Source organism: Onychostoma macrolepis, chromosome 21 (assembly GCF_012432095.1).
Source record: "Onychostoma macrolepis isolate SWU-2019 chromosome 21, ASM1243209v1, whole genome shotgun sequence".
NCBI lineage: Eukaryota > Metazoa > Chordata > Actinopteri > Cypriniformes > Cyprinidae > Onychostoma > Onychostoma macrolepis.
The window spans coordinates 5,213,841-5,358,019 of NC_081175.1; the positions used below are offsets into that span (position 1 = coordinate 5,213,841).

General features: G+C 39.3%; 2 protein-coding genes and 1 long non-coding RNA gene across 7 annotated transcripts; 1 reads left to right on the plus strand and 2 right to left on the minus strand.

Moving 5' to 3' along the window:
* The first annotated feature begins 6,546 nt into the window (after positions 1-6,546).
* Positions 6,547-8,884, plus strand: LOC131529442 (uncharacterized). Its single transcript, XR_009268097.1, has 5 exons — positions 6,547-7,203; positions 7,843-7,933; positions 8,022-8,198; positions 8,318-8,460; positions 8,716-8,884. It is a non-coding gene; the product is annotated as an uncharacterized LOC131529442 (long non-coding RNA).
* A 40,754-nt stretch (positions 8,885-49,638) lies between these two features.
* Positions 49,639-80,677, minus strand: nsg2 (neuronal vesicle trafficking associated 2). Its single transcript, XM_058758425.1, has 5 exons — positions 80,377-80,677; positions 79,745-79,903; positions 76,454-76,573; positions 53,112-53,222; positions 49,639-50,793 (listed from the first exon to the last, which is right to left on the minus strand). Exons 2-5 carry the CDS (start codon positions 79,871-79,873, stop codon positions 50,602-50,604), a joined length of 552 nt encoding a protein of 183 aa, XP_058614408.1. The 5' UTR covers positions 79,874-79,903; positions 80,377-80,677; the 3' UTR covers positions 49,639-50,601.
* A 2,718-nt stretch (positions 80,678-83,395) lies between these two features.
* Positions 83,396-108,874, minus strand: cpeb4b (cytoplasmic polyadenylation element binding protein 4b). Of its 5 annotated transcripts, none has more exons than XR_009267849.1 (12): positions 108,411-108,871; positions 106,596-107,759; positions 96,837-96,927; positions 92,833-92,883; positions 91,615-91,638; positions 89,843-90,013; positions 89,620-89,709; positions 88,817-88,935; positions 88,492-88,606; positions 87,864-88,045; positions 85,950-87,400; positions 83,396-85,801 (listed from the first exon to the last, which is right to left on the minus strand). XR_009267849.1 is itself a non-coding variant. In XM_058757563.1 (12 exons), exons 2-11 carry the CDS (start codon positions 107,703-107,705, stop codon positions 87,173-87,175), a joined length of 2,181 nt encoding a protein of 726 aa, XP_058613546.1. In that variant the 5' UTR covers positions 107,706-107,759; positions 108,411-108,874; the 3' UTR covers positions 83,396-85,801; positions 87,168-87,172. The 5 variants fall into 5 exon arrangements, 4 of the variants coding, with proteins under 4 accessions (XP_058613546.1, XP_058613544.1, XP_058613547.1 ...); XM_058757563.1 differs by having other exon boundaries at positions 87,168-87,400; positions 108,411-108,874; XM_058757561.1 differs by having other exon boundaries at positions 83,396-87,400.
* Positions 108,875-144,179: the final 35,305 nt, after the last annotated feature.

The window sequence follows — 144,179 nt, forward strand, 5'->3', positions numbered from 1 at the left end:
TTTTGTACGTTTGCCCACTGGCAAAGAAATGATCAGTCTACAGGTGCATCTCAATAAATTACAATGTCGTGGAAAAGTTCATTTATTTCAGTAATTCAATTCAAACTCGTGTATTAAATAAATTCAATGCACACAGGCTGAAGTAGTTTAAGTCTTTGGTTCTTTTAATTGTGATGATTTAGGCTCACATTTAACAAAACCCACCAATTCACTATCTCAACAAATTAGAATACTTCATAAGACCAATAAAAAAAAACATTTTTAGTGAATTGTTGGTCTTCTGGAAAGTATATTCATTTACTGTGCATGTACTCAATACTTGGTAGGGGCTCCTTTTGCTTTAATTACTGCCTCAATTTGGCGTGGCATGGAGGTGATCAGTTTGTGACACTGTTGAGGTGGTATGGAAGCCCAAGTTTCTTTGAAAGTGGCCTTCAGGTCATCTGCATTGTTGGGTCTGGTGTCTCTCATCTTCCTCTTGACAATACCCCATATATTCTCTATGAGGTTCAGGTCTGGTGAGTTTGCCGGCCAATCAAGCACACCAACACCATGGTCATTGAACCAGCTTTTGGTACCTTTGGCAGTGTGGGCAGGTGCCAAGTCCTGCTGTAAAATGAAATCAGCATCTCCATAAAGCTTGTCAGCAGAAGGAAGCATGAAGTGCTCTAAAATTTCCTGGTAGATGGCTGCGTTGACTCTGAACTTCAGAAAATACAGTGGACCAACACCAGCAGATGACATGGCAACCCAAATCATCACTGACTGTGGAAACTTCACACTGGACTTCAAGCAACATGGATTATGTGCCTCTCTACTCTTCCTCCAGACTCTGGGACCTTGATTTTGTAAAATTGTAAGATTTGTAAGATTTTGAAAATGTAAAATTTACTTTCATCTGAAAAGAGGACTTTGGACCACTGAGCAACAGTCCAGTTCTTTTTCTCCACAGCCCAGTTAAGATGCTTCTGACGTTGTCTCTGGTTCAGAAGTGGCTTGGTAGCCCTTTTCCTGAAGACGTCTGAGCGTGGTGACTCTTGATGCACTGACTCCAGCTTCAGTCCACCCCTTGTGAAGCTCTCCCAAGTGTTTGAATCGGCTTTGCTTGACTGTATTCTCAAGCTTGCGGACATCCCTGTTGCTTGTGCACCTTTTCCTACCCAAATTCTTCCTTCCAGTCAATTTTGCATTTAATATGCTTTGATTCAGCACTCTGTAAACAGCCACACCTTTCAGTAATGACCTTCTGTGACTTACCCTCTTTGTGGAGGGCGTCAATGTTCGTCTTCTGGATCATTGCCAAGTCAGCAGTCTTCCCCATTATTGTGGTTTCAAAGAACAAGAGATACCCGGAATTTATATTGTATGGATGGTCATTTATTGAAATTCAATTGTAAATATTCTAATATTTTGAAATACTGATTTTTGACTTTAATGAGCTGTAAGCTCTAATCATCAAAATTAAAACAATAAAAACGTTTGAAATGTTTTACTTTACATGCAATGAATCTAAAATCTATGAAAGTTTCACTTTTTGAAATAAGTTACAAGAAAAAATGAACTTTTTCACGACATTCTAATTTATTGAGATGCACCTGTATAATTTTAATGCTAGGTTTATTTTAGTTGAGAGACAAAATAACAAAAGAAAAAAAAAAAATCCAGAAAAACTCATTTAAAAAAAGTTTGATTTGCATTTTAATAAGTCAAATAAGTATTTGATCCTATATCAATCAGCAAGATTTCTGGCTCCCAGGTGTCTTTTATACAGGTAAGGAGCTGAGATTAGGAGCACTCTCTTAAAGGGAGTGCTCCTAATCTCAGTTTGTTACCTGCATAAAAGATAACCTGTCCATAGAAGCAATCAATCAATCAGATTCCAAACTCTCCACCATTGCCAAGACCAAAGAGCTGTCCAAGGATGTCAGGGACAAGATTGTAGACCTACATAAGGCTGGAATGGGCTACAAGACCATCGCCAAGCAGCTTGGTGAGAAGGTGACAGTTGGTGCGATTATTCGCAAATGGAAGAAACACAAAATAACTGTCAATCTCCCTCGGACCGGGGCTCTTTGGCATCAACTCAACTCGCCGTGTTTGGAGGAGAAGTAATGCTGTCTATGACCCCAAGAACACCATCCCCACCGTCAAACATGGAGGTGGAAACATTACGCTTTGGGGGTGTTTTTCTGCTAAGGGGACAGGACAACTGCAACGCATCAAAGGGACGATGGATGGGGCCATGTATCGTTAGGGCCAGTGCGTTGAAGCCAGCCAGGGCATTGAAAATGGGTCGTGGATGGGTATTCCAGCATGACAATGACCCAAAACACACGGCCAAAGCAACAAAGGAGTGGCTCAAGAAGAAGCATATTAAGGTCCTGGAGTGGCCTACCCTGCAAACAAGCCTGCGGTGGCCCTTTACAGGCCCACTTAGGGCTAGCCTAAGGACCCCCAGCAGGCTGCCAGCGCAGGGCCCCTGAGAATTTGCTCATTGGCAAAACGTTGGCCCCTTAGTGCTGGCCCTGCACGGGCAGCCCTCACTTATCCCCCAGGAAGCCCTCACTAGGCCCACACAGGGCCCGCGCTACTAATCTACAACAGGGGTGCCCCACCCTGGTCCTGGAGATCTACCTTCCTGGAGACTTCAGTTCCAACCCTGCTCAAACACACCTGTCTGTAATTATCAAGTGCTCCTTCAGATCCTAATTAGTTGGTTCAGTTGTGTTTGATCAGGGTTGGAGCTGAACTCTCCAGGAACAGGGCTGGGCACCCCTGATCTACAACAATACATCTGTTTCACTATCAGTACTTTCCAGCTACTATAACTTAAGACTTTGGGGAAAACAGTTATTATACATCTGAAATGGATGCAGTCACCACATAGCTAATGTCTGTATTGTCAAAAAAGTACAGTAGTCAAAGGGATTTCAAATCAATTTATTAAATACAAAATGGAAAACATTCAATTCAGGTTAATACAGCTACATACAGCCAAAAATGTAAATACACAACAGTATAAAAGTACAACAAAAAAGAAGAAGAAGAAAAGAAAGCAAACAAAGCAATGTAAAGGCCATACATACAAGTAACATCTCTGCAAAAACATCAACTCCTTACTTTAGACTGGGTTTGAAATGGCACATTTCCCAACCAGGACACAGCACAATATGCTTAGCAGGTGAGTCATCCCTCTACCTACATGGCTTTATTTAAGGAAACCTAAAACACCCTAGCACCTCTAGTGGTAAGGAAGAAAATTGCCCACAAAATTCTTGTTAACAGGCTCATGTCTGTTACACCTCAGATATGACTTGTGAGACCCACTTTCCTACAGAGTTTAGCTACAACTTGATCAAACTCACCCAACTGTTCTCTAATGATCCTGAAGACAATGATTAGCATGCTCAGGTGTGTTTGATTAAGGTTAGAACTAAACTCTGCAGGAAAGTGAATCTCGTGAGCCAGATTTGAGGATCCCTGGCCTATATGAAACAACAGGCTCTGGAAAGGTCTTTTTTGGTTTGAGCCATTCCAGTTCAATTGAGTGGCTAAAGAATGGCCAGTCAATGTTAGTATTCTCCTAGTTGCATTACAGGGCTGCCTACACCAAACCTGCATGGGCCCAAAGGTACAAAAGTTGCTCTGGGCCCGAACGGGCTGGGCAACACTGTGCCATCATTGGATTAATGTGGGCAGTCCCATAATAATCCCAGAGAGCCTGCGGTGAGCCCAAAGCTGTGGGCCTCGTCTGGGCAAGCCCGCACTGAGCCTGTTTAGATTTGGTGTGGGCTGGCCCTAGTCCACTGTGCCCGCAAAAAGCCAGCATGGCTCCAGACCTTAATCCCTTAGAAAATCTGTGGAGGGAGCTGAAGGTTTAAGTTGCCAAACATCAGCCTCGAAACTTTAATGACTTGGAGAGTATCTGCAAAGAGGAGTGGGACAAAATCCCTCCTGAGATGTATGCAAACCTGGTGGCCAACTACAAGAAACGTCTGACCTCTGTGAGTGCCAACAAGGGTTTTGCCACCAAGTACTAAGTCATGTTTTGTGAAGGAGTCAAATACTTATTTGACTCATTAAAATGCAAATCAATTTATAACTTTTTTGAAATGTGTTTTTCTGGATTTTTTTTTTGTTTGTTTGTTTTTTTGTTATTCTGTCTCTCACTGTTCAAATAAACCTACCATTAAAATTATAGACTGATCATTTCTTTGTCAGTGGGCAAACGTACAAAATCAGCAGGGGATTAAATAATGTTTTCCCCCACTGTATATATATATATATATATATATATTTATACAGTGCCATGAAAATGTTTTTGCCCCTGTGATGGCCAATGAATTGGCCACACAGTAAAACGGTAGCTGACACGCACCTGCACACATATATACATTTTCCCTTTTGGTTGTGTAAATTATAATTTGATTTGCTTATTAGTATTTGATTTAACATTTGTTACAGATCACGTCAATTTACATCTCATAATAACGACAGACACAGATTTGGTTCGTTATTTACAGTTTTATTTTCAATTTGTATTCATTTCCTGCCAGAGATGACTACCCTTACCAAAAAGTAGTATACTTCGTTTATTTTATTAAGTATACTTAAGTAAAGTTCAAGTATATTTTTTAAGTATACTTTATATAGTAAGTATACAAATATCAGTGTACTAGTCGTATACTTGTAAGTGTACTATTTCAATACTCCTTGGGACTAAATTGGCCCACTTTCTAGTATATATAAGTATACTTTTAAGTATACTTTAAGTATACCAGTAGTAAACTTTGAGTACACAACTAGTTTACATCAATGTTTTTAACTTGTATTGCAACTATACTAAAAGTGAACTTATAGGTATACTGATAGTTTACTAATTAAATACTTGTAGTAGCATTTTTAGTACACTTTGAAGTATAGTCTCAGTAAACTTAGTTAAGTAGCATTATACTGCAAGTATACTCGTAAGTTATTTTTTTAAGTGAACTTTACATCATACTTTAAATATACTATGTCCCTATTTAGGTATTCATTTGTACATATTTTGTTATATGAATAGCTGAACATACAAAACATAAAAATTAGTGGTGTCAAAATTAGCGCGTTAACGCAGGCGATTAATTTTTTTCAGTTTGACGCTTTAAAAATATTTAACGCAATTAACGCAGGGGGGAGCTAGGGTTGGCCACCCGTCTCACAACTGCTGTTTGTGTCACTTTTTCTCTTGACAAGAAGTGCATCTATTCAGTCTCAGAGCGTCTTTACAACCACATCAAACCAGAGATGTTTCAGACGTGCGCTCCACTTCACTTCAGCGCCAGGCGCGAGTAAAACGAGTGCGGAAACGGTACTGTGCTCGCAGCGCGTGGTCTTCCATTGCAGGCACAAAGGTGCCGGTGCGCGCTGTAGCGTGCCCTGTATCATTTCATATCAAAGCGTTAAATAAACTACGAGTATGCAATGTTGTGGTAAGTTATGATGTTACCAAAATAGGCGATTAAAGCTACCTTAAAACTGTGCGTGGCTGCATGTAGCCTAATATATTTTATATGAGTCACATTTAAGAACATGTCTCTAAAATGGTTTTCAAAACTTTCCTGCCCTTACAAAAAATAACTGCAGTTCATTGAAGTACAACTGCAGTACAAAGTAGTATAACTACAGTACAATGAAGTACAACTGGCCATTTGCAGTATAATGAAGTAAATAACTGTAGTTCATTAAAGTTTAACAGCAGTAAAACTGCAGTGCAATGAAGTGCAACTTTAGATTTGCAGTATAATGAAGTACAGATACAATATAACTGCAGTTCAGTGATATGCTGAAATGCAGGTGAAGATTTCAGATGCAAAAACTAAGTCTGTCTGATTAAATTTATTTAGATTTATTTATTTTTATGAGCATTTTTAAAATAAAGCTCCTATGATTAGGTTCAGTAATTTCACTTTAATGGCAATTTCATTCATTGCACTGCCATCAAAGTCGTCTTGTATAGGCCCTGTACTGCAGTTATGCTGTATTGTGCAACATGTAGCAAGTGATGTCGTTACAGTAGACTTGGCAAGTGTTTATTTATTTTTGTAATGTAGACTTCCTATAAAATATTCGTACAAAACTATTTTTGTACAAAAGAAAAAAAAAAAATTGCCAATGGAATATTTCACCTGCATAGATTAATAACCCGCACGTGAGATCTTCCTTCGAGCCAACGGTTGTTGTCCTGACAACGAGTCTAGCAAGCAGCTGATTACTTGTAACAGTAAATCAGCGTCTTTTCCGTAGTGTCTACTGCAGGATGGATATAAAAATATAAAACACGTTTTGGTTTGACAACATCATTCATATGCGAACTATAACTATAACTATTCTGTAACTCTTTATGTTTGTGATAAATGCTATGGGTTGTATATGTTGTCTATTGTCTTTTTTAAATCTGGACCTTGAGTCTGTAATAAAAGTTTGATTGATTGATTGATTGATTTATCACAATTAAAGCACAAAGACATAACAACATTACACCCCGAGGCCATTCACAAGTGTGACAAAAGAGAAGAAACGCTTTCCGGAAGAGAAGTTCATCAGACGAGCAGGAGCGTTGACTTTGTCCAGTCATCAAGTTTAGCTGTGAGTAATGTCTAATATCCTCATATCTTTAGTTATAATTTTAGAGAGATGTAAAAAGACTTGACGGATATCTTATTCAACCCGCTGAGATGAGAAGAAAATGAGCGGAAACGCCGCTTCAGTACTGATCTGTAGCGCACGCGGGTCTGTGCGCAAGGAGCTTATGATAGCACAGAACTTAAGTCTGATAGAAAGACAAAACAACTGGTTTAATGCTGTTTTTACTACACTTTTACTATAATAAAACAAATTATAATTATAACAATAATTATATGTATATGACAACCCTGTGTACAGATGCATTTAATTCTGCTATGGCTCAGCAATTTGTTATAAGCAGATCTGTAGAAATTAGTTATGTCATTGTCCAGCTCAGTTCAGTTCTCATTAGCATCAGTACATAATTTATAATAATGAATGAACAAAACTGCACTGAATATACTGTGTATGTGTTTGTTTGTTTCATGGCATCAACCCCTAATTGACATGAGGAAAAAGTAACAGAGTACAGTGTAACAGAGGAAGCATTGGGAAAGAGGAGAAGAGAGAAAGTGAAAAGGCTCTGAACAGATGTTGGTGAGACTTGATTTCTGGAAATGCATTAAAGGTCACTCACATTCTAGTTAGCCACAAATGTAAACCTGATTTTAGATAGTGTTTAAAGTTTGATAGTGCTACTTGTAGGCCTACAGTCCTGATGCAGCCTGAATCATAATCACACCATGTTCATTTGTTGGCCAGAGGAGAACTGATCCCTAAACTAAACATACTTTCTTCCAATAATTATTTTATATTTGATGATTTTTATACAGTTATTGAAATTAGCAATTAAATTAACCACACTGAGTCAACACTGATTTCAACTGAACAATGACACTTTTTACTGTTTAGAAGTGAATTCCGTTTGCATCATTATTTTTCTTTTTATCACTGGCGCTATATAAATTATGGTAACTTGACTTAAATTGGTTCAGATCTTCAAAAAAAAAGTGCATGAAACACAGGAAACCTGCATAAACACAAAATACAGTTTATTAATAATAACTGTATTTGCCTTTTGTTTTATGTTAATTTGCTTAGGAATATCTGACAATATTTAGTACTGGATTACACAAAAATAGAATAAATCAGCATTTATGTTCAGCATTTATGTGCAGTAGTGTGACATTAATGTGTGGAAATGGAAATTTTTTAGTGTGTGACTGCTATTTTCAGGAAAATGCACTGGTAACAACTAAAAAAAGACGACCAAAAATATAATTCAACAGAAGATGATGGCTGTGGTGAAACAAGCACTCAAATCATGGTGAGCAGTAATCTGCTTTATTTATTTTATCTTTTATTAACTATTGTCTTATAGTTTAGAATACATAATAGCTGCTATTGTATTTCAGAAACTAAGACCAGTGGGAGTGCTGGAGAAATCAAGTGTACCATGTCCTCTGTTGTCTCAGCCATGGAAGAGATCTTCAGATATGAAGAGATCGAGAAATTAAATTAAATCAAGGAGGATTTACAATATTAGTGCCAATTCAGTATGAAAACAGAGAGAGAGCTGAGGGAATGGAAAGGTAATGAAATCTAGTTATATCAGCAATTATTCTCAATGCTTCACATCAGCTCTCATCTGTTTTTTTTTTTGTTTTGTTTTTTTTGGTGGACTCTTTGATTCTCTCTGATTGACTGGAAGGTGTGCATTAAAACAATGAATGCAGATAATTACAATTATGGACTATTAATGGAGGAACAGAAAGCTCTGAGATTTGATTATAAAGGTTTTCATTTGTGTCCTGAAGATGAATGAAAGACTTGTGGATTTGGAACGTCATGAGGGTGAGTAATTGATGACAGAATTTTCATTTTTGGGTGAACCAACCTTTTAACTTCTGTTACCTGGAGTGTTCAAAGACATTGTTAATGCTGACCAATATGCCATAAGAAATGAACTAGAAGTAGAATGAATATTTTTCACAAACACTTTGTGACATCACAATTCAGGATTTATTTTAAGCATACTAAATATGCCTGTAGTGAAAAGTGTAACTGAAACTTGAGAATTTCTGAGTTTTTGTTTTTTTGTTTTTCCAGACTACATCCAAAATAGTGTTTCCACATCTGAGATGAAGGCAGTCATAAGAACCAAGCGGAACGATGAGGATAAGCTCTTCAAAAAATAAAACCTGTCTGAATAATGTGGGAAGAAATGTGCATGATTGTGTGATTTGTAAATATACACTAAATACATTTAGTGTAACTCTCAGCCTGTTATCTTAAGTTTAAAAAAAAAGTAAAATAATTTATTGTTGTATTGCTGTTTGAGACATTCACTGTTGTTTTGTACCTTAATTCATTATATTGCAGATGTGTGCAAATAAAACTTGTTATTCTGAATATTCTGATTGTATTTCAGTGTTACTGTACAGCATTTTATTAGTATTGCACTTTGGTAGTATTGAAGTTGTATTAGATATTGCAGTACTACTGCAGATTAATTGCAGTATAATTGTAGTACTACTTCAGCTGTATTGCAGTAATACTGCGGTTCTATTGCAGTTGTTTGTTAGTAATACTATAGCTCTACTGCAGTTGTATTTCAATAGTACTTCAGATGTATTGCAGTAAAAAAAATTTTTGTGTGTCCAAAAAACTGCATTTTTCTACATGTAACAAAAACTGCAGTATTACTTTTTAAAAAACTGCAGTATTTTTTTTGTAGGGGTATCAGACCAGCACTGTCTCCCTCATCTAACACACCTGATTCAACTCGTCAGCTCATTAATAGAGACTTTAAGACCTGAAGTGTGTCAGAACAGGTGATGAGAGTTGAGAGAAAATACGATGCGTGTCAGATCCGCGTCATGTTCAGCAGCGACAGCTCTTAAAGAAATAACAGCCAAAATAACCTAACAACCAGCTGCTGTGATGTCTGTTCTTCAAAGGATAAAGAAAAAAGAAAAAAAGAGGAAAAAAAGAACTTTTATAGCTTTAAGGAGCTGTTATAGCTGTTTGATAACTTCAATTTCAATTTCTGTATATTTCTGCTGAAAGGCACAGGTAAATATGGCATTTATAATAATGGGCTTATGTGAAGATTGTTTTAAGTTTAAGAGTTAAGTTATTTTTTAAAAGTCTAATAAATGTTAAAATTGATATCTCTCAATTATACTGTAATGTTGAATGGCTATAGTCAATAGGTAAATATTGGGGGATTTTATAGAGAAATCAGTATTGGTATCAGTGATTTGATTTAGTCATGAAAAAAAGATGCCATTAAACAAATATAAAAAAATATATACTCTCTTTATGTTGTTTGTACATTAATTTGAAGATTGAATGTGAAATTATTGCAATACAAAAGTATATTTAAAAACTTTAATGTTAGGGGGGATTAATTGCGACTAATTTCACAAAAATGTGCGATTAATTACTTTTGTTTTTATCGATTGACAGCACTAATAAAAATATAGAACAGAGTATCTGCTTGTAAACAAAAACATTTTATTCTAGCTTCATGCATTCTTTTTTAAACACTTATAAATAATAAATATAGAAATAAACAACATTTTGAACAAAAAACAGAAAAAAAGACTATGAATTGGATTCAGAATGATAATCAAAACGTAGATAGAGATCAACACCCCGAAGCTTAACAGTCTTTATTACCTCTTCACTGGGCGACATTTGATTTTTGATGCTGTTTTAACACGTGAAAGCTTCTCGGTTACGTACGTAACCACAGTTCCCTGAATAGGGAACGAGATGCTGCGGTGACGTCACCGTATGGGAACACCTTTTGGTGTGATGAATGTCTGAAGCCCTGTACCATCCCGCCAATCCTATTGGCCAAATAGCGTTTGGCACCGCCTTACGCATGCATAAGCATAGTATACATGCGTGCCGCGCGCTATTTCGCTCAGATTTCATGGACTAAGGAAACGCTATCAACGGTATGGAACGGCCTGAACCGCAGCATCTCATTCCCTATTCAGGGAACCGTGGTTACATACGTAACCGAGATGTTCCCTTTCATAGGTCACTTCAATGCTGCGGTGACGTCACCATATAGTAACGCTATACCATCACGCTTGACGTACCTGAAATAGCTGGGATCCGAGGAAAGCATCCTCACATCCAGGCTGTAGAATTTGACGAAAGTGCTCAGTGAGGACCACCCTGCCACGGCACATATATCATCCATAGAAGATCCACTAAGGAAGGCTTGCGACGAAGCCACCATAGAGGCATCCATAAGAAAAGTTTTGTCCTTTTCTTTTATGTCGGTGAGGTTGATCCAAAGGTGGCGCTCAACCGTCACCATCCCCGCCATCGAACGGCCGACTGCTCGGGCGGTGTGCTTGGTGGCACGTAGCGCCAAGTCCGTAGCCTGCCGCAGTTCCTTCACAGCCTCCGGTGTGATGCCTTCTCCCTCGTTGAGCTCCTTCAATAGCTCCGCCTGGTAGGCCTGAAGCACCGCTATCGAGTGGAGCGTGGCTGCCGTCTGACCCGCAGCTGAGTAAGATTTCCCGACGAGGCTCGACGTGACTTGACACGGCTTCGACGGGAGGGGGGGGTGAGACTTCCAAGCTGCGGCCGAGTTCGACGCGAGATGTTCGGCCAAAGTCTCTTCCACTGGCGGCATCGTTGCATAACCATGGCCCGCCATGTCAGTAATGGTGGTGAAATCTGCAGCCGCAGCGTTTGTGATGCACGCTGAAAACGGCTGCTTCCAGGACCTCGAAACCTCCTGGTGGAGGTCTGGGAAGAAGGGGAGCAGTTTACGGGGCTGAGCAGGTGCACGACTGCGGTGAACAAAACATCGTCGTCATACAGCCCGCAGCCGAAGGAGATTGTACTGTAGGCCTCCGGGGCGGCCGTAGATCCTCGTTGCGAAAACAACGGGCTCCACGAAGTTTCTGCCAACCTCTTCCTGCTCGAGTGGGGGAGAGCAAGCGAAATGGAGAAAACTCCAGCGCAGCATTGTCCTCACAGTCCAGGTCGCACGCGTCGCCCCAAGCCATTGCCTCGTGCGGCTCCTCGGTAACCACAGAAGCGGGGGTTGGACGCGGGGGCGACCTCGGAGAAAACTTCTACCCTCAAGTGCAGAACTTTCAGTCACAGGCTGTCACAGTGGGGACATGTCGACAGGCCGCTAAGTGCCGACTGCGCATGATGCAGGCCCAGGTACACAACACACCTGTCATGAGTGTCCCCCGCCGTGATAAACCTGCTACATGGCTCCTTACATTTCCGATGACTCATCGCATCCGCGAAGAGGAGTTAAACACTGCTCGAGAAATAAAAAATATCACTGGGAACGCAGGATGCTTTCTAGGGCACAGAAAATTCACTTTCGCTTTCCTGAGGGAAATGAAATCTGAGCAAAATACCGCGCGGCACGCAGGTATACTATGCTTACGCATCCGTAAGGCGGTGCCAAGCGCTATTTGGCCAGTAAGATTGGCGGGATGGTACAGGGCTTCAGACATTCGTCACACCAAAGGGTGTTCCCATACGGTGACATCACCACAGAATTGAAGTGACCTATGAAAGGGAACATCTGTTGTTTAGGTTTCTTCTTCACTTGTGTTATTTTTTTTTTTGGAAATTCTGTACAGAAGATGTGTACTAGCACCCCCTACCGTATAACAATGAAAACACGGATTCTCGGAGCACAAGTATATAAATATATTTAGACTTTTCCTAAGTATAAGTTAAGTATACTTAAATGTCATTTTAAGTATATTTCTGAGAAGTACATAAAGCCCATTTCTGAGAAGTACATAAAAAGTAGACTAAAAGAATACTTTCCTATTTTAAGTTTAAAAGAAATATACTAATAACACACTTGAATACACTTCTTTTTCGTAAGGGTAGTTTGGGTGCACAATTTCTAGTTATTGATGGTATACTTTGTTAACTTTTATTTCTTTTGAGTTTAAGTTACCTACGAGCAGAGAGTGGAGGTTTGGCGCTGTCATTTTGTTCTGCTGGATCAATCCATCCTGTAAACTAGCTTGGGGGATTATTTGTTTATTTACCTATTTTTGTTTACTTTAATCATTTGTGTATATTAATTTGCTGTTTATGATCTATTTCTTCATTTTAAGTTAGCTATTTGATGGTGTTTAGTGATACAATACAATACAAATTTTATTTCTATAGCACATTTAAAACAACTGCCTGTTGACCAAATTGCTTACCAGCATCAATACATACAGTCACAAAAACAAAATTCAACAACAATTCAACAAAATTCAACATAAAAATGTAAAACCTGATCCCTCTAATTGACTCCAAAAGCTCTACTAAAAAGGTACGATTTCAATCTAGACTTAAAAGCATCCACAGATGGGGAAGATTTAATATGCATTGGGAGAGGGTTCCATAAACGGGGAGCAGCCACTGAAAAGGCCCTATCACCCTTAGATTTTAATCTCGTTTTAAGAACATGAAGAATCATCTGATTCGAACATCTCAAGTTTCTTGAATTTTGATAAGGAATTAAAAGGTCAGCAATATATTTTGGAGAAATGTCATGCAACGCTTTAAGTGATGTTTGTAGTATCCCCTGTGGGTGTGTGTATGAGTGTGTGTAATGGACAAGTCCTTTGTGTATAAAAGTTCCCTCCATGTGTCACTTGAGAGGTCACGTTTTTCTTCTTGTTTGATTATTGTTAAGTTTGGTTCTGTTCAGTAGACCATTTTTATGGGCCCAGACCTGTCTTTATTTTCTTTATTTCCATTTAGTTTCTAAGTGATTTAATTTATGACTTTGTTTGGACTGAATAATTTTTGTTGTTGTTGTTGTTTGGAAATCCTGCGTTTCTTGCCTTTAACTGCCCTCACAGCCACCTTCCTGTTTTTTTGTTTTTGTTTTTTTGCATATTTGTCACAATTAAAAGTTTCAGATCATCAAACTAATTTTAATATTACATAAAGATAATGTAAATACAATATGCAGTTTTTAAATGATGATTTCATTTATTAAGGGAAAAAAGCTGTCCAAACCTACCTGGCCCTACGTGAAAAATGAATTGCCCCCTCCTGTTAAATCATGAAAGAACTGTGATTAACCACATTATTTTAGAAAGCTGAGTTAAATTTCACTAGCCCAACTACACCCTGATTACTGCCAGACCTGTTGAATCAAGAAATCACTTAAATAGAACCTGCCTGACAAAGTGAAACATGCTCAAAGAGCAACACATCATGCCGCGATCTAAAGAAATTAAAGAGCAGATGAGAAACAAAATAGTTGACATGTATCAGTCTGGAAAGGGCTATAAAACCATTTCTAAGGCTTTGGGACTCCAGTGAACCACGGTCAGAGCCATTATCCACAAATGGAGAAAACTTGGAACAGTGGTGAACCTTCCCAGGAGTGGCCGGCCTACCAAAATTACTCCAAGAGCGCAACAACGACTCATCCAGGAGGTCATAAAAGAACTCAGAACAACATTTAAAGAACTGCAGGCCTCACTTGCTTCAATTAAGGTCAGTGTTCATGATTCAACAATAAGAAAGAGACTGGGCAAAAACAGCATCCATGGGAGAGTTCCAAGGCAAAAGCAATTGCTGACCAAAAAGAACACAAAGGCTTGTCTCATATTTGCCAAAAAATATCTTGATTATCCCCAAGACTTTTGGGCAAATATTCTGTAGACTGATGCGACAAAAGTTGAACTTTTTGGAAGGTGTGTGTCCCATTACACCTGCCATAAAACCAACACAGCATTTCATAAAAAGAACATCATACCAACAGTCAAACATGGTGGTGGTAGTGTGATGGTCTGAGGCTGCCTTGCAGTAGAGGTCTGCGCGGGACTGTTTTTTAAGTCCCGCTCCCGCGATATATTTACTCTTTGTTCACCCGCTGTCCGCTTTGAATAATTTTCTTCCCGACCCGACCGTTCCCGCTAAATTTAGATCTCGCTTCCAGAATCACACATTTAAATTTCCTCTACTGAAAGAAAGACAGATAGGCTAACAAATAAAAATGTAGTCTGCACAAAATTGTATTTGTTATTTTATTCGTCTTGTCAAGAGTCTTTTATTCACAGCAAAATGTTAAATGAATTTTGTGTCTTAAGACACGAAATTCGTTTAACATTTTGCTGCTAACACAGTAGGGAAAAAAAGTGTCACAGAGAAAATAAAAATGTACAAAAACTGTATTCCTTATTTTTATTCGTCTTCTCAGGATACAATTTGTTTAACCTTTACAACACAATATAGGAACAAGTGCCGCAGAGAAAAAAAAAAAGATGTAGGTTGTACAAAAATGGCTTATTATAATTTTATTCGTCTTGTCAAAATACTAAATTCATTTAACATCTTGCTGTAAACACAGTAGCCTAGGAAAAGTGTCGCGGAAGAAAAAGAAATAAATAAATAAATTCGACATCTGTCATTTAAAATTATAGGCTAAGCAAAATATAAACAAAACCGAGTTGAGCGTTCTTCAAGGACAGCGCATTCACACTTTGCTCCATCTTTATTCTGCTCTGTCACTCATCGACAACCTGTCTGTTCTGTCTGCGGGCCGTAGGCTATATTCACTATAGGCTAGCCTGCTCTGAGCATGCGTGCAGCGCGTGCATAACAGTCCAGTGCAGGCTGTACCGGTGCTTGAATAAAGCGCAGATATGCTGCTCTGAAAAGACGTCGGGAACGGGGTATTGTTAGACCGCCCGCTCCCGTTCAAATTGCACCAGAGTTACCGACCGCAACCGCGTTTTATTCGGGAATTTAATCCCGCATCGCAAGAAATCTGATCGGGGGAATGCAGACCTCTACCTTGCAGCTTCAGGACCTGGACGACTTGCCATAATTGATGGAACCATGAATTCTACACTCTATCAGAAAATCCTGAAGGAGAATGTCCGGCCGTCAATTTGTGACCTCAAGCTCAAGCGCACTTGGGTTATGCAGCAGGACAATGATCTGAAACACACCAGCAAGTCCACCTCTGAATGGTTCAAGAAAAACAAAATTAAGGTTTTGGAGTGGCCAAATCAAAGTCCGGACTTAAATCCGATTGAGGTGCTGTGGCATGACCTTAAACAGTCCATTCATGCTCGATAACCCTCCAATGTGGCTGAATTAAAACAATTTTACAAAGAAGAGTGGGCCAAAATGTGAAAGACTCATTGCCAGTTATCGCAAATGCTTGATTGCAATTGTTGTTGCAAAGGGTGGCACAACCAGTTATTAGATTTAGGGGGCAATTACTTTTTCACGTAGTGCCAAGCAGGTTTGGACAGCTTTTTCCCTTAATAAATGAAATCATTATTTCAGAACTGCATTTTGTATTTACTCGGGTTACCTTTGTGTAATATTAAAATTAGTTTGCTGATCTGAATCATTCATGTGTGACAAATATGCAAAAAAAAAAAAAAACAGGAAGGGGGCAAAAACTTTTTCACACCACTGAATATATACTGTATATATGTGTATATATATATATATTAGGGATGCAGCGATTAACCGGTTTTACAATTAACCGCGCTTTAAAACGTCACGGTTAATTAATCGTAAAGGCTCCGCTACACCGAGTGTTTCTGTTGCACGGAATGGAACTGTTGAAACTTGCGCAAAACGAAAAAAAAAGTAACACTAGCGGTGCACCATCTTAAAATGCCATGCTTATCAGAGACATGGAGGCTATTAGATTAAATATGACAGAGGAACCAAACAGCGATCCTTTATTTCCACCAGAGAAATTACTGAAGTCGATAGTGTGGGTCCATTTCGGGTACCTGTTCTCGCTGTGCAATAAGCGATTTTAATGCACGACGTGAAGGCAAGGACCACCTGATGCGAAGTTCTTGAGCTCTAACATTCTGCCCGCTTCAGAGATGAAATGGTGCGGTGAGAGTGAGCTTGTGAATTAGTCTACCTGCATTTGCGCGTTACTTTAAGCAATGAAGATTTGAGTTTAGTCATTTTACCCCCTCTATGCTGATTAATATAATGTAGCGACCCAATCTCTATAAACTATTTTATTAATGAAAGTCGCTGGGCAGCGTTGACAACACGTTTCTGTCCTCCTAAATGTTTGTGTGGGCAGCTCGATCTCGATCTCACAAACCAAAATAATAGATATTTTCTCAGGCTATATGTAAAATCAGATGAATAAAGATTATTAAAATTAATAAGTATGGATGACAATTGATTACAATAATAATTTAGTTTATTCCCCCCGTTAGTAACAGTGCCCTCTGTGGGATAAAGTTAATATTAGTCTCATATTTTATCATCATTTTATATTTATATTTATCATCCCTGTTATAGTATTATTCATAAGTCAATTTATTTTTCACCATCTTTCCAAGTTCTGTACCTCAGGTCCAAAAGAAATGAAAACACCAAATACGTTTGTGATCTATTTACATTCGTTATTTTCAAAAGGGAAATACTGACATGGATGTTTACAGAGCAGAGGTCACGTTTTTTAATTCCAATAGGAGAGATGTACTTTTTTTTGTGCTGTATTATTGGTTACTGTGTTATTTCTGTTTCAAAAGGCAGCAATCAATAACACTTTAATATCTAAAGAGTGTTTATGTGATTTTATGTTGTGAAATGAATACATGCATAATAATCGTAATAATCGTGTAACCGTAATTATTCCTCAGACTATAATCGTACCAACAAAATCAATAATCGTTGCATCCCTAATATATATATCATTATATATATATTATACAGGTGCATCTCAAAAAATTAGAATATAATTTGTTTTGTATCTTATTTCAAAATGTGAAACTCATATATTCTAGATTCATTATATGTAAAGTAAATCATTTCAAACGTTTTTTTGTTTGTTTGTTTTAATTTTGATGATTAGAGCTTACAGCTCACGAAAGTCAAAAATCCAGTATCTCAAAATATTAGAATGTTTTGTATGTTGGCTTTTGCTCCTTAGCCCAGGTAAGATGCTTCTGATTTTGTTTGTGTTTCAGAAGTGGCTTGGTAGCCCTTTTCCTGAAGACTTCTGAGCATGGTGACTCTTGATGCACTGACTCCAGCTTCAGTCCACTCCTTGTGAAGCTCTCCCAAGTGTTTGAATCGGCTTTGCTTGATAGTACTCTATCAGAGCCCATCAGAGTGGACTGTCACCTACTTTACTGTCACATATTCTCTATTTTGTTATATTATTAAGTTCTTGTTTTTATTTTCCAGTTACCTGTGTACTTTTGTAGTCCTTTGTTATTTTATTATTTATTGCTTTACCATATCACAGTGTTGGCAACTCTTACAGATTTTCCTTGAAACATTGCTGTGACACAGTTGTTCTGAGTCCTCACAGAAGTCCTTATTTTATATATTTGGTTAAATGTAAGCTTTGTGCAACACTTCTTTGCATTATGCAAACTTGACATGTATTAACAGGTTGTTTTTTTTTTGTTTTTTTTTGCAATGTATTTTTCTCTAATTGTGATCACAGGTGAAAACTGCATCAGAGGTGAATAACTTTTCTGCTCCCTCATATACTGCAGGGACAACTTTGCAAGCATATGCAAAAGATCTCCAGAAATTTGTCGACTCCTGCCCACAGTTTTACAGTTCTTTGTACTTTGTATAAGTGGTTGCAAATTAGTTTTTTTCTGCATTCTGTTCTTGGATCAGATGTTCAGATTTTCAGATGTTACACTTACACAGTAACTACACGTAACAAGAGGGTAACAAGGCATCACTTTAGATTACAGCTCGTGGATGTTACACTTACACAATAACTACATATAACAAGGGTGTACGTTTGCACAGTAGTTAAGAAAAAGGTTGTAGTACATTTTATTCTACTTGCCTCAACCTACATACGGAAGCCCAAAGTGCACCAACAGCACTACAGCTATCAAAAAACATAAATTATACAGTAATTATACGTGTTGTGTAGTATGCTGTTATTTATCCTGGGAGGAGCTGGAAACAGGTAATCTACTTTTCCACTGTATTGCACCTCGGCAGTACAATACTGGTGACCTGACTCGCTGCTGAGATGACCATAAGGAATACTCTTTCATCAGGTAAATTTTCATATGGGAACCAAATCTAAACCAAATCATATCAGAAGCTCATCACATAATTACCCTATACTTTCAGCTGTGTTGTTCAGTAATCTCCATGACCCCACATAAATAACACTAGTAAATAATATAGTTTATATTCTCTAGTAAACTGTGGTAACTTTTATAAACTTCACTATAATTACTAAATTATACTATAGTATACTACAGTTTACTATTTGTATCAATGTCATGTAAGATATATAAGTTGTAATAATACAATAAGTAGGCTACCCACTACGTAGTGTAAGAATATGTTGCATCATATATTTTGTGTTATTGCAATAAGGTAAATTGTTCTAAATCATAATATTGTTGCCTAACACAGTAGGATATAAATACCACATAATCCTAGAATTGTTACACCTTGCTTATGAAATATTAACAGTGTAAATACTTTAATTTTCCAAGTCATTACCCCCTTATTCCCCACTTGTTTCCGTTTACCTACATGCACGCTCAGTTTTAAGTTATGCTGACGCGGAAAATCGCGGTTGTTGATGTTTGTTTGTTTTTCCAAACTGGACTTACAGCAAAGGTTTAAATGCTGCTGATACAGTACTAGTTGACAGAGAGTTGTTTATTACACTGAGAACAGCCAGGCACAATGAGCAAAGAAAAATTAATACAATTTAAAAAAGATTTAAATGCCCTTGAAGGCAAAGGTGCAAGCAAGTGAACAGCAGCCTACAAAATGACTCGGGATCTAGAAAGGAAAATTTAGAAAGAAAAGTATGCTAGATCAATTGGAAAGTAATGTCAATGGCACTTGTGAGCTAAAGATGTTTATGAGCATTTTCAATTTTAGAACTAAAAAAAGAGACAGAGAGTGAGAGAGAGAGAAATCAATACTGAACTGAAGCAGATAAAGTGCTAGCAGCATTTACTTTAAATGGCCTATTAATATTGTGAAAGAGCTATCTAGAATTGCTTTGGTTATTTTTAATAAGCGTAATATGAGAAGAATATGAAGATCTTGCCGTTTCAATTGATGCAGAGAGTGGAAAAGCCTGATGTGCATGTAACATATACCTAGTGAATTTCTAAAAGGATGTAATATCTAGGTTAAAGAAGACATCAACAAATGAAAACGTTGACACCAATGAATCATTTGCAGTAACCAAGTCCAGTATATGACCTTTACAATGAGTAGGGCCTTTAAAAAAAATTGTGTGAGACTAAAACTGTTTAAAAAAAGACAAAGAATCCATGGTCATTTTACAGCCTTTATGGTCAATATGTACAGGTGCTGGTCATATAATTAGAATATCATCAAAAAGTTGATTTATTTCACTTAATTCCATTCAAAAAGTGAAACTTGTATATTATATTCATTCATTACACACAGACTGATATATTTCAAATGTTTATTTCTTTTAATTTTGATGATTAGAGCTTACAGCTCATGAAAGTCAAAAATCAGTATCTCAAAATATTAGAATATTACTTAAGACCAATACAAAGAAAGGATTTTTAGAAATCTTGGCCAACTGAAAAGTATGAAAATGAAAAGTATGAGCATGTACAGCACTCAATACTTAGTTGGGGCTCCTTTTGCCTGAATTACTGCAGCAATGCGGCGTGGCATGGAGTCGATCAGTCTGTGGCACTGCTCAGGTGTTATGAGAGCCCAGGTTGCTCTGATAGTGGCCTTCAGCTCATCTGCATTGTTGGGTCTGGTGTCTCTCATCTTCCTCTTGACAATACCCTATAGATTCTCTATGGGGTTCAGGTCAGGCGGGTTTGCTGGCCAATCAAGCACAGTAAGACTATGGTCACTGAACCAGCTTTTGGTACCTTTGGCAGTGTGGGCAGGTGCCAAGTCCTGCTGGAAAATGAAATCAGCATCTCCATAAAGCTTGTCAACAGAAGGAAACATGAAGTGCTCTAAAATTTCCTGGTAGATGGCTGCGTTGATTGTGGACTTCAGAAAACACAGTGGACCAACACCAGCAGATGACATGGCAGCCCAAATCATCACTGACTGTGGAAACTTCACACTGGACTTCAAGCAACATGGATTCTGTGCCTCTCCACTCTTCCTTCAGACTCTGGGACCTTGATTTCCAAATGAAATGTAAAATTTACTTTCATCTGAAAAGAGGACTTTGGACCACTGAGCAACAGTCCAGTTCTTTTCTCCACAGCCCAGTTAAGATGCTTCTGGCGTTGTCTCTGGTTCAGAAGTGGCTTGGTAGCCCTTTTCCTGAAGGCGTCTGAGCGTGGTGACTCTTGATGCACTGACTCCAGCTTCAGTTCTCTCCTTGTGAAGCTCTCCCAAGTGTTTGAATTGGCTTTGCTTGACTGTATTCTCAAGCTTGCGGTCATCCCTGTTGCTTGTGCACCTTTTCCTACTCAAATTCTTCCTTCCAGTCAACTTTGCATTTAATATGCTTTGATACAGCACTCTGTAAACAGCCACACCTTTCAGTAATGACCTTCTGTGACTTACCCTCTTTGTGGAGGTGTCAATGTTCGTCTTCTGGATCATTGCCAAGTCAGCAGTCTTCCCATTATTGTGGTTTCAAAGAACAAGAGATACCCAGAATTTATACTGTAGGGATGGTCATTTATTCAAACTCAAATGTAAATATTATAATATTTTGAGATACTGATTTTTGACTTTCATGAGCTGTAAGCTCTAATCATCAAAATTAAAAGAAATAAACATTTGAAATATATCAGTCTGTGTGTAATGAATGAATATAATATACAAGTTTCACTTTTTGAATGGAATTAGTGAAATAAATCAACTTTTTGATGATATTCTAATTATATGACCAGCACCTGTATACTGAAGTCCCCCAGAATCGAGATTATCTTAAATTTAACACACAACATTGATAGCAGATTAGAAAACTCAGGCATAAATTCTACATTTGGTTGAAAAAAAAAATAAATGCTACAATGAAGCATTAATTAAGCATGAAGCATAAATTAAAATGTTAAAATATTGTAGTACAGACACAGAGCATAGTATTGCAGGTTGTGGACCTCTATGATACCTCTGTCACTAAGCCGTGGAAGATCACATTTGTACTTGCAATTAAGTGTCCGAAAATATTACATTCCGTTGTCAGTCCTCTGTCGTGTTTCCCGCCCTCTTGTGTCCATATATTGTTTGTTTCCTGTTCTTGTTGAGTGTGATTATTAGTTAATTCTTGTCCAGCTGTGTTTGTCTAATTATCTATGATTATCCTGTGTATTTATAGTCCCATCTGTTCAGTTAGTGTTTGTCTGGTCTACTCGTTACGCCCTGCCCTGCCCTGCCCGTTTTGAGTTCATTAAAGACTGTATTTTGAGTTCATCCTCGTCTCCACGTTCCTCCCTGCTGTGTGCTCCATGACATCCATTTGCACTTAATATATTAATTTAAGGTATGTTATTTCTGTAAAAAGTACTTTGTAAAAGTATGCTAAAGTGTACTTTTTCATAAGGGTAGATAACTACAATGCCTGTAATAGATGAATACCATTCATTTTCTCCAGAAAGAACATTTTAGCAATAACAGAAATATACACAAAGCCACAGCATATAAAGCTTTTAGTAGGCAACAGATGAAACTGTTAAGCAGTCATATATAGCCACACAAATCCATTAATCACAGAAGTCACTATGAAAATCATTGCATAAAAAGCTCAATAGTGCATGATTTAGAGTTTGTACACTCTCAAAAGAATTAAACATATGTATCTAATATTTGTAATAAACCTAAAATACAATGTGCAATATTTGTTCTGCTCCTCTAATCTGTTTGTTCAAGCGCCATTGCGAGAATGTTGATATTTTGTATAACATCACTTAAATGTTTTACATCTCTGTGATTGTCTGTTTCAGACCAGAATATGAGCAATGTAGAGTTGCCCTGGGGTGAAGAACAAGTTACATGTAATTAACATTAAATTGGAAAATGAAAAAAAAAAAAAACATTTGAAACTGAGATTTCATATTTAAAAGTGTGTACTATACAACACTGATGAATACAGACAATAAGCCTATTTCCATAATACAATAGGCTCCTTGTTCACATTTCAATGGAGGAGTATTTTATAGCTCACTTTCCACCATCTCTATTGAATTTGGCAGGAACGTTGTACTGTTCTCCTACCTCAGACTTGATATGCCCAGAGGTGGGACAAAAGGAGAAGGTTTCATTAACAGTCGTTTTAATTGCTAATCGACTGTGCTAATTAATGAGAATGGAGCAGGACTATGCAGAGCTGACACAAAGACAACTGCTGCAGTTCAGACAATGAGAGGAACCGGTGTCTCAGAATAGATTCAGTGTAAAGAGCTGTACCGGTGATTGTTTTCCCTCTAGATTTGGTTTAATAACCCTCCTAGGCTCTGATAAGGCAACAGAGGTTGGGAAAGTATAAAGCCTACTGAGCTGCATTGCTGTCTACTGTCTACATGAGACAATAGTAATAAAATAGACTTTTCCGTTAAATGTACCATATTTGCTATTCACACATACAGTGGCTTTATGTTTTTGAACAATTCACTACCATTCACACATTAGTAGCAAATTGCCATTGTGCCAAAATGCCAGTGTGATATAATTTGCCAGAAGTCTGTTTAGCTAGAGAAACTGTTTTCATATTGTGTGGACTGTGGAAATGAAGGTATTTGAAAAAGAGGTATGAGCAAGGTAATTTATTAGACATGTAGGTGTGGACAAGAAACTTTCGGAAAATGCTAGAGTGGACAGAGAGCGTTTTTAAACCAAAACACTATTTTCAAATATATCCGGATTAAAATGGATTTAATCTTACCTGCTGATAGTTACAGAGACAAAGTGAGCGTTATGCACTAAATGATTGAAGGTCACATTACACCAGACATCCAAGTTGTTGTGAACACTAAACTCGCACAGAAACACGCACCTGGTTGCTAGGAGACATGATATGACAAATGAAAACGATATGTGTTCTAAAATCATCTTGTTTGATAACCTCTGACTGCACAGAATCATAGTCTGAACTCGTCTGCTAAAAAATTGGAAATCTGTGCCCATCATACACTACACATTTTTTTCTGTGAAATCTGTCAACCTAGCTCTGTGGCCTACTGTATAAAGCTAGCTGAAAAACTCTTGAGTTTCAGAGTAGGTTTAAAGTTGACAAGAGTTGACTTGGAGGAACTTGTTCTTGCCTTTATCACCAGCAGGGTGGATTATTGTAATGGTCTCCTCACCGGCCTTCCAAAGAAGACCATTAGACAACTGCTGCCAGGATTCTGACAAGAACCAGAAAATCTGAGCATATCACACCAGTCATCAGGTCCTTACACTGGCCTCCAGTTACATTTAGGATTGATTTTAAAGTACTTTTACTCATTTATAAGTCACTCAATGGCCTAGGACCTAAATACATTGCAGATATGCTCACTGAATATAAACCTAACAGACCGCTAATGAGTCACGTTATGTGCTCGTGAACCTAGTCGCACTTGAGTAGAGCTCCATACGTCTGGCCCCTTTTTGCTGATTTTTTCGTTTTATTTTAAGTTTTATTCATTAATAATACTTTCCCTGATGGCATACAATCGGAAACAGCAGGAGTTGTCTCTGTCGGCTTCTCAGATTAAGAAGAAATCCAAGCCACCAATCGCGAGTGATATGATGGACAAGATGGCGACCACTGTTACACACTTTGAGGACATTCTAAGAACCAAGTTGACGGCGATGCAGAACGAGTTCGCTTCTCACATGTCAGTCGTTCAGTCGCTATGCTCTAAATTGGATCTTTTTACAGGGGAGATGAGAGAACAAAAGAAAGTTGTCGCAGATCACAATAGGCGTGTAGCCGCGCTCAAGCAACAGGTTGTGGACTTACAGGATCACAATAGGCACAGCAATCTGCGTCTAGTTGGATTGCCTGAAGGTTCCAAAAAAGACGACCCTATGGGCTTTTTGAAAAGATCGCTACAGACGTGGCTCCCATCTCTGGCGGGCAAAGAGATTGAAGTGGAGCGAGCGCATCGCGTGTACACAAGGCTCTCCTCAGATCACGCTAAACCACGGGTTTTCATCTTCAAACTGTTGCGGTACATGGACAGGGAGCTCATTCTGCAGACCGCCAGACTTCACGCCTCAATGAAAACATTCGACAGAGCAACGCTGTCTTTCTTTCCAGATTTTTCTCCGGTCACCGCAAAAAGAAGAAGTGCATTTGCACCAATTAGGAAGGAAATCAGAGATGCTGGCATCCAGAATTTTCTTCTTTATCCTGCAACGTTGAAGGTCATTCTCAATCGAGGTGAACCTAAAATGCTATACTCCCCAGAAGAAGCAAGAGTTTTTCTCAGGTCCCATTCATCCACCAACTCTCAGTGAGCTTCAGCTGGACATTTGCTGTCTAATCGGAAAAGAGATGCTCTAAATGGTTGGGTGACTGTCTGTTTCACTGTTCACTTTAATGTTCACTTCTTACAGTTTTTTACAATCGCTATGACAATTTTTTCAATACTTTTAACAATTTTCCTAAACTCTTAACGCAGTTAGCACAACATCTGTCTGTATATGCTATACAATTAACACATTTCTTGTTGCTTTCACACAAAATGCATACAGTTAACACAAATTTAAAATGCTTGAACTTCTTTTACACACAAGCTCAACCAAGACCAAAACAAAGTAATTTCACTGCCAAATTTTCGAATGATTTCACACTGTATGTCAGAACAGATAAAATCATGTTCTAAACCTAATTTGTAGGATAAAGTCAAAGTGGACATCTCGGTTACGTATGTAACCCTCGTTCCCTGAAGGAGGGAACGGAGGCGTAACGTCAGTGTGACTGACTAATGCGATCTCACCCGAGTGCCCAATCACCTTCGAGTGTTAACAAAACAAGCCAATGACAGTTGGCGTGCGTGTTTCGCCACGCGCACCCCGCCCCGCAGTGCGGGTATAAAAGAAGAGCGCGTGCAAACGCACATCAGTTTTCCGCTGAGGAGCCGAGACTGTGTGCCCCGGCCGAAGCACTGTCTTCAACGACAGAAAGTTAAGTTCTACTGACTGCAGAGGCTCGAAGGGCTCCTCCTTCAAGGCCGTCAGGACCGAGGGGAGATCCCAAGAGGGTACCAGACGACTGAGCACGCTCTACTGAGAGACGTGCTGTGAGGTTGACCGAGTCCAACTCCATGCCGAGAAAAGAGATCCTCTGCACAGGGGAGAGTTTACTCTTTTCCCAGTTGACCCGAATCAGGTCAATCGCTGCAACCCAATCGAGTGGACGGATGCATTGAAAAATGCGTTTCTGCGTCAACATCCTGAACGGGAGCTTGTGAAGGGCCCGGTTCAGAACACGCAGGTCCAAGATTGGTCTCGGCTGGAGGGACTGGCTCTATCGCGTCCTTCGCCAGCAGGACCGCGACTTCTGCACGCAAAACAGGAGCATCTTTGTTCAACACAGAGCGAACGCCCCTGAACTTGGCAGGACGCCGGGCGAACTGAATCGCGTAGCCGAGTCTGATGGTTCTCAGGAGCCAGCGAGACGGCCTGGGGAGTGCTAGCCAGGCCCCCAGAGACCGTACAAGCGGGACCAGGGGAGCCACCGACGTACCCGTGGTGGGGTAGCGAAGTGGAGCACAGGGACCCGACTCGGAAGGCAGTGTGTCCCAGAGTGGGGTCTGAGTGCGCGGTGCAACATTTACCTGGCTCCACGGTTGGGCAGGGGGCGCGGGAGAAGGCATTGCGTCCTAGGACCGGACCCTGCTGCCCGCTGGCGAAAGGAGAGGGGAACGGGGGTGTAGAGACTGTCTCTCATGCACCGCCATCCTGGCCCTCTTCACTTTTCCTCAATCCCATTGAGGAGTTTTTCTAAGCCTGGAGATGGAAGGTTTTTGACCATCGTCCACAGGACCAAATGTCCCTCCAGGATGCAATGGATGGTGCATACCAAGACATTACAGCTGAACACTGCAGGAGTGGATAAGGCATACCAAAAGATTCTTCCCAAGATGCCTTGCCAGAGAAGATATCAGGTGTGATGTGGATGAGAACATGTGGCCAAACACAGAAGGCCGGGCAGATGAGATTACATTTATTTATAATTCTTCTGTGGCTTTTTCTGTTTGTATATTTTGTACTTTCACATAATAAATGACAGAATATTGCATATCTTTTGTTTTCATGCATTCTTATTTTCTTTCTTGTTTTTCTAATGTCCTGTTGCAAATAAAGCCTTTACTGCAGCAATTCTGTCTCAGTCTCGTTTTCTCCCATAAACCGTTCATTCTATAAAGCTACTCTGAGATGGGTCATTCAAATTTTGTATTGAATTTCTGCAGCAATAAAACAAAATACATGCATTTACTAAACCCAAAAAGACAAAGAAACTGTAGTGTAAAACACAATCTATGATCAATGCAATATACTGTATTACTGTAAGGTCAGACCTGACACCTAAAATAATACAGTTTCTGTAATTCCATTTGATGTTAGTGTTTTCATGATATTGTGCTATGATTGACTAAATGTTCCTGTTGGAAGAGAACATGTGTTAGTATTTTGGAATAATAATTTGATTTTGAGACATGTTTGCAGTGTTTTGGTAGGTGAAGTGTATTGTGCTACAGTTTTTTTCAATTGCTTAAACACTAAAATTAAAACTTTCCCACAATTAGCAAAACCTTACACTCAAGAAGCAAACTACCAGCCTAGATTTGCACAACTGTAAGCACATTGTCAGCTTCACACTTTTTGCAAAACATTACACACAGTGATTTGCAAAACACTAAACACACTTGTATGTATTTGACACAGAAATTTATCATGATGTCATTTCCTTGCAATTTCAAAGCAAAGGCTTTCAAATGAACACACCCCATGAACCAATTGGTTAAACACAGCCACCAGGTGTGCACACACACTGGTGCTTAATTGTAGACACACCAATCAGGTTTAAGCACTATAAAAAGGCAACAGGTAAGTTCACGTGTCTTCAACAAAAATGGACGTGTCAGAGGAAGAGGGAGAGTGCGGATGAGAGGGGGAATCCGGAGAGAACAAGGTGGAGGAAGAGGCCAAGGTAGAGGAAGAGGAAGAGGGAGAGGGAGAGGGAGAGAAAGAGAAAGAGGGAGAGGGAGAGGAAGACATGGAGGAGGGGTAGGACATGTACAAAGAAGCAGACAACCAAATCTGTGTAACGAAATTGAAACATTGAAACTGAGAGTACAGCCTAACCTAAGCAGGTACACGGTGGCATCAATAATTCGGACATTTCGTCAAGAGCACAGGTGAGAAACTTATCTTCTGTCAACAGAAAATCCATAGCTTACTGCATGTAATATATCAACAGTTTTGGTATGTATTCGTGTATCATTTTACAGTAAGCTACATGTATTTTGTTTGGCCAACATAGGATTGAACGTCGAGAACACCAAGGAGGGAGGGGCCCCATATTCACACAGGAGCAAGAGAGAGAGATCATAAACCTCGTATTGGCCAATAATGCAGTAATTCAGACAGGGTGAAAGTCTTGTGCCGTGAATATGTGGTGGTACGTTTTGTTCACTGACTGAAGTATTGTGTACTGCACACATAACCTTTTTACTGTACATGTAATTTTACTGTATAGCAGACCTATAGTATATTGATCTACACAATGTGATATTTTTCTGTATTTCAGAGAGTTTTGCAAATGGATGCGGAGGAAGTCCCGCATGAGTTTATATACATTGATGAGGCTGGATTTAACCTGACAACAGTGAGAAGAAGGGGAAGAAACATCATTGGCCACAGGGCTATTGTCAATGTACCAGGGCAACGTGGGGGTAACATTACCCTTTGTGCTGCCATTACACAGAATGGGGTCCTCCACCGTCATGCCAACGTGGGTCCTTACAACATTGACATCACTCTTACATTTTTAGACAGATTACTCAATATTATCACAGCAGCAAACCAAAGGGACCAGATTCAATACATTGTCATTTGATTAGCTATAAAAGGGATGTCTTAGAGAGGCAGAGTCTCTCAGAAGTAAAGATGGGCAGAAGCTCTCCAATCTGTGAAAGAGTGCGTAAAAAGATTGTGGAATACTTAAACAACAACCTTCCTCAAGGTCAAATTGCAAAGGCTTTGCAAATCTCATAATCTACAGTGAATAATATCATCAAAAGATTCAGAGAAACTGGAGAAATCTCTGTGCGTAAAGGACAAGGCCGAAGACCTTTGTTGGATGCTCGTGGTCATCGGGCCCTCAGACGACACTGCCTCACTCATCGTTCATGATTCTGTCATTGACATTACTAAATGGGCCCAGGAATACTTCCAGAAACCACTGTCAGTAAATATAATCCGCTGTGCCATCTGCAGATGCCAACTAAAGCTCTGTCATGCAAAAAGGAAGCCATATGTGAACATGATCCAGAAGCGCTGTCGTGTCCTGTGGGCCAAGGCTCAGTTAAAATGGACTGTTTCAAAGTGGAAAAGTGTTCTATGGTCAGACTAGTAATTTGATATTCTTGTTGGAAATCACGTACGCCGTGTCCTCCGGGATAAAGAGGAGGGAGAGCTTCCAGCGTGTTATCAGCGTTCAGTTCAAAAGCCAACATCTCCAATGGTAGGGGTGCATAAGTGCATACGGTATGGGCAGCTTGCATGTTCTGGAAGGCACTATGAATGCTGAAAGATATATAAAAGTTTTAGAGCAACATATGCTCCCCTCCAGATGACATCTATTTCAGGGAAGGCCTTGTGTATTTCAGCAGGACAATGCAAAACCACATACTGCAGCTATTACAACAGCATGGCTTCGTAATAGAAGAGTCCGGGTGCTGAATTGGCCTGCTTGCAGTCCAGATATTTCTCCTAAAGAGAACATTTGGCGCATCATTAAATTAAAAATATGTCAAAGACGACCACAAACTCTTCAGCAGCTGTAAACCTATATCAGGCAAGAATCGGACCAAATTCTAACACCAAAACTCCAGAAACTCATAACATTTCCGGTATTTGGGTTGTATTAAAGCCAAAAGGTATAGATTAGAAGATATTTAGGACCAGTTTTACTAAACAGGGCAAATTAGTGCGAGAGCGCAGTTCCAAAACAATGCCAATGGGCGTGGAAAATTCTGCGGGTGATTTACTAACAACCACGCAAATTAAAGAACAGAGATGCAACATCTCATTTACACATCGACCAACGCAATATACCAAGCACAGTGCAAATTAGGGTAGTCGCAAATAAACAATAAAGAAGCCACAGTACGTTGAAGAGAACCGGAGGTCAAAAAATGAAGGTTTGCAGGAAGCTTTGATAGAACTGGTATTGTGTGACTCCTAGTTGAGGGTTCTAAGTCGTCTTTTATTTCCTCAAGCAAATTAAAAATACCATGGCTTGGCAAACAATGTTCGGACAATGTGTTCTTTTGGCATTCCAAATAAATTAATACTGTATGTGTGGAAAAAATCCTCTCCCTTCTACTATGTGCTCTCTGTTTTTTGCTGTGCCTCCTCCTAGCAACAGCCGTTTCAAGAGCAAATGTTAGTAAATCTCATTGCGTGATTCATTTGAATACTCTCCTCCCATAAATTTTGCATCTGAAAGGGAAACATAGCATATTCAATAAGGTCAGTCGCAAAAATAACTGTGTCCACACCTTTTCAGCAATAATTCTTCACTGCGCATCTTTAGTAAAACCTGACAGTACTATTTTAATGCCAAAAGATGCTTTGCGTTGGTGCAAGCTGTTAGTAAAACTGGCCCAAAGTCAATATCCAACAGGTTTTGAATAAAATGTAGCATCCCATTCATTGGTAGCTATATAAACATTCACAGTGATAGATATTCAGCTGGCTGGCTATTCCTAAATAAATGCTATTTCCGCTGTGTTCAATACATACACTATGCATTAAATGGTTATTTATATATGTAAATATGGTAACACTTTAGAATAGGGAACACTAATTCACTATTAAAGTTTTTCTCGATTGCTAACACACTATAACTGATTCATTTGGATTCATTCATAGTTTTCCAAACCATACATACAGTTCTCAAAACAAAGACACGTTTCTCAAAACTTTTAACACATTTGACCTGTTTTCACACACGTTCCAATTTGCTCAGTGTTTTCTGCAAATCTCTACACAAAAACACCATCATTTTGCACAGGTTTAACCATGTTTTCATTCAGAAAACACAAAAACAAAATATAATTAACTCAAGCATCAAAAAATGATCTCAAACAGCACACATTTATCCATGTGTGAACATTCAGTAGAAAAACTGATGACACACAGGTCAGAATCTCAGAATGATATGAACAAGAGCACAAGTGATTATGTGTTTTGGAAAATGAATCCTGCTTGTGGGAGACAAAGAGGAATAGGAGGAGAAAATAAAAATGAAGGGGGTTAGGTCAAAGGTCATTGGTTCCTGATGAAATACAAAGCACTATGGTTGACCATGTTCTTCTGCATGGATTGACCATGAGGGAAGCTGGCCTACAGGCTCATCTACAAGGTTTCAGTACTACTGACACATACAATATAATTACAGTACATAGCAGCAGTACTTCAGATGAGAGAACTTTCATTATTCTGTATACAGTAAATACTGTAGCACACACCCTCAAACTCATTACTGTTGAATTGATTTGTAGCTAAGTAGTCCTTATATTTACTGTATTTGTGCAGAACTGAGAGACAACTGTCCAGGGGAGGCAGAGAAGTCTTTTCGCAGAAGACTAAGAAACTGCTATAAAAAATAAGGATACTGCCAATACTGTAATGCAGTTTGGCAGAGGATGCTGAATGAATTTATTTATTTATTCTTTTATCCATTATTTATTTATTTCTGTAAAACAACTGACAGTATATTCCAATGTGTATTTACGGTATATTCAGTTGTTTGTTCTTTGAATTTTTCTCTTGTAGTGCTTTTCATCTACTGCAAGATCTCTTCACAGTAGGGTAATGAAAGTAAACTTTTCTTAAAGTTTATTGCAGAATTTTACTGTATCTGCACCCCTCTATTTATGTTGTATACTGTAACAGACATTGACTATCAAAAGGATTCCTATTTCCCAAAAGGAGGTTTTGGTAACAGTGTTTTGAATTGATCTCACTGGTGTTTTCTAGGCAGTGGAGCAGTCTGTGTATTTGGCAGGTTTGTATATCATCTGAAGCCAAAGTTTGATTTTGACTGAAGATAATATGTTTTTGATTAGAATATTTGGTTTTGAACTGGAAGTTTGAGGTTTGTGTAAGTTGGTGAATAGTTTAGAGATTGTGTTTATAGTTGTGAGAAAATGATGAATTGTTTCATGAATTGTGTGTTAGCGATCGAGAAAAACTGTAACTACGACTTTTCCCTCAATAAATTCCTAATTTGCTGCTTATTAATAGTTAGTATGGTAGTTGTTAAGTTTAGGTATTGTGTAGGATTAGGGATGTAGAATAAGGTCATGTAGAATAAGGCATTAATATGTGCTTAATTACTACTAATAAATGGCTAATATTCTAGTAATATGCATGCTAATAAGCAACTAATTAAGACACCCTAAAATAAAGTGTTACCGTAAATATACATGACTGTAATGGCAGGAGAAAGCAATGTAGATGTTGTGAGAAAAACGAATAAAACTTTACAGTACTACTGCTATGTTTCTCTTTTCCAGTTGTATCTACCATTAGGAAGGCCGTTCATGTCCAATTTCTGACTTAAACTCGTATTTACATAATTCCGATAGCACGTGAAGGCAGCATCGAGTTTGCTCAAACTAAACTCGAACTTACCTGAGTAGCAATGGAAACCGGCTTCATTCAACAGGCCTCAACACGCATACCTGTAGTTTTCAAATAAGCCTGAAGAGCCTGATGAGCGGGATCAGGTGTGTTTAATTAAGGTTGAAGCTAAACTCTGCAGGGGTATGGCCCTCCAGGAACTGAGTTTGACATCCCTCACTCTGAGTCTGAGTATAGTGTTTGTAGTGTATCCTGGCAGACAATACTACTGTCAGGTGACTGTTTGATTGAGTTGACCAAAGACATTGGTTGGGGTTCATGATTGCTCTTAAAGTATTTGGGGGAAAACCTTGTGCATCAACAAAAATGCTTTAGTAGAGTAAGCATGTTGCTAAGCTAACAATGCAGTATAATTAAGCACAAAAATAGGAGACTAGCAAACAAAGTGTGGTGAGGTAGTTTATTTTTACATTTACATTTAATCATTTAATACACACTTTTATCCAAAGCAAATTACAAATGAGGACAACAGAAGCAAATCAATACTGTCCTTTGACTCAGCTTTTATTTATTCATTCATTCATTCATTCATTCACATAGCTTGTCACAATGCATTCTTGTGTTGCTTTCTCCAGAAAGGAAGGTTGTAATTATTCCTATAGCTATATGAGAAGACACTGCAATTACAATGCCCACGTGCTTGGATCGGGCTTTGTATCGGGGTCATACAAAATGCTTTATATCTAATTAAACTCAGTAGTGTTTTTTTATTTATTTATTTTTAACATAGCTTTAAGGCCCATTCACACCAAGAATGATATTTACAGCTATAAAGATATTATAGCTATATTAGCATCCACACCAATACACAATAACATTCTGTTTATTTTGCATTCACACTGTGATTACATCATCTGCTGCTTTAAATGTTCAAGCTTTTTGAAGTCGGTTGGATTCTGACTGATATCAATGTTTTTATTGTTCATTAGCTGGAAAATATGCTCTGGAAGTGATTCCAATGATAATGTTATAGTTATGGTGTTGATTACCCTATTGTCAATGAATTAGAATGATTATTACAACTTTGTAGTTATAATTATCGTCCTTGGTGTGAATGTGCCTTGAGAATGCTTAGAAACTCATAAGATAGTTTATATTAATGCACTACTTTTCTTAGGCCGTATTAAACAACCAAATATAAAAATATTTTAAATTTGTTCCACTGCCCCTTTTCAAAAGCACTCTGACTAAATGCAGACTTTAGTCTGTAAAAATAACCCATTCTCAAAAAAGAAGCATAATGTATATAAATAAACCATACTCTGATTTTGAATAATGCATGCATAAGGACTGAATGGTAGTCCGAAGTGCTACTGGTGAACACAATGCCTATGGGTAAGAAGGCGGACAGGCGAGCAATTAAACATCCCTGGAAAAGTAGGCCATGCCAAAATTACACACAAAGCCATGAGTGTGCCCTGCTGGGATCCCTAAAGACAAAATAGGGAGCAAAGAATTACTCAAAAGGTGGAAAGAACCAGACACGTTTGAAAAAAAAAAAAATGCTCTCAAGGACATAGAAGTTAGTAGCATGAAGTTAGAGTTTTATGTTAAAGCAGTCATAGCTGCTACAATTATAAATATGATCATTTGTACGGTAATAGAATGCTTCATTAGTGTAATTTAGCAGACATTTAATCATAATTGACCTCATTTAGTCTCCTAATAAACATTTCTGGCCTTAGGTCGACAAAAAAAAACTATTCACAAATATGTGACCATAAACGCAACTGTCAGCATTGCCACAAGGGGCACTATAGCGGACATTCACATAAACGGTCTTCTTCTACAGAGTTTCTCTTTTCTGTCTTATTTTACAGTTTTCTCTTTCAGGCCAGTACTGTGATGGCAGAGCAACCTTGCTGAGTAAGTTAACATGCTAATAGCTGTACCTGAGTTATACCACATTTGGTTTAATAGAAGAGAAATTTGAGCACTATCGCCCCTAGAGTGTTGGAGTTTGTACTGTCACAGCAAAAGCACAGGTTATGTTATGTATGCTGTACTATTAAATGCAATTATTGAAACTTAGCACTTTTGAACATAGCAGTATTTTTAATGATATGCTATTTACACAAAAGGCTATAGAATACCCTAAAAAAGAAAAAGAGACTTTGTTTACACTAAGAGCAAATAGCTATTCTATTTACACTGTGTTAAAATGGCAGGATTTTCTGCTATTTATACTACTTATTGCAAATATTGGCCATTATATCCACCTCAGTATTGTACTACATTATAAAACAGTATTCAATAAAGTATTGAGTGTAAATTATAATTTTAATTCAAATTATTAAATGGATGCCACCTTGGGACAATATAAGCCCTCCCTACACCTAACCCTACCCGATTATTTCCTTCATTTTTATTGAAAACATTTGCCTGTCTGATGTGATATGAGATTTAAAAAGTCAGAAAAAAAGTTCGGCAAAAGGCGAGTACGAACCTGTATCGTGTCAAACATGCCTCCTGCACGTGCTTTATCATCTATGCCACTGAAACTGTTGTTAGACTTTTGTAGTCTTTTGTAGTGTTGACTCGCCCAGTCACTCGTTGGTGGGCAGAGTTAGTGTAAATAGTTTCTGCCAACAAGACGGGCTATTTGCACTGTAAATAGACACTCCGTGAAGAAATGTGTATTTACACATTTGTAATGATGAAGTTGCAATTTAGTACATGTTTATTAAAGCTGCAGTCCGTAACTTTTTTTGGTTAAAAATGATCCGAAATCAATATATGAGCAAGTACATAACCAGCCAGTGTTCAAAACTATCACCTTACTTTAGCCCGATTCACAACGGTTATCTTATAATAATGTTTTCTAATTTGAGTGGTACGGGTAGGTTTTCATGGGAAATTCGAACATGGCACTGCGTCATTACGTCATGTCTGTAAACATAAAGAAGTTGTCCCAGCTAGTAGGCTATCTCATCTGAGGATCCTGCAGGTGGCGGCTCATTTATAGCCTTTTCTCACAGCAGCTGGAATAATTAAATGTGTCATTTTGATGGCGTATTGTAATCCAGAATGGATTGTGTGTTTATGAAATTTTGTTTATGGATTACACAAGATTTGTATTTTAAAGAAAACCAGTTCAAAGGGAGCATAGTTTGCTTTTGGGGTTAAAAGAATTTCTAAATATGAAATTCAAATGGTATGACAATTAGAGATTAGACTGTACAGAAATTTAAATCTACATGCTAATACACACTATACTCATAGTCAGGGCCGCTGCTGGCCAAATGGGTGCCCTAAGCAGGATTGTATTGTTGTGCTCCCTTCCTCAAATATTATTGAAGTGAACAAAAATACCTACTATAGGGGTCAAAATAGAACTTTAATAAAATATAAAAGTAAATAAATAAATCAATTGTATTATTTACAATTACAATTCACCTATATGTCATCTATAGCAGTGGTTCCCAACCACGATCCAGGAGGCCCCCCAAAACTTCAAAAGTTTTTCAAAAATTACCCCAAAAGTTTTCCATGTCTCCTTAATCAAACACACCTGATTCAGATCATCAGCTCATTAGTAGAGACTCCAAGACCTGAAATGGGTGTGTCAGACAAAGGAGAGATGCAAAAGGTGCAGTGTTGGGGGGCCTCCAGGAGCGTGGTTGGGAGCCACTGATCTACAGCAAAAAGGTGGCCAAAAATTAGAGATTAAGTGGATATTTGAATCAAATGTTGGGTCAATAGCCTATTAGACAAGGACTTGATCGTACTGTAAGTGTAACAGCAGCAATTACCAGGCCTTTGGCTCCCTTTGCATTTGGAATTTGTAATAACATGTAATGTTGATAAAAAACAAAACAAAAAAACAATGGACACCATCACAAAATGTGTAATGGTTTTACTGGTTATGGTAATTGGTCACCTTCTAAATCCTAATGAAATATGTCCAAAAACACACTACAGAATGTGTCAGCAGAGTTGCCTCAGGTTTGTTTTTATAACCACAAAAATATTATCTTAATACTTCTTTGTATATTATTATTTGAAGTAACAAAACCATGGTTAATTTGCAGTTCCCATGGCTACAAGAAACATGATTTTTTTATTATTATTATTATTATTTGTGTTAAAACCATGGCTAACTTTTGTAAGTGAACATGGAAATGCTGAGAGAATATTAGACGCTGTCAGGAATCAGTCACCATCACAACAGTCACCACCCAGCACAATCACCCGATCACAGTCACCTGACTTCTAATTGCACGCACCTGCTGACAACAATCAACACCACTATATACACACACACACTGCCATTCCCCACATTGTCCGGTCTACCGTTCACTAGATGGACAGCTCTGGACTCACTCTACGATCACGGCCTAACCCAATGCTAACAAGTTGGATCCCTCGCCGATTCTCCCTCGAAGCCTGCAAACAAAGAGACAACTTCAACCACAGCTAAGCAATCAGAACTTCACTCTAACTTGCTCACTCACCTGCTCTTGATCACTCTCGATCCCTGAATCCCTTCAATAAACCTGTTTGTTCTCACTCACCAGTTGTGTGTACCGTGCTTTGTGACAGAAGACTGGACCATAACCAACAACCAGATGGATCCCCATCCATCCACACAGCGGAGGTCCTGGAGGAACTTGTCACCACTCTCCGGGCATCCCTGGTTCCTCCAACACCTCTGCAGTCTGCCTCTGTCAGTCCCATGGCCGTGCCTGCTACCTTCGCGGGCGACGCAGCTGAGTGTGGCGGTTTCCTCCTCCAAGTGGCACTGTATATGGAGATGCAGCCCCAACAATTCTCCACCGAACGATCAAAGGTATCCTTCCTGATTTCTCTTCTCCATGGCTAGGCACTGTTATGGGCGAAAGCGATATGGGATGCAAATACTGCCATAACCAACTCATACAGTGCGTTCACTAATCATTTTAAGGAGGTGTTTGGCTATGCAACAGGAAAGCTCTCTGTAGCCGATCAGTTGCTGCGATTGCGTCAAGGCTCTGCTTCTACGAGTGACTACACGTTGGCGTTTCGAATGCTAGCGGCCACTAGCGGGTGGAATGAAACCGCTCTGCTCAGCGCCTATCGACAGGGCCTGGACCCCCGCATTCAAGCACATCTATGTGTTGGTCTTGAAAACTTTATGCAGAGAGCCACTCGTATTTCCCAACGCCTCACTGCCTCACACGCCAATGAAACCGCCCACCAGTCTGTCGCGCCCGCCATGGGTTCCCCAGTACCAGAACCGATGCAAGTGGATAACACTCGACTCACCCCCTCAGAACGGGCTCGCCGCCTAGTGGCAGGATTGTGCCTCTACTGTGCTAATCCCAACCATTACATCAGGACCTGCCCTGTCCGACCACCACGCCCTGCGGTGAGTTCTCTTCAATTGGATCCTGTTGTTTCAACCCTGTCCTTGCTCCCAGTTCAACTATTCACCGATAATAATTCTGTTGCAGTATCCGCCCTTGTCGACTCGGGCTCCTCGGGCAACTTCATTTCCCAAGACCTACTGAAACGCCTTCAGCTCCCCAAAAAGCGCCATGCCCGGGAGTTCCGAGTCGAGACCATCCAGGGAAAGCCGTTAGGGCGTGGATGGGTGAAATACCAAGCACCTACAATAAAGCTCAAGGTCGGACAACTGCATGAGGAGAGATCACCTTTCTGGTACTGGAGGGACCCACGGTGGATATCATCCTGGGACGTCCCTGGCTCGTGCTCCATTCTCCAGAGATCAGTTGGGACCTGTGTGAAGCTGGAACGAATACTGTCATCAGCATTGTCTCTCGTCAGTACCCACTCCTTCCCAGAGTTCCAGCATCGTTCACATTGCCTCCACGCTCATCGAAAGTCCTGAACCCCAGGAAGAAGTCAAGGTCCCATCTGATTATGTGGCGTTCCAGGATGTCTTTTGTAAGCAGGCAGCCACCAAATTACCACCACACCAACCATGGGACTGTGCCATCGACTTGCTGCCTGGATTAAAACTCTCCAGGGGTAGACTTTACCCTCTGTCCATCCCGGAGCGCAAGGCAATGGAGGACTACATCAAGGAGGCTCTCAACCAAGGTTTCATCAGACCCTCCACCTCTCCGGCGGCTTCCAGTTTCTTCTTCGTGGGTAAGAAGGACGGGGGCTTGCGGCCCTGTATTGATTACCGAGCTCTTAATTCCCAAACAGTGAAGCTGCCTTACCCTCTTCCCCTGGTCCTGGCCGCCCTCGAGGAACTCCGTGGGGCCCGCATCTTATCCAAGCTGGACCTGCGAAGCACGTACAACCTCGTTCGAATCCGAAAAGGGGATGAGTGGAAGACGGCATTCATCACTCTGTCAGGGCACTACGAATATCTTGTAATGCCGTTTGGGCTGGCCAACGCCCCATCAGTCTTCCAGGGATTTATGAACGAGGTGTTCCGGGAGTTCCTCCATCGCTCCGTGATTGTGTACATTGACGACATACTAATCTACTCCCGGAACCTGGCCGAACATCGCCAACATGTCAAGCAGGTCCTCCAGAGACTCCGAGAACATCATCTCTTCCTGAAGCTGGAGAAATGCGAGTTCCATTACCCCACGGTGCAATTCCTGGGATACATCGTAGGCCAAGAGGGGATTCAAATGGACCAGGGGAAGGTAGATGCTGTGAGGAATTGGCCTCGTCCCCAGACCATTAAAGAGCTCCAAAAGTTCCTGGGATTTGCCAACTTTTACCATCGCTTTATCAAGAATTTCAGCACTCACACAGCCCCATTAACATCCCTACTCCGAGGAAAACCCAAGTCCCTGTCCTGGAACTCCACCGCCCACGAAGACATCCAGAAGCTGCAGACAGCCTTCAGCACGGCCCCCATCCTACACCACCAGGGTCCTTCAGCTCCTTTTGTTGTTGAGGTCGATGCCTCCACCACCGGCGTAGGGGCCGTGCTGTCCCAATACCACGGTGAGCTTCCTAGCCTCCATCCTTGCGCATACTATTCGGAGAAACTGACCTCAGCAGAGCAGAACTATGACAATGGGAACCGGGAGTTATTGGCTATCAAACTTGCCCTGGAAGAGTGGCGGCACTGGCTGTAGGGAGCAAAACACCCATTCACCGTCTTCACTGACCATAAAAACCTCCAATATCTTCGAGATGCAAAAAGACTCAACCCACGTCAAGCCCGCTGGGCTTTGTTCTTCACCAGATTCCAGTTCACCATAACCTATCGCCCCGGAAGTCGTAACAACAAGGCTGATGCACTCTCCAGAATACATTCTCCCGACACTCCCCCAGATCCTGAACCCATTCTCCCTCCAGCCATGGTTGTAAGCCCCATTCAGTGGAACATCAACAAGGAAATCAGAGCCGCCACTCTCACCGAACCTGCTCTGCTGGGAGGCCCAGAAGGGAAGACTTGCGTACCGACCACCCAACGACATTCCCTTCTGGGCTCAGTTCACAATGTACCGGGCTCTGGACATCCAGGTAGCCACAGGACCCTCTCGCTCCTCCAAGCTCAGTACTGGTGGCCTAGTATGACCCGGGATGTCATCAGGTACGTCCGCAGTTGCTCAGTCTGCGCCATGTCCAGGACCCCCCGGCATCTTCCTGTAGGCAAGCTAAAGCCGTTACCAATCCCTCATCGACCCTGGTCACACGTGGGAATAGACTTCATGATGGACCTACCAAATTCCGAAGGTAACACTTGTGTGCTGGTGGCAGTCGATCGCTTTTCCAAAGCCTGCAAATTCATCCCCCTCAAAGGACTCAGTTTATTTCCCACGTGTGGGACAAAACACCTGCAACAAAACACCACGGGTCTTACACCATTTCAGTGCATACTCTGGTACCAACCACCACTCTTCCCGTGGACTGGAGAGCAGTCGGAGGTTCCAGCTGTAGACCACTGGTTCCAAGCGAGTGAGAGAGTGTGGGACTCAGCTCACGTCCACCTCCAATGTGCAGTGCGGAGGCATAAAACCTTCACAGATGCCCGGCGAACCACTACTCCCACCTACCATCCCGGAGACAAGGTCTGGCTGTCCACCCGGGATCTGCGCCTCCGCCTGCCGTGCAAGAAGCTGAGTCCCCGCTACATTGGTCCCTTTCCCGATACAGAGGCAGATCAACAAGGTCACCTATGAATTCCAACTCCCACCCAGGTACAGAATACACCCTTCATTCCACGTGTCACTCCTTAAACCCTGTTCTCCCTCTACACCAGGACCCACAGAAGTGGACGAACCTCCTCCCCCAGAAATCCTCGAACAACCCTCCGTCTATCTGGTCAAGGAAATCGTGGACTCACGGCGACGGGGCGGAAGACTGGAATATCTGGTCGACTGGGAAGGATACGGACCGGAGGAGCGCTCCTGGGTGGCCAGGGACGACATCCTAGACCCCTTACTGCTTGAAGAATTCCATCGCACACACCCGAGCGTCCCGCGCCCAGAGGCCGTGGCCGCCCCCGTCGCCGTTTGAGGGCGTCAGGAGCTGCCCCTGGGGGAGGGGGTAATGTCAGGAATCAGTCACCATCACAACAGTCACCACCCAGCACAATCACCCGATCACAGTCACCTGACTTCTAATTGCACGCACCTGCTGACACCAATCAACACCACTATATACACACACACTGCCATTCCCCACATTGTCCGGTCTACCGTTCACTAGATGGACAGCTCTGGACTCACTCTACGATCACGACCTACCCCAATGCTTACCAGTTGGATCCCTCGCCGATTCTCCCTCGAAGCCTTTGATCCTCGATCCGAACCTGCAAACAAAGAGACAACTTCAACCACAGCTAAGCAATCAGAACTTCACTCTAACTTGCTCACTCACCTGCTCTTGATCACTCCCAATCCCGAATCCCTTCAATAAACCTGTTTGTTCTCACTCACCAGTTGTGTGTACCGTGCTTTGTGACAGACACGTTGGTGGTGGTGAAATTATTACAGACATTAAAACACGTTATTGACCTCAACTCCCAAAAAAGTCACACGATTTTGAATGTAGCCTACCTGAAAGTGACACACGGGCTTCGTTTTCATCTTTTTTCCCTTTTCTTGGCGCCAGATTGCTTTTTTTTTTTTTTTTTGAGCAACTGGGATGGTGCCCCCCTGGGAGTTGGTGCCCTACGCAAACTGTGTACTCTGCGTATAGGGAGCGGCAGTACTGCTCATAGTTATGCAGTGCTGATGTTGTTAACATTAATAATTTGAGAATAAAGTACAATAATAATAATTTGCACGGTTTGATGTGATATGAGCTAACCGATCGTTAGATTAAATCACCATTGGTAGCACGATTTATGGTAATGTTTTTTTCCTCAGTTGGTCAGAACAAATGTGGCAGACTTGTTACTCACTTGCTCAGATGACAATATCCAGTGAAAATTCTTATTTGGGTCATATATTCCAAGATGTAGGCTAGAATCTGTGATTGCGAAGTACAGTAAATATCCACTTCGGTGTGGTGACTGACTGCCACACATTCATTGCAAACCAAGAGATTCATCCGCGCTGGAGCCGTGCCGACTCGCAACCCCACGCAAGGAAGATAATTCTGCGAAAAGCTGCAATTCCGGGTTTTCAAACAGAGATGGCGACAAAGAGGCAAAGCTTACGGACTGCAGCTTTAACTTTAAATATAATCAAATAACATTATAGTTAAAATTATAATCAAGTACTTTACATATATTTTAATATGTTAGTCAACACATACTTCTGTAAAGCGCACATTACTACAGAGAGCACTTTTTAAAGTCCGCTTAAGTGTGTTAAAGGGGTGGTTTATTGCAATTTCACTTTTTTAACTTTGGTTAGTGTGTAATGTTGCTGTTTGAGCATAAACAACATCTGAAAGTTCAATGCAAACAGAGGTCTTTCAAAATTATGGAAGTTTAATGCCTACAAAAACGGCTGGTAAAGGACTACAACGAACTACTTCCCGGGTCTGATACGTCACTGACCCAGATAAACCCCGCCCTCGGGAACATGTAAGAAGGGGGCGAGGCCATGCTGCGCTGCTTTAGAGAAGAGGAAGAGAAAACTAGGGGTCCACGTAAAAATCTATTGATATATGAATCGCGATTCTGTCTTCTAACGATTCTAATGGATTCGCAAGTTTCAAAATCAATGTTCTAAAACAGCCGTTCTTAATATTGTTCCTCGTGTTGCCCTGCTCTGCATGTCTCTCTCTCTCTCTCTCTCTCTCTCATTCACATCGTCAGATCAGCTCGATTTTCACATAGCAATGAGAAGCATTATACATGGACGCGTGTGCGGTTGCCGTACTGTATTAAAGCTTTAATCAGAATAAAACCGTATATTAAAAGCTAACATAAGCAGTAGCATTATAACAGCGTATCTAAACGTATGAGACAACAAACAAACAAACAAACATACCATTAAAGGGATAGTTCACCCAAAAATGAAAATTCTATCGTCATTTACTCATCCTCAAGTAGTTCCAAACCTGTATGAATTTCTTTGTTCTGCCGAACACAAAGGAAGATATTTTGAAGAAAGTTTGTAACCAGGCTGTTTTGGGGCACCATTGACTTCCATAGTAGGAACAGGAAATACTATGGAAGTCAATGGTGCCCCAGAACTGCTCTGTTTCCCACATTCTTCAGAATATCTTCCTTTATGTTCGGCAGAACAAAGACATTCATACAGGTTTAGAACTACTTGAGGATGAGTAAATGATGACAGAATTTTCATTTTTGGGTGAACTATCCCTTTAAGAGCCGTGCTTGCACAGGTTCTGCGCGATCCTCTTCACTAATATCCTCTGCGTCTCAATCGGGCTCAAATTGATAAGCAATATAGACGTTTCTATATTGTTATGAATCATTGTTTACAATACAACTGGAGCACATGCCGCTGAGCTGAGGGGCGGGAGATTTAGACGCACGCTCGGCGGGTTTAGTGAATCACAACACACTGAGCCAGCTAACCAATCAGAGCCCATCACGTATTTCTGAGGGAGGGGCTTCATAAAAACAGGAAGTAATCGAGGCGTTTGTCAGAGAAGGGACAGAGCGGTGTGGAATAAAGGTAAATTATATGAAAAATAATGCGTTTTTAAAAAAATGAAGCATGAACACGTTAGACTGCACCCCATAAACACAATCAAGCCTAGAAAAAAAACAGTAAACCACCCCTTTAAGAAACAGTCATGAAGCAAAGTAAAAAAAAAATTAATTTACATTTAAGATTGAAAATACACTACAAGTGCTCATTCAATACAGTTAAGCGCACTTGCAAGTCTCGTCGTTTTTTGTTTGTTTGTTTTCTGTTTTGTTTTTTTTTCATTGGTATCCTGTTTCATGCTAAAATTCAAAACATTGCAAGTTTTGGGTTGTGAATGCCACTTCATGTAGACCTTAATATCTGTGCGCGAGACGCCTGTAGCATTTGTCAAGTTCTGACTATGTAAAATAAAACATCTCGTGCTACATTTGAGCACCAAACTACGCTCTCGCCTAAAATGAGGTGACAGATGTCACAATCAGAAATCTGTTGGGACCCTGTTAGATGGGGTCGGCATCAGCACAGTGGGAGAGCTTCCTGTTGAGATGAGTCATCTGTGTAAAAACAAAACGGGGTGTCGTGGAGCTTCGCTTTTAGTAAGTTTGTGGTGTTCTGTGATTTTGTTTTAACCTTGCTTGCTTTACTTAGTCGTGACGGGTGACCTGCTCCCTCTCTCCTTGTGGCCAGACAACAGCTTTTGGGTGACAGGAGCACAGCAGGACACATGCACACACACACGCACACACACAAAGATAAATTTGCTGTAACCTCTTGAGGGAGCCAATCCATTTCTTAAGCCGTAGGCTCTGCAAACATAGTATGTCAGATTCATCTTCTTACGCAGATGAAACAAACATTTATCATGACATACATGTTTGTAAGCCTCAATCTGAGTCCAACTGGATCTGTCACAGTACTTAAGTATTCATGAAAACCAGAGGGACAGCATTAGTCCTATTTCTTGACACTACAAATTGCAAGCACCACTGTGAAATTATCTTTTCATCATTACTCATTTAGGGCAATGTTTTTAATAGAGTAGAAGCCAGAGAATCTATCACAGATAAAGACATATCTCAGTGCTACACTGCTTTTACTGTGATGTCATTAGACTGACTTACACTAAGGTACTTAGTTTGCATTTTGGTTCGTCACTTAGTGTTCAGATAAATTATACTTACAAATACTGACGTGTTGTTTTCCACTGTGCTTTTCCTCACATGCGTCACAAGTGCATTGCCACAGGTTGTGGTGAGACACGAAAGCTTGATGCTTCAGCTGCCTCCATAGCAACAGTGAAACATCACTATTTGCTAAACCTTAATTTAACTGGACCTGTTTCTCCCAGGCACTTCCATGCTCTTGTGTTTCCTTTGAATGTGATTATTGTGTTCTGTTTAAGGGTTTGGAAATGCTGCAGTATGCGTGCGTTTATAGGTTTGTAGTATTTTCATTAGTTACCTGCTAAAACATAAATTCATTTATTATTTTGTCCATTGTGAAAAAGAAAGTGCACATAATTGTACTGAATGTGCACTTGTAGTGTACTTCAAATCTTAGAAGTTTATTTTTTAAGAAAACTGTACTTGCAGATAATATAATATTAATAAAATTAAAGGCCATGCAAGTGTACTTATCATGACTACATTTCTTAACACACTTAAATACACTTTTAAAAAGTGCTCTTTGATGCCATATTAAAAGTTTCAAATTTTTTCATCACTTTTTTTTAATAAAAAACTACTGATGTGTTGACTAACTGTAATAAAGCACAGCATGTAAAGTACTTTACTTGATAATTTTAATGTAGTGTATTATTCTATATTACACTTGAAATAAATATATTTTAAATGTGTAACTTCATTACAAATGTGTAATTACAACAAAATAGAAAATAAATTACATTAGAGTATATTGAGTTTACCAAAAATGCAGTAACCATTTGGCAGTAAACATCTACGTGCTTAATAAATTCCATAAATTCACTCACTTAATATAAATGTGAACTTTATAACAATGTAATACATTTTCATTGAATTGAGACTAAAATGCAGTTAAGTCTGAAAACATTACATTAAGTTTGAACTGAAGTATATTATTTTAAAGTATATTACTTCTGTAGTAAGTGCTCTTTTTTAAAATATCCTAAAATGTAAAATCTTTTTCACAGGGGGTGGCAAATGAGAGGCAGAATTTGTCAAAATGCATGTTGTTAATTTACTTATAGCTATGCATTTAAACATGATTATGCTACATCAAAATGAAAGTGTAACAATGAAATGAAATCCTGGAGACCCATGATTGTCACGGATCCGCCCACAACCACATCTACACCAACCATCGACACCCGTTCACAATCACCCGAGTACTGATTACCACCTGTCTCCAATCACCAAACACCCTATATAAAGTTACTCACCACAATCCTTCGTTGGTTGGTCTCAAGGTCGTAAGCTCTTCGCTATCCCTCACTTACCTCTTGGATTCCTGGACTCATCCGTGCCGTAAGCCTTGCCCTCCGACCTGTTTGAAAAGAATGACTCTAAGTTGGACTCACTTCTTAAGTTGAAAAAGTTTCCTGCACTGTTAAACTTGGTTTTGTAATCCTTCGGGATCAGTTTGAGTTTGTGAAGAAAGAATTAAAGAAAAGTAGTTCCACTCACCTGTGTTTGCCTCTCCGTCCAACCCTGACAATGATAGTGATAAAATGAACACCACAGACAAGTACGTATGTACAGTATGTATGTATTTACAGATTTGTGGTTGTTTTATGGTCAAGGGGCATTTTGGAAATATTTATGATTATATTTAATGTTTATTAAAATAAATCAGCAACTATCTGTAATAATAATAATACCACATATGTTTCTTAACATAGTATGACATGAAGTAGTCCAAATAAAATTTCCTGATTTTTTGAAAGGTCAATTTGAATTGTGGTAAAACCACAGACATGAAGTCAAGGGACCTTTTTATTTTTATTTATTTTATTTTTTTAAGAAATAAACAAATAAACACCACTTTATTGTTTATTTAAAGTTTATTTTTACCATTAAGGGGCACCATCTAACATCGCAAATAAAGACTGAGCCTTGTGTTTACAAATCTGTGTAATTTTTAAGAATATGATGCTCACCTTGAGAGCCAGCTTCAGCCAACCTGCCTAAGCCTAGTCTGTTCTGATTGATTTTAGAAGGGTTTGAGGTATTTGTCAGTTTGGGAGACCAGCTACACTAGCAAACCACCGCAAGCTGTTTTAAACAAGTTGTATGATCTTATGAGCTCACTGTTCTTTGTGGGATTTTTTTGTCTTTGACTAAATTTTTCCACCAGCACAGATATGGCTTGATCTACCTTATACTTTCAGAAAATCCTCTTAAATCTAAAACCTCAGAAGGATTTGCAAATGTCCTTAAGTGTTGTATCCAATCAATGATAAAACAAGTTCAAAGGATCTTTTGAACACCATTCTCACAGATCTTGTTCTTGTCAAGTACAGTGCAGTTTAATATAGGCTTTTGAATGAATGCTCTGTAAGGATAAAGCCATAAAATGTTATTGCTCATATGTTGCTCTTTCATAGCTAATGAGACTTAATTGAGTACCCTCAAATGTTCAAATTCCTATTTCGTCTGAAATGTTTCTCCGAAAACTCCATAAGTGCATGTTATAAAAATAAAAAATAAAAATAAAATGTTTTATAACTTAAAATGGCTTTCCATTTTGACTGACTTATTAAAAAATAACCAGTAGCCAACTTTTCATGATCTCATCAATTTCAAAATCAAGAGCCACCCTGCATTTTTATTTATTTATTTATTTATTTATCATTGAATTTTGTGTTTGACCCAGAACTGCATTTTATTAAGGAATTGAATTTATTTCATATGCTGATTTGTGTTGACTTTTATATTGCTTTTTTAAGAGTATTTTGAGTATTCTCGTTTTATACTCATTTAGCATTTATGGTCAACTGATTACAGAATCAGTGCATCCATGGCATCTGTTTTTCGATCTGTATCTTGACATTCAGGATGTGGCTCTGTCTTCTCAGCACGAGAGAATGTGAGGTGAAGGAGAGCTATGAACAGACAAGATGAACAGGGCTGCTAATTAGCCAAGCAGAAATAAACCAGCTGTCAGTCTAATGTGCAACTGCTGTGCTTCACTCATCTGAGACTCCAGCCCACCCAGGAGAGAGAAATTGTGATCATCTTGAGTCAGCGGAATGAGTTCTGACGGATTCGTCAAGGCACTGTCATTGGACATTGTTTTAAGCAGTTAAATTTTGTTTTTATGATATGTGGTTTACAAGGCTATTGCCGTGTTGCTATTATGATTAATGAATTACTCAGGTATCAGTTTGCTCTTTTAAAGCTCAGAAGACTTAAATGGATAGCTGTTTTATTTAACTTTCTCTAAGGTGTTTTTCCTAAAATTCCTTTGATGGCTTGCCCTTGTGGAAAAAAAAAAAGTACACTTACTATACTGATTTAATTCCTTGTTAATGCAATTAAATAAAGTGCATTATAGTTTAAATGTTTTTAATATACTTTTAAGGTTTGATGTGAACTAGAAGTGCAAATTCAATACAATTGAGCACTCTTCTTTTTCAAAATAGTGGGCCTTTATATATATATATATATATATATATATATATATATATATATATATATATATATATATATATATACAGTGAGGAAAATAAGTATTTGAACACCCTGCTATTTTGCAAGTTCTCCCACTTAGAAATCATGGAGGGGTCCACTGTGAGAGACATAACCTAAAAAAAAAAAATCCAGAAAATCACAATGTATGATTTTTTAACTATTTATTTGTATGATACAGCTGCAAATAAGTATTTGAACACCTGAGAAAATCAATGTTAATATTTGGTACAGTAGCCTTTGTTTGCAATTACAGAGGTCAAACGCTTTCCTGTAGTTTTTCACCAGGTTTGCACACACTGCAGGAGGGATTTTGGCCCACCTCCACACAGATCTTCTCTAGATCAGTCAGGTTTCTGGCCTGTCGCTGAGAAACACGGAGTTTGAGCTCCTCCAAAGATTCTCTATTGGGTTTAGGTCTGAGACTGGCTAGGCCACGCCAGAACCTTGATATGCTTCTTACAGAGCCACTCCTTGGTTATCCTGGCTGTGTGCTTCGGTCATTGTCATGTTGGAAGACCCAGCCTCGACCCATCTTCAATGCTCTAACTGAGGGAAGGAGGTTGTTCCCCAAAATCTCGCAATACATGGCCCCGGTCATCCTCTCCTTAATACAGTGCAGTCGCCTGTCCCATGTGCAGAAAAACACCCCAAAGATGATGCTACCACCCCATGCTTCACAGTAGGGATGGTGTTCTTGGATGGTACTCATCATTCTTCTTCCTCCAAACACGTTTAGTGGAATTATGACCAAAAGTTATATTTTGGTCTCATCTGACCACATGACTTTCTCCCATGACTCCTCTGGATCATCCAAATGGTCATTGGCAAACTTAAGTTGGGCCTGGACATGTGCTGGTTTAAGCAGGGGAACCTTCCGTGCCATGCATGATTTCAAACCATGACGTCTTAGTGTATTACCAACAGTAACCTTGGAAACGGTGGTCCCAGCTCTTTTCTGGTCATTGACCAGCTCCTCCCATGTAGTTCTGGGCTGATTCCTCACCTTTCTTAGGATCATTGAGACCCCACGAGGTGAGATCTTGCATGGAGCCCCAGTCCGAGGGAGATTGACAGTCATGTTTAGCTTCTTCCATTTTCTAATGATTGCTCCAACAGTGGACCTTTTTTCACCAAGCTGCTTTTTAGATTATGTCTCTCACAGTGGACATGCACCTACGATGTCAATTTCAGACCCCTCCATGATTTCTAAGTGGGAGAACTTGCAAAATAGCAGGGTGTTCAAATACTTATTTTCCTCACTGTATATAAAGGAAAATTTTACATTTTTATTTTTCTTTCTATTTCATTTCATTGGTGTCAAAGAGAACAAAGAGAAACAAGTGAGATATCGAAGATATGTCATTTGTGATTTTCCTTTCTTATGAGATGCGTGTTGCTGAAATGTCCCAGTTTGTCTGAAGATGATTTTATCACACACACACACACACACACACACATGCACTGTGCTAATCCACAGCTCAACAAAAACCAAAATACTCCAAAAGAGCCAAAAGACACAACAATTGAACACCTTGTATATCTTTATTATTTTGAACCTAAAGGATACACAATCAAAAATACTCAAGGCTTTGCTACATCTCAACAAACAACAGCACAAGATTTCAAAAATCCATTTTTTTTTTTTTCTGACAACAAATATAAAAATGGAAAAAGAGCAGACTTGAGACCAAACATAGCAGAAAATCAAGCTTTGGCAGGAATTCAGATGAGACATTTCACCAAATCATCTCAAGAGTCCAAGGTTTCGCCTCTGGTTAAATGCAAGCATAGACACCAGCTAAAGCAAGTCGCAAAGCTCTAAACACCTCCATCCATTGAGAAACAGTGAGAATATTACAATGTGTCTGACGAACATACACACCATGGGTAATTGCTCTCATGAGTTATTTACATCGAGGTTCAAAGTAGGAACCATAACATTCTGTACATTTACAATATGTTCTTTTGCCATTTTATTGTTGGCCTATATCAATATTTCAATAATATGTTGTAATAGGTCGTACATAAAAATGAGTCTAACAAGTAGGGTGTCTGTTTTCATATTCTAACATGAGAGCATGTATGTATATTTTCTGCTGTTTCAGAAATAAAAGCACAAAACTCCCTGTTTTATCATGCCTTTCAAGATTGTTACCTAACTACATAAGGGGCGTATGGATATTCTGCTTCCATAATGGGTCATTGACACTCACAGACATTGTGGGGAAACCGCTTGACAAGATTGCAGAGTCATGCCTTTGTACAAACAATAGTTGAGTATTAAATACAAAAAAAAAATGTACAACAAAAATAAATATTAATAAATAATAATAAAAAAAATGAATATAAGATTAAAACTACGCAGCTAAAAAATTAAAACTGGACAAAAAAGAAACAAATGAGCTGGTGGAAATATTGGGGGGTTAGGGAATTGCGTGATGCAGGTGGACGTGATGACAAATCTTTAAAAAGCAGCATGGAAAATCTCATTGGCTGTCTGTGTTGGGAGGCTTGACATCATGTTGGGCACTTCCAGCGGGAAGCCATGGAGAAACAGAGCGGGAGGTGGTCTGCTTGGCCATGCTGTAGTGGCTGATGACGGTGTAAAAGCGGCCGCGGCTGTTGGCATCCTGGGCAGTGTAGTAGGCCTCCAGTGAGGCAGGGATGCAGCGCTTGTGCTGTTGGGAAAAATAGGAATATGTAACATTAGAACTCCAAATTTTAATATTGCGGAATTTGGCCTAAAAACAAAGTGGGCATTAGTATTATTTTGAACAACTAGGAATTTTCCAGCAGTCTATACAGTGCCATGAAAAGGCTATTTTGCCCCCTTCCTGTTTTTTGTAATTTTTGCCATATGTGTCACACTTAAAAGGTTCAGATCATCAAACAAATTTTAATATTACACAAAGATAATGCAAGTAAATACAAAATTCAGTTTTTAAATGGTGATTTCATTTATTAAGGGAAAAAAAGCTGTCCAAACCTACCTGGCCCTACATGAAAAATGTATTGCCCCCTCCTGTTAAATCACGGCATCCATGGAAGAGTTCCAAGGCAAAAGCCATTGCTGACCAAAAAGAACACAAAGGCTCATCTCACATTTGCCAAAAAATATCTTGATTATCCCCAAGGCTTTTAGGGCAAATATTCTGTGGACTCATGAGATAAAAGTTGAACTTTTTGAAAGGTGTGTGTCCCGTTACATCTGGCGTAAAACCAACACAGGATTTCATAATAATAACATCATACCAACAGTCAAACATGGTGGTGGTAGTGTGATGGTCTGAGGCTGCTTTGCAGCTTCACAACCTGGACGACTTGCCGTAATTTATGGAACCATGAATTCTACACTCTATCAGAAAATCCTGAAGGAGAATGTCCGGCCATCAGTTTGTGACCTCAAGCTCAAGTGTACTTGAGTTATGCAGCAGGACAATGATCCCAAACACACCAGCAGGTTCACCTCTGAATGGCTCAAGAAAAACAAAATTAAGGTTTTGGAGTGGCCAAGTCAAAGTCCGGGCTTAAATCCAATTGACATGCTGTGGCATGACCTTACACAGTCCATTCATGCTCGAAAACCCTCCAATGTGGGTGAATTAAAACAATTCTTCAAAATTCCTCCACAGCAATGTGAAAGAGTCATTGCCAGTTATCTGCAAAGGGTGGCACAACCAGTTATTAGATTTAGGGGCCAATTTTTCATGTAGGGCCAGGCAGGTTTGGACAGCTTTTTCCCTTAATAAATGAAATCATTATTTCAAAACTGCATTTTGTATTTACTCGGTATCTTTGTGTAACATTACAATTTGTTTGATGATCTGAATCATTCAAGTGTGACAAAAATGTAAAAAATAAAAATAAAAAAACGGAAGGGGGCAAAAACTTTTTCAAACCACTGTATTTACAGTATTTCTCTCCAAGTAATTGCATTTATATGTAACATTTGACAGTTGAAACTGTATTAGTCTTTAGTAGTTTAGTCAAATTAAACAACCACTTAGGTATTTAATTTAATTCATTGCTTAAATAGTCTTGTAATAATGAGTGAAATAATGCATATTTAATTGGCTAATGACTGTAAAAATGTTTCCCAAAGATATTTGTTGAACAGGTGAAGTGTTTTATTTAGCGCCGAAGGGTTGTAGTTTACTAAATGAAGAACATGAAGAAATTAAGAAATTTAGGGCCAATTTGACTAAACAGGGCAAATTAGCACGAGAGTGCAATTCCAAAACAGCGCCGATGGGAGGGGAAATTTCTGCGGGTGATTCACTAACAACGTGCAAATTAAAGAACACAGATGCAACATCTCATTTACATATCGACCAATACACCAAGTGCTGCACAAATTAGCGTAGTCGCGAATAAACAATAAAGAAATAAATAAGCCACAGTACGTTGAAAAGAACCAGAGGCCAAAAAATGAAGGGTTGCAACGGTTTTGATAGAGCTGATATTGTGTGACTCCTAGTTGAGGGTTCCAAGTCGTTTTTTATGTCCTGAAGCAAATGAAAAATAACATGGCTTGGTAAATGATATGTTCGGATAATGTGTTCTTCTGGCATTCAAAATAAATTAATATGTGTGGAAAAAATACTCTCCCTTCTACCACGTGCTCTCTGTTCTCTGCGGTGCCTCTCTTAGCAACAAATTGCATCCATTTCAAGCGCAAAATAGTTTAAGACATGGGTTTTTGGGGCGTTAAATAATAGCGCAAATGCCAGTAATTTGACAAGCGCAAATGATAGTAAATCTCTTTGCGTGATTCATTTGAATACTCTCCTCCTATAACTTTTGCATTTGAAAGGGAAACTCCTAGAAATGCATATAATAAGGTCAGGCGCAAAAATGACTGTGTCCACGCCTTTTCACCGCTAATTCATCTCTGCGCGTCTTTAGTAAAACCTGACAGTACTATTTTGACGCCAAAAGACGGTTTGTACTGGTGCAAGCTGTTAGTAAAACTGGCCCTCTGTGTTCATCTACTTACCTTATACACAAAGCCATCAGGGCAGGTGTGGTCATAGGTAAACGCCTTGTACACCACCAGAAACACTATGCATGCCAGAAAGGCCAAGGCCAGTATGATGAGGATGGTCACCTGTATGTGGAAAAAAAAAAAGACACAAAGTTCATTACTGTGACCTTTTAGCTATTCTAGAAGTCGTTAAGGGTGCTTTCACACCTGTAGATCGATTGCTTTGTTCCGAAACAGGGATTAAAATTATTACAATGTTGCTTTTTATTCTTGGTGAGGTTCCCTTTCACACGGCAAAGTTTCTAAACGGACCAAATTTGTTAATTTGGACCAAATGCACGAGTAAACTGTTCTCTCGATGGTCAAAGTTCCACGGTTTATTTACCGGGATTCCACTCAGCTTGCTGTCACGGCTGTCATCCGTCAGGATGGAACAACAGCTTTGTGGGCTTATTGTTGGGATTTTTTGTAGCTGTCATTATATTAATTTATCATTTTGAGCAGGAGTCCAGGATTCATCGGGAAAACATTTTTAAAATGCACCTACTACGAAGAAGAGCAATAAGACAGCATTATAAAATGAAAAAGTGTGCTTTGATTTTGAATGGCGAAGACGTGCTCATCCACAGACATTCACAGGTTCATTTTGAGGAATTAGCAAAACAACAAAGCTAATGCTTTTCACGGAACTTATGTAATTACCCATCATACATTGTGATATAGCCGGGTTCGCTGGTCCGTTGCATCGGATTTCTTTCTCACTACAACCGAACCGCTCCAGAGCCAAGACCACCTCGTTCAGGCGATCTCAGACCAATTGTTTTGGCATGGATCCGAGCACAATTGCTGTGTTCACATATGCCCAAACGAACCGAGCTAAGGGGGGAAACGTGCCAGGTTCCGAAACAATGGGCCAGGTGTGAAAACACCCAAAGATTGACACTTTACTTGTAGCTCAAACAGTACACCATGCCAAGGTCAAGAGGGAAAAGCAAGAAATGCAATGCAAGTCACTTTGTAATAAAGCATTTGCCAACTGCACAAGTCTAGATCAAATGGTCATAACCTTGTACATTGCAAAGTCTTAAAACATCAAGTGAACCTGCTTCTCAAGTGAATTTAACTTTGTTTAAATTCAGTGAAAATAAATTCAGAATTTAGAATTTAGTAACCATAAGCGTTCAATGTCCAATGTTTGTTAAAAGTGATAAGAAATATTTCTATATATTTCTATATAACTATATATTGCTTATATTTTTCCAAGTTGGATACATGATAACTTAATGAAAGATATACATTTATGTTGTTCTCACATATTATAAATGAATTCAAAAGTGTGCCATACACTGCATGGGCGTCAATTATGAAACAAATGCAAAACAACTTCCAATTTCGAACTCTCTGTTTGTTCTTTAAACCTCTGCAAAGGCAAAGACAGAACTGGGGCTAAACGGTCGGATGGAGACAATAGTGTGATCACATCTCTGTAGTCTTTTTTTCCCCATCAGCGCTAATTTTTTCACATCACTGTCATCTTCAAGTACATTCACCTCACAAGATGCAGTTCAATCTGTCACACTACATTTGTCTCGATAAAGCAGCTCGTACAATAAATCTATGTGGTCCAATCTAGAAATCCTAGGCTTAAAGAAGCCATTTCTTGACCAGACCAGTCTAATTTGTCAGGGGCGATTAGTTCTGTAAAAATTCCAGCCACTTTTAGCTTTTTACTCCAAGAAACATCAAATGGATGTTTTTGAGGACTGACTAATTAGAATTATGCAAATTGGAATGAAAGATAAATGAGAGAAAACCAGTTGACATCTGAATATTTCAGATCTCTCCAAGATACTGAAAAATGCCTGTGCTGTCAGAAAAGTGCTGCAAACCTTCTGCTAAATCAATTAAAAAAACTGCCATCTTATGTCAAAATTACTATTAACAACTAAATCCACAGCACTATGGACACTGTTTTTTGTGACACTGGTGTAGCTGATTTAAAAAAAAAACAGAGGGTGTATAACTGAACTGTATGTTTGAGAGTGAATTAATGGAAATTTTTCTACAGATATAGTGGTTTCTGAACTGGATGGCACCAGATACAAATATTGTTCCAAAATAAACAGCAACATTATGCTGCTTCCTAAGATACATAATTTTAGACAAAATCTAAGGCACACACACACATATATAAATCATAAATTAACCTCAACAGCAAAACTATTTGTTCTAGCACTGGAAACTGTGGATAAGTCCCATGTGTGCAGGGCCAGAGACAACCCAAAGGAAAGGACTGTATATTGATACGCAACTCCCTCGAACGCGAACCCCTTAAAGCAGCGGTTCTCAATTCCAGTCCTCGCGCCCCCCCGCTCTGCATATTTTGCATGTCTCTCTTAGTTAACACACCTGATTCAGATCAACAGCTCGTTAGAAGAGAGCTACGTGCATGAACTGTGTTCCGATTGCATGCTCCCTACACAGTGTTCGTTGCTCCCTACTCCCTGAGCAGGGGAAATCCATTGAAGTTTACGTCTTCCGAACATTCATTACATTTTTGCGCAATGCCACTGCCTGCAGCGTATTCACAAACCGACGAAACTTACTTAAGTGTGAAGTGTGACAAATGCATGCGTAAATAAATACAATTTAAATTCACGTCTTGTACACTTTAATGACCTTTAAATTGAACATATACGCTCACTTCGAACTGGAATCATGGCGGAATATCCGGTGATGTCTACTTCGCAGGGCACTTAAGTTCGAATAGAACAAACGTCTGAAGCGATAAGAGAGGACTGGAATTGAGAACCGCTGCCTTAAAGGTCTGTGATGAGGGGCTATCTGGTTGTGAAAGTAAGCGTCTTTTAGATCCACCAATAAAAACCAGTCCCTGCGGCATATTTGCACAAGGATGTGTTTCGAAGTCAACATCCTGAACGGGCTTTTCGTTAGAGTGTAGTTCAGTTGTCTGAGATTGAGAATGGACCTGAGCCTGCCATTTCTCTTGAGAACAAGGAAGTAGTGGCTGTAAAAACCTGACTCGTTGTTCGGTAGAGGAACCATCTCTACAGCCCCTTGTGCAAGCAGACTTTGCACTTTGGCCCAGAGAACGTAAGAGTCATTGGCCTGGGGTCTGCAAGCGAACTGGAGAGAGTAACCTTGTTCTATGGTCTGCAGGACTCAGCTTGACATGCCCAGGATGGCTTTCAAAGCCTGGAGCCGGGTGGCAAGCGGTCTGAGTCTTTCGAGTGGCAGGTCACCACATGGAAGTGGGCCACTGACATTCGTGGTAATGGGAAAAGGGGAAGTGCTCTTTCGAGTATGTGGATCCGCTATCACAGTGGTAGTTAGCTTGGGCGTGTGCTGAGTTAAAAGGATGGGCCCTGCTTGAGCAGAGCTTCCATTGCCCAGAGCTAAGCGGGGGGATGGAAAGCAAGTGCAAGACTTCTTTGAGGGCAGTCCGGCCTCGGCAGGACCTTGCCCTATCCTCTTCCTCTCTGCATTGGGATCAGGACGGCTTCTGCAGCTTAAGAGTCTAATGTCACTCTTGGGCGGGGTCCCTGGCACTTACGAAAAGGGAAGCGTTTAGCTGTCTGAGGGCGCTGTTGGACTTGGACCAGCTGCCGAGCTTGACTACTTTAGTAGGACCTCAGTCCCATGGGGGAAACTGGGGAATCCCGGAAGGTGACCTTGTTAGCGTCCTTGATCTCCATTAGATTCAATGAAAGGTTGCACTTCAGAACCACCAGGTTGGCCATGGCCTTGTCGATCGCCTGCACAGTGGTCTTTGTAGTGCAGAGAGCCAGGTCAGTCACTGTACGAAGCTCCTTAAAGGGTTAGTTCACCAAAAATGAAAATTCTGTCATTAATTATTTGCCCTCATGTTGTTCCAAACCCGTAAGACCTTTGTTCATCTTTGGAAAACAAATTTGTGTTGTGGTACTTTCGATAAAGGCGGAAGACAGTAACAAGTTGAATAAAGTTGCTATTTTTGTTTTCTTTGTGCACAAAAAGTATTCTCATAGATTCGTAAAATTACAGTTGAACCACTGATGTCACATGATGTCACAGATGCCACTCCTCTACATCTGAAGCTGTCAACAGTCAGCGACATGGAGTCATCAGCGGCAGCTTCTTCCTCAGATCTGCCAAAGGAAATCAAGCAGTTCGCTGCAGACGAGGGGTGCTGATCCTTACGTACAAAATACACTTGTGTCGAGGCATTGTTGGGAGAGTGAAGCACACAGGATTTGTGCTGGTGTGAGTTCACTAGTGGCCAATCGCGTTGCCCCACTGTTTCTTTCTATCAGGCTACTGGGACCACTTTCATGAAAGAAGGTGATTAGCGAGTGAAGCGGGGTGAGACTCATGCTCTCGCACATTTGAAATAATGTCGCAGTGGAAATGTGCTCAGGGAATGCTGCTTCATCTCCTTCAGAGTCCAGCGAGGGGATGATCTTCAAGCTGTAGAAGAAAATTCTGATGAAATGGCGCTCAGAGCCAACTTATATAGCAGTCGGCCCCATCCCTTTTGGCTGGCTGAAGCACCATTTGTTCATGTAGCTAGATGAATCAGAACAAATCAGGCTTCAGTATTCAGAGTAAACACGAGTTTCCCCAATGGGAGAGACCGCTCGAAAGCAAACTTAGTCTGCTAGTTTGCTTTTACTGCTGTCGTGCTCTTGCAAACTATTCTAACTCAAAGTTTGAGTGTTTTTTTTTATAAAGACTAAAAGAGTTGTCAGCAGCTTAATGGTGGAATAGTCGTGATGTAGTCATCACTGCAGCATTCCATATTGTTTTTTTCTTAATTTCTTTTCTTTTCTTTTTTTGTCACATTATTAGATAATCATGTTGTTAGCTTAGCATCATGCTAATGTCAAACCCTATGTAAATCAACTGTACAAGCACTTCACACAAGAACTATTTGTATGGCCTATTAAGAGCATTTCAGATGCTACTTTTGAGGGTCTATTTCATTTTAGGATATGGAAGCACACAGTTAAACAGATCACTAGTTAAGAAAAACATTACTAGAGATGCATGATAGAAACCACAAGTGAGGTAAAATGCAAAACACAATATCAGCTTGATTAATTTTAGAATCATATGACCGTTATCTGTTTTTCTCTCTCCATTTATTTATTCTCTTATTACAAATTAAACAAGTGTACAGCCTGATGTCCTTGGCCAAAATTGGCCCCATTTGTACTGTGTTGCTAAGTGGTGGGACTAGCGCCAAAATGGCTGGGTGCCTTTCACGCTCTAAGTAGCATCTAGATTTGAACCACTTTAGTGTTTAAAGCTACCCCCTGATGGGACATTTTCAAAAAGTTTTTTTGGAAATCCTGCATTAAATTTGGCTATGGTTTGATGGGGAAAGACTTGAATTGTCTTTTTTGCTTCAATCTGAGCACCTGCTGTTGTTTGCAGGATAAATAAATTAATAATTATTCATGATTCATTATTTTTGCATATTGTTAATGCTGTCTTCATAGACATTAAAATATTTTTCATTCCCATCCACAATTAAAGAAAGATAGGGACCAACAAAAAAAAAAATCTCATTCTGGTGAAATCAAATCCAGACAGGGGACAGAATCGGCATAAAATGAGGTCATTCTGGCTCAAATGTCAAAGTGTTTGTGGCACACAAGACATACCACCATCTGCTTTCATGTTTGTCACCCCCACATAGTTTATTCATCATTATTGTGCCCTACTGATAACCCTCAAGGTTGTAGGGTGTTTTGTTGTTGTTTTTCTTGGTCCCTGGTGTTGTTTTTTTTTTTGGTGTGTATGGGGTGGGGGGCAGATTAATCTATGTCCAGAAAACCATAATCCCCAGGGTGGATTTATTCAATAGCTCATCTTCTCTGGAGTGCTGGGAGTATTAATGCTTCATGCTGATTCTGCATGTACTACAGAGGCTACAGACCTTTATTATAAATAAAATTATAGCATGCAAAGATGTACAGATGAAAAAACAAATCTGAAACCCAATATTACACCCATAGATGTTAAAATACTTTTCCCTATTCCGGCTTAGTCTCACTCCACTGAACGTCTGATGCATACTGCAAGCAAAATTTAACAAATAAATCAGACAGGAGAGTAGATTAACTTCGGTGGACTTAAACTTGAAACATTGACACCTTTCCATGGTTAAAACAAGATGCTTTCTGAAGTTCTTTCATGTTTATTTCATCCTATAACTAGTAAAGAGGAAGAGATGATCGGTTTACGTGTTGCTTGAACTGAGGCAATACAGTGATCTGTCACGACACATTAAAGAGCCACAAAACAGTATTTATTGTTTGAATTTCTTTAAAAAATGACAAAATTTGAAAGCTAAAGTAACCTGGTCTGTTTTGTCTGTCAGCGTGTTGACAGTTTCCTCTTTGCTTCAAGATGTATTTTTTACTGTGTGAGAACATGATGTGTAGTGTGAGAGCAGCATGGCTTGTCGGACATAGCAACAGTAACTGTGGAGGCAGGTTTTTGTGAAGGGTCAACTGACCTTATTTCGTACTTCCGTACTTTAATGAAATTACACAATACAACCTTAAAAAATACCATGTTTGTTGATGTTCCTATGGTATACGCTATAATCCAATGAACTTCGAAGAATGCTGTGATAGCACCATGTTATATGCCTAAAAACTTGATATCATGCACCAAGTCCAAAAAAACAGATATTCGTCTTTCTTCTCTCCAGACACCAAGAACATTACAAAATAGTGCTGTTGCATTTTATTATTTTTCTGTCGAGTCCGTCCTCTTTCATACTTGTTTCTCTCCTCTATTGTCTGCCCATCTATAATATTGCTCTATAATACTCCCTGCCTCTACACTGCCTTTTAATAAATACTGAATGGCCTTCTCCCACCTGAATGTTCTGCAGCTCAGGTCACCATTTGCCAGCCTCTGTGACTCCATGTTTGAAAGAGTTTTTCCTTGTTTGAACCTTGCTAATGGTTTTAATTGTTCCCCCAAGATGCATTTATAATTACCATAATTATGGCACAATTGAATTTACTTCTTGTCTATTAGGCACTGTATTCTGATAGACAAAGCCAGGACTGATTTTTTTCAGCGTATAGTATGTCTGGCACTTGTTTACTAGCTTTGCTAACTGAATAAGCCATGGCTATATATAAAAAGCTTAACTGGAGTGTTTCAAGGACAGTCTAAATAACATGTTCTTGCTGAAAATTAGTTTAGATGAACTTCGAAGTTATACTTTTTACTAGGGCTGCTCTCGACTAAAGATTTTTCTGGTCAACTACTAGTCGTTCATTTGAAGCATTAGTCGACTAATCATGTTTATTAATAAACCATTTAAATCCTAAAATTGCATCTTTAATTGCCTACATTGCCTAATAAGCGCTCAAGCACATGCATAAAGCTTGCCACGGCACACCAGCAGAAGTAATGATTGTGAATGTGTCAGGGAAAAACAGTAAGGAGGCTGCATTAACATTTTAACAATTCATTGATAAACTTTTTATTTTCGGTTTAAGAGATGAAGTCGGCAACACTGACTGAGTAGCGATGCGCCTGCATGCATGTTTCATACGGATTACATAATCTGAGAATATTTGTCTTCCATTTGAATTGGTTTATTTGAAAGTAGACATTTCACTCTCTATAGATATATTTTTTTTTATGTCTGTAAGGCAAGTAGCCTATACACAGAGTTTCACGCTCAAGTTCACAGAGACAGAGATGGCAGAAAGCGCATCTTGTTTACTTTCATTATTTTACAAAAGCGCCATGTTTTGTTGTTATTGTGAGTGCACACAAATAAGATGTATTACTATTATCTATATGACCAAAAATAATGGAGTTTTTTAAGAGCAGGTGATCGCACCGGTGCCTCCATCTGTCATGCAGTGAGCGGAGCTACTGTTCAACTTCCACACTCCTCACAGACACTTCAATAGTGCACATCTTTCTAGGTTAACATTAGATTGAGCAGACATGTAAAGTTGCTGCTACTAACATATTTCAGATGATAAGTTATATTTAAGGTCGATGAATGATGCCTGATGTACTTCCATATAGACCAGCCGTTACCGATCTGCGTAAATTCGCCAATGTGGATTTATTTATTTTTTTATTATTTTCTGCAACTAAGTGACTAATAAAATTTTGATCGACCAAGCCTCTTCTGGTCGACTAATGGTTAGTCGACTATTAGGGGGCAGCCTTACTTTTTACAAAAAGAAGTATACTCAGGTCTATACACTGATGCTTAACTTTCATATTTACCAGTTAAAAATTAATATTTTTTTATGGAAGAGACAGATTTTGAAAAAAAAAAAAAAATCACAGCCACATCATTTAATGCTGTAGCCATGTCATATTGACTCCTTGGGAATACTATATTAATTTGAGAACACAATCTTAATGTGTCAAAGGCAGAAGAACCATATCTAACACTGCCATATTTTCACACTGAATGAATAAACCTGTCTACTCTTTGACACCACACATTTTACTTTTTTCTCAAGTCTCACTTACTAATAGGCACTTCTGGTCATAAGGGTCCACTATCTCGCTACACAATGGATGCTTGTTTGTCCAGGTCCATATATAGCCTATGCTAAACAATGGAACCAAATAATTTGCAGAATGGCTAACTAACAACCAAAACCTCCTCTGATGGTGATGATTACAAAAAATGTTTCATCCATAGTGTTTTAATTGTTATTTATTTAAATAACTTGACTAAGAGACAATCTAGTGTTCATTACAACTGGAAACGTCTTACTTATAGGTAAGTTTTTTGAGTTATGCAGAAATGTAGGTAGAGGAACGTGTTTCCAATGGACTTTTTCACATTTCCGGGTTTCTCGGCAGTGGAAGTCGTCATAGTCGGGTTAACTTGAAGAGCAGTGAATGGGAGAGTACCACAAATATATTTTTTGCATTCCCATTTGCTCAAAAAGCAAAAGAAACACTCCACGATAGTGTTTTCATGACTTTCAATATCAGGAAAAAAATTGAGAGAGACTGATTAGGCCAGTCAGAAGAGAGAATGTCAAATTTATCATCCCTCCCATAGACGCTGCATTAGAAACACCCTCCCATTAGTGTTAACTAGTTTTTTTTGTAATTTGATGCAAAGGTGATATTCAAGTGAAAGGTGACTTTCAAGGATTTACGATGCTGATGATCGTTAAACGCGTCATCACAGCCTTGTGAAAAGGGTCCATTATGAGCCTCTATAGTGGATGATCCGAACAATGTATTAATTTCCCATTTACTAGAATACGATCAAATGGCTTTCTTTGCACATATTTAGCTTTTTGGCCTAAAAACCTCTGGCAAAGGGACTACCAATGAAAACTAGCCTTTGGGCTAATTTGGGTACATTTACATTTATAAATGTTGATTAATGTACACTGTCCCTTTTTGTGAAATAAATAAATTATTGCAACTGCCTTCTGTATGTTTTTCTTGTATTATTATTTTCTGTGTGAGTGCAACATCAGAACTTTTTCTCACCACATAAATTTAAAGACTTTGGGCCCTATTTTAACGATCTAAGCGCATGGTCTAAAGCGCATGGCGCAAATGCACTCAGGGTGTGTACGAATCCACTTTTGCTAGTTTAACGATGATAAAAACAGTCGGCCCGCCCGGGCGCATGGTCTAAACGGGTTGTCCCTATTCTCTCAATGAGTAATGGGCGTTTTTTGGGTGTAACGTGCAATAAACCAATCAGAGTCTCATCTCCCATCCCCTTTAAGAGCGAGTTGCACTCGCGCCATGGCGGATTCGCTATTTAAACGGCGGAATTTTAAGGTGCACAGACTGAACACGTCTCCAGAGAGCAAACGGATTTGCTCATGCGCGAGCAAATAGGTAGACTAATTCCGATACACGCAATGACTATCCATTATGACATGTATGACATTTTTATAATTATGTAGCCTACACAGTAGTATTATTTTACACTGTAATCCTTTCATTTTTAATATTTGGCATGTTTGTGTGCTGCTGCGTGTTCCTGTGCATAATAAGCAAAGTGAATGCTCATTGTGTCACGGCCCTGCTGGTGTGCCCTGGTTGGCCACCAGATGTCACTGTGTGTGTTAGCACATGGCTTATTGTTTGTTGTTTGTGCCATGTGCTTTCCTGTCTATTGTCTCACCCCACCCTCCTTGTTATCTCATTATTGTTTCATTTACTTCACCTGTGTCCTCCTCGTTTGGCTCCCCATATAGTCTCCTGGTGTCTGCAGTCCTGTGATGTTTCGTTGTTATATGTCAGACGTTTCATGTCGTGTGTGGGTTCGTTTACATGTGCTGTGGTCTCTGCCTGCCTGCCTGCCTGCCTGCCTGTTTTTCCCCTTCGGGGTGGTTTTTGTTCTCTTTTTATTATTAAAAGACCCACTTTCTCCTGCACTTGAGTCCTCGCCTCATCTCTCGACCCATCCCGTGACAGAACGAAACATCCCAAATGAGGACTCAGCGGAGAATGGGCTCACACCGTCCACCAGCCTCTAACGTCAGCAGCCCCCTCTACCAACGCATCCTCCAGTTCCAGGCCCTGAGCTCCCTCCGTCAGCAGGGTACTGACGTGAGGAAGTTTGCCCTGAGGTTCTGTGGAGCAGCAGAGGGTTTGGGGTACAATGATGCGGCCCTCAAGGACCTTTTCAATAGTGCCCTTGAGGAGCCCCTCAAAGGGTGGAGGATGAGGGGGCTGGACCACCTGACGTTTGGGGAATTTGTGGAGTTCCTGGCACGTTCCCCAGCTAGGGTGGCTGGAGTGCCTCAGGCAGTGCTCGCCTGCTGCAGCACCTCCAGTGTTGGCCGACGGCTGCAGCACCCCAGCGGCAATCAAAGGCGCCAGAAGCCTCATCTGCCGCACCCAGTACCTCCAGCCCGCTCCCAGAGCGTCCCGGGCTGATGCGAAGCGTGCAGGAACCCCAACTGATGTCAATGCGAGCGGCGTGGTCGGCTCGCGCTCCCGAAGCGGCGGTGGCCGCTCACAGTTCCTCCGAGGCGGCGGTTCCCACTCACGAACCTCTCGAGGCGGCGGTGCCCGCCACGAACCTCCCGAGGCGGCGGTTTCCGCCACATTCCTCCCGAGGCGGCGGTTTCCGCCACAAGGTTTCTCGAGGCGGGTGCCCGCCACATTCCTCCCGAGGCGGCGGTTTCCGCTCACATTCCTCCCGAGGCGGCGGTTTCCGCTCACATTCCTCCCGAGGCGGCGGTGCCCGCTCGCGAACCTCCCGAGGCGGCGGTTTCCGCTCACATTCCTCCCGAGGCGGCGGTTTCCGCCACAAGGTTTCGAGGCGGCGGTGCCCGCCACATTCTCCCGAGGCGGCGGTTTCCGCCACATTCCTCCCGAGGCGGCGGTGCCCGCCACAAGGCCGAGGCGGCGGTTTCCGCTCGAGGCGGCGGTTTCCGCCACATTCCTCCCGAGGCGGCGGTTTCCGCACACGTTTCTCCCGAGGCGGCGGTGCCCGCACACAAGGCTCTCGAGGCGGCGGTTTCCGCCACATTCTCCCGAGGCGGCAGTTTCCGCCACATTCCTCCCGAGGCGGCGGTGCTCGCACATTCCTCCCGAGGCGGCGGTTTCTGCTCACATTCCTCCCGAGGCGGCGGTGTTCGCCACATTCTTCCCGAGGCGGCGGTGCCCGCACACAAGGCTCTCGAGGCGGCGGTTTCCGCCACATTCTCCCGAGGCGGCGGTGTTCGCTCACATTCCTCCCGAGGCGGCGGTTTCCGCACACGTTCCTCCCGAGGCGGCGGTGCCCGCACACAAGGCTCTCGAGGCGGCGGTTTCCGCTCACATTCCTCCCGAGGCGGCGGTTTCGCCACATTCCTCCCGAGGCGGCGGTGTTCGCCACATTCCTCCCGAGGCGGCGGTTTCCGCTCACAAGGCTCTCGAGGCGGCGGTTTCCGCCACATTCCTCCCGAGGCGGCGGTTTCCGCACACGTTCCTCCCGAGGCGGCGGTGCCCGCACACAAGGCTCTCGAGGCGGCGGTTTCCGCTCACATTCCTCCCGAGGCGGCGGTGCCCGCTCACATTCCTCCCGAGGCGGCGGTGCCCGCACACATTCCTCCCGAGGCGGCGGTTTCCGCTCACATTCCTCCCGAGGCGGCGGTTCGCTCACATTCCTCCCGAGGCGGCGGTGCCCGCACACGGGCTCTCGAGGCGGCGGTTTCCGCCACATTCTCCCGAGGCGGTGCCCGCACGCATTCTCCCGAGGCGGCGGTGCCCGCACGCATTCCTCCCGAGGCGGCGGTGCCCGCTCGCATTCCTCCCGAGGCGGCGGTGTTCGCTCACATTCCTCCCGAGGCGGCGGTGCCCGCACACAAGGCTCTCGAGGCGGCGGTTTCCGCCACATTCTCCCGAGGCGGCGGTTTCGCCACATTCCTCCCGAGGCGGCGGTGCCCGCACACAAGGCTCTCGAGGCGGCGGTTTCCGCTCACATTCCTCCCGAGGCGGCGGTGTTCGCCACATTCCTCCCGAGGCGGCGGTGCCCGCACAAGGCTCTCGAGGCGGCGGTTTCCGCCACAGTTCCTCCGAGGCGGCGGTGCCTACACACAAAGCTCCCAGTGGCGGTTTCCGCCACATTCCTCCCGAGGCGGCGGTGCCCGCCGTTCCTCCCGAGGCGGCGGTGCCCGCACAAGGCTCCCGAAATGGCAGAGCCTGTCATTGCCTGCTCCCAGGGGCAGCTCCACACACACCGCTGTGGTGGCGCTGGCTCTGCCCTGGGTCCCTATCCCGCCGGGCGCTGCCTCAGTCCCCAGGTCCCCTCTGCCGCTACATGGGCCTGGCCCACCATCTCTCCCCTGATCCACCTCCGGCCCACCTCTCTCTAGACATTTTTTTTCCCTTTTCAGTTTTAGTGTGTGGAGCGTCTAGTATCCGCTCCTTAAAGGGGGGGTTGTGTCACGGCCCTGCTGGTGTGCCCTGGTTGGCCACCAGATGTCACTGTGTGTGTTAGCACATGGCTTATTGTTTGTTGTTTGTGCCATGTGCTTTCCTGTCTATTGTCTCACCCCACCCTCCTTGTTATCTCATTATTGTTTCATTTACTTCACCTGTGTCCTCCTCGTTTGGCTCCCCATATAGTCTCCTGGTGTCTGCAGTCCTGTGATGTTTCGTTGTTATATGTCAGACGTTTCATGTCGTGTGTGGGTTCGTTTACATGTGCTGTGGTCTCTGCCTGCCTGCCTGCCTGTTTTTCCCCTTCGGGGTGGTTTTTGTTCTCTTTTTATTATTAAAAGACCCACTTTCTCCTGCACTTGAGTCCTCGCCTCATCTCTCGACCCATCCCGTGACACATTGTGCGACCAGAGGCGCATTTTCTACTAACACACTCTTTAAATAACAAAAAAAATATTGCGCTATATTCAGTTCCTCAAAATAGCAAGGCGCCAACAATGCGCCTGAACACACCTCTTTTTTAGACCAGCACGCCCATGGGCACACAAATGGGCGCAAATGCATTTGCTATTTAAACAACGCGGCGCAGGACGGAGAAATGAGAACTGCGTCGGGTTGACACTAGCAAAAACACTTGCACCGCGCCTTGCACCACATTGCACCGGGTGTATGATAGGGCCCTAGAACTCTTAAGCAAGAATATGCCACTTGCTCCCCACTGTCAGTGCAGTTTAGTAAAAATAAAATTCTCATTTGTCGTCTTTTTTGAGAAATCTGTCTTAGCATCCCTGTGCTTTCATTATGAGGATTCTGGGATACTGTAGTTGTGGTTCAATGAGTCTCCCTTGTTCCTGGCATTGCCCTGCTGCCTCTGCGACTCTAACAATTGCCTACAAACACAGCCAGACCACTTTCCACTCCATATGTGTGAGCAGCCCATCCGTCACAATTTCCTCAGGGGTTCTGAGATTCTCAGTTTCATCTACTCTTGCCGCATAACAACGGTTCCTACAAAGCAGTGTGATGCCAGTCAATAAGTAAATCAATGCATCCCTTAGCTTCAGATGGCGGAAGACTCATTTTCCAAGAGTAACTTTGTTATGAGATGTGTGCCAAGGCTAACCACAGAGCATTAAAGAAGATATCCAACTTTTATTTTTATTAGATGAACAATACCTCAGACATCTGCTTTCCAAATTACCCACTCCTCCCACCTTGTATTTTTGAGCGTCTAAGATTAACTGAGGAAAAGCGCACAGACATTTTGAGAAAAAAAAAAACAGTTGTGGGATTTGTAATCTTAAGCTTCATCTGTTCCTAAACATTTGCTACAGACACACAGCGGTGAAACAGGATGAGGAAAGGCTGGGGAAAATCACAGTGACGCATTAGGCATCAAGGGAACAGAAAAGACTAGGGTGTTTATTCAGTATTTGTTAAGCATCAATGCCCGTCTGTATGGCCTCGCTCTGTTCACTGTCTGAGGCACCATCTTAAGGACGTACCTGATGTGAATATTGTTCCATATGTTAGACAGCATATAGCTTGTTTTAGAAATGTAAAGGCAAAATCACGTCCTTCGCAGAGAAGGCAATTCCAGAATGCAAAGTATAAATTAAATCCAAGATGGCAGATAAGTAAAGAATTATATTCAATTCTGAAATAAATAAAAAGTGTGTGTGTGTGTGTGTGTGTATGTGTGTGTGTATATATATATATATATATATATATATATATATATATATATGTGTGTGTGTGTGTGTAGCTTATTATAGTATTACGCTGCTAGCATAACAACATTCTCTCTATGTAGAACATTCTAAATTTATTTTCAAAACAGTACTTTCTTTTATTGTCATTGTCTACTGAAACTTCATGTAATATATAATTGTCATGTAAATATAATTACACATTTGTAATGATAAACTTAAATTTATCTTAATAAATAATTTAATCATTCTAAAATATTCTCATGGTTAAGTCATTATATATTGATCATTATCCCCTTCAAAACAAATCTAAGATTCATCGATTTTCAGCCATATTTTCCAATTTTAGTAATCAGCATCTACTATAGTCAAGTATTTACTGCAGAAATGTGTACCAACGTTTTCTTTTTTAATCTAATTATGGACTAATTACCATGAATATTACATATTCATAACAACTGTTTTTGAATAAGCCAAAACAATCTTGACAACTATTAACACAGAAACACTGTTTTGTAGTGTAGCTCTCTACACGGCTAGAAATTCCTTTCCATTTCATAAAAGGAGAAGTGACACAAATGAAAGAATTCTCCTCAGGGGTATGACAGAAATGTCATGTTCAGCTCCAATTACTGTATCTTAATATAAGCCAATTAGGCTGGGTCTCTTTAGAGATACCCAAATTGAATGGGACAAAAGAACAATCTAAAAGACAAACACTATTTATCGGAGAATCCTTCAGAAGGTTTAAGGCAAAAGAAAAGAAAAAATCCCTTTTGAGATACTCTTTTATCTTAGAATTCTAAAGACAGTTTTTTTATTATTATTATTATTTAACTGCATCAGAGGAAACAGCTCTAAGAAATATTAAAACTGTCAAAAATTTCATAGTTTTTGGTCTTTCAGAGTATCAACTGAGCACTGATTTTCATTTAGGTTGTGCCAGTGTTTGAACACTTCATACTCCTAACAGGAGTAGAAGGGCAATTTTTTTAAGCATATTTCATAAATTAATTGTATTGTGAAGCACAGTGTAAAAAACTTAAATGAGATATATGAAAATGAACTCTGATCAAAATTAGAGAACACTTACAGATACCTCCAAGTTATTGGTATTAATCTGGTACCTGGTGCAAATTTCCTTAATTATATAATAAACCCTATTTAGCAGCATTCCTTTACAATAACTTTACAAAGACACTAATTCAAGTCCCCCAAAAAGACTGGTCATCCAAGTAAGACAAATGCACGAGAAGAGAGGATAATGCAGAGATTCAATGGGGAACTGGTTCAAGACTGCACCTGGAATTGCTTGTACGTTTAACTTATTTGGGTTCAATGGGAAACATTTTGCTCAAGCTGGGGAAAGACTGTACCCCAAGTGTGCAAAGAAGTCTGTAAAAGGTGGAAGAGGAAATGTAATGGTTTGAGGGATGTTTTCTTCAGTTGGGCCTCTTATATAGATACATGGCAGGGTGATTATAAATATTTATCAGAACATTATGCGGCAACATGCAGTTCCTTCCCTACAAACACCTCCCAATCAGCCTGCAATTTTCATGCAATACGATGTTCATGTCACACTGCAAAACAGGTAAAGCAGTTACTTTAAACTAAGAACACTGAAATAATGAAATGGCCAGCCCAGAATCCTCATCTAAACCCAATTGAAAATATCTGGAAAATCCTGGCTACAAAATTATGACTATGAAACCCACTACAATTTCCAAACTATGGAAGAGAGTGGAAGAAGACTGGACCAAGATCACACCAGTGAGAAACTAGTGATACCTGTGGCCCCAGATGTGCTGAAGTCATTCAAAGCGAAGACCTCTACACTTCCTACTAATTTCTAACAGCTGTAACCCTCTAATATTTTACATTGCTCTAATTTTTACTGTGTTTCCACAAAATCAAGTTTTTTTTGTTGAAATGCTGTGGTTATTTTGTCAAACATGCCAGAAGAACAGTGGTATACCTACAGCTAATATTCCTTTAAATTTTTAGATTAACAATAGAAGATTAACAATATTTCAGAAAAAAAAAAAATAAAAATCTATAAAAATTATTTATAGATTGTTCTCTAATTTTGGTCTTCACTGCATATACACTACTGTTCAAAAGTTGAAATTGTGTTAACATACTTCTCTAAAAGCAGCTCTGGTTATAAAATGGTTTCAGCAAGATATTTTTCCATGTTTTAATTAATAAACTAAATATGACTTAAAATGCTGAATCCTGAGCCAGCTTCACTAGATTTTGAACTTGAAACCAGAAAAAAAATTAAAATAAAAAAAATGTATACAGGCATATTATGCACAAATATTTAGGGTGCCCTGTGCATCAATTTTTTTTTAGGTTTGTTTTTTTTACAGGGGAAGTTGTATCTGTCAGTTATACTGCAGTGTTAATCTAACTTCCTCTCAAGTGTAGTCTACTTGTGATGTGCTAACTGCTTCTCTGATCCAGTGTAGAGCTAGAAGGCTTCTGTAGGGGGTAATCAACAATATGGCAGAATAACAAGACTGCCTCTCCAGGGCCGTGTCTCTCACACCAGTGAGCCTGTGGGCATTTTGGCCATTAGCCCTGCTAACAGTGTGTGCTGAAAGACAGAGAAAGAAAGAAAGGAACTGTGCAGTAGGGAGAGCTGCTCCATGCTACTAATTGCTCCCCAAGCACCCTATAGGTGCATAGGTAAGAGGCTTTTGCTCAAGAGAGGCAACAGTGTCATAGAATAACGTGAACTCATTTTGCTGTGTAGCCAGATACAGTGAAATGCGTGTTTTGCCATTCTGCTGGAAAATTTTTACCAGCGTTGGCAAATTTTCTGGACATGTCCTGTAAAGTTAAAATAAATGAAGGCTGTCAAAATGTATGATGTCATATGGTATCAAACAATATAGTGTATTTTTAATCAAAACTTTATTTTGATTTTAGAGTGAAATATGTTTTGTTGTGATTCATTCTCTCGTCTATTACCAGTGCAGGTTTATAAGTAATAATGTCTGGTATTCATATTCATATTTTATCTGGGCATTGCCTGAATTCCATTAGGACAGCACATACAGGAAGTGTGTGACTCAAGAGAAAGTAATTTGCATTTTGTATTTGATCACACTATAGTGTGGACCCAATCCAGATTCATTAGTCATAGCTCTATATGAGCTCACAATGTGTTAACATTATGCTGAACTTGCTCATCTGGTGAGTAAAACTCTGTTGTTGTTGTTTTTGTTTTTTGTTTTTTTAATAAATCAAAAATGAGAAGCAGGCTGCATTTGCATGCATTTTATTTTGTGATATCCCTGGACCAAAGAGTGGATTACAGATAAGAGCTGGGCAGGAGAAAACACTGCTGTTCTGTAACAGGAACTGCAGATGAGCAGCAAAACTTCAAACTCAAGTGCCGATATCAACACTCTTTAAATTGTACTTGTACAACAATTAATCTTTGGAGATATATTAAATATATGCATGTTGTCTTGTTTTGAACAAAGATCTTTCATAAAATGGTGAAAACAAAATCATCCATTGCAAAAAGTTGTGGTATATTTCATTATTTCCATGTCTAGAACAACTAATTATATATTAAAACAAAGCAGGTGTCACTTTAATTAATAAGTAATTCATAATAATAATATTAATAATAATATATATATATATACATATTATGTATTATGTTGGTAGGCATGTAGACACTAAAGCTTATATTTAATGAGAAAATGTGTAACTGCTTTAATTTAAAAATTGTTCAACAGATCACAACATGCACACACTGAAAAATCCATCAGCACCCAGAAAAAGATGTTTACATGCCGAGCGAAATAAGGGTAATGGACAAAAAAAATCTGGGTGTGTCTAGTTTTTGGTGTGGACATTTATAACCTTATAGTATGTTAAAAGAAAACCGTTCAAGGCATATGTGACCTTACACAATGCTGAGTAATTAAGTCGAGCATGTAAACGCGTTACCTGTCTACGTCAATAAGTGGATGATATTTCTATCTGCAAAGATATAGATAAAAGAGATGAATGTGATTCTCCAGCAGTGGTGGAAGGTGAGATTAATCAGGGTTCAAACAGAGGAAAAGCCATCTGGTGTCATAAATCATCTCTGTCGTTGTGAACAGAGAACAGCGCGTCCCGCAGGAGTTCAAATACACTGTCGCATTTTAACGTGACAAATGACTCCAGTAAATTGCCTAAGCTTTTCATTCAATTCTAATGGCGTCTCTGGCTTCACAGAATATGACAACTGCAGATACAAGATATAAGTGCGATGTAATACTGACCATTTTATGACATACTGGTTGACACAGAGAATTCTAGACAAGTGTCCAAAATCAATATGGGTTTTTCAAGGATAGAATCTTAAATGGATAGTTCACCCGAAAATGAAAATTCTGTTGCCATTACTCACCCTCATGTCAGAAAAAAACAAAAAACAAAATTGAAGAACCTATCAGTTATTAGAGTACTTTTACACTAATCTCATGTCCTTTTTGGAGCTTGAGACTTTTGGACCCAATTGACTATTATTGCATGAAAAAAAAAAAAAAAACAGCTTTCATTTGTGTTTTGCAGAAGAAGAAAAAATAAAAACATGACGGTGACAGGATTTTAATTTTTGTAAATTAAATTTTTGGTAACATTCTACATATTTTTGGGTTGGCACTGTAGTGGAGACAACATGTAAAAACTGGGGGCTGAGTGTTTCCAGCTTGTCTTTGGAGACTATAAACACCATCACTCAACACGATCAATCACTCTGACAGTGACTGCCCCCTGCATTACCCAGGGTCACTGCTTGACAACATATGGTTTTGCCCAAGCAAACGATTTGTCAAATTCAATGAATGGCCATCATCTGTAGGGGGATGCTACGAGCAATTCAGCTTAACTGCAGCATAGCATGGTCTCCTGACTTCAGGGTGGGTGACAATCGTCTCTGTTTCCTGGCACTCCCACATGATTGGGTACTTTATTTTGTCATCGAGCGAACGGCCAGTGACAATTTACTGCGTGACTTGGGAGAATGGATTGGCAGTGTTATACAAAGTGGATTGTGTGCCCTCAAATGCATCTCTCTGCATGGCGGTCTCTTTTCTGTCAATGACAGGATGAGTTACGTTGCACCAACAAAGGCATTTCAGCTTGAACGCTTGCAGACTTTCACATAAAAAAGCCTTTTAAAGGGACAGAAGACATTTGCTAAATGCTTTTTTAAAGAAAGCACTGACTTGAAAACATATTCCAATAAATGTTATCTTTTTGCACATTTACTACCAGTGAATTAATGGCTTACCATGGTACATAAATATGGTAATCAACTGGCTTCACACTAACCAAAAGGTAACAAAAATTACCATGGTATTACCATTGACTTTTGGGTATGTAATATGGTAATGGCAGTATTATCCGAATTATTTTGAACCATGAAAAAATCATGGATATGAAAATGGCAAGCAATTGTCTTCACACTAGGCAAAAAAAAAATGCCATGATATTACCATGTTTTTTGAACACTGCATCATGGCATTATCATATAAATACACCGGCACATGAATTTAATCACTGAAGCCAGGGTACATGGATATGGTAAGCCTTAATTACCATGGTGAATACTGAAGCAAAAAGAAGACTTTGAGTCCATAAGGTAATATAAAGTTGCGCAATTAAAAAAATAAATAAATAAAACAAAATAATGAAAATATAATACTATAATGTTTTAAAGGTATAATACAGAATATAAATGCACATGATTTACAAGAACATACATAACTGTTTTTAAAATTGCAAAAAGATGCAAGGTGTACAGCTTTATTTGAAATGTGCAATGAAAACTGCACAATTTAAAACAAGCTCACTCTATTTCTGGTCTTATAAAAGCTTAACTGTGTATTAAAGTGTTTTTTTTCTCCCTGTCTGTCTGACTAGCTGCCTCCGGTGAAGCAGTCTTTTTCACCTTCTTTTTTATTTCTTGTTCCCTCCCATTTTCTCTCTGGAGATGTTAAAATGGTAGGCTAAACAAGAGCCGAAGGGCCTAGGCAGTGGGTGTGCCAGGATGTGAGTGGTCCTTCAAGCGAGCATGTCTGCTGCTCACCCAACCCCTCACCTTCATTCTTATTCTGCTGCTCTCCCAGAGATGCTGAGACTGACGGGGCAGCATTTCAGCTCAATGTCCTCTATTTTTCTATCTCTCTCTTCCCGTCCCTCATGTCTGCAGTCGGCTTGACATCCATTCAGCTATGGGATGTGTGTCTGAACTGAGGATTGTGCAGCTACGTCTGAGGATTAGCTGGGTATCTGTTTTGCACTGCACATGAGAATTTGTGTGTCTCTGTGTGCAGACGCTCTCCATTAAGAAGCTTTATTATTTTCAGGCAGATTATTAATTGGTTTGCAGCACTGCCTGATGGTTCTGCAGGGGTGTATTCCTGGAGTTTGACAAGTTATTTCTTCTAAGAATGTGTGTGTGCTTGTCTGTTACATCAGTATTTTTAAACCTTATTTAGCACAATTCATCAACAAACATTACTCTAAAGAAAGAAAAGCATAATTTTGAACCTGATCTAAATAAATTTCTGAAACAATGTTTCGGATTTTGTAACCAATGCTACATAGGCATGAAAAAATAATATTAACCAGCAAGACTTGTTGTTATGTTAGCATGTTGCAATTCAATTGTTAGGAGGTGGTTGCCTATTGCTCCAAGACAAAAGCGCGCAGCAAAGTCACTAAAAAATGCTTGGTTCCCTCTTTGAATGTAATGGATCTATTATATTTTTGGCAGTTTTGCTATGTTAAAATGTTAAACTCATGTTAAAATCTGTAAGTAGTAGGTACTCTTACTTATTTCTAAGTAATTCTTTAAAAAAAATTAAATACTTTTTTAGAATTAAACCGCCTGACAAACGATAAGCGACAGACCAGAAGTTACCCATTTCCAATAGAAAATAGTTCAGGAGCTGTGTGGAGTTCCAATCAAATGCGTATGCGTAAATTTTGGATCCAATTTGAGTGTCGGGCATGTTAAAATAATTAATTCAACTTCTGTGGCTAGACCGTATCCGACCGTCCGACCGGATGTGATGCATTCTAATCAAAACCATGAGCGAGAAGTTAGAAATTCTAATATTTTTCCACTTTAACATTATTATGTAAACTGTATTTTGTAAAATAACAGTTATGAATATTTATGACAGAAATAATTATTTGATAATTATTAAATCATTATTTATGTTGATTAGCCCTAGAAAACCTACTATGTTTTTATTAGGGGAGTCATTTGTTTTGTGTGCATATATTCATAGATTCATTCTTTAAAAAAAATTGTTTTAACCATATAATAACGATAAGCCAAGGGTAGCGGTTGCTTCATGACAAATTCGAAAGTTCTGTGCGACTTCCACTGGGCGGGGGGGGGATGCAACAATCATATCCAAATGTCAGAGACAGTGGAAAGTGCGGCAAATCTAAGATTAGTAGTAATGTAATTATTTTTGAACAACGATAAAATACATAGTTATGTGTTTAGTAAATATGTGTGGCACTTAACACAGTTGTGAAATCAGAGCCAAACTCAACCTTTTCCCCATATTTTATCTGCCAAACCTTCCAGTCAACTGTACTAATAAGAAACAGAAATCATATAACCTCCCTGCTTAATTAAGTTGTCTTAATACCACATTTATTTTAACATGATATGTTAATATGTTCCACTTGGCTGCATAAGACACCAAGAGACCGCAACTCTCTTTTGTTTTGAACATTTAATGAGGGGGAACATTCCTTCTTTACTTGCTGGTGGAGCTACAGCAGGGAATATGATAAAAATCCAACTGGGAGGCTTCACACAGCAGAGATAACCCTGCAGTTAGCTTTCTGTACTCCGAATGACTCATTCTAGACAACAACCTCGAAAAGAGTTTCCTACAACAAGCTCATACAAGAATGCTCCAGTATGTTTCCTTCAGTACCTCAAAAAATAACAAGCAGAAAGTTGAAGGATGATCTCAGGCTAGAACATCTAGATTTTGTCTGTGGAAACATTCTGTGTATGTCAAATGTATTATTGTTTTAGTAGTGCACTGTGGTTTCAAGGCAGCTGACAGTGTCATTCAGTGTCATTTAAAAAAGAAGTCAATCTTTTACCAATGTTTGCTGTCTTCTTCACATGCCTCTCCAATGACCTTCACTGCTACGGTAAAATGTCCCTCCAGACTCTCCAACTCTGCATTAATGAAAACATTTCCGACTGCCAACAACTCTCTATCACCCAACTGCCTCTAGAACTGCTTCCAGGCTTCAATCCAAATAGCTGAAGCAAAGAGTATTGAAACAAAGCATTACCATCCTATTGTAGTGATGGGGGGGGGGGGGAACTATTAAAAAAATAAAAAACAAGATGCAACTAGTCTTTTTTTTTTTTTTTTTTTGACCCGCATGAATATCCATGCTGTTACAGTCTGGTCTTTGAACTGGTTTCACAGGTTCACCAGTGTGGTCTTGCTGGTGAATCCGGTTTTTCGGTGAATCCCATGCTAGGGACCAGCACCTATAACATCTGCTGACCAGCCATGATGTTTTTTAGCAAGTGAGTGGAATGCAAAGACACCAAAGCCAATTTAAAAGAACTGACAGAACTAATTGCAAACATATCAATGTACACTAATTGTTCAATGTTCATTTTCTTTCTATGAATTCCTGCCAAAGGAAGTCCAGCCATACCTTCAGCCTTTCAGAAACTCCATCAGTCACACTGATGGTGAACTCCTCCACCTTGGGAACCTTCAGCTTGGCCTTATTCTTCTGTTCCGTCTGATACTCGGTTCGTGTCTTCACCACCACCTGCCAAGAAAGTGTTTATTCATCAAAACAACACTTTGACTTAATGTAAACAGTAAATTCCCTGAGGGTTTGATAACTGTACCATAAAGCCAGTAACGTTCGATCAATAATAACCATAATCATGTTAGGCCTTCCTCAAGATAAAATTTCATGCTGGTTTTTAAATTGCTCAAAATCACTGATCTCACAGACACGCTGAGGTAAGCAGGACTGCCAGTAAAGTTGTCATAATTGGCCTTACCAAAATCAAAGCGTATTCCCACAACAGCACTCAGTCATGGCAAATGAGACAGGGTAGATCACATTGAATCCCAGATGATGAAAAAACCTACTTGAAATACAAGCTGATTATCAAAAATCTAATTTTAATCTGGTTTCAAACCACATGAGTATGCGGTTTAGGTAGGGTTTATAAAAACTGGATTTCAAGTGTTCAAATTTCAAGTGGATTTGAGTTGGATATGCCAAAAATATATATTTCTTGAATTGTAATTTAGTGAATTCCTCGTCCTGTCATTCAATTTAAATTCCAACTAATGAATTGAGAGGGCGCAAATTCGAAACTTAGAATTTTGCCCAACCCTCGCTGAAGGCAAGATGTGTGGTAACAGATGGAGGAATGACACCGCTACGTCTCAGTATTTACCTTGGTTCCTGCCACCTTGGTTTCTAGAAACCCTGAGATTGATCAAGTCTAATGGCCTGTAGACCACTGAATGAAGCTCAACCACTTGTCATGAACTCTGCAATTACTGCTTATCTGTCTCCTTCCCAAACCCTCTGACATTTCATTTTCCCCCTGAATAACCATCTTGTCTGCTTCCATTTCTCTCTCCTTCTCCTGAGCTATGTGAGGCACTCTGTTATCGCTGGGATTGTTATTCCGTTTTTCCACTCCCCCAGAATGCAACCTCTGCCTCCAGGCAAGGTTGCGCATTGTCTTTTTTGCTGCTGATTCAAGCCATCGATAGTGTCAACACCAGGAACTACTCTGGATCGGACTTGGTTTGATCCTCTCCAATATAAGTGTTGTACTGATATGCTGATATGACAACCTATTTGATTGAAAAATGCTCTGAATAATGATGAGATGGTGATGACATGCAGCTTGTGATTTGCATGCAATTAGCAGATGATGAATTTGATAGTCCGATGATAATGGAGTGGTTTCGAGATTCTGGATAACAACAAGACAACCTGGCCAAATGCTTCCATATGTAAGTGCCCCTGGGAAAACAGACTTAAAAGCTGAAAAAATAAAATAAAATTGAAAAGAGCATCTGCAGTGGTCCCATAACTAGATGCAATCCTTGCAACATTACATCTCAAATATCAAAAAATGAAATCCATATTTTTTGTTCTTCAGTTATGGTGTCAAATAACTGGCAAAAATTAATAGTATTAATTTAATGAATCTACATACCTCATTACAGTAAATAAACCTAATTCTTCAAAGATTGTGTTTTTAACTTGGCTCATGTAAAAATAAATAATGCTAAAACAGCTTTCAAATAATTTGCAGTCATTACTGCCTGATTGCTATCTGCAAACCTCCAGAGAAAGATAATGATTTCCCGCAGGGCTGATCCTTGTCCTGCTTAAACACTTTAATGTCAGCATGAAAAATTAATGGATATTACATTGTCCAAGTTTAGGTGACAGAATTGTATCAAGTGCATGGATTACAGCAACTTCAGATGCTATGATTCTCTGCTTAAAATAATTCTACTTTGCTTTCGACCATGCAAACAAATTATTATTTTTTTAAATTTATTTCTTATTTTTGATTCTTACAATCACAGAAGTATTAAGTTGGTCATTTAAGTACCGCACTGGATTCAGCATTATTAATTATTTACATTTAACAAATTGTACTGTGCTTATCATTAGACTTATCAACAATCTTTGAAAATACTCTTGAACTGACTGACATTATAAATGAAGCTATAATTAGTGATCTTCTTTTCAAAATATAATTGGGCATATTTGATGGTTTCAAATTATTCATACAAGACCAATTCAGTCCACTTTCCGACTGAGGCTCAGGGCCATTCTGTTAAATTACTATTCTCTTTCATCTTTCAAGGAAATTTCATAATTACAGTCTCATTTTTGTTAATTAAATAAGAACTATATTGAAATATTATGTCATGTAAGCAGGGCAGGATCATTGTCCTGCAAGGCCTAAGAGCACACGTCTTTGGAAATAAACATTAACTGACCTTATTCAAGATCTCTTCAGCAACTTTTAGAAATATGGCAGTCTAGAAAAAAATTATTAAAACCAGTATTGTTTGCTTTCATCCTCTTCATATAGTAATTCTTGCCTATCACTCACAATTGGAGCTAAAAAGTGAAGCTGTAAAATAATAAATATTATATTTACAACAAGTTTTCATTACACAAAATTTTAGTTCACAATGATCAAATATGCATAAAACCCTAAATTGCATAGTCTCTGAGTGTCTCTAGTTTTCACAAAAGGCTCACCAGGTGACAAAGACATGTTAATAATCCAACACATCCTCTTCACCTCTGAGCTGGCATTAAACAGAGGATGCAGCCTCCATATGACATCTGAGATAAAAGATAAACTGGCTTTTTCTCTTTTTCATGCAGGCCAATAAAGAATTGGGGGGTGGGGGGTGGGTGTGGGGTCCTTAGGCTTGCGCGGAGGGCTGCGCGTTCCTTAAAATATGATAGCGTTGCCTTTTGTGACTGGTTTGTGCACAGGTTTGGGTAGAGCGACAGGCCACTTCAGTTAGCAGGTGCAAAGAATGATTGCGCTTCCTCAGCAGAATCCCAAATGAGGGCTGAAGCACCACTCACAGAAAGTGTCACAGCTCGCACCCTAAAGCACACTGGTTGGCAACCCAACCTTAAAAGTATAAGATTGTACCGACATGTTTGGGGAAAACAGTGAAAGCTTATCATATTAAATAAAAAAACAAGAACATAATCCAAATATAAAATGAAAGGATAGTAATAAAAAAAAAAAAAAACACAGCCTGACAATTTAAGTTAACACATAGGGTTAATACAACATTATGCTTTCATCAGTACCATTTGACATTTTGCTATGTGACAATAGGTGAAGGTTATATTTTTCTGATCTGACAAAGGGCATGGTAATGTTCTATTATATAAGACCTGAAGAACAATGTTCCTTACCTTGTCTGGGGCTTGGTACTGAAGATTAGTAACATCCAAGGGCGTGATGAGGGGAACGTTTTGAAAGCCGTCCTCAACGCTAACAGCTTTTGCTCCTTTGTCTTGTAGATTACTCCCCAGTTTAACCATCTTTAAAAGATTATTTCACTTTTCACCAGCCTATAAATGAAGAGGATTTAAAAAAAAAAAAAAAAAATCACTTGTAAAATAGCATTTTAAAATATTCCAACCTGGCTCCAAGTCAAATATCGACCACCTTTAAAAATAAAACAAAAAATCTATACACCCCTGGCACATCAATAAACCATACAGAGCTACATCACACCTTATAAATCAAAGCATTAGGTAAACACCTCACGCGTCTGTCTGATGTCAACCCGAATGCTTTAAAATACACAAACATTGCGCTTGTAAATAAAAGTACAGGATTGTCCATTGATCTTTAAGATGAAAGAGAAAAAACACAGCACAGCAGAACTATATTGTCTAAAATCCAGGTGCCGAAACATCAGCCACAGAGCAAATAAAGCATCCGCGCCCCTTTTATGGCTGGTTTACCAGTCACAACAATGTATCTCCCACCCAAACATAACACGCACCAGATGAAAAGATGTTTTTAAACACGTACTCACCGAACGCGGTCAACTTTCACGCTTTAAACGGGCTCAACGACAGTTAAAATTCGGCGTGTTGATGAGGGCAGGTGGAGCGTCGAGATGGAGATGCTGAATGTGTGTGTGCGTGCGTGCGTGTGTGTGTGAGTGAGTGTGTATGTGTGCGTGGAGCTGATGCGAGAGATGCAGATACTGACGGCCTCACGCAGCATCCAAACCCTCACTTACACTCAAGCCACTAGGGGGGATCTAAAAGAAACCCTACATTTGTTTTGCCCGACCCTTACAAAGCCTGAAGCTCGATACCTACCCACACCAGCTGACTTGTTTGCCATCTAGTGAAAAACTGAGAGAAGTGCAGTAGCATTTTCATTTAGGGTACATAGATCAACATTTTATGTCAAATAAAGCAGTATGAAAAGAACAGTCTTTATAACAGGCCATAGTTACGATTAGCCTGTTGTTCCGATTCTAAATTTTGATCGGACAAATAAAATGACTGTAAACAGACACCTAAGATCGTCTATTTTATATGAATTATTGCGGGATGATAAATGATGTAACGGAATTGTCTATGTGATTGATACAAATACAAATAACTAATTGTAATGTTAAAAATCTATGTTAAATTAGGCCTAAATAAAACATTTTATCATTGTGCATTTTTGCTTTAGGCCTATATAAACAATAGACCACTGGGGTCTTGAGCACTACAGTGATTTTAACACGGGTTGGGGAGTTTTTTGTGGCTTATTTTCTTTAAATAAAACCGCTTTAACACCACCACCAACAACAACAATAACAACAACAACAATTATTATTATAATTAGTTGGGGGTATTTACGTGGCAACATCATTACAATAAAAGACACCAATGCTAATTAAACAATTGCATGTAATAATATCGTAATAAATGGTCTATCGAATGATGAGATATTTAGTTGCCAAACAAAATACAAAATTGAACTGATTTGTCACAATCGAATTTTAGAAACACAACTGTTAGAATAGTATTTGCCCACAATAGCTATATGTTGTGCAAGCCCACCAATTTAAACCAGTCAAAAGGTATTTGTAGTTATAGAATAATTAATTATATATTTATAGTTATATATAGCCTAACAGTATAAGTAGTAGCCTAAATGAGAATAAAGAATAGAATTCTTATATATTCTGTGTTTAATTTGTTTCTAGTGCCAAATGAAATCCGCGCACTTCTGGGCTTCATGCGCCAACCAAGCAACTGCTTTTTACTAACTGATTTGCATACATAGGGCCTACTCAATTTCATCTCCAGCCACGAGGGGGCGTGAAGCATTATATATTTACAATGCCTGCCATTGAACTAATAATTATACATTCGGTCATGCATAGCACTTAAGGCACCCATCCCAATTTAAAAATGCTTGAAGGTGGATGGGGTGTAACACCAACAGTGATTTTACACACACGTTTGTTATTTATTGTAGCTACATTAACTACACACACACACTATCCCTTGTAAAACAAAAAAAGAAGTGTGCTTAACTGTATTGGATGTCTTTGTAGTGTACTTCAAATCTTTCCACTTCCTCTATTTCCATTTAATATAAATGTAAACTAAAATAAATTTTTATTTAAATGCAAATAACATGCAATTAAGTTTCTGAAAACATTACACTCAGTTTACATTTATATTCATCAAAGTATTTTAGCCTTTCTGTACTAATGAATTTTCTTTTTTTAAAGTATGCTGTGCTTCTTTGGGATGCCAGCAAAAATATGCATGCTTACTCATCATGTAATTCCTGCTAAAGGGTGTGGCAATTATGTCACGCGTCATGCACAGCTTCAACTGATAATCAATCTGTTTATCATCCAAATAATTCAAAATGAGTTCTGTGATTGAAACCTCTCACCAGTGAACCACCGTGATCTACATTTCCTGTCCCGCAGTCTCATGGGAAATAAATAATTAGACTGTGACCTGACTACACACAGTACTCAACCTTTGTTTCCAGAGTCTGAGATGAGGATGATCTCATCTCACTCTTCTATTATTCGACAGATCCCGTAGCTGGAGAGATATAAGGGAACAACCGAGGCATGTTCACTGTTTTATTAGGGTGGATCATCTTCATTACCTCAGCAAGATGGCATCGACCACTGTGAAATCTAGACAAAGAAGTTTCACTGAAACAGCGCCACACTGATCTATTACAGTTGATGAAAATTTCACCTGTAAAATTATAAAGCAAAGAAATTGCTGATCTCCTGTGGAGTATCGAGTGAAAGCAGCCAAGAATTGAATTAGTGGTTAATGATAAAATCAGATTTGTGTTCGCTGAATTGAAAAATTGTGCTATCAAGCATATACATTTCCCAAGTCTGACATCTGCTTTTGATTTCTCTTGAAACACCTTAAATCTTTTTTTGTTTCTGTTTTTCAAAAGGACTTTGGCTGTTTTGAGAATACTGTAGAATTGACAATTGAAGACCTTAATAAACAAGACACTGCAAAGGGGGAAATCTACATGGGTGTCAAGTACGGTTTATGTGAATATGAACAGAAGCGTCAAGAAAATGGATTTGCTACAAAATGACTTAGACAAAAAAATGTAATCCAAAAGAACAAATAAAGCGCTTACAAGCTCAAGTAACAAAGAACTGAATTTCCAATAGAACCATTCAGAGACAGCAGATGGTGCCACTGAGAACACAATAAATTAGAACATAAAACCTCATGATATAAAAACAAAAGAAATACACCCAGCTTTCTAAAGCAATGCAAATGAATACATTTCAGTCTAAAACTGGCAGAATATCCAGAGGTTGGATTCCACAGCAGAATTCCTACTGGTCATTATGATTCATTTGAGCTGTGAGACACAGGAAGAAAAAAAAGAAAGAAAAAAAAAAAAATTCAAATGAATTCAGAGTAGCATCTGCCAGAATCTACAAGTGAAGCGCATACAGAGAATATCTAGAGAACGAGACTATTGCAGGCACCAATAACGCATTTCTAAAACATAAGACAAGAAATACAGGAGAGTCAGTGTCTTGTCACAGTTAAGTTTTATTCATTCAACATTTCACATTACAAATATTTAAAAATTATGCATATTGTTATAAATAGTTGGCTGCAAACAATTAAATAACATTAGATTTTTCTTTTTGTTTCACTAGCACTTACAGACCAACTCCTAGAATATGGACATTTCGTATAACATAACTTAATTAGAAAGAAAAATACAAAAATAGGAACTTATAAAGTGAAATGACAATAAAAATTAAGGTGATATCTTAAGTAAAAAATGCTATTAATAAATACAACAACCTTCCCATACACAGTTAAAAACTATTGAAATTTTGCCATTAAGTAACATCGTTAACAGACAGATATTTAAATATTTATTTTCCTTCAGAAAATGTGAACCATATATTGTGGAGCACAATATAGCAATTAGTAAAAACTAGACACTTTAACATATTAAAAGCTTCACCTCAAAAATATAACAAAAATCTGATCAAAATTATAAAAATTAATTATACATTCCAATTAAAAATATACCAATAAACAGCTAAATACATTGTTGACCTAATAATTACAATGCAATCAATCACAGTAGCTTGAAATAAACAAAATAAGCAAATGAGCACAAAACCTTTAATGTTTTAAAAATAACTTCAATTATTTATATTAGTACAAATAGTTTGATTTCTTTTCTTTTTTACAAACACCAGCATGAAAAGGATTACAATAACAGTAGAAAATGACTGTGAAAAACATATTAACATCTTCTTTAAATGTCGGCAATTAAAAATGGCATTAAAGAATTACATTGCAAAGAGTCTTTATCTGGAAAAAGTTCAAAAAAAGTATTGCACATAACAACTCGAAGTTAACTTGCAACATTTACCACATTCAAGTCTTAAGTTCCCCTTCCTCCAAACGGGTTTTGATTTACTTCAAACAGACAGTGGGGATGAAGTTCTCAAGTCTTTTCAACAGCGTACTAAAGAAGATGCTTTCGTCCTGCACTGCAAATTCACCCAATGACATTTAGAGTTCTCTTTCCACGTGTGTGTGTGTGTGTGTGTGTGTGTGTGTGTGTGTGTGTGTTTTTTTTTTCCTCCGTGCATCCTATCGATACTGGATTATGGGGAAGGCATAGAGAATAACATGGGAAGGGTGCAGGGTGTGGGGTGGCCTTAAATGAAAGATTTAGAAACATCTGGTGCACAACCACAACAATTAATTTCAATAGCTAATTCATGTACGTCTTTTTTTTTTCTCATCATGCATGCTAAGGATTACAATAGGAACTAGTTGGCAGTTCAAGAATATATATTTTCAAATGTTAAAATATCTAGACATCAAACATCCATTCTTGTGATACGAGGATCAGCCTAAACATGAACCAGATTTAGCATTCTCCTTATATTATAAGTTTATATTCCAGCTATGGAGAGGAAACCAAAAAGACGAGGTTATCTTTTAGCCATTTTGCGCAATATTAACATGAACGACAACGAGTTCTTACCATGCTGTTGTCAGATCATTTCCGAATCTAGGGTTGCCATTAAAATCTAGTGTACAAGAGCCAAGACCTTAAGCATTATACACTCTGATCTCTCCTCTGCAGATTTGTCGCGTCAACACAAGTGCGTGCTTAGTTCTAAAGATTCCTCAGCACTGAAATGTATAAAAAGCATAATTGAAAATAATATATATTAAATTCACTCAACTTTTTTTTCTCTTAAAATGAAAATTTCCATATATGCAGATCTCTCAGTAACAAAAGTACAAAAGCTACCTTTCACAATGTGAAAAATTGAGGTATTGCAAAAAGGAGTTTTTTTTTCCATTTTGTGAAAAATGTGCCTAAAATGACTGTTGAAAAAAAAAAAGTATTTAGAAAAGTAGTGCATAATAAATGTTTATATGTGCATGACAAAATAATTTAGCTAGAAAACACTGTACCAAAAATCAGCAGGCCATGTATAAAATAATCATCTTTTTTTTTTTTGCCATCTCATTAACAGTAGATTCTTCAAAAAGTGTTTAACTTTGAAAATGTTCAACCACCACACCCACCAGCTCAGGTGACGGCGAGAGAAGCCGACACGAGGATAAATTTCTCACTAGTGTATCAAGTCTTAATTGATCACTAACTCCCTGACTTTTTTGCGCTAGTCGATTTAAATGCCGTAAATCTACCGAATTGGATATCCTGATGCCTGGCGTAAACTCCTGACCGAGTGACTCTTTCGGTTGACCTTTGGAAAGCGGGTAGACTTGCGACAAAGGTTCAGTGGTTTTCACTAGTGTTACTAGGACTTTAACTGCATGCTGATCGATTCAAGGCCAATCTTTGGTTTGCTGGAGCCCATCTGGTCTTTATATTGAATGGGATGAGGACTGGGTCGGGTTGGGGGCAGAAATAATCAGCCAAAATGAAATCTGCAGGGCAAAAGAAAGGAAACGTTCATGGATTCGCTAGCTACTACACAGCCATCTTTGGTTCCCTAATGTCTGAAAGTAAAACCTCTTATGTTTCAGGTGAGCGCTGGGGGAAGGGGCCAAGTGAGCGGAGAGATGCATGGACTACCTTCAGTTATGCTTCACACTCAGGCTGAGCGGGCACGGCTGCTGCAGGACAGGAGGTACATTGTTCGATCGTTCTTCCTCCCTTCTAAGTAGCTTTCACTGCTGTTCTGCTTGTACGTACACCTCTTTTCGGGGTTTTAGGCTTCTGGGGGCTGGGGAAAGGCTTAGGAGACACATATTGCGAGTTAAAAATGAAAACGAAGGCTTGCCGCTAACAGCCTGAGAGAACGACGGCTGCTTCTTGCTAAGCTGGACTAGAAACGAAATCAAGTTCCTTGCATTTGAACCAGCTTGCAGGCAGACTACTGCAACTTTAACAACATACATTCCCCACTAGGATGCTGAATCTCGAATTCAAATCAGGAAGTGACAGAGCAGATTTTCTCAATGTGCCGTTTGCTTATGTCATTTCCTTTTTCTGTGGTCCTGGGGGAAAGGGTGAGACCAGCTTGACTTTTTTTTTTTGATTTTTTTTTGTTTTTTAATATATATATTCGACTTAAACTAGCAGCTAAGCTTGAGGTATTAGTTTTCTTGCATGTCACAATGGAGATCAAATCCAGACAGCTGTTGTGGAATCAGTTGTTGTCATCAAGAAACATTAAAGATTAGCATGGTCTTAAATTACAAAGTATACAAAAAAAAGAAAAAAAAAAGAAAAGAAAAAGAAAAAGAAACAGAGCGTCGAGAGAATTCTCTTCTGTTCTCAAATCCCAAGCTTTGGTTAACAACTGAGATCTTAGACCACACATCTGCACTCTGGGTAGCAAAGAAATAAGTGCACTCTTCCCGCACCTTTTCTTTTCACGTTTGCTCCTTCGCCTTTCCGATTAAATTAAAATAGGACGTAATACTTCCAATCGCAATGTTAACAAAAAGCCAATTCTAAAGTCATGCAGATACTTACTGACAAATTATACTAATACTCAATATATTCACATCTCTGTGCACGTGAAAATGAAATATAATGGAGTTATAAAAAAATAGAGAGATGGATTAGACATTTTCTTTTTCTTCCTGAATCTTTTTTTGGATACACATCCATTTTTTTTAATATATTAAATGACAAATTAAAATCATATTTTTTTGTCTGTCTTTTTTAAATTAAACTAAAAAGGAACCAGCAACAGAAAAGTGCATTTATTTAGATGATGATTTTGCGACTCCTCCTAGCCTACTCTCCACCTCCTCTCTTTCTCTCTGTCTTCTCCTGGCCTACCAGCTTTAGTTCCAGCGGAAGGAGATGTGGCGAGGTCTGTCGCCGCCTTCCTTGACCAGAGGCTTGTGGAACTCCCGGCCGGCGCGTGAGTGGATGGCCGCCCAGCAGTATTCACAGTAATACTGGAGACAGGTCACATTAGCGCAGAAGAAAGGAGCGAATTTGCCTCCGCAGCGAGTCCCCTGACATTCATCGCACAGCTGGTCATCCAGGACGTATGGCTTCACTTCCACCTGGAACGAGAAAGATCAGCAGACTGTTACACGTGTGTTTTTGCACTGTGACAGTATTTTCGTAAGTACGGACAGTTTCTACTTAAGTTGTCAGTAATTCCAATTATTTGTAAAACAGTAAAAAAGTAAAATATCATAATATTTTTAAATATTAAAGGCAAATTAAATGTGAATTTTATATACTTCCTTTGTTCTGATTTGTTTTCCAAAAACCCATCTTTCTTATTTTTTTAATAAGTCCTGCATTAAAAAAAACTCATTTAAATTGTAACTGAAACTATACAAATCATGCATTTGTTCATTTTCCAAAAAAATGTTGCAATGTCACGACTAGGGTTAGAGCATAGTCCAAAACTCAAAAACTAATTTATTTATTTTTTAGTGTTTTTGAGGCTTGCTGGATCAATGCCATTTCATGGAAGGGGAGTGTGCATGTGTATTTTTTGTGGAAGTCAACACTGACCCGTTTATCGATTTCTCCATGCTGCAGTTGTACAAAACGAGCACTGATAGCAGCAATGTAGCTCTGCTGATTAGAGAAGGCGACCCGCCCTGCTCCCTTGGGGTACTTCAGCTCTGGGTCTGTGTCGATGCCTGCGTAGCACACGCCACCATACAGCCTGTCCATGATCATCGCCAGCTCCACTGTCAGAAAGACAATATATTTAATGCTCAAAAGTTTAGAAACATACACACCAGACTGCATAATTCTTTCTACCTCTTTCAACTCCCGATACATTTTTGAAAAGCTACTGTGAAAATAGTTAGTCAAGCTACAAACTATTAACAAGTTACAGTTTTGCTACCCTTATGGATGTTAACAGAAAGTTACTTAAAGAGCAGTACTTCTTAAATATGTCACAACAAAGTTAGTTGTTGGTCTCTTAATAACAACTTAAGGTACAATAAAAAAAATTTTTTACTAGCAAGGAAGATGGTTGGGGAGCAACTAAGATAGTTGCAGAATGCAATTCCAGTGCAGCTGGATTGACTTGTTCTGGCACAAAATAACCCTGGCTACTCTAAATCAGTTTTTAAGTAATCATGTATTTAATCTCACCCAGTCACTAAAAAAAAAAAAACCTCCCTACCTGCACGAAGCGGACGTGGCACCCCACCCACAAATATGGTCTTCCTCGGGTCCAGGGGCTGTGATCCATCCATCACAAAGTCACTATCATTAAGATTCCACGGGCGAATCTGGACCTGTTACAAAACCACACGTCAACAAAATAAATGAAAAAATAATCCACAAGAGCTAGTTTTTTCAGTTCAAATCTGCTGCAAATAGCAGGTCTTCACAGAACAAACAAGAACAAATAATGCTTGATTTGAAAATGCAGCTGTTTAAGACAAAAAAAGAAAAAAGAGATTTCACTATAAAAACTGAGGTGCAGTAGTGTAATTCATCCTTACAGGTTTGTCTTTAATGGTGGGGCTCGAAACACATAAGTAGAGTTTTCCATCCTCCTCGATGCAGGCATCGATAAGGGCTTGAACAGAGCTCTCATCTTGAAACAAGAGGAAAGCATAACCTTTGGAAAAATTTATTTCAGAGTTAGTAAGCAGTGGGAATGGCAAAAGTACAAAATTTTACATTACAATAATATACCAAAACAACTCCTGTCTTTAAACATAATTGATAGCACCAACCTTAAAGGATAGTTCACCCAAAAATATATTTAAATGAAACTTCAGAGATTTCTGTCCAATTCAAAGTTCATTTCAACAAAACTTTCAAGCTTCAAAAAGTTCATAAAGACACCACAAAAGTAATCCATATGAACTGAGCGGATCAATCCAAGTGAAGAGACAGAGATCGTTTTATATGCCAAACAAATTAAATTTAGGCTTTTATTCACATATAAAATTGATTTACTGGTCGAGCATAACAGATATAAAGTGATGGTGTCTCTTCAGAAGACTTCACCGCTCGATTCATATAGATTACATTTTAAAGTGGAACAGACTTCCAACGGAGAGAAAAATCTCTCAGGTCTCCTTCACTTGGTTTTTGAAGATGAACAAAAGTCTTATAGGTTTGGAATGACATGAGGGTGAGTACATGATGACAGAATTGTCATTTTCGGCTGAACTATCCCTTTAATTCAGTACTCAAGCACTCTCATGGTGATCAAGCCAGCCACAACTAAAATATTGGAATGTGCAAACTATGAAAATTATGGTTTAAAAATGGCCAACTAATACTCTTAGCTCACCTTTCGGGGGGAAGTATGACTTGCTCTCTGCTTTGTGAGGCCAGTCCACAAACAGGTGCCCAAAACGGCGAAAACTAGCGGTTATCTCATCTAGGAAAGATAATATTGCAGATAAGAGCTAGTGGCTATCATGGACATGGTTCCAAAGCCAAGAATGAACCTTGAAACCTGTTTTTGTTTTTGTAAGCAACAGCGTAGAGGTCACCTTAAATGTGTGCAATACCTTCGTCTATGTCAGGGGGGAGGCCACCCACAAAGACTTTGCGAGAATAGCGCTCCACCCTCTCTCCGTTCTGGTGAGGGAAGCAGTGGGGGGAACCCAGGCCAGGCAGGCTCTGATCGCCTCTCTCCTCGTCTGGGAAGCCATCTTCCATCGGGAACAGGGATGAGTGTCCTGAGGAAATGGGAGAAGGCAGGAATTATTAAATGTGCCTTTCTCAGTGTTTAAACTATGTTCCTGCACCACAGAGTAAAATAAATTACACTGATGGATTATTCTGAGTCCAAGAAATACGAAGACAGACAATTGCATCATCTTGGTTGTGCCATTTCGAAAGCATAGGGATTTCTGAATTATGGCTGCTGTGGTCCTGTAATCAAACAAATTATAGCCCACAGTTTTGGCTTTTTTTCATATTCTACACAGAGAGTTGTGTTAAAGCATGGATAATTAACTACCGTTCAAATGTTTATGCTTGGTAAGATAAAAAATAAATAAATAAACAATAAATCTCTTATGCTCACCAAGTCTGCATGCATTTGATCAAAAATGCAATAAAACAGTAATAATGTGAAATAAGATTACAATTTAAGGCAACTCTTCTTTTTTTATATATACATTTAAATGTAATTTATTTCTGTGGTGGCAAAGCTGAAATTTCAGCAACAACTACCTCCAGTCTACAGTGTCACACAATCTTTCAGAACTCATTCTAATGTGATGATTTTGTGCTCAAAATTACTATTCAATGCTGAAAAGAGCTATGCTACTTAATACTTTTGTGTACAATGCGATTTTGTTCAGGATTCTGCAAACTGAATGTTCAAAAGAACAGCATCTGTTTGAAATATAAATATTATATATACATATCTTTACTGTCACTTTATCAATTTGATGCATCCTTGCTAAATAAAAGTATTAAATCTCATTTAAAAAAAAAAAAAAAAAAAAATCTTGATGCCAAACTTTTGAACAGTACTTTATATTTACTTCATAAATCATTGTTAAATATACAAATTTACATTAGATTAAAATTTCAGGATAAATTTACATATTATATTAGTTAATTTTGAACATCTAGTTTCCTAAACTAAAAACTATTTTACCATTTTTAAAATATCTGTGTGAATGTAGGATGGGATATTCATTGGCCAAATTTATTCTTAAGCATTAAGCGGTGTTGCAGATTTTAATGGGATTTTAGGCACTCTGCTTAGCGTTTTGCCTATAAAACTCATTTGTACAATTAGGTTATATAAGAGAATATTTTGTAAAATATCTCTTAAATGTAAGTGTTAACGTCCAGCACATTATCATGTAGCTCTGCATTAAGCTGCAGTAATAACATAGGGCGAGGGCTGGAGGATGTAGTATTAGTCCTCTGGCTCAAGCCACTCCAGCAAATTTCCTCCTGACGTGACAGAACACAGGCCTGAGCTGCTTTACAAGACTTTATGTAAGGGAGTTAGTCACAACTGTGGCCTGGATGTATGTATGTGTGTGTGTGTGTGTGTGTGTGTGTGTGTATGGTTGCCCTGACCACAGAAAAGCCCCAATCAAATTTACTCTTCACCAAAAAAAAAATAATAATCTCTGAATTACAGCAGGAGAGGCACACAATCGATACACAAATGGAAATGAAGGCTGCACGTGTACATGCAAACAATTAACAATGCCCCAAAACATGTCATGCAGATGCTGGATTATTCCTCCCATAATTATGATAGTTTGAAAGTCTTTTATTTTTCTCATTTGGATTTGTTAAAAGTGTTTACCTCGTCGCCTCCCATAATTCCTTGCTGCATGTAAAATAAGATGATCACATGTAAAGTAACACATCCCCAATGAAAATGTGAATTCTCTGACTGAAGTAATTTTACACTTTAAAAATGTGTTGAAAAGTATGTGCCATTTCAGAGATGTATGATTATAATCAATTTCTTTCAAAAAGTACAGTTAAAATAATTACCTGGATTTGTTGGTCAAGGGCTTAAACAGTGTTAACAAGACTCAAACTAAACGGTCTAGATTTTCTTGGCTCGGTGACTCAGAGAAGATTGATGAAATGTATTTTTAAAGACACTCTTGTATGATTTAACCTACCTGTCCAAACGTGTCTTAATTCTGAGCACATTCACTAACAACCCTTGCCAATTTTCAACAGTCTACTCACCGGAAAAACTATATTTTCAAACTAAATATTTTTCACTACTATAATGATAGAAAGTGAGTATTAGCATGTGTGATAGTATTTCTGTCCGTTTCATTTAATCAAATCTCTGTGGGGTATTTTATGTTTTTGTAAAAACATATTTAAGATAAATACTGCTGTTTATTAAAATACATGTTATATTGGTGCATGAAAAAATAAGATAATATTTAAATAATACTCACCCTTTAGTTTAATTAATATTTTAAAAAAGCACGGAAAATATGCCTTGACTATTTTTTACATTTTATTTGCATTTCACTTTGTACATTAAACAATTCATGAATAGCTATGTAGCTACAATTTTATCTCATTCAGAAAATATTTATATTTATATATTTTTATATGTATTTAGCTAGCCCTAGGAGTAAGTGAAAATGTTCTTACTGCTCGATTTAAAACAAGCTATGAAAACGGGGCCAGTTTTCATTTCATCACCATTTGACTCAGAAGCTGTGGGTTTTGTACCCTCATAAACCATGTTCATTCCATCCACAAAAGAGGATTTTTTTTTTTTTTTGCACAACAGTAAAAGATCAGGCACACCTATATTATGATATATAACTATACATTACCAACATATAACTACATACTATGTTTAATTTTTATACATTTATAAATATTTGCATTGCCCCATGTTTCAAATGCATTCAAAGAGAATGTTACAGCTAAAAGGAACCAGTGAGACAAATCGCCCCAAAGTTCATCTTGCTGATTATTTCAACACACAGCTTGGGCCTGTCCAGCCACCAGAACATTAAACCAATAAAATGCATGTGCATACCATTTATGGGCAAGGGGCTGTCTCCTCCCGTATGGGCGAATCCGAGGCGACCTTCGAGAGAGGAGGGTATAAATCAGCTGGATGGTTGGAACGACATACAGCACATTTGTATCCACACGTGGTTTGTGTTAATACACAGTAGAGTAACAGGTCTCCAGTTTCAAAGATTATGCAGCCACTTGAATGTTTGCTATATGTTAACTTTTCTAATAGACAAATTACAGTTAAATCACTCAAAGGCAAAGAAAGGTCATAAATATATCACTCAAATTTTGCATCTCAACTGTCACATAGACAACTAGTCAGTGAATAGACTGATGTATGTCTCATAATTCTATAGTCTACATCACAGTTCTCGGATCATTTTGAAAATGCCACGTGGTTCAGTGAGGGTGTCAACTGTGAACTCAGCAACAACTCACTGATGGAGGGAGTCCGATTAAAATCACAAACTCTCGAGAGTCATTCGTTCATGGGCATCAAGACTTGCATGTGTTCACGGTTGTGCGTCATCAGAAATTGGGTTTATAGGGTTTTGGGTGTTAAAGTGCCCCTATTATGCCATTTTTAAGGTTGCTAATATTGTCTTATGAGTCTCCTAAAACAGGTTTACATGCATGCAAGGTCAAAAAAACACTTTAGTTTTCTCAAAAAATAGATTTAATTTTACCTCATTTCTAAATGATTCACAAACGGCTCGTGCGAAGCAGTTTAAAGAATCAGTCTCTCTAAACCCCTCCTTTCCGTGAGCCCTCACTGCTGTGATTGGTCCGATGGCGCAGTCCTTTGTGATTGGTCTACCACGTACAGCGCGTGTCGGAAACGAAACACCCATTGCCATAACAGACTGACAGCCCTGGAGACTTGTCAATACATAGAAAAGATGGTATCGATTGTACCTTACCAATTACCGATTCGCAAGCATGACTGGAGCAGGGCGTTTCTCATCAGTAAGTGTCAAGTGTTAACAAGTTTGTGGTAATTATAAGATGCGATAGCAAGTTGTTTGCGATGTAGAACATGGGTGGACATTATGCAAATGTGTTACTTCATGACATACAGCCGAAACAGAAAAAGATTCGAATTCCTGACGACTCGTTTAGGCGATTGAGAGTCGACTTTTTTTTGATAGACAATAACTTTATTTATCGTGCACTGTCAGCTTCACAACTTTGCTGATAGTTTATGTTCACATACAGCTACACGACACACTGCATGAAAGGTAATATTCGAAAAGGCATAATAGGGGCAACTTTAAACATTATCTTCCAAATTGCCTCTTTTCGGATGACCACCCACTACACATCAGAATGACAATACTCTCCCGGATACAGATCACTTTCATTCTCATGCTCAACTCAGCCTCATTCTGCTTCTAGTAGAAGAATTAGAGGAAACATCAAGTACAACCAGCACGGCTGGTATGGATTGTTTCTCTATGTGGTGTTAACATGGCTCTGGCAGCCCCCTCCTTCTACTGTTCACTCTGAGAGCAGTCTGGTGGCCAGGGCCAGCACACCATTTTGTTGCTTTAGCAAGAACAGAGAGCTCTTTTACAGGCAAAGGACAATGCTGGAAGCTATTCAAAGCAACTTGTACACTGGACTACTTCTCTTCCCCGTCTCTTGTTTGGTCATCTCTGCCACACTGGGGTGGTGTCTGCAGGGTCGCCCTTCTGGTGGTCAAATTATGCTCTGCTAGAGAGAAGCTGACCCTGAGGGTTGTTCTAATTTGGTTATTATGTATATGGGGGTGAGCAGCTTTGATTCCAAGAAACCATCCAACCGTTTTGGGGTTGCATTAATCACGGTCCAAATGTGTGGAAATCTACAACATGAAGGTGTAGTATGTGACATCAAATGCTTGTTTAAATCTGCAGAGCTATGGTGAACAAATTTATATTTTATAAAAGTTGTAAGCTTGCAGCCTGAAATAAATGTGATGAGAGAAAAGAAAATGTAAGAGCAAGAATAGCAAGTAAACAAGTGAACCGAGTCATCCTTGTGGGCTGTATGCAAAAACAAACATACAGCGAGAACAGTACAATCCGATACACAAAAACGAAATTCGAAAGTACCCACAAACTCATGAGTTACTGGTTTAAATCAGTTTGACATTGTTCAATGAATGAACACAGAAACCATCAAGCAGTTACTGAATCAACATCTGACTCACCTACTGAACAATCAGTGCTTGAAATTTCAAGTTTCAAGGTTTGTGAAACTTAAATTAGCACTGACAGTCTGTTCATATGGCAATGTGCAGTTAAAAATAAACATGAAACGTATACTACAAAAACTTTTTTTTTTTAATTTACAGAATACCATGCACTAATGAATTAGGGTCAATTTTGATTGCAGGTTGACTGTGGCAGTGATTACCTTGTTGCAGGTAATAATGCGTATTACCATATGTGACCCTGGACCACAAAACCAGTCATAATGGTACATTTTTCAAAATTGAGGTTTATACATCATCTGAATGTATGGTTGATGTATGGTTTGTTAGGATAGTAACAATATTTGTCTGAGATACAACTATTTGAAAATCTGAGGGTGCAAAAAAAAAAATGAAGCAATGCATATTACTAATCAAAAATTAAATATTGATATAGTCACAGTAGGAAATTTACAAAATATCTTCATGGAACATGATCTTTACTTAATATCCTAATGATTTTTGGCATTAAAAAAAAAAAAAAGATAATTTTGACCCATACAATGTATTTTTGGTTATTGCCACAAATATACCTGTGCTACTTAAGACTGGTTTTGTGGTCCAGAGTCACATTTATGACAAAAAATTAAAAATAAACAAACAAAATGGAAGAGTTTCCACTGAAACATATTGATTTGAGCCACAAATTTGAGAGAGTTCACATAATCAAAGTCAACCATCTCACAAACCAGGCTGATGTGTTTGTAAAGACTAGTGTAGCTTCAGAGCTAGAGCTGTGGAAGGAGCTCTGGTTAAGCTCTGCTGCACAGACACAGCTATTTGTAGGTCAACACAGAGCTTTATCTCTCTTCTTGCTCTGTTTGTGTGTGTGTGTGTGTGTGTGTGTGTGTGTGAGTGGGTGTGCAATGATTCAGCGCTAATGGGTAGCTTTTTACAGCTGCTCACTCTCACACCAAAAATTTAACACCACAACTGATGTTAAAGAAATCTACTAAAGTATGCAAGAGAACAAAGGGTGTAAAATGCCACTGGAGAGTGCAAAGTAAAAAGACTGCAAAGAGAATGTTTTAAGGTCCGTTTACTTTTTTTTTTTTTTTTTCTTCCTCTCAATATAATTCTGTTCTGCTCAATTGGGAAATAACAGGCGGCCGTAGCCAGCAGCAGTGACCATAAAAAAGATTAAAATCTACTGTCTGCTCCAGAACATGCTCTAATAAGTGCTTGGAATAACGTCATGGGCTCATTAATTGTCATTTGTATGCATTTACAACTGCTATCAAAGGTGAGGCCTTCAGGACCATGCCTTGCGATCAGTTGTCAGCTGCCTCAAAAGAGGAATATAAAAGTGATGCAATAACCAACCAACACAGAACAGGAGCTACATCAAATCAGCAAACTCATGATGGTACTATTAGGAGCCATTTCCACAGAACATATTACTGCATTCAAAAATGTGAAATGCAGGGCAGTGAAATTAAAAAAAGGGTCTCTAGCCTTTACTTTTTTTCTCTTTTTTTTTAAGTTCTAACTTGAGCACTACAAACACGAAACCAGTCGCAAATGCACCGGTCAAACGTGATTGTTTAGCACATGTTTACATAAAACACCAATTGAAAAGCAGTGCAGTAGAATGAAAAAGCATGTTCTGTGTGAATGACCCCTTACTGGAGTACAAGCCAGCTACAGCTTTCATTTGATTACAGAGAGAGCAACGCAACTTAAACCACGTGAGCGGCCGCGTGTATCTAACTGCTGAAGGACAAAGGTTTTTGGCCATCAATATGGTACTTTGACACACAATCTCTTTTGGTGGACTCTTATCTTACCTTTCAGAGTGTCTTGCTCAGCCCTCATGATGTCAATCAAAGAGTTCTCCAGAGAATGCATGTTGAAGCCATCGAATGAACGGGGACGATCCTGTGAGGGAGAAAAGGAGGATGGGTATCAAGAAAAAACAACCATGATGGCATTTCTCATATCCCTCGGCTCTGCGGGAGTATCCCTTTCATCTACAATAGAGTTCAAGCTGTTGTGCTTTTGTTCCTCTCAAAAACTATATCCTGTTGAAAGGAAGTCACAAATGAAAGGCTCAACAGAGGCTCTAGAACAAAATATAAATCCAATTTGGTGTTCGCTACTGACTTGACCTCTCGATCATGTGGCTAATGTCTAATGTGACAAGTCTAATGTTTGACATGATTAATGAACACAAAGGTTGAAAAACTGACAGAGAAAGCACAAAGGCTTACACGTGCAATGCAGATTTAACTTGACAATGACGTAACCTAACAATACAAACCCAGAGGTACCAATGACCAACAAATAAAACGAACTCAAACCATGTGCAAGACTTTTTAAAAAGGCAGAAAACCCATATTTAACAAAAAGACAAAGCCTGAATTTGATATTTGCATGACAAATGGCTCATACAGAACCTGAAAAACACAGCTTGAACAATATTTTTACCCAGATACAAATAATTAAACAGTCTGCATATGTGCATTTGCCATTAGCCAAAGGGACTTTCAGTGTGTGTGATCCCTGGAAAACTAATTCATGGCTTTGGCAATACTAACGTCATGCTGTACCAGATAATGTTTTACTGGATTATTTTGGGGGGAAAAAAATTTATTAAAGACTGCAAACAATAACTGTTGGGACGAACAAGGTTGATAAATGATAAAGAGCGTTCATACCTTAAATGGATTAGGATATTCCCCTTTACCTGATGATTCAGCACAATCATGTGTTTGAACTGGACCAGAGGTCATCTGATCTCAAAACTGAGACTTGCATTAATAAACACACATCTCAGGCTCAAGACTCTTCATTCTATTGTCCACCAAAAGCAAACAACAACCGAATCTAGGTCTTCCTGTTTTTTGAAGGTCAGAAAGACATTCTATGAGAGTACGTCAACAAAGACGCAAATGTTTGGCCAAAGCATTACAAGAGCGCAATCCTATACATACTTGATGTGCGCTCTTGCGTTATCATGACGATAACAAACCTCAGCACTTAAGGGGGGGCGATAGAGTTACCTTCAAATGTCTGCGCCAATACAGGGGATAGTTCACTACAAAACAAAGATCCTCTTCCAGTTTTTTAAAAAAATCTGTGTCACAGATTTCGAATGACTTAAGGGCAAGTAAATGATAACTGAAATATAACTTTTGGGTCAACAATCACTTTTAATGAGAAGTGTTCACACCGAATGTGAGATGCAGGGCATTGGAATGGAAAAACGTCACGGTCTAAACACACTTTTTTTTTTCTTTTATCTTGAGTTTTCAGAATGCTGTTAGAACGCAACAGTCAAATGCATCCATCTAGTACGTGTTCACAAGCAAAAACAATCCACGTCCGGTACAGCAGCCTTTGTAACATATGCATTATGTTATGTATTGCATTTCATGCCAGAATTATGTGTGAATTTCATCCCCATTCAATTATAAAAGTTAATCCCAAATCTTTTTTTCAAAACTACTGTTATAGGCATTAACACCAAATATGCCACCTTTTTAAAGGAACACTGCACTATTTTTGAAAATAGGCTCATTTTCCAACTCCCCAAGAGTTAAACAGTTGAGTTTTACCGTTTTCGAATCCATTCAACCAATCTCCGGGTCTGGCGGTAGCATTTTTAGCTGCAGCTTAGCATAGATCATTGAATCTTACAATCTTATCATTGAATCGCAATGCTATTATGCAGCGTCTCTCATAAATGTCTCCATGGTTGCAAGGCACGCTCCCTGTGCAAGCAGCGCTGCATAATATCATTGCGCCTGCTGCACCCATGGTACGGCAGCAAAGTTCCTTGATTATTACGCTGGAATGAGAGTATAGTTCCTAGCCATATCGGCCTAGAAAATTTTTCATTTTCTGTCAGTCTTGGTACACGATGTAACTACAGAAGAGTCAAGTTTTAAATAGGAAAAATATCGAAACTCTTTGGTGATTTTTGAGCGAGATGCCAATGGTCTAATCAGATTCAATGATCTATGCTAAGCTGCAGCTAAAAGTGCTACCGCCAGCCCCGGAGATCGGCTGAATGGATTCGAAAACGGTAAAACTCAACTGTTTAACTCTTGGGGAGTTGGAAAATGAGCCTATTTTCAAAACTAGTGGAGTGTTCCTTTAAATATTTTAAACAAAAGGCCTCCTATGGAATAACACAGCCACACAGAGAAGCAACTTGCTCACTGCTACATACATGATGCAGCCGGGTCCATCTGGCTATTTATATAAATAACTAACGTGGTGTACCTGAGCTCCAACATAACGCAGCTTCCATCTGAACTGGATGGTGCCATGATTAACGGTACAATCTGCTCGTGCTCAGTCACGATCTGGCATCTGCTGGGATCTTCAGAGCACCACTCATCCCCCCCCAGCTTAGAGAGGCCGTGTGCTCATGGAGGGCACTTATGCCACAGCACAGGGTTGTCTCTCTGATTCAGAACACGAGAGCGGGCCAAAGGCCGTCTTCAGAATTACTGCACAGTACACTCCGCTGAGAGCCCTTTGATGAAGAACCAACTCCATAAGGAACTAAAGCCATCATTGACAAAAACCGAACGAGCTGCATTCTATACACCACATCTTATTAAAAAGGTGTTAATGAGCATTTCCTGCTCCTTAACACGAGAGCTATTTCGGGTTTAACTATAATTAGACTGTGTGCAGGGCTTGCTGACTCAAAGGCCTTTACCCACCAGGGGCATGTTTTCAGGTCATCATAGTTCAAGCGATATGGAAAAAGTCTGCTGTGAGCTTTTCAGAAAGGGACCTTGATGGAACACCCTGATGTGAGTGATTAAGAGTGGCATGTTACGGGTGTTTCAGGAACGACATTAATCTGAAATGTCATGGCTAAACTAATGAAAAGGGGGACGGGGGAGAATGGGAGGCAGAGGCTTGACATTGTGTTTTTTGTCGCCGCACAAGGTATTTCAAAGCCTTCCACATCAAATCACTCTAAAGCCTATTAATCTGGCCTTTCCACACGGTTGGGGAGGCAGGGGGTATGGAAACTTTCCACAGGGGAGCGCAACTGACTCTGCTGATAAAGTAATTAAAGTGTAGAAAGAGCTCTCGTTCAGATAGATGGCATAAAATAACCATGGCTGTCATGGTCATACCTCTATCGTAGACCCTTTCTCATTGGAGAACTATCAATATGACAAAATAACACTGAAAAGGTACATGGTTTCCAACTGAAGGACATAGAAGGGTTTATCTATCTCTAGACAGCACTGAATCAAGATACCTGAGATAAGCGTATCTATTTGAAACTGAGTCCACAATAAAATGCAATAAGCAAATGGAGAGAAGGTAGCTAGAGTGAATTTCTTTTCGCATTACTGCGGTAATATTACGACACTGTGCCATTGCAAAGGAAAACCATTAAGACCGCAACCTGAAAAACAAAGGATTTAACAAGCCTATTTGTACCGAAAAATTGGTTTTAATATACGTCACGTAACCTATTTCAACACAAACATATACATTACTACTATCTGACTGATCAAATTTGCCAATGTATGCCAATAGTATGTCAATTTATGCTTATATTTAAAAATGTCCATAAAGGATAATTCATCTATGACAATGTGGTAATTTTCTCAGCTTTGTTTCAAAACTGCAAAAAATAAATGTCATGCTGGTCACATACAGTGACCAGGGAATATATCACAATATACATGTATCGATTTTCTGTTACAGTTCTTAGATTTATAGTGTCTATCCCCATTTATTTTTATTGTATGGAAAAGAGCGGTAACACTTTCTATGAAGCCCATATTTATAATACACTATAAGGGTATTTTTAAGGCATTATAATGAATGCATGATGCATTATAAAAAAATAAAAATAAAAACATCTTATGAATATTCATAAGAACAGTTTGAATGCATTATAATATTTTCTTTTTTGTGGTTATAATTTTTAAGAGTATGATGATTTATAACACACAGTGAACACATTGCATCCACTTAAGTTACAATGGATTATATTTCTCAGTTATAATGTATTATAAGTCTCATATCTTGCCACCTTTCTTATGCTACTTTACCTAAAGCCATCAATGACCACTTATAAGTATAGTAATAACAATAGCAATATTTTTTTCTCTCTCAAACAGCCATAAGATCAGATGAATGTGTAATACAACACATTTGCTTTGAACTATTTTTTATTTTAATATCAGTTTGATTATTGATGGTACCCTTTAGACAGCTGTTGCTAAGTAACTCTGCAACTACATGTCAACTAGCAGTCATTGGCGTATTAGTAGTATGCCTGTTAAATATGTGTTAACACTTTATTTTGATGGTTCTTCAACAGACAAACTGACTATAAGTAACTTTGCAAGTATGTCAACATTATACCTACCCTAGCCTTACTAATACTCTAATGAGAGTTAGTTGACATGTAGTTGCAAAGTTGCTTATAGTCAATAGACTAAGGGGACCATCAAAATAAAAATGTAACATAACATATAAACGTTGCTTTTTTTTCCAGTTGAAATGATTAACTAGCTCACATCAAAATTAATATTAGCCTCACAGGGAACACTCAAATAACACTCCACACCTTACCACTTTCAAGATGTAGTAAGATACTATGCAGATCTTAAATAAATGTCAAGATATATAGTCCATTATAAATGTAAAAGTAGATTTAATACGGTGTTCATTGTGTTATAAATAATCATAATCTTAAAAGTTATGACCACAAATGCATAAGCATTATAATGTATTACAATTTTTGTTATGATTATTTATAAGACGATATAACATATAAGGTATAACATATTATAAGAATACCCTTATAATGTATTATAAATATGGGCATCATAGAAAGCGTTACCAAAACAGCATCGTGCACATACTGCAAAACATCTCCTTTTGTAAAATAATCTCTTCTGCAAAAGATGCCAAGGTCAAACTCAATAGTCAAAGGTATCCATGCTGCTTGATTCTTTGCATCAAACCACACAGTTCCCCAAGAACAGAGATAGTTTAATGCACTGTGGGGTGAATATCTGTGCTGAGGCAGCCTGAAGCCCATGCAATCATAGGAGATTTTAAAGAAGATTATAGAGAGTTAAGATGATGGTTAGAATTTACAAAGCAAGAGACCTGTCTGACAGAGAGCATAGTGTACCAAAAACAAATGATACTCATTACGGTACGAAAGTGTGCAATGTGCATACAATATTACAGAACGAATCTAGAAAGGCATCAACGAAAACAAAAAAAGCGTGAGAATGATTTGCATGCGGTGCAAAATGAAAAATGTAAAGTGTGTCATATTAGGCAACTGCACAGTCAAATCCTTGGCTAACCCTCTGTTCTTTATGATAAAGCTGAGCAACAGATGACTATTTGCCGTGGGCACCTGCGCCCCGTGACAATAGCCAAATAAAAGCTGGCCTTGAAAATAAAACAAACAGCTTTAAATCGTCTCGGTGTCAGCTTGATCACTAATTGAGCCTTGGGCATATAACAGCCCAATTGGGAAAAAAAAGAAAGAAAAAAAAGACACGTCCCAACAGCCATATTTGTTTTTCTGTTTTCTTTACAGTGTCTTCAATCATCTAACCTTGTCATGAGAACCATCTTCACCATCATGAATTGCGTGTCCCATTTCTCATTTTCACTCCGAGCAACTGCTTAATTACACATTTCGGCAGCGCCTGTTCATGTGTGAGTGTGTCAATGTGTGTGTATATGTGTGTGTCCTGCCCCCCCACCCCCCCTCCGGAGACAGCCTTTGCTTTCACACCAAACATCAGATATTCTTGGCTGAGAGTACACAGAGCCTGTGGAAACTTCCAGCGACATTATGCAGTGCTGGGAATCACATCACGTATTCAACCAGCTGGAGCAAATAGCTGCGAATAAGAGCTGCCTGTTCTCAGCGGTGGAAGCCACAGGTTCCAAGCGCTATCAAATACCTTTAGTTTGTTGGTTTTACAAAGAACAGAACACATCTAGATCACAAAACTGCAGGCTGACCCAAGTTCCTAAACCAGATGATGACCTCGGTGCGCAAACGGCTCGATAAGAGGATCTGGGAAGCACCTGTTTACTGGAATCAAGCTGAAAGGGAGACACGACTGACACAAATGAGGGCTGAAGGCCCACAGAACTCACACTGCTTACTATAACGCTACATTTAAAGCAATTAAATTACAGTAAGTACCAACAAATAGTTGATACTTCTAAAAAACTAAAATGAGGACAATAGCAATGTAATTGTATTGAGAGGCAACGGTGCGTTCAAGTCATGTCAGAAAGATTGTGTTCATGAGTTAACAGGATTATCTTAAGTTTCTGAGTCGGGGTGTGTCAGTTAAAACATATGGCAGACACAATGGATGCAGTTTCTCTACTGACTTATTATTTATAATAAAACAAGGCAAGTTACATCATGTGCAAAATCCCATATTATTACATTATGAAGATATTAAAGATTGAGTTTACAGCACCTTCATAAATTGAATAAAACCATAAAAAAAGCAAAAGCACACCTGATGCTCATTCTTTATTAATTTACATAAGAGTTAAAAATCTTGCTTTTTTTTCTTCTTTGGTCTTCTTTACACCTAAAACACAAAAAGCACAGTTCCTGTCCCAGTGTAAAATCTATAATATAGTGACAGCAATGATGACAACATCCGTTCACCAAAAATTTATCTGCAAATTTTTTTTTTTTTTTAATGGCAGCTGCAGATCCCACAGCTTGTGCTGTATAATATACAGTAACATTATTTTAGGTTTCACAGACTGAACTTCAAGTTACAGTAAAAAAAATAAAACAAAACATTTCTATTTCATTAACTGGTATAATGTTACTATTAAATTCTGCTACTCTATTTTGTACCTGTATAATATACTGATAAACATCATAACAAAACACGTAAAAGAGACACGATGAATTCGAGTTCATCACAAGTATCCACAAGCAGCAGTGTATATCAAAATACAGAAGGTGCACACAAATCCAAAACACCATCATGGTTACACACGACACTTAGATAAATTAAATTAATTAAAGAACGTAAGATGTAACATAAAACCCAAATGTACGTAATTGATAACAAAAACTAATAAGAAACAATTGTTTAAACAAAATACCAAAGAGGAAATTATGAGAATATCAGTGTACATTTTAATTATAAAACTAGAAGATTATCATTATTATAAGATTATTATAAGATGACTTCATTTTTACTTCCAAAGTCTGTACATTTAACAGTAGGTTACTAAAAACGTCTTGTTAGATTGAATTTTTTTTTACTGTATATGGGAAGGGAATCTATCATTAAACAATTACCAGCATATTATAGTATTGTTATTATCACTACAGTGTTATACTGTTTTTTTGTTTTGTTTGTTTGTTTTTTACAGTTACTGAAGTACCCATAGAACCATTTTGGAAAGCAAATTTATCTTTTTTTTTTTTTTTTATTAATTAATTTGGCTTTAACGGACAGGAAAGTCTAAAGACAGAGTGACAAGAAGAGAGGTGAACAGGACCTCTGTCAGGGTCTACTGTAAATGTTTTATTCTATATTACACGCAATTTGCTCGATAAAATGTTTTTGAAAAAAAGAAAAAAATGTTATCACTAAATTGTGTCCTTAATTAAATTATATTACATTCACAATATAGCATGGCCCGATACCTTATTGGTAAGTACAAAACATTTTTTTTTTTTTTTTTAATCAAAAAAAACAAAACTCTAATATACTGCCAGTCTAGGACTCTATGCCCTATCTTTTCACGATCATCACTCCACCCCTGCATCACATGCACACAGACACACTCTCTAAACAAACAGGAGCAGTTCTAGTACAGCTTATAAACACTTATGACTATGTCATGCTGCTGTAGTGTAAATTAATTGAACTGTTTTTTAATATTTATGTATTGTATACTACTTTAACAGATCTAAAGATTGCATTAATCTATCTAATCTAGCTCCAGTATGACAAGGCCAAAAATATACTACCAGAAATAAAACAGGTTGGCCGACATTTTAAAACCCGTGCTACTATGATTAATGTAATGGCTTACATAAATGTAATCAAATGGGTCAAAAAGACAATGTCTACATTACAATTATTCGCTTCGTAAGATTAGCATCAAACCATCCCAGACAGCGTCATGGTAGGCAACTGTCAGCTCATAAAATCCCACAGAGCTGTTTGGAAAACAAAACAGGCAGGGCAAAGTTAGTCATCCAAGCCTCTGGCACATGTTGCTTTGGGCCCAACTCAAGCAGAATTTGTCACAATGTGCCATGAGAGAGCAGAACCAGGCAAATTAAAGCTATGCAAATGTACAAAACAATGATCCACATGTTACAGGGTTCACACTGACAGCGACTGCAGCATCAAAGCAACCGGGAATCATTCATTTCAGTGTAAGTTTCTCACCAGTTTCTGATGACAAAAGCCAAAAGATACCGTTGACGATGTGAGAAAGTTGGGTTGAGCTTACATACAACACCTTTTTATATAAAGAGCGCCGGTGGGTGTGTGTTTGGGGGTAATAAGCTGTAATTAAACTGACAGGCTTAAAGTTCTTTAAATTAGATTAAACTATTATTCTCACCATTTTATTAACCATATTATTAATTTTCTTTAACAAAGATTAAAAATAGCCTTTGATAAAGCTTTGAGTAGATTTTGGAACACCTAAAGTCTGTTAACACCAAGAACAATAGCTATAAACATAACAATGATAATATTAGCATCCACATCAACACTTTATAGCATGCTGTTTATTATAAGCGCTGCAGTTTTGTCGCCTGCTGCTTTAAATGCTCAAGCTCTTTAAAGTCGGGTGGATTCTGATTGGCTGTCAATGATATTTTCATTTATTAGCTGAAAAATATCTTAAAGTGATTTAAAATACATCTGATTACTCAAAGCTCCTCATTACTATTATAATTGCAGTGTGGATTTCCATGTTCTCGTAAAGGTGTGGTCACATTCATAATTTCTCTGCGAAATTTTGCGTGCAAAATCCAGTCATTCCAATAGGAAGCTGCATAAATGTGAAGTTTCGCACAAGGGCGAAAGATTTCCCCATATAGATTTTGCTCGTGGCCTCTTTTCGCACACAAAGTTTCACTGAAATTAGTATAAATTAACAATGTGTAGACTTTCTCCATGTTGCCTACACCAAGACTTCCCCAATTATTACACAGCTCCAGGGATTTTGTGCGAACTACATATTATACTCATGCATTTTTTTATCCTCACTCACAGTTGGATCAAGCACAGTGCATTGTGGGTGTTGAAATTTTCTTACCTTTTTGACAAAAGACAACACCACAGCCCTTTTTCTCTAGTCATGCAAAAAAAAAAAATCATCTTTCTACTACATAATGACCAAGTTTTATTAAAAGCCCATCTTACTAAGTGGTGAATTACACCTTTAAAACTTTATACTTATAATTATCGTTCTTGGTATGAACGGGCCTCTATCGGACAGGCCAACATTGGTCATTCACTGGTTTTAGTTAACTATTTTTGAGGCAGATCATTGTGCCAGTATAATATACACACCTGGAAAGGGAAGATGTTCTCGCTCCTGCTGTCATCCATCCAGGACTTCGGGTTGAATCCGGGGCTGGTGCGGGAGTACTTCTGCTGGGGCATGTGGTTGTTGGGGAAGGTCTTCTTCAGCGGTGAGATGGAGTTAAGAGGCGTCATGCCGCCATTCAAGCCACGGCGGTACTCGCGGCCCTGGGAACCACCCCAACCGCCGTAACCCCCACCTGGGCTCCACGAAGTGGAAGAAGGAGAGGGTGAGGGGCTCTGGTAGCTGCCCCAGGGTGAGGGAGGCTTGCTCAGGTTGTTGGAGAGATGCGGCAGCTGGCCGAAGGGGGCGCTGCGGTGGGGGAACGGCGGCGGATGGGGGCTGGCCGGAGAACGACGATGTTGCTGGTGCTGGCTGTGAGGGTGCTGGAAGTGGGGGTGAGGTGGGTGGTGCTGGGAGATGGGACCGATCTGTGGGGAGAAGTTGCCCCCGAAGCCTGGGCTGACGTGGTGGGAGAAATTCTGGAACAGCAGAGGGCCGTTGTTGGCCGAGGCAGCCGGGTTGAAGAAGCTGATATCCTCGTTGATGATGGTGGAGGGGGTGGCGGGGATAGCAGCCGACCAGTTGTTGAAGCTGGTCAGGGAGGAGGAGGTGCTGGACTGGGCAGCTGTGCCCAGTCCCGAGGGCTCCTGATAGTCAAAGGGCGTCAGCACGGGGGACTCCAAACGCAGCTTCTCCTTGCCGTTGGTCCCGTCGGACGACCCGCTCTCCACTTTACTCTCTTCGGCACGAGCCTTTTCCAGCTCGGAGATGATGGTGCTCTCCTGGTGTCCGGGGGAGAGCTGCTGCTGCTGCTTCTCTTGGTTCTCTTGTAGCTCCTGCTGCTGGGCTTTGGGCTTCTCGGAGCCCAGAATTTCATCTTGCATGTTGCTGTGAGCGCCGGCCGCCGGGAACAGCCAGGTCGAAGCACTGCTGCTGCCATTTCCGGCCGGGGTGCTGTTTATGAAAGCGGCGGGGCTGGCGGTCGCATTCTGGTGGTGGTGTGGCGCTTGCAGGTGAGGGTGGATTCGTACTGGGAAAGCAGACTTGTTGCCAGTGTTGTTCTGCACTAAGACTCCAAACCCGTAATCCCCCATTTATGTTCTCCAGTTCAACCTGGCTCCGACACAGTTATTCTTGCTTCCTAAGCCCTGAAAAAGAACGCATATCCATGGTTAAAATACTCCATGACGCAGTTGCACAACATAATTCATGACATACTGGAAACGCTGAGGACACCCTTTGGTGAGAGACTATGTGGCACTACGCCACCAGACGTCACAAATACTGACAGGACAGATGAATGTGATCAACATCGCCAGGAAATGTATGATATGACAGGTTTACGTTGTCAAGTATTATACCATGCTGACTATAACACAAGCTATAAAGGTCTTTCAGGCTCTAATTATAGATTCGTGACGTCTCTTCAGCTAGCAGCTAACAGGCTACCGGCTTATTCAACAGGAACTGCTAAAAGGCTCCATATCAACCGAAAGGCCGACTCGATCGTGTTTTTCTGACGCAGAAATAGTACAGTAAGATAGCTTACTCGACAAAGTACCGCCGTTGTTATAATTTAAATATCATCTAAGGGAAAAAAAATAAATAAATCCTTAGTATTCCCTTTCCTTTTCAACGAACGAATGCTCGAGCTGAAAAATGATGACGTCTTCTGCTCTCGCACTACAATACTCACAATACTGCACGATTTAACACATATAAAAGCACAATACACATCTAATATTAGGTATTTATGATAAATACGTTCACAAAAATCAATAAATAAATTTACTTTTCACCTTAGTGGCTGATCCGAGCGATGACTGAGGACAGACACTCGTTCCAGATATTATCACAACGCAAACTAACGCAGAAGCTCTAATAAACTGGTGATCTGATACTATGAAGTGGGGATCTTTAATCCGACAGGAGTGTCTATTTTTTCTCCCTTCCTCGTCTTGACGTGTCCTGCCTTCTCAATGACACAGCCCTGTCTCGCTTTAGCCAGCTGCTAACCTTTAAATCACTTGCTTAGACGACTCTACGTCATTGACTTCAATATAAAAAGACTAGTTTAGTTACTGGTGAACTGCAATGCGTTCATGCGTCCTTTTCATTGTTAAATTTTCGTTTCTCTGTCTTTTTTTTTTTTCTTTTTCACCAGCGCACTGCTGCTCCCTTCACTGCGCTGCCGCTGCTGTCCTTCTCCTCTCCACGGTACAATCTACTGAAGCCAAATGACAAGGAGACCCAGTCCACACACACTTCCGGCTAAAGCTCCGCCTCCGCCGCGTCAGACCACGCCCACGGGAACCTCACAAGGCGTCTGTTCCTCCCACGCTGGTGGAAGACACGGGCTTTAATTGGTCAGAGCGCCCGGCATTCCCGCCCACTTTTTCCTAATTTGGAAGCGATTCATAAATATGTGTCTGCCCTTTAAGGTCATTTGAGTAACGAGGTTCCGCATTTACCCTTTACGTCTTGAAATCTCCTCCCTGTAAGGTCAACAAGGCTTAAAAATATTCAGCATTATCTATCTATCCTATAAATTCTGGTAAATTGGGACACGTTTATTAATATTATATATATATATATATATATATATATATATATATATATATATATATATATATATATAATTATTATTATTAGATGTTATTTTAAATACGATCATTATGGCCTATTATTTTTTCTATTACTTTTATTTTTTTATAGGCTAGTTTTTAATGTTGAAAAATTAGTGTAAGTACTATTAATGTTGAAAGTGGAGGTCTCAGTGGGATATATATGCAGCACCACAAAATGCTATGCAACGTTTAAATGTATATACCCTCCTGCAATTTCCCTGAGATTTATCCTGTCCCCTGGTGACAGAATGCTGCGGCATGTGCAAATGTGTGTCCTTTCTTAAGACGCTGGAAGGAATTGGAATCAGCAGGGGCTGGCTTTTCTCAGTTGCGATGACACCTGCTTGTGCCCTTCTTCCCTGTTTTAAGCGACCCGGATCAATCTCATTACCAGTGTTCCTGCAAACGAATGGGTCAGAGAGCAGGAAGGAGAGTGGCTCTGAATATGACAGCTGTGCCCTTAGACAGAGGTCTCATTAAGGCCTGCTGCTGACATTGCTGCTGTTTTCACTCCATAATGGAGCTCCTCCACCATCATCATTTGGACTTCTCATAGCACTAGGTCTACCAACAATGAAGCCAGATTGCAGAAATCAGCTTCTGTGGATGACATTTTAGGTACAAGACAAAATGGTTTATATATTATTATAGCATGACAACAAATACAAAAATGATAGGCATAAAAGATTGCTGTATGAACTGAAATTATTTTATTATGTTCAAAGAAAGAGACAATGGAGTCGACAAGAAAGGAAATCAGTCATCATACTAAAATATTTGACCACTCAGACTGAATTATCCAGAGATTATGCCATGGTCTGTCTGAATACTCGATTCTGATTGGCTGGCAGGTGTTGATTAAATTCGTTGAACCGCACAGGTAGTTCCAGGTCAGTTTAATCACGTTCTATATTAATGCGCTTCCTATAAACATTGGTAACCATAGTAACATACAGTTACAGTTGAATAGCAATACAGACGAAAATAACAAATATTATTAACATCTTTAATATGTGAATGCTGGCAAATGACCATGGCATAAACGGGATAATCAACGGCTAGCTGTGCATTAAACGATTTGAATGCACTTCGCGGAGGCAACCACCCTCTGCTGAGCGTCGGGTGGTTCTTCAACTCCACGTCGTGCATTCAAATCGTTTAATGCACAGCCAGCCGTTGATTATTCCTTACATATAGTAATGGTGGTGATTGCCAGTAAATAACAAAAGTAACTGAAATACTTGACCACTATCTGACCATTCACATCACAACAAAGTGACAAGTTTTTGCCCTAACCAGCTATCACAGGGAATTAGCAAATGCTTTATGTCTTTTGAGCTGCACTGGGTAGCCACGCCCACACTAAAATATAATTGGTTCAAAATCCAGCTGCACAAGTGTATATGGCTGCATACGAAATCGCATACTGTCACATTACGCTGCCGGAAAGAACACAGAGCCGTGGATCAGCCGTGGTCTTTAATATCCAGAACAAAGGGTTATTCACACATGGGAACAGGAGAGACACACGAACACGACGTTAGAGACCTGACAAACACAGACTGGACAGACTGGGGCTTAAATGCACAGACTAACAAGAGATTAGTCACCAGACACACCTGAACCAAATGACATAATACAAGGGAGAAACTGGGTCACGGAACACATGCAGAGCAAAAACACAACAAAACAGTCCAGGGGCGTGACATTACTCCCCCTAACGGAAGGCGCGTCCCGCGCTGTAACATTTCCACCGGGGAGGGGGGAGCGGGCAGACAGAGTCCAGGGCGGTGATGAAGGAGGGAGGAGCCAGGGAGGAGACAGGAAGGAGCCGGAACAGGAGGAGCCTGGCGGTACCCAGACCACAGCCATAACGATGGCCCACTGTGGATGGATGACGACGGAGGGAGGAGCCATGGAGGAGGAATGGCCGCCGACTCCAGGGGGCCGAACAACGGCGGCGGAGCAGGTGGTGGAGGAGCCTGAGGTGGAGACGGAGAGCCAACGAGCCAGGGGGATGCCAAGGGTGGAGCCGAGGGCACTGGCGACCGAGGCGTAGGTGGAGATCCGTGGTGGAGCAGCCGGAAGAATGCAGTCCCGAGACGCAGGATGGTTGTCGCCAGACCAAGGCGGAGCCGGAGGGACGAGGGAGCCCGGTGGAGCTGGTGGGTCAACGGGCTGAGGCGGAGTCTGAGCCTCGGAGGCTGGAGGCGGAAGTGAGGGATACTCCGACCACGGCGATGCTGGAGGATGGCCAGACAACAGCGGTGGAGGAGGCAGTAGCGAGAGGGTGGGCTATTTGTGAGCCTCTGGGCTCAAAGCCCACTCCTGGCTGGACCCGGGGACAGGAGACGAAGGAGGGCTGGATGGGACCAGCGGGGACGACAGAGAGAGGAGAGGGGGCAGGTCGAGCTCCAGATCAGTTTCCCAGTCTATCAGGTCCCCTTCTAAGTCCATCAGCCCCAGATGTACAATCAGCTCACCCTCAGCTGCGGTGCAGGGGGCGAAGCTCCACTTCGCGCTCACACCATCCACGGCTTGCTCCCTCGCGGCGGGCATGGTCACCAGCTCTCGCACCTTTTCTGCCGGAATCGGCTCTGCCTCCGGGGTGATCCTCCACTCAGTCACTCGACGTTGCGCTGGCTTGCAGATCTTCTGTCACGTTATGCTGCCGGAAGGAACACGGAGCCGTGGATCAAACGAACAGTCTTTATTAATATCCAGAACAAAGGGTTAACCACACATGGGAACAGGAGAGACACACGAACATGACGTTAGAGACCCAGCAAACACAGACTGGGGCTTAAATGCACAGACTAATGAGGGACTATCACCAGACACACCTGAACCAAATGACAAATAATACATTTATAACCGTTGCGTAGGCACAAAACCTGCCCTGAAAGAGGTGTACGCCACTTCCTACGCAAAAGGTGGGATTTATAAAAACAAACTTGATGGGAAAATTTGCGCACCTGCACGCAAACTCTGACCTATGCGTACAAACTCTTTTTCCAGGAGTGAGAAAATTAATGAAGTAATCAACGATTTTAAACTCTGTTTTCATGTCGATATACACATTTACATGAAATATTCCACTCTCATAATGTAAATAAGCACTGAAATTACATAAAGTCATTATGCAGAAGTTAAACAAAAATTAGGCTATATGAATTTATGACATATTTTTAGTGGATGCACTTGATCACTTTTCCTGTGGCATGCAATGTTTTAATGCGAGGAGTGCTGTAGGCAGATCTCATGTTATGAGAAAATATTTTTAGCGAGAACAATGATCAATGATGCGCACTTACTTCGATATTATGGTGGACACTGCTGGATACTCGATGGTCGAATGGTCCATTGTCCGGTTTGAATAGGTCCAATTAAAAGAATGAGATCAACTTTATTCTTTATAACTTTAAAACTTTATTCTAAAATATTTATTTGTTAACTATTTTAAACAGTTTTGTTTTTTATGAATATTTTGACATATTTATTCTAAAACATAACAAGGATATTGGATGACTTTTAGCAAAAAAAAAAAAAAAAACCTTTGGCCCAAATGGCATTTATAGTCCATATCTCATATTTCCTTAATGTCTTGTACCTTTGACGGTGTTAAACATGGTGTCACGTGGATGGGAATATGCATGGAAATGATATGCAGATGAGGTTATGCATAGTAGAACTAGGCGTTGTAAGCTCCATGTATGGTGATTTCGGGGAGGAGTTGGGGTAGAGATGCACGTATTCACAATCTTCCCCTAACTGGGATTTATAAAGGGATTTTTGCGCAGGTTCCGGCGTATGCATGGTTTTATAAATCTGAAAACTTTTGTGGGTACACAAAATCGAGCTTTTGTGCCTACGTACACTTTTAGGATGAAATCTGCGGAGAGTTTTATAAATGAGGCCCCGGGGCGTGACATATACTGCCCTACTATAAAGCAGGTGAAACAGTATGTGACAAAAGAAGTATGTCTAAATTCACAGTACTCATAAAAGAATATGTAAAAACTACCCGGATGACCTACTACTTACGGCTTGATTCTGAAGTGTGAATACGATGGACACTTTACTATCCCATGAGGCTATGGGAGAGGATATATGAATGGCAGTGCAATTACACAACTGTCATGTGATAATGACAACATGGCGAATATAGCACGTCCAGATTACATTCATACATGAACATACTCTTTTTGCAGTCATAAAGTAATTTTATTCAAAAAAGTACTTAAGAGAATATGTGATTTCAGATGCAGCCTATACTTTAAATATGTTCTGACTTTGGAAATATTTCCTATTAATTTTGTCCATAGAGATTTAAAAAAACAAAACAAAAAAACAACTTAGTTTAAGAGGTATCAGCCACTAAACCAACCAGAGGTGAATCACAACATTGCAGATAAAAAGACAGAAGTCCAAGACTGTGTACTTGAGAGCTTTAGTGAGGGAAAAACTACAATCCCATAAAACATTAAAAATGACAATCAAATTAAAAATGGTGGAGAAATAGAGTGCTGCAGGGATGACATATTTTTGTAGGCCAAAACCTGGAGACAAGTTAGCATTTTAGCACTTCTGGTTCCTTTGTTCTGAAGTCAATGTTTTTTAAATTGGTTTTCGGTTAACTGCCTGAAAAAGGTCTGGCTTAAGATATTTTCACATTCTACAACATAAAATACATCAGTAATACCCTGTTGTGCTCTTTTAAATACTTTTACTTGTCTTGAAAATGGCAATCGCTAACATGTGGCTAAATGGATCTAACAGAGGTTGTTAAAGTAAAGTCATCAGTCATCATGCTGAGCAACTCATCTGCTTCGTTTATATTCATCTAGTTCGTTTATAGCTGATGTTTAGCCTTTTACTCGTGACAAGTTTCAGAATTCAAGCAAGTTGTGTTCATTTGTGAAGATTGTCGTGCTAAACAAAACCTGAATCATAAACCTTTGTTGGTTACAGATCTTATTTTCTGCAATAATCCAAAAGCCGATGGAAAAATCCTTTTGGGAACCAGGGTGATGCTGACTTTAGGGTTGGCCTACAAAATGACGTCAGTCACTGCATCACTGTAGACTCTAAATCTATTTATAGCATTTGCTTGTTCTAACAGTCTGATTTTATAAATAAAAGACACAAATCTCTAGATCATTTCTTCCAGAGACCTCATATTTACCTGGGTCACACAGCAACCAAAGTTCTCTGATTGGCATCTAATTAAATACCAGTAGATGATTCTCTTTGTTAAACTCTTTTATTAACCACTCATCTAACATTAATTAGAAAAGTTTAATAGTAACCCCAGTGAAATTGCTTATTATCTTTGCCGGTGTATAACTAACCCCTCACTCTCAGGTTTCCTCTCCAGTCTCAGATGTTCAGTATAGTTTATTTAGGTGACTCAGAGGGGAAGCAGGCAATCTGTTTGGCATCTACACTTAATGTGGAATGAAGATGCCACCATGTTGGTAAAGGGATTAAAAAGCAGAGACAAAACCAGTCAGACTGGCTTCAATGGAAACACACCTTTGCAGGAGAGCTCAAATAACCTCCATGCAAAATTATTCAGTCAGTCAAGCACATTTACATGCATTAAGGCAATTTGAATGAGGTTGGTGCATTTGAACAAGCAGATGTGCACTTGTGTCTCGCTGTAAAGACTGAGCCACTGCAGACGCGACCCTGGTTCAGTCTCCGGTTTCATTCGCCAAAGAGCCAGCAAGACTATGAATAAAACATTGAGTCCATTGAAAAATTAATCACCCCTACCTGAGGCATAATTATGGCACAATACTTTCCTCAAGAGAAGAGAGTGACATTGTAACAAAGATGCATTGTGTTGTGTAATACTGCTTATTTTGTGTGCCATGAAATATTTAGCTAGTGTACACAGGCCTAAACAATGCGATGAAAACGAACACGCAACAGGAATCGTATTCTCAGTCGCAGCAGCAAGCAACTGGATCATTCTGGGTTCGCAGTATATTTTCATAGCCCCAACATCTGTCTTAATATATGGATAGAATATTAAACTCACAAGATGGACCTTATTTCATTTTCCTACACTGGTTCTTTTTTTTTTCTTTTTTTTTTACAAATATCCCAATTTAGTGAACATTGGGATGAATTTTAAATTATTTTAAAAATGTAAATAATTTGCCTTATCCTACACTGTATTATAAATGAAAATAATTATATTTTTCCCTTATTTTTTTAATATTTAAAAGAAAAAATATATTTTTAATTAATCATCCATTTATATATATTTTTGCTATCCTCTCAATATCACTTTTCATTGTATTATTAATTTGTAATAACCCTTTAATTAAGGGAATAATTAATCAATTCCTGGAAGTGACATATTTTTTTTTGGGAAAGTATTAGCCATAGGGCTGGAGATTCAGATGATGTTTAATGGATTGTCTCCCTTTTTAAAAGATAAATAAATAAATGAAAATATTGTTAATGAAAACGTTATATAAAATAAAAATTTGTACATTTAGTTTAAAATAAATGATCTTTTATTTATGTATTTTTCATTTATTCATTTCATTGTATAAACAATCAAGCTATCATTTATAGTTATCATTATAACACAAGTATGTTCAGTTTTTTGAACATTAAAGAGCTAAAAGGCACTGCATAACAGGAATGATCTGACTGCATTTAAACCGACAGGAAGGTTGAGCCAAAATGGCTGCACTGCATAGAGCGCTTGACATTCACATACTCAAGCAATTTGTACAGTCCTTTTGTATAGTCATTTCATTCAATCACCCACAACTGGATGTAGTTTAGACGTTATATATTCTCTAGATACCCTGCTATAAGAGCTCAGCATGCAAATGTTGACGATTTATCAGTCTGCTGTGGCGTTTTTGCATTGGGCCAAAGCTTGTGCGTATTGCTCGCTGTCTATTTGTTCTTGCTGGGATCCCTGAGGGATAAAATCCTAATTAAGCTGAAGGGACCAAGCAGTCAGTAGCACATCAGCCCTGCTTGTGGGAAGGAATGTGGCTAGGCGGCTGTTCACGTCAGAGAGGCATTTGCGATTTCATTAGTCCTCTGGGTCCTGAGAGGAATAAATTATAGACAATCAGCTCAGCATATGTATGCCTATGGGTGTGTGCATATGTATGAGAAAGAAATAGAAAGTCTGCATTGAGTGGCAGTTTGCATTTAGGCATTGTCATGTGATTATGATGTTAACTCGCCTCAGACATCCCAACTTGCCATCCAAACCTGTATGACTTAAGGAACACCAAAGAGAAAATTGTCACACTTTTCAGTGCAATTACAACGAATGGGACTGAGGCTTTTATGACTCAAAAAGGATGAAAAGCAGAATAAAAGAATCACAAAAGAAGTCGATTCAACTCGAGCAATATTTTCCAGGTCTTCTGAAGTCATGAAATACCTTTGTTTGAGAAATGGACAGAAAAGTATTTGTTATTCTTGAATAATATTCTGGTCCTGTGAACTGTTATTCACTGGAACTGTCCTGAATCAAGTGAGTTGAACTCAAGAACTGAATCACTCTAAGTAATGAACCTTTCATACAGGTTTTGTGATTTGGATCAACCTTCATTTGAAAGTGAAATGAAAATGAGAATTGTTGCCTTCGCAACTAGCTAAAATAAAATGAGTTTAAGGTTGTTGTTTTTTTATTTATTTATTTTTTTATTTCAGTTAATGTATATATCGTTTGAATTAATCCTTTTTGTAATAATAACCTTGTTATTATGAAGCCTACCAAGGGTAGCTAGGGCAGATGATTTCAGACTGTTCCTCAGACATACTTACTATGATACTTTTGTGGTGCTTTTGAGTACTTTTTGAAGCTTAAAAACCTCATTCTATATCCGCTTTAATATGGAAAAGAGTAACCAGTACACTGTAAAAAAAAAAAAGTTGAGCGAACTTAAAAAAACATTTTTTTACCAGCTTCAGCAGATTTTTGAGTTTGCTCAACTTGTTTTTGTGGGAGATTCTCAAATTTTGTTGTATAACTGCTGAAGTTTGTTGCCTTAAAATTTTAAGTTGGCTCAACTTTATTTTTTTACAGTGTACAATCTTCAAAATGTTTCCTTTTCTGTTCCACTTCAAGTAAGAAAGAAAGAAAGAAAGAAAGAAAGAAAGAAAGAAAGAAAGAAAGAAAGGGTTTAGAACAATGCGAGTGTGAGTGAATAATGGCAGAAATTTCATTTCCGTGTTATCTAATTCTTTAATATGAACTTTTGACGTCAAAGACATACCAACACGAGTATGTGTACGTGTCAAAACACAATAGCAATTATAGGGGCTGGCCTCCAAACTGAAATAACTCACTCTTTCTCTCCCTCCAAAGCGCTCCCAACCCTGTGAAATGCTGACACGGCTGATCAGTCTGAGTGGCGGACGAAAAAGCGCTGAGTCAGCCTGGGCTGCACCGTCCTCTTCCACAGCAGAGATGCTCAGAATGTGGCCTCATCAATAATGAAACGTTCCCTCAGCCTGCCGAGAGCCATAGCCAGAGCTCAGGTCTCTGCATCTGAGTCGTGAAGCTTCTCATCACGCACTGCAGTGGCTTCAGTATCAGTCGGGTGTCAGAGAAGGCGAGATAATAGCAGAAGGCTGGTGCACAATGCGCTGTTGGTAACTGGGATGGCCCCGGGCATTTTGGGATTGGATTAATTAAAACTGTTATTCAGCTTCATAATATCAATGACAAACTCCTACCATGTAAGTTAATATTGCTCCATGTTCCCATCCCTCATATGCTGCTTGAAATTTCTGTGCAAAAAGCTGCAAAACAAGGTAGTTTCCCTGGGCTTCATACAGCCTAATTTCCTTCACAAGTTTGTTGCTGCCCTACTTAAACATGGGTGTTCCTAACAGTGTCTGCTTTGAATGAAGTAAACAGCATTAAATTACAAAGAGACGGTGAGAAGTTCACCTACTAAACCTTTTAAATATTAGTGCTCACCAACAGCAGCCTGTGGCCTCAGAATGAAGTCATTATCTACAGTATAACCATTATAGACAGACGTTTACCTAGCAATCCGATTAATTTTGTTGTTAACCATTATAGTTTTTTTTTTTTAAGTTTAATTCTTAAATTATTGTATCCATTCCCCTACCAGTATTGTATATAAATGTGTGTATATATACCATGATATATTTTTAGGATATATATAGTCTTTTTTTTTTGTTTTGTTTTTTTGCAACAACAACAAAAAATAATAATAAAAAAATAAATGTTATTTATTTATTGGTTGGTAACATATGAAAAGTTGTTGTTGGCCCTTTTGATCAATTTAATGCATAATTGCTGAATAAAACAATTCATTTGTTTCACAGAAGTAAAAGAATCTAACTGACCCCATACTTTTGAATATAGTGCATATATGGCCCATGTTACTATAACATAATAATTCTTAATTCTATATAATGTATTTTTCATATCCCTATTCCAATTTATTGATTACAGAGCATGACCTTTTCATTGTTCTCAGGGCTTGGCTAAAGAAATTGATTTTCCACCCGGCTATGTTCATAGGCCTCAGTTCACAGAGTTCACTATAAGGACGGCCGATGGTTAGCTGGATTGGCTAAGATATGGGACATGGGTCATGAATCAGCTTTAGTAGTACATTCAGTGCCATAATATGTCTGTAAGACTAGCCTGCTCAAAGAACTCTTCCCATCCTTCTCAAAAAGGATTACATTTGGAGGCTTTTCCAAGAAAATGGATTTTTGCAATGCTACAGTAGCTTGTTGGACATTTTTGTGTTTGTTTACATGAAGAATAAAGAGCTTTATTTCTTCAAAATAAAATTATGCTATTGCCCATTGCTCAGAATTCATACTGCTGTGGGATTCAAGTGATTTTTATGCTCTAGTTTTTTATTTTTCTCGCTCTACTTTTTGTAGGGACTTTTTTGCCAAACAAAGTAGCACTAAAGTCAGCTGAGACAGAATTTTCCATCAGATCACTTGGGTGAAAACTATGTTATGTGCTCAATATATGCCTATATAAAAAAGTGCTGTGGCTGTTGTATAGTGATGGAAGGATAAGAAACCATGGTATTACCATGGTACCTGTCCATAAACGTGATACTGTCATGCATATTTTTTGCTAATGCAATTTAATTTAATTTTTTTCTTCAATGTAAATGTATTCCATTTCGGACAGAGGCACAATTATAAATAAATAAATAAAGGTTTGGGAGAACAGGTATCAGTGCAACACTGAAAACATGACTGCTGAAATATTATGTGTGTTAATACATTTTCACACAGTGAAATAAGTGATGTGTTCAATGCTATTCTCATTCCACCTTACACACCATTTTTCTCTCTATAATTTGTAGGCCCCAGCTAGAGACAGATGGTGTGACGCCATATATCAGAGCAGCAATCTGCACTCCCATCAAACATTTACACATTTTCACCTCGCTTTCTGGAGAACACACACACACACACACAGACACACACACACACACACACTATCCTAGTAAAGTGCACTGTCTATCCCAGTCCTCTTCTCACTTAGCTCTGGATTTCAGTGGATTTTCCCTTCCCCCAGCTTTCATGCCCATCCCTGCTCCTGAAAAAGCTCCCGGGAAGCTCAGTAGTGCAGTGTTTCAAGACTCCCCCATGTGGGAGCTGTCCTGAATGGGTCATTCAGAGGCCATCTAGCAACAGACCAACATGTGGTCCAATCAAATTAATACATATAGCCACATGTCAATAGATTGGCTGATCTATACTGTTGGGCTGTGCTTGTCGAGATTTTTCTAATGCTAAGATTGATGACTAAGCTTCATTTGGTGTCATTTATGAAATCTGTCAACTGACCCCGTTAATCCTAATGTGCAGATAGTTGAATAGACTGAATGTCTATTCTTGCACTATATATTTTATAATAATTTGTATTTAGGTATTTGAGAACAGGCTTTCCCTTCTTTATACCATTCTTATATTTCTGTATTTCCAGTAACTTCCACATGAAATTCCCCATAACAGCAATTTTGGCTAAATAAATAAATTGATCATTATACATTACATACTAACAATATATATTTGTTATAAGTTACATTTTATATAGTATACATTTTACATATTGAGATATGATGTTTGGTTTATGATTTTATATTTATTTAATTTGCATAATTTTCATTCACAGTTCACTAAATAAATATCTAAAACAAAACTTGTGCTATCCATTAACAAGAATAGATACTAGAACTTTAGATGATTTCTGGATGATTGTGTTGATTTGTCATTCAGATTTCAAAAAATTTCAAAACCTTACTTTCACGGAAGAAGCAAATGAAGGTTTGTATTATCAATTTAATTGTAATCAGCATTGTTATTTTAGTATTATTTATGTACTACTACTATATATTACAGTTGATATAGTAATCGTATTTATAATAGTAATAAGTTTCAATTTATATTTTATAATTTGCTTAATTTATTTTTTTATTTCAGCTTTATTTCAGTTTTTGAAAACTATAGTTTTAGGAAGCAGTGATAACACTGCCAATCAGTTGCCAATAATCTCAAAATTGCCAAATATCAGTCAATATATAAAGGTCCACTACTTTCTTTTCAAGGCTGTAAAACCATATCTGCACCCTGCCTTCTTGTTTAAAACATTAATTACCGGAATGCATTACTACCTACGGTAGAGCACCAGTGTAATGCAGTGACATTTCCACATTACAATGGCCATACATTGCCTCATAAAGAATCCTTTCATTAGTATGCCTAAAATGTAGCTTCTTTATTAATATGCAAGTGCATTCCATTCAAAATAAGAGGACAACTATCTAGTGACAAATTGCTGTGTTGGTTATGCGTGCTGTCTCCTGGGCTGAAGTGGGAGTGAGGCGTGGGATGCAGTGATGCGCGGTGTGAAGGTCCGCTGTCCTTGTGTGGGGTGGCATGCGGCGGCTGCCGGGGCTACGTGGGCAGCGTTCACTCAGCTGTGCGCAGAACAGAGCGAGAGCGTCACAGTTAGAGGCATCGATGCATTCAGCGGGGCAGACACACAGAGCCACAGCGTGAACACTCAGCCTCGTCCCCTGGGCCAACTGCAGACAGACACGACGCTGATCCAAAATAAGGGCAGTTGGACTGGCTGTGGATGAATGATTCAGTGACTCAGTGTAATCTAGATAATTATGGTATAAATGTGGCCACTGCACCCTTGTAGAAAAGAGTATTTTTGCCATAGACATAGAATTTGTCACCCTTTTCCCACTGCCAGAATTGCATGTTGTATTCACGTCCACTCAATAATTTCTATATTTTCAGTACATGAAGAAATAATTTATGACGCTCCGTTGAATTATTGGGAAATAATGCACACCCGCTTCGTGTCGTGGCCTCATCACCACCTCGGGTGTGCATTTTCTTTAAATAATTTAACAGCCTGGAGTCAGTTATTCCGCTTATACTATGGTTATAGCCTCAAGACATTTGGCAGGTTCTGTAGATAAAATGCTCTTGTGTGTGGGACTAATTTCTTTCGCATCTCATCTCAAGCCTCACTTTTGCTTCCTTCGAAAGCTGAAAAATGCTGCCTTCGAAGGATGCATTCCAAGGTAGGAATGCATCAAGGCGCATCCAAATCCAATGTCAGCTTCACTTCTTGTCTCTTGAGATGCCTTCATCTGATCGATTTTTGAAGGCAGCATAGAAGTATCCTTCACTGCCTTTGATAACCTACAATTCTGTGCATTCCATTCCGTGACAGTTGAGCAAAAAAAAATAAAGGTGGTGTCTAAAAGATGCTTTTGGTGGTCAGTTTGTGTGTAAATGTATGTTTCTGACCGACTTTTCCACTTTTGATGTTACTTCTACCAAGAAATCAATATTATTATAATTAAATATTCACTTAGTTTTCACCAAAGCTCGTTCTATTTTGTTGTAGATCATTAAACTGTTCAGAAGCCTGTCCGAAATCAGTTTTGGGAGGTGCCTTTGTGTACAAACGCTGCCTGCAAAGTCAATGTCTGATAAGGTAGCAAGGCAACAAGTCAGCAGCCTAAACTTTCAGATGCAACCTAAAATAATTTGGTGAAGCACTGTAAAGTGGTCAAGACCTGCCTGGAACTACTTTAGCTATGCGTTTCCCTGAAAATAATTGCACACTTTAGAACATTCATCAGCCGATCAGAATCAAGCAATCAACTGCCCTGTACTGTAGTATAAAGTATTTTAAAATTCAAAACTAATATATATCAGCAACTATCAGCAATGGGATTTATGAAGTCTTTGATGTTTTGTGACGTCAGTTGGTTTGTCTGACTCTAAAACATTCCATTCTTTTTGATAAAATTACATCAGTCAGTGTGATGATATCAAAATTTCAACGGATTGTTAAAAAAAATACCAATTTAAATTGACAACCTAAAAAACTGCTAACATAGCTTTTTATTTCCGTCCATTGTTTAAATTATCAGACTGAAGCACTAGAACTTGACAAGAGCATATTTCTGAAAGTCTGATGTAGCCTATATATTATAGAAATGCTTCTTTAAATTACAATAAACCTATTAAACAACCTGGTCTCATGGCATAAACGTACCTGGGTGCACTTTTTAGCAAGACCGTTTTTACGTACCTTACTGCACGTTTCGCCGCAGTTTCAAAGAGAAATGTCCACTGAGTGGCGCTAAAACACGGGTTCAATACGTAAACCCTGGCACGTTTTTATTACGTTGCTTCAGGTACGCATTGTGGTGGTTCAGAATTCAAATATCCCGTTGCTAAAAATTAATGCTCTATCGTGTTGGAAATATGCCCTACACCAAACCCAAACCTAAACCTACCCAATAGTGTTGACAAATGCAAAACTGACATAAAAACGCATTTGCTGATGCAACCATGCTATTTGAACTTCCTTATATGCAGATTTGAACTGTTTAGTTGAACTGTAGTTACACGGGATTCTAACCGGAGCTCCTCAGCTCTCAAGTCCGTCTCCGTACTCCGTGAGCAACTGAACAAACCTGCCGTCTATGAAAACCCATAGATATGAAGCTGGATATGTGTGATGTTAACATTTAAAAGCATCAGTTTTCAAATCTCCCAGCATATTAATATTGTTTCGAAGTCATAGCATGATATTCTTCAAGTAATTGTGCGAAAATTATGCTTTCTTAATCGAAACTCTATAAATTTGTGTGAAAAGGAATAAAAGATGTCAGAGTTTTACTGCCTCTAGTGTTAATTTCTTTTGGAAACTGCAGTGATATGTACTTATTGGTACGTATTTGGCGTCTCGCTAAAACGTGCCCCCGGGTACGTTTATGCCATGACACATGGTAGGTATTAAAGGGATAGTTCACCAAAAAATTTAAATTCTGTCATTAATTACTCACCCTCATGTCGCTCCAAACCCATAAAACCTCCGTTCATCTTCGGAACACAAATTAAGCTCTCTGACCCTGCATAGACAGTAATGCAACTAAAATTTTCCCAGGCTTAGAAACGTAGTAAAGACATCAGTAAAACAGTCCACATGACATCAATGGTTCAACAACAATTTTACAAAGATATGAGAATATTTTTTGTGTGCAAAGAAAATAAAAATAATGACTTTATTCAACAATTCTTTTACTCCAAATCACGTCTTCCGCCATTATCAAGAGTACCTCTGCACATAAACAACGCATTCGCGTGATGCTTCATATTCATGACACATGTCAAGAATATGAAAGGTTTTTATGCATGTTTATGACAACTGGCATTAAGTGTCATTCACTCAGTTAATGCAAAGATGACATTGTTTGAGATGTCTTTGTTATGGGCTAGGGTTAGTGGTAAGGGTAGGGGTAGGGTTAGGTCAAATAATGTCATCTTTGCATTCAAAATGACATAACTGAGCGAATGACACTTAATGACAGTTGTCATAAACATGCATAAAACCTCCTTCATATTCATGACGTGTCATGTCATGAATATGAAGGTGTCATGTCAGTCTTATGCACACCCCTTCGAGTAAAGTGTTACCCAAAAGAATGTTCTCGCATGTGTCGCGATACTCTCTAAAATGGCGCCCTAGGGTAACGCGAAGGAGAAGAATTGATGAATAAAGTTGTTATTTGGTTTTTTTGTTTTTGTTTTTTGCATACTAATGTTTTCTTGCTGCTTTGTAAAATGATGGTTGAACCACTAATGTCACATGGACTATTTTAATGATGCCCTTACTGTGTTTCTGGACCAGGGAACATTTCAGTCGCATTGCTGTCTATGCAGGGCCAGAAAGCTCAAAAATATCTTAATTTGTGTTCTGAAGATGAACGAACGTCTTACGGGTTTGGAACGACATGGGGATGAGTAATTAATGACAGAATTTTCATTGTTGGGTGAACTATCCCTTTAAGTTGTAAAAGTTACTCCAAAATGAGAATGACCCAGTTGCATTCTGTGAATGAAATCATTATGAATCACCAAACACCCGATTAGCATGAAGTAACAAAAGGCAGGATGTGCAGAACTGAATCATTTTCAGGTACATCCTGAAATGTGTTATTTTAAATATAATCTATATCCTATGACCTTTTATACATTATATAACTATCCTCACTTTCTTCATCACAGAAGAAAATGGATGAGGAGAAATGTGAGCTACAGGGATCCATTTCTTTGACAAAAGGCTTGCGTTACCAAGGGTTACTGGCTTTTTCCAAGTACGGCTCTTATCACGTCAAACGGATGCCCGGCAAATGCACCGTAATCAAATTCCTGACAGAGGGTAATTAGTTCAGCTCCTCTGCTCAAAGCAGCGGCAACCGGCACACCGCCAGTCCAGCTATGGTAAAATAAGGCCTCCACATTGTTCTCATATGTTATGCTAACATGGCTAATGCTGCTCAATGCCACATCCACAAAGATGTGTTATGTTCAGCTATGTACTAAAGGACAGTTTTAATGTTCATGATATCTAAATCCAATTCACTTCATGATAATGACACTAAATATGGTCAAACAGATTTTCTGTTAAGTGTGTCAGTATTGCTAAAATGTTTGGCTCAAGGACTTGCAGAAGTCATTTATGCTCTTAGCAGATGCTTTTTTAACCAAAGCAACTTCGCACAGATTGCGTAAACGGCAATTACCAGAACAGGTAGCTAAAAATACAAGTGAAGTGCTAATGTGGTGCTTCAGCGCCAAGAAGAACTCCAAGAACACAATGGCAAACAGTGCCAAAACTGAGCGAGTGCTATATCAGCTCATAAAAGAGTTTCTAAAGAGTCAACTAGTGTTCTAATCACAGAGGCAGTTAGTGGGGAAGAGGAGTGTTAGATATGCTATATACTTCTGATTTTAAGAAGAGTATCTACTCTGCTGGGGAAAAAAAAAAAGCTTAAATGATGTTTGGTAGTCTGCCGGCCATTTGGTTTCCCAGCCATTCTCATTAAATCATATCATTAAAAATCATATTAAAATATATGTTCTGCTCTTCTCCATGAATGTTGTCATTAAGTAACACAAAGTGATTTCAAAAGCATGCTAAAAAAACCCGCTTATATCAACCGAAGATGGTTTGCCTGACTTGGCTCATCTCCCAGCATGGCCAATCTGGTGTTCAATGCCCAAACCCAACTGAAACCCTCAAAACAGACCAGTGTAATCAACTTGGTGGAAAAGCAAAATCAGCAAACCGCTTTAAAATGGTTTAAGATGCTTTTTTTTTTTTTTTAACAGGGAATATCAGTATACTGAAGATGTCAACTCAAAGCATTGATAAACCTTGATAAAGGTTACCACCAGTGTTGGGCAGTAACTAGTTATTAGTAATTAGTTACTGTAATAATATTACTTTTTGCAGTAACTAGTAGTGTAACTAATTACTAATAATATTTCAGTAATAATATTACAGTTACTTTCCATAAAACAGCTTAGTTACTTAGTTACTTTTGATGCCTCAACCCCGCTGATTTAAAATCCAACAATCAAATAATTCCTGGATTTATTTTCATAATTTTCACGACTCGCACATGCATGTGATGTCCCCAGTGCAGCAGGCAAGCTTGGAATATGGAAAAGCAGATAGAAATACTGCATTATCGGCATGTGGTACATTATATTAATATAATATAATTTAAAATATTTTTTGAAAATTAAACAGTTTCTTACAAACTCATGTGATTTGATAAAATACATGACGAAATTGAATCGCATATGGGTAACAGAAAAATTACTTCAAACTACACATGACAATTAATGAGATTAATACAACACTTGTACTTGAATGCCACTATCAATCACTATTGAGTGTTTGTAATAACTTCTGACTGTGATCCAATGTGGATTTTGGTCAAATGATGAGGCAGAAATATGTTGTTAGTAATATTGTAGAAGAATTTTATCTGGAAGATACACAGTTACAGCTTCTGTGGGGCGTGAAGAAAAAGTAATGTAACTAGTAGTGTAACTAATTACTGTTGCCAGAAAGTAATAAGTAAAGTAACAATATTACCTTTGAAAGGAGTAACTAGTAGTGAGTAATATATTACATTCTTTGAGTAACTAGCCCAACACTGGTTACCACTGTTCACATAACCAGTACATGCTTACTTATAGAGTACTATATGTGAGATGAGTAGTATGTTCGATTTCTTAGTATTTGGATGACCTACTACTTCTGGCGGGATTCTGAAGTGCTCATCTGATGGAAAGTTTGCTTACCCATTAGGCCACGTTCAGATTTGTGAGGCGATGCAATTGATGCTAAGTCATGTGGCAGTAACAACATGGCAAAGGTAGTATGTGCGAATTTCATTCATAATACCCATATACACTTTATAGAACATACTTTTTTAAAAGTTATATTTTCAGGCTTTTATGCCTTTAATGGACAGGACAGTAGAGAGATGACAGGAAAGCATTGGGAAGAGAGAGGGGAATGGGATCAGCAAAGGACCTCGAGACGGGAATCGAACTTTGGTCTCTGTGAGCACAACTGCGCTATATGTCGGTGCACTAACCACGAGGTTATCATCGCCGACAGAACATACCTTTTTAACAGTCACAAAGATAGCATGCAATTTTGGATGCAACTATAACGGTGCTAGCGTAGCATGCTAAATGTAAGCCCATGCTAGTACGTTAGAGATGTTATGAAGTGTTTATGGAATAGCATGGGTTTTTTCTTACTACTACTGTGGTGTTTGCCGGGTTGAGGACTGTAAATTGTTCAATACTTGTGGAAAATTGCTCAATACATTTGAAATCACTGGCGTCTCAGACAAGAATTGTGAATGTATGTTCTTTGAAAATGGACCGCTTCTACCACACCAGGGGAAAGTCATCACCCAAGATGCACCATGGGGGCCTGCCCTAAATAGCCATCCAACAGGAACAGTGTTAAGGCCCTATAGCCACTTCCTGCAAAAGTAATCATCCTTAAAGCCCTGTCCCCAATTCTGTCCTAGAAACGCTAACAACTCTTCACATCTTAGAAATTCATAGCATCTCTTTTCTGAATGCTATGTTTCAAAGTTTTAAATCCCAACAGACCCTGAAAACTTGTCCTAATATAACAGAACTACAAAATTCAGACACCTATAACACTCAGAACTTTCGAAACCCAGTTTGCAAACAGTTGTCCTCAACACCAGGCCAATTTTGTCTCTGGAAACCATCTTTGCTGGAGTAATTTGTCAAGAATATGGGAACATTACAGTATCAGCTGACAGTCAGTCGACACAATAAGACTGTTGGTTTTAATCCTTCAAAAAGGTCTCTACCTTAGCTTTAGCAACCCAACTTGTTGGCTATTTCATTAAGAAGAAATATGCCTTGTTAAAAGGATGAAATTCTTGAATAGAAAATATTATTAGGCAGTTTGGAATACTTTTTTTTATTATTTCTTAAAAATATATTTTAGCAAATCCTTCATCTGCCAAATCAAAGTTGGTGCAACCAACATTCAGAAGAAGAAATAAAAAACATAAAACAGGAAAATATATCTACTGCATGACAAGGCAAGGTTATTTCAGGTTGTAAAATGTCAATGTGGTGCAACATCCCCCAAAAAAAAGCAAATGAAAAAAAATAAATAATTGATGATATAAAAAAAAGGTATTTACCTTGAGAAATATATTTAACAATGTTTAAAAATAATAATAATAATTATTAGGTTTAATGGTTATACCATATGCCATTTTTACAGCCTTTTTTTCTTGAAAAATCTTGCCACATGAAACCAACATGAACACATTTCTAAGAACGTAGCACTTGTGTTTTAAACTAGATGTTAAAAGATTTTTTATTTATTTATTTATTTATCCTGGACACTCTTATCCATCATTGACCCATTGACCGTCTTTTCTTCATTCTGATGCATCAATAATGCATTAGATGTGCTTAAGGTTACTACTAAAGCAATAATTACAATGACATCCTGGTAGGAGGGGGTGTATTTATGGCGATGACCTCGATGTGATTCATCATCCAATGGCGTCACATTCAGAAACACTGTTCCACAGCTGGATGCTCGCTCACAAGGTCAGATCATTGGGAGTATGCTCGAGTGTCGTCCCCATTTTCTTGCCATGGCAACAGTGAACGGTGGCATGGCAGCCAGCATACAAGCTTCAGGGGTAAGCGAGATGTAACCAGAAAGACAAAACATCAATACGCTTCTTATGTGACATTCAATTTAAAACTGAGAGCTGTTATATCTTCTGTTTGGTTTTTATTAGTGGATGCCATTTTTTATTTAATGCAATCGAATATGAGCTGTGATAGGTTCAGCCAACACATACTGCAAATAAAGAGTTGTTCTCAATTGGAAAATGTATTTTTAATGTTTTGTCGGCTGCACCAAGTTCCCTGCAGATCAAATAGCAAAGCTTGGCGCTAACAACACAGGTCACAGGTTCAGTTCCCAGAATGTTTAGCTTGAATGCACTGTGTAAGTCATTTAAACACATTTACCAAAATGTAAATTAATGATCAACATCTCGGTACACACTGTGCCATTGAAAATATGACAACCACTCTGACTAAAAGTTTGGAACACTAATAGTTTGATCTAAGATGGTATCTAATGACCACATTAATAACTACAGCACCAAATGAAGTTATAGCTAATACAAAAACATTTGTATAAAGCTTTTCAGTCATAATGTCAATTTGTAGGCAAACCTGGAAGGCTAATTCACCATGGAGTCCCTCGGGAATGTCCAAAGGGCTTTCTGATAGCGTTATATTTGATTTATGGGTAAAATAAGGTTTGTGGTTTACATTACAACAGTTGATTATAATGGTCGTTTGATTTCTCAAGCATGTAAACTTACATCCTTGTGGTAGCTATAGTTCTTAAATGACACCACTTTAAGTACTAACCCCAAATTTTTTTTAAAAGACACACACACACACACACACACACACACACATTTACTTACATTACTTAAATGAATTTCCATTTCCAGAGCAGGTTGTTATTTAAAGTGAGCAATTAAATAGTCAAACTTCAAAAACTTAATTGAGAGTATACATGCATGTCAAATTTACAGAGCGCAAAAGAAACAGAGCCCAGTCATTTGATCAAAACAACATTTGCTGTTGAAGACAAAAATTTAGGTTTTTGAATTATTTCTTTGAAAAATATTTTATAGGAACAGTAACTTTAAATGCATTAATGAAAAATAAAGAGTGGCCCCATATCATTACAGGAAGAGTAATGTGCTCACAGTTGATCATTATGAAAATGTGTGTATTTCTGCAGAAATGTAACGGTTTGTGATTAGGTAAGTTAGCTTTTAAACTGTTCTGTTTTAAATAACTTTATATTATCTTCATATTTTTTGTGCAAAATGTATGGTGTGTATATGTATATGCATAGTGTTTGGGTACATTGTGGAATATCCCTTTCCTGATTAACAGATGAATCAAATAAATAAATCCTAAAATAGATACATTTTAATCCAAAGAGATCTCTTAAACATACAGTATGCAGATCAGACTCTGCTTTGGTGGGCATGTGTGTCTGTATTCTCTAAATTGTGTGTCTTCAGAGAGAAGTATCCTGGATTGTGTTGTAGAGATAGCAGCGATGATGCAGATTTTCTGAGCAGATGGGGCATGTGATAGGTCACATCTGGCAATGGGGGAGGATGAAGGAAAAGAGACAGAGCCTTTCTAGTGACCTGTGCTGAGTCGGATGTGAGAAGGTTCAGTGCAGGCAATTGTTTTCTGTGGTAATACCACAACATTATTATTCTGCATAATGTTCCTCTGACGAACATGAAAAAAAAAATCTATTTACTGAAAAGAATGTTAGGCATGCTTATAAATGCAAAAGCCATTGCCACAAAGCCAGGGTATTGTAGGTTATTTTCTTTTTTTTCTTTTTATTAAGTAGCAGGGTTGTACTACCAAACAGGTAGAATTTTCCTGATGATATTTAACCAATCAAGTTGTGTGACCAGTATTTTCTTTCAACTGCTTGAATAAGAACCATGAGTGATTCGCCAGTTAATCACTATTTAAACTGGTTCTGTACAGGTTGAATTATTTTCACACAGTATGAATTATTCAAATACACTGCTTTTGCCCTAAATCATTTGGAGCTGTTTCTCTGTACAACAGTAACATTATACTATAGACCTCAGAGACTATAAATAGTCGAGGATAACATAGAATATTTAAAAACATTACAATGAAACATTTATCTTGAATGAAAAAGGAAGTAATCTATTCGTTTGATTTTTAGCTTGTAGCATAACTACCCATGAAGCTATTTTTTTCTTTCAAGTAATTCATAATTTAACAAGCTACATTTTTTGAGTAGCTTGCCCAGTATTGGTACTGGTATATTATCAATAATAATACATAATTTTTAATCAGATTCAAAAACATATATAGATGTGATATGATAATGATTTGGGATTTTACCCTGAAAAGATGTATATTCATATTGGTCATCTGCATGTGCATCTGCATTTGACTAAAAAGCATTTTCTGAACTGATGGTGTACCAGAGAGTCTGGAAACACTGTTTAGTGGTGTATGTATGTGCCAGTGTCTGTGAGAGAATCCTGCTGCTTCATGTGATCCGGCGGCTCTCATGACCGGATTACGAACAATGTGCTCCATACAGAGGCCACACTCGCTCGCCCCTGAGGTACATGTTTCAGCATCATGGTCACACAGGGTGTTCCACAGGGTTCTGTTTCGGGCCCGTCTTGTTTTTCACACTTTCATTATTTTCTCCTAAATGAAGCTGGGTTTTGGCATCAATAGAATTTTCTTTTAAAAACATTAAGATTTTAGGTTAAGATCTATATCAGTGAAAGTACTGTATATATCGCAGGTACTGTAACTATAATCAGTTTTATAATCATTTAAAGTTTATTAGAATTTCATGCCTACCCAGCTGTCAAGATTCAAATCTTGATCAAGATTTGTTGATTATAATCTGAGCCCGTTGGCTTGCTTTCAGTTTGGATGAGTGTAACAGAAGGACAGACTGTTAATAATGATACACACTTGTGGCTCCTTTAGCACAACATACACTTTTTTGACCTCATTGAGATGAAGGGTACTTGACTTGGGATTACTTCTGAATGGACACACACACACACACACACAAAGTTCATATTTATCCTACACTCTTAGAAATAAAGTTTCCAAAAGGGGGTTTTCACATCGATGCCATAGAAGTACCATTTTGGGTTCCCCAAAGAACCTTTCAGTGAACGGCTCTTAAAGGGGTCATATGACGTTGCTAAAAAGAACATTATTTTGTGTATTTGGTGTAATGTAATGTGTTTATGCGGTTTAAGGTTAAAAAAACACATTATTTTCCACATACTGTACAGTATTGTTGCTCCTCTATGCCCCGCCTTTCTGAAACGCGTAAATTTTTACAAAGATCATCATTCTGAGAAGCGAGGTGTGCTCTGATTGGCCAGCTATCCAGTGCGTTGTGATTGACCAAATACCTCAAGCGTTAGACGGAAATGTTATGCCCCTCACCGTATTGTGATGCCATGTCCCAGCGCAACGACACAAAAACAATAAGACCCATTACAAACGAGGCATTTGTTGCATCCAGTGGGGACATAATTACTGATTATAATGACTTATACTCTCTTTTTACGCGCCGAGCTGCATCGGAGAAACAACAAGCACTACTCTACACTGCTCAAAACTCGTTTCTGAATCGTCAGTGACAAATTCTTTAAATAAGAAAACATACTTACAGGCTGTGAGTCAGAAGCGCCAGACTGTCCTTGCAAAGTTGGAATTTCCCCAATTTATAGAAACAGCCTTTGAGTACAGCTGGCAGGATACTCCCAGGTTCAGGAAATAGTCTTCCGTAAAATCTGCTGCACACACTCTAATATTTGGGTTGAACTGTTCTGGAACAGTGTTGTAAAAACAACTTAACCACTGATTTCTAGTTGTGTCCTCTTTTGGAAGCCCAAACAAAGTACTTTCACTTTCACAATGAAACACAGCATTTCCAGGACATGGCGCCGGTGGCAGCAACAATACTAAAGCGAGAATAAAAGTCCCGCCCTCTTTCATTGCGTATACATTTGGCCGGTGTTTTGCAAATCTCCCCACACCGTGACGTAGACATGTGGGGCGTGTTTGAATGAGCTGTTTTAGGGGGGTGTGGTTGAGTCTTAACTTTTATAAAGAATATCTCTTTGGTTTTGAGACTTTAGTCTTTGCAACTTCAGGGATCTTATCTATGCACAAACAGCTTGTAACACTCCAAAGAGAAAGGAAAACTTGAAATCGCATCATATGACCCCTTTAAACTTTTTTTTATTGTTAAGAACATTTTAATAATCTAAAGAACCTTTTTGTACTATATAGAACCATTTGTGCAATAAAAAGGTTCATTGTTAGATGTTTATGGTATTATAGATGTCGATAAAAAACCTTTATTTTTAAAAGTGTAGATTTATGGTTCAAAACAATATTAAACACTTTATTATTAAAGCTTAATAAGCGTGTAATTTAGCCCACACAATTGATCATGAATAATACATACAATTATGCAATTTATTAGAGAGAGATTTCATCTAAATTTCTAAATTATTTTTAGCTGCAACAATGTAACACACACACATGCAAAAATAAACACGTGAACACATGAACACTTGCAACAGAATTTGGATTTTAGAGTGAATAAAAGTGTATCCGTATGACTGATCAATACAGGTTTTGTAAGCTAGAGGACACACCTCCTTAAGAAAGACGACATCACAGCATCCAGCTCTCAGTGCTTAGAGAAATGCCCTTTGACAGATGCTGTTTACAGTCACCTATGTTGTTTATTTTCCCTTCCACAGTATCCGCCTTGCATTTATTTGTACACACACACACAGGTAAGAGAGGTAACTTAGAAGGCCAGCACCTTTTCCCTGAAAAGGAAACATGCAAACTGATTTCCTCTAAGAGCATGTTCTTCCTCAAGCACTGTACCTAATGTTTTTACCCTTTTTACTCAATGTTTTACTTCAGTATTTGTATTATGTTATAGTAACATTAAACTATTATTATTCTAACATTTAATTATTCATCTTTAATTATTGGTGGTGCAAAGCACAATTCCCCCCATACTGTTTTGCAGTGGACATGAATGATGCCTCAAAGTCATATGGCTCGTCAAAAGAAATCTGAGCCATAAGTGGAATATCATAGAATCTCTGAGAGGGGCTCTTTTGGCTTGGACCAGTATGCAGCCACCAAAACACACTAGCAATGGCCTAGCAACCACTTAGAACACACTGTGGTTTCACAGCAACATTTAGTTCGGAAAATTTAAAAATCTGATTTATTCATATGATGCAGAGTGCCATTAAGATTCGTAATCTGTTTTACAGAATATGCATAAACTATATCTTCCTGTCATCAGTGTTTCACCTACAGCAGCTATTTACCTACTGGCTGCCATACTACAGATGGTTGTTGATGTGTAAGGTAAAGAGGCTCAGCTAAACACACATACTCAGTAGCTGCACATGGTAAACCCATGTGACCATACTCTCAGGCCATGTGAGTCTTTCTCAACCTCTGTCTGCATCATGACATAAGAGATCAGTAACCCACATGCACTCACACAGAAATAACATATTCAACACACTTTCATGGCAATTCATAACTATTTTACATTTTAGCAAACTGGTGGTTAATTCATATGAATTTATACAATCTCATTCATACATTTTCGTGCAATCATTTTACGCCTCACTGATGGTTAAGTTTAGGGATGGGGTTAGGTGTGGACCACCTCGTAAAATAGTTAAAGGTGCAGTGTATAATATTGTCAGCTAGTGTTTGAAATGGGTGCAGTCCGAATTCAAAATATTGGAGTATGTTGTTTCTCCTGCCCCCTCCTCCTCAGAATTGATGCTAATGTGAGTTGCCAGATTGTGGACAGGTAACAGGAATGAGCGAAATTGTCAACGGAAGGTGATGAGTCTTACGCTGTATGCTGATAAGTTGATTTATCTGTATTTTAATATGCCTCTGTTCATAGAACTTTTTAGATGGATGCCAAGGCTCTTTACGTTGGCTGGAATGTGTAATCTCTGACCCAGTTTGTTTGCTGGTTTCCATGGCTGCAGTACACTGTGTTTTCTGCTGGCAACCTGGGGTGTCACACAGACCAAAACAAAAATAGACATTCTGACACGGAACACACATTTCAAAGTAAATCTGGCTGTAGCATTGTTTTTCAGAGAAACAAGTATGTGGACTTTGCATGTTTCATCTGCAAACATATTATCAGTAGTGGGCCGTCAGGGGCAGCAGGGCCTACTCTGCTGGCCCTATAAAAAATAAAATTGTGTGAAAAATGTTTTTATTGATTATTTAGGTATCATTTTCATTTGTGTAATGTCCACAAAATTGCCTATGATCAGTTTAGTTGAGGTTGAACTGGAATATCCTACATAAAAAAGTCTGAGGCCAGCACTACAAATAGTGCTACCCTTTTGTTGAAAGACGTCACATCTGATTTGTTACGAGCATTAGTGACAGAATCATCAGCCAATCAAATTTTGACGTTCAGTGACAGCCCGCCCTCTGGGTCTAGTGCTACCCCCAGTGTTAGACCGGCCCTTTAGGGTGAATCCCATTTCTCTGTCTTACCCCTTCCCCTACGTCTTACCCCTAGCCCTTGTCCCTCGAAACCGAGTGGTAAGCGCTAGGGGTGAAAACATACCCCTATGAAATGAGACACCACTTGGTTACGGTTACATCATCATACACCGTCGCTAGCTGGCTGCTACGTCACCAGAGCTGACAAGTGTCGATCACGAACTTTGGATCGTTTTACAAACTTTTTAAAACTGTAGACATGCATGGAGTCCATTCAAGGCTAGTCTGCGGGACTGTTGTGCAAATCAGCAATGTAACGTTAGCGTCGCAAACTAGCGATTTTTTAAAAACGTTTCAATTAAGAACATGGTTGCAAATATATATGTACAGGACTGTCTAGAGCACAAAACAAGACTGTCGTAATTTTTAAATAAATTATTTAAGCCGAAAATACTTGATTGTTGCTGGTTGCGCAGTGTGTTCTGGGTACCCCTCGGTTTCAAGTAAGCTCGCGAAAATGCTTGGTTTTAAGGGGTATCTACCCCTTCCCCTTAGCCCTACCCCTCGATCAAAACGAGAATTGGGATAGCCCTTACTCTCACATGAACGCGCAAAACTAAGGGGAAGGGGTAAGGGGAAGGGGTAAGACAGAGAAATGGGAATCACCCTTAGTCAGGGATTTCCAAGGAACGAAAGTGAAATTCAACGAAAAGAAAATGACAGCTGCAGTCATCGACGCCTACACCAGATCTTTTTGCCGATCTACTAAAAACGCCTTTTGCAGACAAAAGAGAATAAACTGAGAAAGGAAGACCTACACTGAATTCGCTAACAAAGGCAAGCAAAGGTTTTATGTGCCATTTCAAACACTGCAACTATGAGTGCTATGAGTGGCTAACAGCTAGCACCGAGCATAAGTTATTTTGTTGGCCGTGTTTACTTTTTAATACGAGTAAAGGGACATGGAATGATAGACTCATGGACTTTATTTACAAGTCACAGGTGAGTGCTTTATTATTTGATGAGTATTGTATCATGCACATTGTTATGGAGGTGTACGTGGTGCGTTGATAACACTGTGGTGCGGTGTGTGGATGTCCAGCATTTGTACAGTTTTGCTGCTTTGGGCGCATCGTCATTTTAGAGTGACGTGAATGTGCATAGTGACCCGGATTACTTTTACTGATCCATGTTGGGAAATTTACTCTGCATTTAACCCACACTAATCTAGCCTACTGTTGAAATTGTTGAACAGCCGTTATTGTTGTTGAGAGCCTGTGTGCGGCATAATATGTGCATTATATGCATATGGCTGCCTTAGCTGTAACAGAGATGTGTAAGATGTGTGCATGTAGTTTACAGTTGCTTACTGAAGGCCCTGACTGAAACCCCACGGTACGCCACTGCATATTATGGTATCATTATGGTTTAGTACAGTCAAAAAATTACATACAGCACCTTAAGCAGTTTCTGCACTACTAGTATCATTTAGCCGAACTACAAAAATAAAGCATGTTTTCAACAACCTTTGCGAATGCCGTTTTCATGCTTCACAACTCAAACATCAAAAACACAACTCTTACAGGTTTATAAAAGTGAGAGCATTTTTAAGGTAAAAATACAGGTAGAAATAGGTTACTTTCAATAAAAAGTTATTATACTGTATACTTTTAACTTGAAGGTTTAGCTCACATGTCAAAAATAAACTCTCCAAGTTCATTGCATCGATTGAAACCCAAAAAAATCTTTCAAATTCCTCCATCTTGATAAGACTACCAATGTTTACCCTTTTTTACCCTGTTCCTGTTGTCTTTCTGTATATTTTGGCAAATCTTCAAATTTTGGCTTGCAATTCTGTAATGGAATCTGAATATCTTTTCCCACACTGGCAAAACACCCTCTGGCTCAGCCTGTTACGCCCCAAACTCTTGTTATTGGCTGCACAGAGGTATGCAAATACATTCAGTGCTGTAACGAGGAGTCAGTGGCATTAAGATCCATGTGCAGCTTTATTAATACAGAATGCAAGTCAAACAGGCAAAATTCAATCACAGGCTTCAAACACAACGTAGACAGGGCAGAATCAAAGTCAGAGTTCAGGCTAAGGATCAGGGCTGGCGGAAAACACTCAGAATCAAGTAACAAAGCAGGTTGAATCGGAGTCGGCAGGCAGCAAAGAATCAGAGTCCAATAACTAGTCCAGGTCATACATGGGGAATTCATACACAGGGTAAAAGCTCGGAAATGTTTGCATGGCAAGACAAGACTTCGCAATGAGGTGATAGGGAGAACAGCTTATAAAGGTGAGGGTGATGAGAGACACCTGTGACCCTAATCAGCCACAGGTACGGGGTATATGGGAAATGGAGTTCGTGACGTTAATACTCAGGTGATGGTTCCCTCTGGTGGCGATCGGAGGGAGCCACAGAGGCTGAGTTCGTGACAGAGCCCCTCCCCTGTGAGCGGCTCCTGACGCGAGGAGGCAAACGACGGCGGGGTCTTCCTCGAGGTCTCGGGGCAGGTCTGTCCGGGTGGTCTCTATGGAAGTCTGTGGTAAGTGAAGGGTCAAGGATATCATCAGCATTGACCCATGACCGTTCCTCTGGGCCGTACCCCTCCCAGTCCACGAGATACTGAAGGAATCTGCCCCGACGACGAGAGTCCAGGATTTCTCGAACCTGGTATGCCTCCTGACCGTCGACGATGATGGGAGGGACTCTCTGGTCACCAGCCTCGTCTAGGACCTCCGCTCCTCTCGGACCACCAGCGGGCTTGAGCAGAGAGACATGAAAAGTGGGTGAGATACGGTAATGAGCAGGTAAGGCTAATCTAAATGAAACTGGAGTGATTTTGTCTGATGATTTTGAAGGGACCCACGTACCTGGGACTGAGCTTTTTGCAAGGTAACCGGAGCCTTAGATCACGGGTGGACAACCAAACCCATTGCCCTGGCTGATAGTCGGGATTGGGGCGCTGATGACGATTGGCCTGTTCTCTGGTGCGACGAACTGCTCGTTGAAGATGGACGTGAGCTTCATTCCATGTCTCCTCACTTCGTTGTAACCATGAGTTGACTGCAGGTAAGTCTGAGGGTTCTCCTGACCATGGAAACAGTGGGGGTTGGAAGCCTAGGACACATTGAAAGGGAGTAATACCTGTAGATGGTTTGCGGAGTGAATTTTGGGCATATTCGGCCCATAGCAAGTAGCGACTCCAGTCGAGCTGATTCTTATGACAGTATGAACGGAGGAAGCGGGTGAGTTCTTGGTTTAGCCGTTCCACCTGTCCATTGGCTTGAGGATGGTACCCGGAAGTGAGGCTGACATTTATGCTTAGTTGGTGACAGAAGGCTGACCAAACACGGGAGGTGAACTGAGGACCCCAATCAGAAATGATATCCTCTGGTAGACCGTAGAACCTGAATACATAGTTGCAGAGTGTTTCAGAGGTTTCAAGAGCAGTGGGAAGTTTGGGAAGCGGTATCAACCTGCAGGCCTTGGAGAAGCGATCAGTTACCGTGAGAATGGTAGTGTGGATGGTAAGTCAGTCACAAAATCAATGGCTATGTGTGACCATGGGCGTTGTGGAATGGGTAACGGATGAAGAAGCCCAGCAGGTAGTTGATGCGGGGACTTAGATGTATTGCAGGTAGGGCAATTCTGGATGAACGTGATAGTGTCGGTTCGTAGAGTGGCCCACCAGAACTTATTGTTGAGGAGTTGTAATGTGGCTGCAATACCCGGATGGCCGGAGCTGGGATTCGAGTGGACCAGTTGCATCACTCGTTGTCTTAAGATCTGCGGGACGTATATGAGGTTGTGTGGGGTTTCAGCTGGTGGTGGATCAATGACCTGAGCCTCCGTGATTTCGGTCATTATGTCCATGGAAGGCCCAGGATAATGGGATTTCGTGGAGATTGGAACACAAACAGGCGGATGATTTCAGTGTGGAGGGATCCGGTCCTCAATTGGAGATCTTCAGTGGTGAATTGAATGCAACCGGAGCCCAGGGGTCGGCCATCTAGCGCTGCAACTGCCAAGTGAGAGTCACAGGGAACAAGAGGGATATTATTATTTCTATCGAATGACACATCCATGAAATTTCCTACAGCTCCTGAGTCGATCAATGCAACGGTCTCCATAACTCTCCCATTGATCTCCAGGGTGACTGCAATCTCTAAACTGGTAGTAGATCTCGAAATCTCACTCACCGCCACAGGATTGCAAGATGGACGAGTAGGACAGGATGCTCGTAGATGTCCAGGCAATCCGCAATACAGGCATAAGCTCTGTCGAAGGCGTCTTTCTCTTTCCTCCTCGCTGATGCGTGTCAAGCCAATTTGCATGGGTTCTACGTCAGTGTTAGTTGCTGCGGGTACAACGAAGAATGCGGGCAGATGGTTGGTGCGACGAGAGCGGAGTAGGTTGTCGATCTTGATAGACAGTTCGATGAATTGTTCCAGTGACTTTCCCTCGTCGCGACAGGCGAGTTCGGACTGCAGCTCCAGATTCAAGCCTTTACGGTAATGAAGTTTGAGGGGATTGTCTGGCCACCCCGTCTGAGCTGCGAGGGTGCGAAAAGAGAGAGCGTAGTCCGCCGCTGAACCCCTTCCTTGACAGAGAGATATTAGTTGCTCACCCGCCTCCTTTCCTCCAGCTGGGTGCTCGAACACCTCCTTGAATCGTTGAATGAACACTCTGAACGAAGGGAAGTTTGGTCTATCCTCACTCCACACCGCGGTGGCCCAATCCAGCGCTCTCCCCATGAGAAGTGAACACACGAATGCGATGCGGCTTTCGTCGGTAGGGTACAGCATGGTCTGTTGGTTGACAAACAGGGCACTGAAGTAAAATGCCCTTACATTTGGTCGGAGATCCATCAAATTTCTCTGGGAAGGCGAGACGAGGGCTGGCGGTGGTGGCGTGTGCTTGAGGTGGATTGGAAGGTGGAACAGGAGCGTTGGATGCTTGGAGACGAAGAGCTTGTAAAGTCCTTACCAGTTCTTCGGTTACTGAAGTGAGTCGGTTGAGCTGTTGTTGGTGTTTGGCCAGTACCGATGCTTGGGCAGAGATCTCGGTGGTGACGTGGTAGAATGCTGCTGGATCGAAGTCTGGCGAAGTCTTCTGTAACGAGGAGTCAGTGGCGTTAAGATCCATGTGCAGCTTAAGACAAGACATTGCAAGACAAGACTTCGCAATGAGATCGGAGGGAGCCACAGAGGCTGAGTTTGTGACAAGTGCAATGATTGGACAAATATTTTATGATCCTGAGCCTTCCACAGAAGATATATTTTTAAATTTTTATAGTTAGACCACTAAGGAGCCCCTAAAAGAACATGGTGGTGGGAAAATAAATCGCAAAATATATTTGCGATATTATTTCTCTTGCAAAGATATTTGTGTTCCTTCACAAAACTTTTGCATTCTCTCGTAAAACCAATTGAGTACGGACAAACACTTCCTTTTTACTTTACAGCTCTGTATGTTCACAATTTATTTATTTATTTTGAACTTGGACCCAAGTATAAAGAAATATAGTCAGTGCTTAGTTCAAGGCATGGATTTGGGACATTCTAAAATGCTTAATGTGGCTTAATATTTTAAAACAGTGACGTTGGAGGACCAAATTTGATAATAATAAATACTGATAGTATTATTAGGCTAATATTAATAACCTTATTAATAATATTATTATTAATAAAGCAGAATAGCCCTGAATATGAATGCAACACACTGCACATTAAGCTCTTTTCGCTAAGCTTAAGGTAGGCTAATCATGAATGAAGACAGTGATTTAAAAATACCAAATCTGTTTACAGTTTATATTACGCACGTGTTTTCACCCCTGTAGACAAAACATTATAAAAAAAACTCTGAGCACATTGCTTTTTTGTACATAGTGTATATTTTTAATAAAATATAACAATTTAATAAAATATAACGATTACTGTTTTTTTTATTTTTTATATTAAGCCATGTTAAGCGTGCTTTTCTATGGGGGAGAAAATGCTTCTTGTGCAGTTCAGCTCAGTTTGGGCTCATCTACTTGCATGTACACAGTACATATTTTTAATACATAATGTAGCATATTTGGTCTTTATTTATCATCTTCATTAAGCCGCATTAAGTGCTTTATGAACCACTGCAAGCTGTGTAATAAACAGTGTTTGTCTGAGCTCAACTGGTTTTGCGAGGGAACACAAAACATTTGAAAAATATTTTTTTCCTCCCACTCCGATTCTTTTTCCACCACCATGTCCCTTTAGGGTCTCCGTAGACCATTGAGACTTTCAAACAGTATAACAAAAAATGTTTTTGGAAAAAAAAAACACTTTAAATCTCATAAGATCAGGTTGGCATGTTCCTTCTTTTCTTGATTTAATTTTTCTTTTCAGCTGCATTTCACAGTCTACTCAGTAAACACACTTCACATCAGTGTGTCTTCCTTTCCTGTGCCAGAGTTGCACAACACAAACCACAGTTAGTTGCTAATACGCTTGTTCATCCATGCCAGGCAGAGGAAAGGATTACATGAGGGCAGCACTAACCTGTTCTATCACAGCAGCTGACCTCTACAAGGGAACACAGTGTTCCCAGTTGCCTGTTTTAATAAATAGGAAAATTTGGGTGGTGTGGAAACAGTAGTGGTGGAGTTATGTAAGACACCTTAAAAAATATTAATGAGCATTTGGGAAAGTGATGTGGCATTTTGCAAATGCTCAGCAAGCACCAGTGCAAATAAAAATTTGGCGAGTTTGATAAAAGTTTGTCTTTCATGAGTTTGTAACCAGTTGGTTGGTACTGGAAACTGCAAATTAATACATGGTTAAACTGAAGCGTAAGAATGATAATCTGATCTTTCAAGTCAAAGAATGCATTCCAGTTGACAGGGTCCCTACGTAGTGTTCACTGTTCCTGTGCACAGAAAATCTACTCAGTTTGTAAAAGTTATGTATTCTAGCTATAGTTTTCACACTATGTGGATTCACTAATATCTTGCCACTAATAAATTAGAAGGCTGTTTACTGTATCTGCCGCTATCCTTGTAATTATATAATTATAGTGTTATATATGATATGCATGCACAGTGCACACACAATATTCATATATTTCTTATGCAAAAATTAAATGTTTAATTGACTGAATAATTATTTATTTATTTTTTTATTAAATGAAATTCATCCACCACCTTGAACAAATGTCACAATACATTGTGCCTTCTCCATTAAAAATGCATGCAATTCTGACTTAGATTATGGCCTATAAAGGTCATCGTAATTATGCTGGCTACCTTTTTGCACACATGTGATGCTGCCTGCATAGGCAGCTCACTAGATTTAGAAACAACATATATCTTTCTAATGAGCAATAAAACTCAACTAGCACCAATATTGGAAAGAGTAAACACATACAAACAATTTCGTCAACCACCAAAACAATTTAAAGCTAAAATGAGCTGAATTTAATAATGAACTTTATCCAACACTCATGATTTCACTCTATTGCATCACACCATGATGTTACCAGCCCTTGGCTTCACGTGCAGCCTGCTTTTCTACAATACAACTTAAAACCCTTTCTGATTTAATTCAGTTTATAGTTGGAATGTCTCACAATCAGTCACACCCGGGTGTTAAACTGTGACGATGGACTTCAGCACATCTGTCAGACCTGTTCACACACCATCATGGAATCCCACACCCATGAAGTCACTAACCAGGGCTTGCTTAAAGATGTATTTCCCTTTATACAAACACATGGGGGTGGCTAGTGGACTATATGTCATCAGGATCAGGTTTCAGAGGATTCTGGACAGTGATTGGATAAGAGCACAGCAGAGGAAGTAGTGTTTAATTCGGAGTGCAAAGGTAAATTTATGAGCTTGCTTATAAAGCCATCACATTTATAGGAAGCTGATACTTTATAACATATTTATGGGATCATTTCTTAGCTAAGTTAATGTTTGTTTTAGTATTTTAGATGGTCTATGTGAGTAAAGAAAACCATAATTTAATATAAGATATTTATATAAGCCTGTGTATGTCAAAGAAGTGACAGTAGCTCCAAAGCACTGCAGAAAGCAATAATCTAAATATTTCATAATTCAATAAATGATTTCATGTATTATTTTCTATCAGACAGTTTTTTTGCACTATGATTTGTAATGGAATCAGAAAATAATGTTCTTGTTTCAAATTCTTGTTAGGTTATTAGGTTTAGTGATTTAAATAAAACTGTGTGTAACATGTCTGTTTATATGAGAGAAGTGGGTCAGATGTGTTTCTCTCTCTCTCTCTGTGTGTGTGTGTGTACTCACACTGAGCGTAATCATTCTGGTGTTCATCACATGATCAGTGTGCATGTGATACTCAGGGCTGTTTTTTGACTCTCTCACATGGCCATGGAATTATGAATTAGGATCACACCCTACAGCTATATGTTTATGTGAATGTAAAGCCCTGTCCCACTTAGCTGTCCTCCTGCAGTACAATAATAAACCAAACATCTGGGAAAATGTTACGTTTTTACATCGCATGGAGTTCTGAAGTTTCAAAAAGATCATGTTTGGGTTATCCAGCCAATCATAACTCTAGAAAAAACTGCTTTCTTAATTCTTCTGGCATTCCTTGACCAATAAATTAAGAGATTAATTGAAATGAGAAACTTCATCTCATTTTGGACCTTTCATTTTGAATAGCAAACCAAGCTTGTTTATTTTCATCACTCTCAAATTATTGTACAGTGTAAAGCCAAGAAAGTTGTTTACTCAGTGTTTTGATTTTGTGAACTTGTATGACTTCCTGTGTTGTTCAAAGAAATGTCCAGTCTGCTCTTTTCTGTACAATGCCCCAAAATAATAAAC

What these genes read in the sequence shown, in the direction of transcription:
- nsg2 (XM_058758425.1), bottom strand. Translation starts at nt 79,873, where the DNA reads ATGGTTAAACTGGGGAGTAATCTACAAGACAAAGGAGCAAAAGCTGTT. An exon ending in AGTACCAAGCCCCAGACAAG is followed by an intron (nt 76,574 to 79,744) that starts GTAAGGAACATT and finishes CTTTCTTGGCAG; the next exon opens with GTGGTGGTGAAGACACGAAC. An exon ending in GAGTTTCTGAAAGGCTGAAG is followed by an intron (nt 53,223 to 76,453) that starts GTATGGCTGGAC and finishes TTCCACATACAG; the next exon opens with GTGACCATCCTCATCATACT.
- cpeb4b (XM_058757563.1), bottom strand. Translation starts at nt 107,705, where the DNA reads ATGGGGGATTACGGGTTTGGAGTCTTAGTGCAGAACAACACTGGCAAC. An exon ending in CCCCCCTGACATAGACGAAG is followed by an intron (nt 89,710 to 89,842) that starts GTATTGCACACA and finishes TATCTTTCCTAG; the next exon opens with ATGAGATAACCGCTAGTTTT. An exon ending in GTCATACTTCCCCCCGAAAG is followed by an intron (nt 88,936 to 89,619) that starts GTGAGCTAAGAG and finishes ATTTTTCCAAAG; the next exon opens with GTTATGCTTTCCTCTTGTTT.